Source organism: Vipera berus, assembly GCF_964194415.1.
Source record: "Vipera berus genome assembly, chromosome: 1".
Lineage (NCBI taxonomy): Eukaryota > Metazoa > Chordata > Lepidosauria > Squamata > Viperidae > Vipera > Vipera berus.
In genome coordinates, this window is record NC_138202.1 from 353,012,635 (window position 1) to 353,156,813 (window position 144,179).

Here is a 144,179-nt window from a genome sequence, read left to right on the forward strand (position 1 = left end):
TTCAGATTCTTTGCTCTGCCGAATGGCCTTGAAATAGCTATGCCCACCTAATGTTTCCCCCTTTTAGGCTAGGTAAGTAAACATACCTGAAGCCAACAGAAATTCATTGGTGGCTTTGCAAATTTGCAGGGATCTCTGGCAAAGGAAGAAAGAAAGAAAGAAAGAAAGAAAGAAAGAAAGAAAGAAAGAAAGAAAGAAAGAAAGAAAGAAAGAAAGAAAGAAAGAAGAGGAAGGTAGGAAAAAGAAAAAAAGAAAGAAAGAAAGAAAGAAAGAAAGAAAGAAAGAAAGAGAAAGAGAAAGAAAGAAAGAAAGAAAGAAAGAGAAAGAAAGAAAGAAAGAAAGAAAAAGAAAGAAAGAAAGAAAGATGAGGAAGGTAGGAAAAAGAAAGAAAGAAAGAAAGAAAGAAAGAAAGAAAGAAAGAAAGAAAGAAAGAAAGAAAGAAAGAAAGAAAAAAGAAAGAAAGATAGATGAGGAAGGTAGGAAAAAGAAAGAAAGAAAGAAAGAAAGAAAGAAAGAAAGAAAGAAAGAAAGAAAGAAAGAAAGAAAGAAAGAAAGAAAGAAAGAAAGAAAGAAAGAAAAGAAAATCCTTTTTGAATTCTAGAATTGGCAAATTGAATCTCCTTTCCAAAAATAAGTGCTTTCTAATCAAAGGCTAAATGTGTGGCCTTTCTTTTTTTAAAATGTCTCTGGGAACTACGGGTATTGGTGAGAGGAGAAAACAGACTTTTTTGCACTCACAGGCCAAAGAGCCGTGGTGGCGCAGTGGCCAGAGTGCAGTAGTGCAGGCTAATTCTGCTGACAGTTGGCAGTTCGACAGTTCGATTCTCACTGGCTCAAGGTGGACTCAGTTTTCCATCCTTCCGAGGTCGGTGAATCTGGATTTCCCATTGACTTTGTGAGTCAGAAGGCCGTAAAAAGGTGATCACCTGATTCCGGGACACTGCAACTCTCATAAATATGAGTCAGTTGCCCTGCATCTGAATTTTGATCGTATGACCCTGGGGATGCTGTAAGGGTTGTAAGTTGAAAAATTGTCATAAGTCATTTTTTCCCAATGATGTTGTAACTTCGAACTGTTGTAAGTCAAGGACTACCTGTAACCCCAGAACACTGCAACCTTCGTAAATACCTGCCAGTTGCTAAGTGTCTAAATTTTGATCACATGACCATGGGAATGCTGCGATGGTCATAAGTGTACGGACCAGTCGTAGGTCACTTCTTTCAGTGCTGTTGCAGCTTTGGATGGTCACTAAATGAATAGTTGTAATTCGAGGACTACTTATACTTCTAAAGTACAGATTTGCCCTTTTAGAGGGAATGATGTCCCATCTCATGTGGACTGAATCTCTACCCCAAGTACATTTTCTTACTCATCAACAGGGCTTCTGTTTTATCTGGATTAAATTAATTTTCAGCCGCTTCTTCCTTATTCACCTGGTGGAGAATATATAGTTAGTCTTCGACCTACAACTGTTTAGTGACCATTTGAAGTTACAATGGCACTAAAAAATTTGATTTATGACCAATTTTCCTACTTAAGACTCTTGCAGTGTCCCCAGGGTCACGTGATCAAAATTCAGACGCTTGGAAACTGACTCGTATTTATGACGGTCGCAGTGTCCTGGGGTCACGTGATCACCTTTGGCGACCTTCTGACAAGCAAAGTCAACGGGGAAGCCAGATTTACTTAACAACCGTGTTAGTAATTCAGCATCTGCCATGATTCACTTAACAACTTTGGCAAGGAAGATCATAAAATGGGGCAAAAATTCACTTAACAAAATGACTCACTTAGCAACAGAAATTTTGGGCTCAATTGTGGTCATATGTTGAGGACCATCTGTAGTATCTTGAACATTGCCTCTTGGGATCTCAGTAAGAGCTGGGTGCCTACTAATGTCTTATTGCTCAAATTCTAATTCTTTCAAAAAAAATTGATCCAAGGTGTTTCAGAAGCATAAGTTCTCCTGGCTGTGAGTTCACGCAACTTGCTTATCGTTAAACCGAAGTTTACAAAACACAGCAACAAACTGTATTATAGGTCAGCGTCAGGGTGGGATGCCCAGAACAGGTGAAGGCAATGGCTAAACTACAAACAACTCAGCCTTACTTTAACCTAGCTTAACAGGTTGTGTGAACCCAACCACTGAGGTGAAAAACGTTTATTCCCTCAATGAGTGCACCTGATTGCAATAAAAATGTGCAAACGTTCAGCCATACGTTCAGCCAACGTTCAGTACCATAACCATGCAGAAGCAAAAAAAAAACAACAAACAAATCCATGCTTTTTATGTATAGAAAATACACAGGGGCTTTAATGCTGAAAGAGATAGTCAGTCGCTGTCTTTCATTTAAAAAAAAGTCTTATATTTAAGTACTAAACGGTCTTCTTTGGATGTCTCAATTAATATCTGATGCTTTGTTAACAGATCCAGACTGTAAATATTTGCAAGTTTTTGATCTGAATTCTACTCTTGGTGAATTCATGGAGTCACCCATTAGATTTCTTGACAACAATAAAAAAATAGATTGCCTATTGGTATGTATGTATGTATTTTATTTTATTTTATTTTATTTTATTATTTTATTTTATTTTATTTTATTTTATTTTAATTTCCTGCCTTTATTATTTTTACAAATAACCCAAAGCGGCAAACATATCCAACACTACTTCCTCCTCCTATTTTTCTTCCCAATAACAACAACAACCCTGTGAGTGGGTAGGGGTGAAAGAGAGTGTGTGCGTGACTGGCCCAAATTCACCCAAACTGGCTTTCATAGCTAAGACAGGACTTGAACTCATGACCTCCTGCTTTTTAGCCTGGTACTTTAACTACTAGACCAGAGGTCTTCCAACTTGGCCCTTTTATGATTTGTGGACTTCAACTCCCAGAATTCCTCAGCCAGGCATGCTGGCTGAGGAATTCTGGGAGTTGAAGTCCACAAGTCATAAAAGGGCCAAGTTGGAAGACCCCTATACTAGAACAAACCGGATCTTTGTCATCTTCCAGGATGTGTCTGTTATATATTATATAAATAATATAATAGGTTACACACTGTTTGTTGCATATTATACCTATGACATATCCTGGATATTATATTCAGCAATTGCTGCTCAAGGTGTAACATTTGATTTCCTAGTCCTGCAGCCCAATTTGCTTTCAAGGAAGTAGCTTTTGGAGTGGCTTCTGAGTTGAATGTGAAGTCTGTACACAACCTTTAAAAGCAGCTTGGCAGCCGTTCACATGTTGTGGTGAACCTGTTAGGCACGCCCATTGCCTCTTCACCCCGGGAAATGACCCTGCCATCCGTGGCCACATGGAAGGCTGAGCTTCTGATTTATCCTTGTTTTCTAGATAAGCAGCTGAAGTGAACAAAAATAATTGTCAATGACCATAACAACAACAACTTAATAATAACCACATTTTTTTAATGTCACACATTCAGAGCAAAGAAATCTAAAATTAAAAGGCATGGTCCAATCAAAGCTCAACTATTTTAATATTTCCAATGTTTTAATGTGCATATACACATACACACACCTTGAATTGGAGTGGAATCTACTGAAACCTACTTTGGCGCAGTGACTTTTGCCAATTTCAATAAGAGAAAAATTAAGTGTACTGAATTCACTTTCCCCACATAAATGGGACGAATTCTCATGTGAACTGACAGAGGATTTTTAACCATGCTTCATTTCTTTCATGTTTACTTCAAAGGGACTTCAGGAACTATAGATATCTGATTTTTAATTCCCCCCCTCCCATTTAAATAGTAAAAACTTTTAACAATTTAAACAGACTGTGACCCCAAATATTTGGGCAAAAGGAAACAAAAAATCCAGAAGATCAGCATTAAAATCTGCCCAAGTGAGCGGTATTTTTCCCCCCCTCCAAAATCAAAAATATTTTTCTGCTCCCCGAATAAAAAGTGTTACTTAAAGAAAAAAAACAACGGGAACATCCCACATATTCCACTCCCTGACCTCTGAATAATTTTAATTTTAGAGTAGTATTCCAAATCCATTTTCTAGTTTTTTAGAAGAAAAGAGGAAAGAGAGAGAGAGAGAGAGAGAGAGAAAGAGAGAGATCAGATTGGATTAGGGGAAAGGGCTGACAGATGCAATGATCCGGTAAATAAAAAACTGGGATCCTTTTTTTCAGCCACGCTTCCTATCCGAGTTCAAAGTTTCCGTCTGTAGAAAAGTATTACCAGATCAGTATATTCGATTCCGATCTTATCGAATTAAGTCTAGTCCTCGATTCAACCCCCCCACCCTCGTCTCCCCAAGAAACCAGGAAACTTGAAAGAGAGCAAGTTAAATAAATCAATCGAAAAAAGACCCATCTCCCGTTTTATCCAGGGGAAAGGGGGAAAAAAAAACTGGGAAGAGGGAAAGAAATGGAAGGGAGGGGAGGGGAGGGGAGCGAAACGGCAGGCATAAACACAGAAAGTGAAAATAACCAATTTTCGCCGCCGAACCGTTTCCGAACTCTCTCGGCGTGTGTTGCAAATGAATAAATAAAGCCCGGATAACCATAATCGAAATGGGACTTTTTCTTGCAGAGTTAGAATTAGTTTTCTATGGAGTGGGGGGGGGGGGAGGAGGAGGAGGAGGAGGAAGAAGAAGAAAGGGGAGAAGGAAAGAGAGCCGGATTCTTTGCATCTGGAGAAAGGAAGGCAATTGAGCCGGGGGCTGGACTAGATGACCTCTCAGGTCCCTTCCGGCTCTATTCGATTGTGTTCTAATGCGAAAACCGGCTGAAGTTCTTCATGTTGGTTTCTACCTCTGACCGGGGATATACAAAGTTCGACGAATAGGCGAGACGCCCAGCCCTGGCGGGAACAGCCCCCCCCCCCCGCTCCACAACCGGCTGCCTAAACAGGTTCAAAGTGCAGTGAAGAAGGAAGGAAGGAAGGGGGGGGGGAAACCCGGCGATCTCTAGAGACAAATCGCCCCCCCCCATACACACACACACACACACACACACACACGCTCCTGACCTAAAGGCTGAACGCGGAGTCCTCGTCCCGCCAGCCAGGCGAAGAGAGCCCCAAGCTCGGGAGTCTGGACGCCCCCTCCGCGCCCGTCGGTGCCCTCCCCTCCTGTGCCGCCCCCCCCTCCCTCCCAGCTCAGCATTTGCATCCCGCGCGGAGGCCCCCGCCTGCCCACCTCATTTGCATATCTTATATGGCCTAATGGAGAGCATCAAGAGGGAGTAAAAGGCCGGCCGAGGCATTTGCACCGCACAGCCCGCCGCAGAAACAGGTGTCAGCCGAGAGAGCTCTGGGGCTTCCCGTTGCAAGCCCAACGCGGGGGTTTGGGGAGGGAGGTTTGGTTTTTTTGGGGGGGGGCTTTCCTTCCCCCTCTCCCTATCTTCCCCCCTCCCCTTTTTCTTTTTTTCTGCCTCTCTCTCTCTCTCTCTCTCTCCTTCCCTTTCCTTTCCTTTCCTTCCTTCCCTCCCTCCCTCCGGGCTTAAAATGGTGTCCAAACTCAGCGCTTTGCAACACGAGCTGCTCAACGCTCTGCTCACCTCGGGCGTCGCCAAAGAGGTCCTGATCCAAGCTCTGGAGGAACTGATGCCTTCCGCCGGCAGCCCCAACGCTCCGGCAGCTCCGGGTGGAGGCTACGGGGTGAAACTGGAAAACTTGCAGCTGTCGCCCGGGGGAGGCGGCGGCGGCGGAGGCAGCGGGACGGAGGCGGACAGCAAGCCCATCTTCCACACCCTGACCAACGGGCACAGCAAAGGCAGGCTCTCCGGGGACGAGGGCTCGGACGACGGAGATGACTTTGACACCCCGCAGATCCTCCGGGAGTTGCAGGCGCTCAACACCGAGGAGGCGGTGGAGCAGAGGGCCGAAGTGGAGAGGATGATCAGGTAAAGTTGAGGAGGGGGCTGCGGAGGGGAAGACCAAAAAAAAAAAAAGGTCCCGTAGAGGCAGCGGGGCCCCCTCCAGCGCGTCCGGGGTGTCGTGGGAAAGTGATGGGAGGTGGTTCGAAAGGGGGATGGAACGTTCGGAGTGGAACGTTCGGAAGAGAACGTTGGGATAAAAGGAATGGAACGTTCCGGTCACACTGGATAGAGAAAGTTCCGGTGACTGAATGCACGACCTGGTTTGCAAAGATGCGTTTTCGCAGCCCTCACCGCCTCGGGCTGGCCACCTTTCGCCGAATAATACCGCGGGTGGGCTTAAAACACGCACACGCACACACCACGAACCGCCGCTCAGGTTTGTCTCCAAACGTTTTCTCCCCCTGTACTCTGCGCCTTCCCATTACAAGAATGAATGGCTCTGTGTTTGCGTGCGTGTGTAATACAAAAGTACACAAGTCGTTTACACAACTTTGTCCGCTGTCCCCTTGTCGTTGTGCTGGGGGGGGGGGGATAGGATGACGGAGCCACGTGAGAGTTTCAATCGATTTTTATCTCTCTCTATCTCTCTCTCTCTCGCACACCCACAATCAAGGACAAGTTTTTTTTTCTTAAAAAAAAGTACATAGCGCGGAGATAAATTTCTTTTTAACTGATTAAAATAATCCCAGCAAAACGAAATCAGGGGTTTTTTTTGGGTCTCTCGGGAGCAGCGCAATCCTTTTAAGGACTTTAAGGATTGCAACTGTCCCCTGACAGAGAACGTGGCGCTTTTCATGTTTCCTAACGCTAATCACCAGTGCGAGGTTAAATAACAAAATTAAGAATGCAGCAGCGCTGGAAATGGATCATAGTATAGTGGTTGGTTTTGTTTGGTCTTTTGCTTTGTTTTTATTTTCATTTTACTAAACGGGAACGAAAGAGGTTTTGGAAGGAAAAGGTGAAGAACTTGGGGGCAAAATACAGTTTCGTAGAATTAACGCTGAAATTTTAGAGTCACTAAAAGTGTGATCCCTAAGAGTGGTGCTTTTTAAAAAAAATTCTGCGGAGTTTTTACGTTTCTTTATTTTTTTACCTAAACTTAGAATTTTTATACTGTTACCTTGAGACAAAAATTCCATTAGAAACTGTCTATATAAATTCCCTAAGGTAAAGATCAAGTAAGTGGAGGGACAGCCTTGGAAACAAGATTTGAAATATAGGCGGGAAACATCCCTTTCCTATGTCTATGTAGAAATGCATGAAAGTACCATTACTACAATATTTTAGAGCAATAAATAAGGTCGGTGGAGAAGCGTGTATATTAAATATTCCATGCCACAAAATGACTTCGAATATGAGTCGAACTGAATTTTGCCGCTTTGGGGTTGTACTAACTTATCCCCCGCCGAGCCAGATCAATCTCGGGACTGGTGGAAAACAATCACGCCTTATTCTACCGTTCAGACCTAACACGTGCGAACACAGGGTTGGTTGCGCTGAGGCTTTGACACGGATTAATTTATAACCGTCGTACAATTCAGACGTTCCTAAAGCTGTGTTAACAGGCCACATATTCCAGGGTGTCCGAGGAGGTTTAATTTTGTACTATCCTCAGAGTGTGTGTGTGTGTGTGATGGTTCCACACACTCTAGGAAGTAATAGCTAGGAGGTGGGTATCAGATGGAAGCTCAAGCAGTATTGTCTTTTTCCTTCAAATAACTTAAAGCTTAAGGTATAAAACTAAGGGAGAGTTAATTTGCAAGGTGTCCTTGTTGCCCTCTGGGCTAGGTTGTTTTCTTGCAGACGTTTCATTACCCGGAATAGGCAACATCATCAGTGCTAAAATATCATGAGAGCAAACCCCACTCCCTTGCAACACTGATGATGTTACCTAGTTGGGTAATGAAACGTCTGCAAGAAAACAACCAAGCTCAGGGAGCACCAAGGACCCCTCCCCATTTCAACCCTGTGCTGCAAATATTCTCCTTTATTGAAATTAATTTGCATTCCCACACGATCCCGCTTAATGGAACCGTGGGCTTCCCTGGTGTTAAGTAAATGAATAAAATTACAATGATTAATTGCAGTGATGGGGAGGAAAGGGGGGGGGGTGATTTCCAAGGAACATTTTGAGGGCAGGGCCATTCATCTATGTAGTTCTTTCTCTCTCCCCCCCCCCAAATATCACCTCCAGCCAAGATGCCAAGAATCATTGTGTCCAGAGTAGTAGTAATAGCAGCAGCAGTAGTAATAGTTATGTCCGTTAACCTATCAATTTCTAGAGATAGGCTTTGTGGAGAGAAAGGTGTGAATTTGATGAAAAGGAATCTAGCAATAATTAACTCCGGGTAAACCTTTTCCACTTCCTAAGATTATTTCCCTCCGCCTTCTAATATCTTTTGTCCAGTGAAAAACTTTCATCAGCTGTTCATTTGCCAATACGAAAACACCCTCTAATTTTGTATGTGTGTTCGGTAAGGTGCTAAACGTGTGTGTGTGCCCCCGCCTATGTTTGTTGGGTGTGTAAAAATGCCGGAGCACACGCACATATACATACGTGTCTTCCAACTTAAAGAGTCGCGCGGCTTTTTGACAAGTTGGTTACTAATTATCCCTCGTGGTTTTACGGCGCTTTTTTTTCCCTCCCGTCCTTCCCTCTTTTTTTTAGCAAAATATCAACTAAATAAACTGCTATTTATTAACCTGCCGCTCCGTTTTTTTAAAGACCGGCTGCTTGGGGATTTGTTCCCGATTCTTCGCAAATCAGTATATAAGGAAGCCGCCGGTCGAAAAATGGCGCTGGGGGGGGGCTTTTTTTGGTTTTTGCGAAAACGAAAGGTCACTTTTTGTGTCTCTCTAGAATAGACGTTTCCTGGTGGATCCTATTTACTGAAGCGCCGATTAAAATAACTTGTTTTTGAGGAGGGTTTTTTAGGAAGATAAGAGAGAAGCAGAACGAATCTCTCTTCCGAACTCTTCCCATTGAGGAGCTGAAATTGAAAGCTGAGAGGGTTTTTTAGGATTCAGCCCATTTAGGAGAAACTTAAATACTTTTGTATAAAGTAAAAAAAAAAAAGGTTTAGCTTCTCCAGAAACGAGCTTCGGGACTCAGGTGGATCTTAAACTTTAAGAGAGTCTGGGAGAAATATCTGATTATTTTCTGACTTCGTTTACTAAAACCGGCTTGCAATCGGGGAGAGGGTACTGGGTTTTTTTTCCCAAGGGAGGGGGGGATTGTTTAAGGATCGAAACTGGCTTTTATTTAGTTATATCGTTTCTTATTTCTTATCAACAGCCCATCTCTTTCGTTCTTGGGCCTCTCTTTTTTTTTGCTACCGAGTTGCTTTGGGGACCGTGCGCGGCTCCAAGTTTTGGCCCCTTGATTTGGGGAACGAGGGGCGCTTCAGCGCAAACCCGGGCAGGATCGGGAGTCTGGAGGAAAAAAAAGTGGGGGGGGGGAAACAGAACGGGTCTACTCGGGAGTATTTCCTCGTTGCGGCGCCTGGGGAGGGAGGTCTGCCACCGCGATCCTGTGGCAGGCCTTGAACAAGGCTAGCTCCGAGGGTTTGCGATTTAGGGATCCCCCCTTTCCCCCCCCAGTCCAGAGCCTGGAACCAGAACCAACAGAAGGAGGGTGCCAGTCTCTCCGTTGTTTCTGTTCAGCGCGGTGCGACCCCGGAGCCTTGCGGCCGTCGGAATTAAATCCCCAAGCTGGGCACAGGGTGGCCTTCTCAATGACTTCGTGTAGACTTTGCCCAACATCTGCCTGTCTCCCAGGTCCTTGGGAAGGAGTTGGTAGGTGGCTAAAATGCCAGATCCATCTCTAGATAACCAGACTGCGCGACGAACCATAATAATCTCATTCTTCTTCTTATTCCCTCTCCTTGTTGCTCTCTGAGCTTAGCCGTTTTCTTGCAGACGTTTCGTTATCCAAACTAGGTAACATCTAGTCCCGGTTTAAGTCATGAAACGTCTGCAAGAAAACAAGCTAAGGACCCCTCGTTTCAACTCTGAATATCCTCCTTTATCAGTATTCCTTCTACATCTGTTCTGAAAGGCTGTAGAAATATTTAGATTTATTATTTTTTTTGTTCAAAACCGGTTTCCTTCAACAGGTCTCTGTCTGTCTGTCTCAAATTGGTTTATTCAGTGGAGACAGCCTAATCGTTCAGATAAAACTCCCCCCCCCCATACACACACACACCCGAAAGAAAAATTGCCCTGATTTTAACGCCTTTAAAGTCCCTCGTTCGGGGGAAGGGGGGAAGAGATGGAGGGATGGAGGAGAGAATTAAAAAAAAATAAGAAAAACAAGTAAACTCCTTTCTCAATCCGGTTCCCTCCGGATTAGTCCAAGCACCTTAAACGGAGTGAAGGCACGGACTATAAATCGTCTGGAAGGGCCCCTTGAAATTTTCTAGGACTTGCTAAGTGGAAAAACTTCTGAAAAGACACTCCCCCCCCCTACACACACACACACACACACACACACACACACACTCACACTTACTTTTCATTTCCTCCGTTTACACCGTCCCCTTAAAGTTTCAAAAAACAATAAAATAAAATCAAGATACGAATACGAATTCAATACGAATTCAAGGCGACTCGGGTCCGGTCACACCTTTCGGGATGGAGTCATTGGAGAAACTTCTGGGCTGGTTTGGGACTACAACATCCATCCACCCCTACCGGCGCCATCCGTGACGAGGTGGGAAGGGCCCTCTAAAGTAATGCAAAGAGTCTGTGGAAACCTCGCGCGGGTCATTTTTCCCGCGGTGGGAAGTTTGATTTCTGAATAGAGGTAGCGATGACCTGGTGCAAAAGGCTGGGTGGTTTTTCCGGGTGTTTTTTTTTAAATTGTTTGTTTGTTTGCAGCCACTTTGATGAACTCTCTAACCTTATTTACCTGGCTGATTTCCCTTACCTTTCTTCCCAAGGGTTCTCTGGCAGCCTCTGTACCTTTCAGCACACTCTTAGGTAGGTCAACTCAAAAGTAAACCCCATTGAGATCAAAGGGACTTGAGCGTTTGTTTGTACAGGACGGTCTGCAACCCAGGAAAGTAGAATGGAAAAGCTTCAGAGAGGTGAATCTAGCTGAAAATTCGAGTTGGTGGTGGTCACAAAAAGGTTCAACCAGGTGCAATTTGCCCCAGTGTGCAGTTTGGTTACGTTTGGCGCTTCCCCCCCCCCCTCCTCCTTCTTCTTAGCTTGGTTTGTCTTTTTGTGGCTTAATGAGTTGTATAAACCCAGCTGGATTAGGTTGTGCTTCCTATAAATTGAAAATTGTCTCTCATGGGTTTAGAATAGAAGTATGCACCAACTGCGCTTGTTTGAATTAAATCTGTTCAACTGTTTTACTGGAATTAACCTGGATTTCATGTATTGGTCTGAATAATATCTTTGCTTTATAAATCCGTGCAAAGAAATTCCTTGACGAAAATCCAGTTGGCGCTGCCTTTTAAAGCCAAAAATACTTAAAGGGTTGGACCCTAAACCTATTTTTTAATCTTATCACAGCCTACAATATGAGCAATGGATTAATGATCTATTTAGTTTCGTCTCTTCAATCTTGAAATTTCTCTGTTCCTCGAAATCCCTGATTCGTCTTATTTTGTTTTCATTCTTCCTATAATGAACTCGTAAGGTTTATAACTTCCTTCCCTTTTGCTATTTATATTCCCTAAAAAAAATACAGACAATAAATGTGCTGTTACAAACGGGAGATAAATAATATAATGGGTGGAAAGTTGAAGAATAGGGGGGAAAATAAATAAAAATCAAACTAAGGATCTGTTAAAGAGTAATTAAACAATATGTACTTCTGCAGAAGTATTTACTTCCTTGGACAACTTCAGGTATATTTTTATTGGAGCTTTCAGTATGTCTTTTTCCCCCCTAAACAAAGCCACAGACCAAAAAGAGCAAAATAAAAACATAATAAAATATGCATTTATATTAACCATTTTAATCCTGTGCCTCCATAATGTGAAAGGCTCCCCAAATGGTATGAAAGTATGCAAAGAGAAGATAAATTTAGGAGGGGGGTGGGGTGGGAAGGGTTTCAGACACTCACGAAATAACAGAATAATAGAGTTGGAAGGGACCTTGGAGGTCCTCTAGTCCAACCCCCTGTTCAAGCAGGAGACCCTATACCTTTTCAGACAAATGACTGTCCAGTCTCTTCTTAAAAGCCTTCAGTGATGGAACACCCACAACTTCTGGAGGCAAACTCTTTCACTGATTAATTGTTCTAACTGTCAGGAAGTTTCTCCTTAGTTCTAGGTTGCTTCTCTCCTTGATTAGTTTCCATCTACTATTTCTTGTCTTGCCTTCTGGTGCTTTGGAAAATAGGTTGACCTCCCCATTCTTTGTGGCAGCCCCTGAGATATTGGAAGACTGCTTTCATGTCACCCCTAGTCCTTCTCTTCATTAAACTAGACATACCCAATTCCTGCAACCGTTCCTTATATGTTTTAGCCTCCAGTCCCCTAATCATCTTTGTTGCTCTTCTCTGCACTCTTTCCAGAGTCTCTACATCTTTTTTATAATATGGTGACCAAAACTGGATGCAGTATTCTAAAGCGTGGCCTTAGTAAGGCTTTATAAAGCGGTACTGTGCTTTCCCTTAGTTAATTCAACTGCGGTTTATTTAATTAACCCAGCCTGTTTCTTTCAACATCCGAAAATCAAAGGCAGTATATGCTTATGTTCAGATGTGAGTAACTTGGCTAATTGCCTGCTTACAAGTAAGTGTTTAAGAAGTAAATCTGTCTCTTGTATACTTGAACTGCACCGTATAAACTTCCAGCACGTGGGACGCTGGCTGTTATTAATTTATTTCTATAAATCATCAACAGAAAGATACACAAAAACTTGTGCTTTTTTTTTTAAGGTGAACAATTCATTTGCAAAGTGGTAAATCCAAACCAACCAGAAGATGTATATAGGTGTGCATGTTTACGCGTGTCAGAACTCAGCTGAAAAATAAAACTACAAAGAAAGATATTTTTCCCCCTTTTTAGTCTTCGATAAAAAAGCAAAAATGCGGTCATCGTTGGTACTTATTCTGCTGGGAATTTCTCTCAAATATTGTCTCAGATTCTAGCCGTGTTTTCCCAAGGTAGAAAAATTACCATGTAATTAATACTTAATCCAGGTGGTAGAAAAGTACAGGCATGCATCAGGTCTGGACTGGAATTCAAGGACCTGACCAAAGGACACTCAATTTAAGATGATCAAAGGCCTGGAGACCAAAATGTACGAAGAACAGCTGCAGGACTTGGGTTTGGCTAGCTGGTCTAAAGGAAAGAAGAAATAGGGGAGACACGATAGCAGTCTTCCAGTATCTGAGGCGCTGCCACAAGGCAGAGGGGGCCAGGTTGTTCACCAGAGCACCAGAGAGAAGGATGAGAAACAATGGTTGGAAACTGATCAAAGAGAGAAGCAACCTGGAATTAAGCAGAAACTTCCTGACAGTGAGGACAATCAACCAGTGGAACAACTTGCCTTCAGAAATCGTGGGCGCTCCATCACTGGAGATTTTTAAGAAGAGACTGGACAATCACTTGTCTGAGATGGTATAGGTCCTCCTGCTTGAGCAGGGGGCTGGACTAGAAGACCTCCAAGGTCCCTTCCAGATTCTATTCTATTCTATTCTATTCTATTCTATTCTATTCTATTCTATTCTATTCTATTCTATTCTATTCTATTCTATTCTATTCTATTCTATTCTATTCTATTCTATTCTATTCTATTCTATGGAAATAAGAGAACTCTTTAAATAGCAACATCCAAGGATATCAGAAAAGGCTTTTTGGTTAAATAAATATATATATTGCAAGCCACAAAGCAAAGGTTGGCATATTGATTTAGATGAAAATCATCCTGAATTCCTACGACCAGTGCCTCAATTCATAAAAATCTAACCCACAAGAAGTAAGTTTTTGAGTACAGGTAATTCTCCACTTACGACCATAATTGAGCCAAAAATTTCTGTTGCTAAGTGAAGACAGCTGTTAAGTAAGATTGGTTGGATGTGAGATGGGCGGCCAAAAAACTTCAAAATAAATAAACAAACAAATATATTAATAAATACACGGTTGTTAAATGAATCTGGCTTCCCCATTGACTTTGCTTGTCAGAAGATTGCAAAAGATGATCATGTGACCACGAGAAACTGCAGTTGTCATAACTATGAACCAGTTGCCAAGCATCCAAATCACATGACCATGGGGATGCTGCAACAGTCGGAAGTGTGAAAAACAAGTCATAAGTCACTTTTTTTTCCCAGTGCTGCTGTAACTTAGAATGGTCACTAATCGAACTGTTGTAAGTCAAGGACTATCTCTACTGTAGAACTCTTCAACTAGTTAAAAGTGTTTTTTTTCTTCCCATTTCGTTTAATATTTAGGGCAGGGATCTTCAGAGTTGGCCCTTTTATGACTTGTGGACTTCAACTCCCAGAATTCCTCAGCCAGCGTGCCTGGCTGAGGAATTCTGGGAGTTGAAGTCCACAAGTCATAAAAGGGCCACGTTTGAAGAGCCCTGATTTAGGATGATATAGAATTCTGCCAAACTCCAAGGATTGGAGGAATCTTGTATACCAGAAAGTTAAGTTGGCCAAAAGGAACGAAATCTGCAACAGATTTAGGAGGTGCCAAGGATCTGATTCATATTTATGACGGTTGCAGCGTCCCGGGGCCATGTGATCCCCTTTTGTACCTTCTGACAAGCAAGGTCAATCAACGGCAGTGCTTCACTAACAACCAAGACAAGAAAGGTCACAAAACAGGGCAAAACTGACTTAACAAATGTTTCACTTAGCAACAGAAATTTTGGGCTCAATTTTGGTCGTAAGTTGAGGACCACCTCTATTCTGATTGCTTCCTGTCCTCTTAAGTTTATTTGATCCTGGTGTCTGAAGCCAAACTGGGATCTGTAAACCTCTTGCTCTTGAAATCTGCTGGGTCTACAGATCTACAGATCGTTTCTAGGGGATCTCTTTGCATTTCCAGCTTTGTGCTATTTATGCAACAGATCCGGGCTCTAAAATCCATGTTATTGTGTAGCATTCTATGAAAATCCCTTATTTTGTAATAATGAGGCTGCTTCTGCCTTGTGGAACATCCTGCCCTCAAAGGTGAGAAATGCCACAATCTCTTAGCCTTCCGCAACTGTGGCTGTGCAGCCTTGGGTTAGGGTGATACAAAGGCCTACACAACCATAGAGCTGGCCAGCTCCATAACAATCATCCCCACACCTGTATCAACAACGGCTAAACCCCCACCCACCCCCACCCCACCTTGGAATTTTTTTCACTTTTGGAAATTTTACAATGTGATTTTTGCTCATTTTAAAATTAAATCATTCTGATTTTATTGATTATATTGTGCACCCAGCCAAAACTCCTCTCTGAGGGAGAATGGGCAGTTAAGAAAAATAAATAAATAAATAAATAAATAAATAAATAAATAAATAAATAAATAGGTGGTAGAAATGGCCTTCGCCTTAAAGGAACTTTCTGCCCCTGTTAGAAAAAAAGGGATGCCCTCATAGAATAGCATGAACTGAGTGTAGCGGGGGCACAAAGGTGCTGCCTTAGGCTGAGTCAGACCACTTGTTCATCCAATAAAGGAGAATATTTGTAGCTTGGGAGGGGTCCTTGGTGCTCTCTGAGCGTGGTTGTTTTCTTGCAGACGTTTCGTTAGCACACTAGGTAACATTATCAGTGAACTGATGTTGTTACTTGGAATAATAATAATAAAATAAAATAAAATAAAATAAAATAAAATAAAATAAAATAAAATAAAATAAAATAAAATAATAATAATAATAATAATAATAAAATAAAAAATAACAATAACAAAACAACAACAACAACAACAACAAAACAACAACAACAACAACAACAATAATAGTAATAGTAATAATAGTAATAATAATGATGATGATGATGATGATGATATAATGTTGGAAGGGACCTTGAAGGTCATCTAGTCCAACCCCCTGCTCAGGCAGGAAACCCTATACCATTTCAGACAAATGGCTGTCCAGTCTCTTCTTAAAAACCTCCAGTGTTGGAGCATTCACCGCTTCTGGAGGCAGGTTGTTCCACTGGTTAATTTTTCTTCTAACTGTCAGGAAGTTTCTCCTTAGTTCTAGGTTGCTTCTCTCCTTGACTAGTTTCCATCTGTTGCTTATTTTCCTGCCTTCGGGTTCTTTGGAGAATAGCTTGACTCCCTCTTCTTTGGGGCAGCCCCTGAGATATTGGAACATTGCTATCATGTCACCCCTGGTCCTTCTCTTCATTAGCTAAAAGCATACTTTTTTGAACAAGCTGGCCTGGCCTGATGAGGGGATCGGGGGGTGGGTTTGCTATTGCTATTTATTAGGTTTTAAATATCTATTTTAGTATGTGGGCATTTATTTAATTTAGTTTTAACTTTTGTAATTTGTATTTTTATTCTTGCCCTGTTCACCGCCCTGAGTCCTGCGGGAGAAGGGCGGTATAGAAATATTATTAAATAAATAAATAAATAAAAAATTAAACGAGACATACCCAATTCCATCAACCGTTCCTTATATGTTTTAGCCTCCGGTCCCCTAATCATCTTTGTTGCTCTTCTCTGTACTCTTTCTGGAGTCTCAACATCTTTTTTACATCGTGGTGACTAAAAATGGATGCAGTATTCCAAGTGTGGCCTTACCAAGGCATTGTAAAGTGGTATTAACCTTTCACGTGATCTTGATTCTATCCCTCTGTTAATGCAGCCTAGCACTGTGTTGGCTTTTTTGGCAGCTGCAGCACACGGCTGCCTCATATTTAAGTGTTTGTCCACTAGAGCTCTGAGATCCCTCTCACAGTTGCTACTATTGAGCAAGGTACCTCCTATCTCAGGGGTAGGCAACCTTGGCTCTTTTATGACTCGTGGACTTCAACTCCCAGAATTCCTGAGCCAGCGAAGCTGAGGGGAAAGGGAGAGGTTTCCATGCTGAGCCATGCTGGCTCAGGAATTCTGGGAGTTGAAGTCCACTAGTCATAAAAGAGCCAAGGTTGCCGACTCCTGTCCTATACTATAACTGTGCATTTGGGTTCTCTTGCCTGAATCATTTGGTTTTTCTTGGGTAATGAAATATCTGCAAGAAAACAACCAAACTCAGAGAGCACCATTGTATTGAGGAGCTAAGGCTTTTCAGCAACTGGTACTATGGGCAGTCTTTGACTTACAGCCACTCAGTTAGTGAGCATTCAAAGTTACAACCTACTGGAACAAGGGGGACTTATGCCCTGGATAACCAAAGTTCTGACAGTTTCCGCCCCCCCCCCACACACTCAGCAGTCATGTGACTGTACTTCAGGAGCACAGCAACACAGCCACATTTGTGGACATTGGCAGTGTCCCGTGGCTCATGGATCCTGGTTTTGCGGCACTTCCAGTTTTCAGCCAAACCGGGCCACAACGAAAAATGGGTAGGCTTAACGACCGCCACATTTGATTAACAACCACCACCACAACAAAAAGTCATAAATCAGGTGGATCACATGACTGACCCACTATGACTTCACGATCATAACGGGCAGGCTCCATTCCAGTTGTAACTTAAGGACTTCCTCTACTTTTTTTTCCTTTTTTGGCAGCTTCACACATCCCCAGTTTGCTTAACAGTGCCTGAATGTTGAGGTTTGGCCGCTGTGATGAAACTTGCACGCTGTGCCTAAGGAACAGCCTTTTCGGTAGCAGAACAGATCAGTTCATTATGTTCCTTACAATCTAGATAGGAGAGAACTGCTATGTCTTAGGCAGCCATGTTGCAAAGCAAGCAAATAATACAGAGGAGTAGAAATAGGAGATGCAGATCAAAGACTGATTTGTCCTCATCTGAATCCTGTTAATAGCTATTCTTAGACTGTCCCGGTGGGCCTTGGTGTGAACTGACTATCAAAAGTCCATGTTCTACTCGGAGTTGCAAATGTTGATTCTCCTCCTCCGTAAGTTGCTTTGAATCAACGTTTGAGGATACTCAGGACTGTTATAATAATAATAATAGTAATAATGATGATGATGATGAAAATAAAGTTGGAAGGGACCTGGGAGGTCATCTAGTCCAACTTCCTGCTCAGGCAGGAAACCCTATACCAGACATGTCAAACACAAGGCCCGGGGGCCGGATCCGGCCCGCGAAGTGGTTTTATGCGGCCCGCGAAGCTGTACTGGAAACAGTGAGGGAACGGCCCCCAGTGCCTTGGCCCTACCCAGAGACCCTCCTTCTGCCAGAGACCCTCAGATCTGTCCCACTCCTGCCCAGGCCCCCATAGGCACCCTTGATGCGAATGATGTAGAGCTGGCCACGCCCACCCAGTAGACCATACACCCTCTAGCCACGCCCACCCAGCAGGCCACGCCCACCCTGGCCATACCCACCCTGCCCCTTGAGGGCAACCGCAATGCTGATGCGGCCCTCAATGAAATTGAGTTTGACACCCCTGCCCTATACCATTTCAGACAGATGGATTTCTTGCAAATGGATCAGACAGAGTAGGGTTCTCAATGAATGCTACGATAGATTTACAGGTAGTCCTCGACTTAATGACCACAACTCAGCCCAACATTTCCCTTGCCAAGCAAGGCAGTTGTTAAGTGAGTTTTGCCCCATTTTGTGACCTTTCTTGCCATGGTTGTTAACTGAATCACTGTAGTAGTTAAAGTCAGTAACATGGCTGTAAAGTGAATCGGGTTTCCCTGTTGATTTTGCTTGTTAAAAAGTCACAAAGGTTGATCACATGATCCCCGGGACACTGAAACCGTCATAAATATGAACCAGTTGACAAGTGTCCAAATTTTGGTCACGTGACTATTGGGGGTGCTGCAATGGTCATAACTGTAAAGGGGTCATGTCCCTTTTTTCAATGCCATCATAACTTTGAATGGACACTAAATGAACGGTTGTAAGTGGAGGACTACCCGTATTTGCAAAACTCTTCCCTTTTTTCCCCCCTTGTTAGAAACCAATCTCAGTGTGGGACAAAGCAAGTGATGCATTTTCAACTGGAATATTTGAATACAGGTATCCTTGACTTACAACCATTCACTGGGTGCTAACAAAATAAAATTCAATGGTGACAAAAGTAAGGTTCTATATTTAGGCAAGAAAAGCCAAATGCACAGGTATAGTATAGGAGGTACCTTGCTCAATAGTAGCAACTGTGAGAGGGATCTCAGAGTCCTAGTGGACCATCACTTAAATAGGAGCCAGCCGTGTGCTGCAGCTGCCAGAAAAGCCAACACAGTGCTAGGCTGCATTAACAGAGGGATAGAATCAAGATCACGTGAAGGGTTAATACCACTTTACAATGCCTTGGTAAGGCCATACCTGGAATACTGCATACAGTTTTGGTCACCACGATGTAAAAAAGATGTTGAGACTCTAGAAAGAGCACAGAGAAGAGCAACAAAGATAATTAGTGGACTGGAGGCTAAAACGTATAGGGAACGGTTGCTGGAATTGGGTATGTCTAGTTTAATGAAGGGGTGATGAGGGTGAGATGATAGCAGTGTTCCAATATCTCAGCGGCTGCCCCCCAAAAAGGGGAGTCAAGCTATTCTCCAAAGCACCTGAAAGCAGGACAAGAAGCAACGGATGGAAACTAGTCAAGGAGAGAAGCAACCTAGAACTAAGGAGAAACTTCCTGACAGTTAGAACAACTAACCAGTGGAACCACCTGCCTCCAGAAGCTGTGAATGCTCCAACACTGGAGGTTTTTAAGAAGAGACTGGACAGCCATTTGTCTGAAATGGTATAGGGTTTCCTGCCTGAGTAGGGGGTTGGACTAGATGACCTGAAAGGTTGTTGTTTTTTGTTCTTCTTCTTCCTCTTCCTCTTCTTCTTCTTCTTCTTCTTCTTCTTCTTCTTCTTCTTCTTCTTCTTCTTCTTCTTCTTCTTCTTCTTCTTCTTCCTCTTCCTCTTCCTCTTCCTCTTCCTCTTCCTCTTCTTCTTCTTCTTCTTCTTCTTCTTCATAATAATAATAATAATAATAATAATAATAATAATAATAATAATAATAATAACAATAATAATAATAATAATCCTGCAATGATATCTATAATACCATCAAACATCCACATCTGCCTATCCCAGGTCCTTGGGAAGGACTCGATAGGTAGACAAAAATGCCAAATCCAGTCTGAACAACTGGATGACTGTGCAATGATCAATAATAATAATAATAATAAAGATGGAAGGGACCTTGGAGGTCATCTAATCCAACCCCCTGCAGGAAACCCTATACATTTCAGACAAATAGTGACTGTTTGAAGTTACAGTGTCGCTGAAAAAAGCGATGAACTAGTCATACATCACTTTTTTCCATGGTGTTAACTTCAAACAGTCAGTCAGTAAATGAATGATTATAAGTCAAGGATACCTGCATTCAAGCAATGTATTATATTGTAAGTCAAGGATACCTGTATTCAAACTTACAAGCAATGTACATCTCACACAAACATGCTCAAAATTTAGGTGCTTGGCAACTGGCGTGTGTTTAGGATGGCTGTGGTGTCCTGGAGTCATTAGATCACTAAGCTTCCTAGCAGGCGTCCCACAGGCAAAGTCAGTGAGGGAAGCTGGGTATTCTTAAAAATTGCCTGATTCACTTAACAACTGCAATGACTCACTTAATAACAGTGGCATGAAAGGCTGTGAAATTAGGCAAGACTTGCTTAACGAATGCCTAGCTTAACAACAGAAATTCTAGTCCCAATTGTGTTATAAAGTCAAGTATTACCTGTATTCAGCTGGCTACTTGTCTAACTACACTTTTCAAAGAGGTAGTTATTGCTAATCTGGTTACTTATCTGGGCTAACCAAAATCTGACTTCCTTCTTTGCAACTGAGTATCCAGTTTTGGGTCTATACACCTCACTGGTTTATTTTTGCTTAATAAGTTATTTTTGCTTAATAAGCCAATTGTGGTTTGTTCCATAAATGATGGTTAAATTGAGCAGCATGCATGAACCAGGTTTTAATTTCAGGCACTAGAAAACTTTAGACATCTTGTATACATGTTTGAGGCTGAGTAGACACTAAAGTTTTCTACTGTAGGCAATGCAATTACATAGGATAGCTCCATAGGAAGCTATGGGAGTGTGTGTTCATTTGTTGTTCTCCATTTGTGGATTGTGATTGCTTATCTAAAACCTAGATAAATGCTGCACTTTTAAAAACTTCCTTCCAGTATCTCTGTCAGTTCATCAGTGTGGCTTAAGAAACCAGGCTAGAAACTAGGAGACTGTGAGTTCTAGTTCCGCCTTAGGCATGGAAGCCGGCTGAGTGACTTTGGGCCAATCAGCAGGAGACTGTGAGTTCTAGTTCTGCCTTAGTCATGAAAGCCGGCTGAGTGACTTTGGGCCAATCACCAGGAGACTGTGAATTCTAGTTCTGCCTTAGGTGTGAAAGCCAGCTGAATGACTATGGGCCAATCACCAGGAGACTGTGAGTTCTAGTCCCACCTTAGGCATGAAAGCTAACTGAGTGACTTTGGGTCAGTCACTCTCTCTCACACCCAACCCACCACACAATGTTGTTGTTTTGGGGAAAATAGGAGGAAGGTGTGTATTGGATATGCTTGTCAGTTTATTTGTAAAAATAATAAAGGTGGGATACAAATAAATAAGCAATCCCCTCCTTTTATTTCCAACAAAATTAAATGCAGTTCAGTTCCTGCGAAATTCAGAGACCTGCCAAAAGCTCGTTCATTGCATGTTACCATCAAAGCTCCAAATGGAAATTTACAATCAGGTTGTAGCCCGAAGCATATTGATTTAACTCCATTGCTATTAAAATAATGCATTTCAGAGGAACTATCCTTCAGTGTAAGAGCATTCAAGTGAAACTTAAGGCGTCTGGCAACCCATTGTACATTCTACATTGTAGAATGGTCCATTTGAGTTTTGAGTGGGACCCTAGAGTTCATCTAGCCCAACCCCTTATGCCAGGGGTCTTCAAACTTGGCTCTTTTATGACTTGTGGACTTCAACTCCCAGAATTCCTCAGCTAGCATGCCTGGCTGAGGGATTCTGGGAGTTGAAGTCCACAAGTCATTAAAGGGCCACGTTTGAAAACCCCTGCCCTATGCAATAGTATTCAATGCAGGATGAACAGCCCAGGATGCAGCCTGGGTTTTGGCATCACTGTTGCTCCAAATGAGGCCGTCTGCTATAGGTAGTCTTCAACCTGGGACCACAATTGAGCCCAAAATGTCTGTTGCTAGGCAAGACAGTTGTTAAGAGAGTTTTGCCCCCATTTTGCAATCTTTCTTGTCACAGTTGTTACGTGAATCACTGCAGTTGTTAAGTTAGCAACATGGTTTGTTAAGTGAATCTGGCTTCCCCCTTGACTTTGCCTGTCAGAAGGTTGCAAAAGGAGATCACATGACCCCGGGATGCTGCAACCGTCATAAATATGAACCAGTTGTCAAGTATCTGAATTTTGATTATGTGACCACATGGATGCTGCAACAGTCATAAAACACCTTTTTAAGTACCATTGCAACTTTGAATGGTCACTAATCGAATGACTGTAAGTTGTAAGTTGAGGACTACCTGTACAATCAAGTACAGGTAATCCTTGACTTACAACAGTTCACTTAGTGACCGTACAAAGTTACAGCACTGAAAAAAATTCTTAACAAATGTCTCACTTAACAACAGAAATGTTGGACTCAATTGTGGTCGTAAGTCGAGGACTAGCTGTAATTTGTAATATTTGTGCATTTCATCTAATCTTTTCCTGAATGTTGCTTTCTTCTCATTTCTGAAAGAAATTGTGATTTGACAGGCTCTGCTCTCTGGACCAACGGAATTCTTTCAAGTGATATTTTGTTAAAATTACCTTTTTCCCCTTGCTCATGCCACTGTACCTTAATCTTCCTGGCAAATACGTGTTTTTAATCAAAGAATTCCTGCTTCACTTTCAATTCTTTGTAATTATACCCCAATGCCACCCTCCTCGAGTAGATTTTGTCAAAAACACATCATGCCAAACAAATTTCATTTCATTCCTTGACAGAGTGACTAAATTAGTGGACCAGCGAAATACAGGGGACATATTATACTTGGATTTCAGTAAGGCATTTGACAAAGTAGACCATAATCTACTTCCTGGAAAGCTAAAAATATGTGGATTAGACAGCATCACCATTAGATGGATTTGTAAGCGGCTGACAAACCACACTTGATGTGTAGTTCTTAACTGAAATGCATCTACATGGAGGGAAGGAAGCAGTGGGGTACCACAAAGTTCCGTCTTAGGCCCAATATTCTTCAATATCTTCATAAGTGACTTAGATGAGGGAGTAAAAGGGGAACTCATCAAATTTGCAGATGACACTAAGTTGGCAGGAATAGCCAACACCCCAGAAGACAAGCTCAGAATCCAAAAAGATCTTGACAGACTTGAACAATGGGCCCTATCCAACAAAATGATATTTAATGTGGAGAAAAGCAAGGTTTTACACCTGGGCAGGAAAAACCAAAGGTACAAGTACAGATTGGGCGAAACCTGACTCAAAAACAGTAACTGTGAGAGGGACCTCGGAGTCACTTAAATATGAGCCAGCAGCCCAAAAAAACAAAACAAAAAAACAAAAAAACAGTGCAATTCTAGATTGCATCAACAGAGGGATAAAATCAAATTTATGTGAAGTACTAGTACCACTTTATAAAGCCTGAGTAAGATCACACTAGAATACTGCATCCAGTTTTGGCCGCCATACTATAAAAAAAGATGTTGAGATTTTGGAAAGAGTGCAGAAAAGAGCAACAAAGATTATTAGAGGGCAGGTGGGTAAAATATATGAAGAATGGTTGCATATGGAACTGGAATGGAATTGGCTATGTCTAATCTAGTAAAAAAAAGAACTAGAGGTGACATGATGGCAGTCTTCCAATACCTCAGGGGTTGCCACAAAGAAGAGGGGGTCAACCTATTCTCCAAAGCACCTGAAGGCAGGACAAGAAGCAACAGATGGAAACTGACCAAAGAGAGAAGCAACCTAGAACTAAGAAGATATTTCCTGACAGTTAGAACAATTAAGCAGTGGAACGACTTGCCTCCAGAAGTTATGGGTGCTCAAGCACTGGAGGTTTTTAAAAGGAGTATGGACAGCCATTTGCATGGAATGAAGGTTGGACTAGAAGATCTCTAGATCCCTTCCAGCCCTATGATTCTCTGTTCTATTTGTGTGTATGTGTGTCCGTATGTGTTCTTTAATGCATTGTGTGACTCCAAGCAATTTGATTAGTATACAGTTCGATGCATTCTGTCATTTTCTCTGAAGTAGCGATTAAGGCATCAGGCTAGAAGCAGGGAGATCATAGTTCTACCTCTGCATTAGTGGACGACCTTGAGCAAGCCACTCTCTTCTCAGCCCTAGTAAGGAAACAATGGCAAACCTTTTCTGAAAAAAAACCTTGCCAAGAAAAGGCCAGCATGCCAGGCTGAGGAATTCTGGGACTTGAAGTCCAAAAGTCATAAAAGGGCCAAGTTTGAAGATCCCTGGTCTAGCCAGGGGTCAGCAACCTGAAACAGTGAAAGAGCCACTCGGAACTGGTTCCCTCACAAAAGGATAAACTGGGAGCCGCAAAAAATGTGTGCGCATGCATGTACATGCGTGTATGTGCAGAACAGGGCTTGACTGAAGAGTGGAGCCAAGGCAAGATATGCACCTACCCTGCATATTTGAATTGATTGGTTGAACTTTTTTAGTCCCTTTTTTGGGGGGGACTGCACATGGCAGAGGACTGGGAGCCGCAGGAGACGGCTGAAAGAGCTGCATGCGGCTCCGGAGCCGCGGGTTGCAGACCTGTGGTCTAGGCAATCTCCAAGAATCAGAAACCAAGAAAAAAAAAGGGAATTGGGTTCCTTAAGGAACCAGGGTAAACATGCTGGGTGACTGTAACCAGTTTCCACAGCAGTAAACAAGGCAGTATGAAAAAACTTTATCCTATATTCTTTGAAGGAAGTGGATCCAACTTCTGAACAAGCTCTCAATGGTGTTGCCTTAAGGCAGAAATTTGATTAGAAAGTTTGGTGGTTTAAATATTATCCCTGTTGGGCTTGTAGACTGCTGTAGCCTATTGAGAGAGTTATTTTAGGCCTGTATAATGCTTTAGGTTCCATTCCATAAAGCAGGTGCCAGCTTTAAAGACTTCTAGACAGGTGCTATGTTCATGTCCCTAAACACTGTTCTGGAATTAAATCTCAAGTCCTCCACAGCCTTCATATGATCTTTGCATCCACCACTGCAGTGCCTGGCTGTGACTAAGCCAGTGAATGTATGATTCCTTCCAGAAAACCAAGTTTTAAAAATCAACACTTAATACAATCATCGTAGGATGGGGAGAAGCCCAGGGTTTGTGTTGATGGTTTGTCTTTCTTTAACAAAACAGCATGCCTATTATGTTCGAACTGCAGTTCTGATGGGATATGCCGGAGTCTTTGCATGCCGAAAGCGTTGGTGAATGCAAACAATTGCTACGGTTCCCTGGTTGTTAGAGGATAACATTATTTATTAAATTTATAAGGCCTTCAAATGCACAGTGACCCTGGATTGCAAAGATTGTACAGATTAAGAACAAAAGCCAATCGAGGAGGAGGAGAAGGGGAAGGAAAAGGGAAGAGAGAAGGAGAAAGAGAGAGAGAGGAAGAAGCAGAAAAGAGGAAGGAGAAGAAGAGGAGGAGGAGGAAAGGAAAGAAGGAGAAGGGAAAAGAGAAGGAGAAGGAGGAGAGGGAGGGAGGAGAGAAGGAGAAAAGAGGAAGTAGAAGAGGGGCAAGGCAATTGGCACTTATTTATGATTGTTGGAGTGTTCCAGAGTTACATCATTGCCATTTGCAACCTTCCCAGCCAGCTTCCTTCAAGCAATCACTGGGAGAAGCTGGATTTGCTTAACAACCACAGGATTCACTTAACAACCGCAGTGATTTGCTTAACAACCGGGGCAGAAAAGGGCATGAAATCAGGTGCGACTCACTTAAGAACCACTTTGCTTAGCAACAGAAATTCTGCTCCCAATTGGATGTCATAAATCAAGGACTACGTATAGCATTTTCCTAGCCTGGCTGTAATACCGCGAGGAATAACATGGCAACCGTTCCTTCCCTCCTGCCACATTGGTTTGCTCAGGCGCCTTCTGACAGTCACGGACCAGGTTTGTCTGAGGTGGGCAATGCCAGGAAATCCAGAATGAATGGATTAATCCGTGCAGACCCACACTTGATTTCTTTCCATTGGAGAGGAGGAGACTTTTTTAACAATAATAATAATAATAATAATAGAATAAAGCTGGAAGGGACCTTGGAGGTCTTCTAATCCAGACCCCCTCTTAAGCAGGAGAACCATCCATCTCAGATAAGTGACTGTCTAGCCCGGGGTAGGCAACCTCGGCTCTTTTATGACTCATGGACTTCAACTCCCAGAATTCCTGAGCCAGGAATTCCAGCTGGCTCAGGAATTCTGGGAATTGAAGTCCATGAGTCATAAAAGAGCCGAGGTTGCCTACCCCTGATCTAGCCTCTTGTTTAAAAAATCTTAAAAAATCTTTTAAAAAAATCTAGGATAACCTGATTAGGCGCCAGTATATGAAAGTGTGTTCTGTTTGCACTTCTTTTTCTCTTTTTACCTCCTTGGCATTGCACACCAAAACAACTAGACCAGGGGTGTCAAACTCCATTTCATTGAGGGCCACATCAGCATTGTGGTTGCCCTCGGGGGGCCGGGTGGGTATAGCCAGGGTGGGTGTGGCCCACTGGGTGGGCGTGGCTGGAGTGTGTATGGCCTACTGGGTGGGCATGGCCAGCTCTACATCATTGGCATCAAGGGTGCCTACGGGGGCCTGGGCAGGAGTGGGACAGATCTGAGGGTCTCTGGCAGAAGGAGGGTCTCTGGGCCAGGGCCAAGGCAGTGGGGACCGTTCCCTCACAGTTTCCAGGATGGCTTCGGGGGCCACATGAAACCACTTCGCGGGCCGGATCTGGCCTTGTGTTTGACATGTCTGAACTAGACACAAGAACAGTTTCACACACACCCCCCGCCCATGCCATCACTCTGCTAATTCCTACAACACTGTCAAACTACTTAGCAAAGCTGTATATTACTATTCTTCTTCTCAACTTTCTTATTGCCTATCTCCTTATCATCTTATGGCTATAACTTTGTTGCTTGTATCTTACAATTTATACAGTTTTATTTATTATCCTAATGTGATTTATGTTGTCTGCTTAGCTAGTACCCTTTGACTAAGTGTTGCATCTTACGATTTATGATGAATGCATTTTTATGTTGATTATGATCATGATTTATCATTATTGCTTGTACGTACACTGAGAGCTTATGCACCGGAGACAAATTCCTTCTGTGTCCAACCACGCTTGGCCAATACAGAACTCTACTCTGTTCTAGTAAGATGGCTTAGGTTTCCTCTGCAGTCTTTTTTGTATCGTGGTAAATAAAACTAGATTCAGAATTCCAAGTGTGGTCTGACTAGTGCAGTATAAAGCAGGATCATCACTTCTCATGATCTTGATTCTATCCCTCTGTTTTGATACAGCCCAGGACTATATTGGCTTTTTTGTCAGCTGCAGCCCACTGCTGCCTCATAGTTATGCCATGGTTTGCTAGGAACTGGGTCTGTCTAGTTTAATGAAGAGAAGGACTAAGGGTGACATGATAGCCGTGTTCTAATATCTCAGGGGCTGCCCCAAAGAAGAGGGAGTCAAGCTATTCTCCAAAGGCCCTGAAGGCAGGACAAGAAGCAATGGATGGAAATTGATCAAGGAGAGAAGCAGCGTAAGAAGAAATTTCCTGACAGTTCTAACAATTAGTAAATGGAAGATGTTGTGGCTGCTCCAATCCTGGCGCTTTTTAAGAAGAGAATGGCAAACCACTTGTCTGAAATGGTATAGGATTTCCTGCTTGAGCAGGGGGTTGGACTAGAAGGCCTCCAAGGTCCCTTCTGTTATTCTGTTTGTATGTCTTAACATCAAGGGTCTTCAGACGTGGCCCTTTTTTGACTTGTGGACTTCAACTCCCAGAATTCCTCAGCCAGCTGAGGAATTCTGGGAGTTGAAGTCCACAAGTCAACAAAGGGCCACGTCTGAAGTCCCCTGTCTTACCTTCTCAAAACTGACAAGACCCAGCTACATTCTGCAAGAATACCCAGAACACATGATCAACATTTCAAATAGGTCCCACCAGATCCAAAGTGGCTGGAGACTCTTTTTTTAGTAGCTGGTGCAAAATGAGCAAAATGTCGTTTGGTAGACTGTTTTACGATTTTAGTCACAATTGGATGCCTTGCCCATCGCCCTTACTCAATGCGATATTGATCAAAAGCATAACATGTGAATCCAAGGTAAATAAACAGACGTCAGGAACAGCAAAAGAGAATGCTTGCCCACAGAATTAATCTATTTATCTAGTCAGTTTGCAGCAGTTTAGCCAAAATTTCTGCTCCATTTAAAAACAAAAAAACCATAGCAGGAAAAAAAAAGCTGCTGTTCTTAAATTATGCTGAGGAAATAAAGTTAGGAGGAGTCTTGGATGCTCTCTGAGTTTGGTTGTTTTCTTGCAGCTGTTCCATTACTCAAATTCTCAAATTAGGTAACATCGTCAGTGTTAGTACTGGAAACAAAGGTTGGAATAAGCAAGAAGAGTAATAATAATAATAATAATAATAATAATAATAATAATAATAATAATAATAATAATAAGAAGAAGAAGAAGAAGAAGAAGAAGAAGAAGAAGAAGAAGTAGTAGTTGGAAGGGACCTTGGAGGTCATCTAATCCAACCCCCTGCTCAGGCAGGAAACCCTATACCATTTCAGGCAAATGGCTGTCCAGTCTCTTCTTAAAAACTTCCAGTGTTGGAGCATTCACCGCTTCTGGAGGCAGGTTGTTCCACTGGTTAACTGTTCTAACTGTCAGGAAGTTTCTGCTTAGTTCTAGGTTGCTTCTCTCCTTGACGAGTTTCCATCTGTTGCTTCTTGTCCTGCTTTCAGGTGCTTTGGAATCTGCAATGAATAATCAAATCACAATTTTTATGTTTTACCTCCCTCTGGTTTGCATGCTTTTGTTTTAAAATTTCTGAGAAAAAGTTACATTAAAAAGCTTCACTGGCTATAGTGCAGACATTTATGCTGGGTGATAATTTTGGATTTTTAATCTTAAAAAGTAAACCCCTGTTTTTGATTTATTCTTAACTTTGTTTACCCCAAGAGCTATCTCTATCTCCATCTCTCTATCTCTATCTCTGTCTCTGTCTCTGTCTCCATCTCTCTATCTCTGTCTCTGTCTCTCTCTGTCTCTCTCTCTATCTCTCTATCTCTATCTTCATCTCTCTCTCTCTCTCTCTCTCTTCTCTCTCTCTCTCTCTCTCTCTCTCTCTCTCTCTCTCTCTATATATATATATATATATATATATATATATATATATATATATATATATATATATATATATATATATACCCTTTACCACTATATCTGTCTGTCTGTAGTCTGTCTGTCTATCTATCTATCCATCTATCTATCTATCTATCTATCTATCTATCTATCTATCTATCTATCTATCTATCATCTGCCTGTCTATCATCTATCTATCTATCTATCTATCTATCTATCTATCTATCTATCTATCTATCTATCTATCTATCTATCTATCTATCTATCATCTGCCTGTCTATCTATCTATATCATCTGTCTGTCTGTCTGTCTGTCTGTCTGTCTGTCTGTCTGTCTGTCTATCTATCTATCTATCTATCTATCTATCTATCTATCTATCTATCTATCTATCTATCTATCTATCTATCTATCTATCTATCTATATCTATCTATCACCTATTTATTTATCTATCATCATCAAGAATGATCAATAAGTAATGTATCCTGATGCTAGGCAGAGATCTATCCCCAAATGGAAAACAGCTTTTGAACGTGTGAGAATGGTACCCTAACTGCTACATATTACTTTGGAGTAAAGGGGGGGAAAAAAAGTCTCGTTGCCATCTACAAGGACATACTTCGGATACTGGTGAGATAGGTGGCACGTAAACTTAATAAATAAATAAAGACCAAGGACCTATTTTTAAAATTTCCCTGCTCGTTCTTTAAATGATTTTGCCATGCTGCTGAGCGGATGGGTCTTTTTCTGCTGCAAAGGTCCGGCCTCCCATTCCTGCGTGCTTTTTGCAGTTTGCTTTAATCTGTTTAGAGTGACTTTCACCTTCCCTTTGTTGAATCCGTTGAAGGACAAGTTAGTTTTCCCTTCTGTAAATAAATAAGTGCAAACTTTAACTTGAGGGGTGAGGAGAGGGGAAGAGAAGACAGAAAGAGAGGAAATGTTTCACTTAGCCAGCAGGGATCAGGTGTCACTTTTTGAGACTACAGACAGTCCTCGACGTACGACCACCACTGAGCCCAGAATTTTGTTAAATGAGTCTTGCCCCATTTTATGACCTTTCTTGCCACAGTTGTTTAAGTGAATCACTGCATTTATTATTAGTAACATGTTTGTTAAGTGAATCTGGCTTTCCCCTTGGCTTCGCTGGTCAGAAGGTCGCACATGACTCTAGGACACTGCAACTGTCATAAATCGTGGTCACCACGATGTAAAAAAGTTGCTGAGACTTTAGAAAGAGCACAGAGAAGTGCAACAAAGATGATCAGAGGACTGGAGGCTAAAACATATAAGGAACGGCTGCTGGAATTGGGTATGTCCAGTTTAATGAAGAGAAGGACGAGGGGGGACATGATAGTAGTGTTCCAATATCTCAGGGGCTGCCCCAAAGAAGAGGGAGTCAAGCTATTCTCCAAAGCACCAGAAGGCAGGGCAAGAAGCAATGGATGGAAACTAGTCAAGGAGAGAAGCAACCTAGAACTAAGGAGAAACTTCCTGACAGTGAGAACAATTAACCAGTGGAACAACCTGCCTCCAGAAGCGGTGAATGCTCCAACACTGGAAGTTTTTAAGAAGAGACTGGACAGCCATTTGCCTGAAATGGTATAGGGTTTCCTGCCTGAGTGGGGGGTTGGACTAGATGATCTCCAAGGTACCTTCCAACATTGTTGTTGTTGTTGTTATTAAATACAAGTCAGTTGCAAAGCATCTGAATTTGGATTACATGATCATGTGGATGCTGCAACGGTCGTAAGTCCGAAAAACGGTCATAGGTTCCTTATTTCGGTGCTGTTATAATTTGAATGGTCACTAAACGAACTGTTGTAAGTTGAGAACTACATATAACACATTTTGTTAGAAGGCAGAAGCTTTTGTGAATCTTTAGTCAGGTGTCCTCCCTTACTACAACTGGTGCACACACTGCGCCATGGTGGTACAGTAGCTAGAATGCAGCACTGCAGGCTAACTCACTGCCCACTGCCAGGAGTTCGATCTTGACTGGCTCAAGGCTGACTCAGCCTTCCATCCTTCTGAAGTTGGTAAAATGAGGACCCAGACTGTTGGAGGGCAATAGGCTGACGCTGTAAACCGCTTAGAGAGGGCTGTGAAACACTATGAAGTGGTATATATGGGTCCGGACTACCTACGGGAGCACCTTCTGCCAATGTCTGCACCCCACCGTCCTGTGCGCTCCCACAGAGAGGGCCTCCTCAGGGTGCCACCGCTCAAGGAATGTCGGCTGGTGGCCCCCAGGGGGAGGGCATTCTCAGTGGGTGCGCCAGCACTCTGGAACTGCTTGCCAACCGAAATCCGGATGGCCCCCGACCTCCGCACCTTCCGGCACGACTTAAAAACTTACCTGTTCCAGCAGTCCGGCCTGGCCTGATAGCTCTAATTGGGGTCCCAGTTTGTTTTTACTATTGTTTTTCACTATTGTTCAATCTGTATACCTACCTTACTCTGTACACCGCCCCGAGTCCCTCGGGAGAAGGGCGGTTTATAAAAACAAATAAATAAATAAATAAATATCAGTCTAAGTGCTATTGCTATTTCTACTTGACAAGTTCAGCACATGCTCGTTTTTTGGAGAGGCAGGTTGTAGGGCACTTTTTTCAGTGCAGTTATAACTTTGAATGGTTGTATGTCGGGGACAACCAGAACACTGATGGGGCTGCTCTATCAGCAATCTGGACTATTTGACAGCTCCCAAATTGTCTCTGAAGGTACAGGTAGTCCTTGATTTACGACTACAATTGAATCCAAAATGTATGTTGCTAAGTGGGAAATTTGTTAAGTAGGTTTTGCCCTATTTTATGACTTTTCTTGCCACATTTCTTAAGGGAATCACTGCAGTTGTTAAATTAGCAACACGATTGTTAAACGAATGAATCTGGCTTCCCCCATTGACTTTGCTGGTCAAAAGGTTGCAAAAGGGGATCGTATGAACCCAGACCCTGCAACTGTCAGAAATATGAGTCAGTTGCCAAGCACCCAAATGCAAATCACATGACTATGGGGATGCTGCAATGGTCATAAGTGTGAAAAATGGCCATAAGTTACTTTTTTCAGTGCTGTTGTAACTTTGAATGGTCACTAAGCGAACTGTCGTAAGTCGAGGACTAGCTGTAGTCCCACATGGAGTGCCTTAATCCAGAGGTCCCCAACCCCTGGTATGTGGACCAGTACTGAGCCACGGCATGCCAGCAACCGGTCCTCACAAATAAGCAAAGCCCCCTCCGCGGGATGCAGGCAGCACACAAAACCATGCACCCTCCGGTCCGCGGAAAAACCTTTCTCCACGTAACCAGTCCCTGGTGCCCAAAAGGTTGGGGACCTCTGCCTTAATCAGGTCAGATAAACATTAAGTAACTCTATGTCCCCAATATATAGGTACTCCTTAACTTACAACTGTTCATTTAGTGACTTTTCGAAGTTACGACAGCACTGAAAATGTGACTTATGACTGTTTTTTTTTCACGTTTATGACCGTTCCAGCATCCCCATGATCGCTCGATCAAAATTCGGATGCTTGGCAACTGCCATGTATTGATGACGGTTGCCGTGTCGCGGGGTCACGTGGTCCCCTTTTGTGACCTCCTGTCAAGCAAAGCAAATGGAGCAGACAAATTTGCTTAACAAACTAACTTAACAACTCCAGGGATTCCCTTAACAATTGTGGCAAGAAAGGTCGTAAAATGGGGCAAAGCTCGCTTAATAACCGTCTCATTTAGCAATGGAAGTTTTGGGCTCAATGGTGGCTGTTATATTAGCACAGCCCGTTGGGTGGATTTGGATTTAATGTTTTATCTGAATCTTGAGAATGGGTTAATTGTAAGAGTGCAGGCAGCCACTCTTATTTGTCTACTATTATTAATAACATAGCTAGACTTCTCAGGAGTGGCTCAAATAGCCAAACCAAAAAAAAAAAGTTTCTTAAAATAGACTGGCAGGAAGATCAAAGGCTTGGTTGGTTTCCAATTTGACTCCAGATATGTAAAAAAAAATCTGCCTAGAATCTGTTTTCTACTTCTAAACCAACATTCCTTTCTCAGCCACTCTCAATCCGGAAATGGTTTCTATTTCTTATGCTGCAAGGCGATCAAACCGGTCAGTCCTAGAGGAGATCAACCCTGACTGCTCTTTAGAAGGCCAGATCCTGAAGCTAAAACTCAGATACTTTGGCCACCTAATGAGAAGGAAGGACTCACTGGAGAAGAGCCTCATGCTGGGAAAGGTTGAGGGCAAGAGAAGAAGGGGACGACAGAGAATGAGGTGGCTGGATGGAGTCACTGAAGCAGGAGGCGTGAGCCTAAATGGACTCCAGAAGATGGTAGAGGACAGGAAGGCCTGGAGGAACGTTGCCCATGGGTACAAGGCCATGCTTGTATTTATTTTGAAAAAACCCAAACACGATTGAGTATGATATCCCAATATTTCCTAGTACTGTCCCTCGGTGAAGATGTTTTCACAGAATTATATTTAAGAGTTACAGAATCGCTGGTGTAAAATGTAGACACTGCGTGCCTCAGTTTATTATAAGGGATGGTTATTCAAGGATATTATAGGGAGTCCTTGACTTATGACCACAACTCAGCCCGAATTTTCTGTTGCTAAGCGAGACATTTGCTAAGTGAATTTTGCCCCATTTCTTGCCACAGTTGTTAAGTGAATCGCTGCAATTGTTCAGTTAGTAACAAGGGTTGTTGAATGAATCTGGCTTACCCATTGACTTTGCTTGTCAGAAGGTCTCAGAAGTTGATCACATGACTCTGGGACAGGGCAACCGTCATAAATATGAACCAGTTACCAAGCGTCCAAATTTTGATCATGTGACCATGGGGATGCTGCAACGGTCGTGTGAAAATTGGTCAGAAGTCACTTTTTTCAGTGCTGTGGTAACATCGAATGATCACTTAATGAACTTGTAAGTAGAGGACCACCTGTATCAAACTAAAACCTTGTTTGGGAAAGCCTTTTGTCTTCAAAGCAATTAGATATCTTTTAAGAGGTTTCAGTTATTAATTAATTTAATTTTATTTGTATACTCCCCAATTCCCAATGTCTCTGGGAGATTCCAAATAAAAATCATAAAGGTGTTTTTGTGCCGTAGCGCACGGCTGTGGGATTGCAGAGCTGTGCATTCCACAGCTGATTTCGTCCTGCCAGGGAACCCTACATGGGTCTGAAGTTGCCCTGGAGAGGCAACAAAGAAAGAGGGGTGCCCCAATGATCACAGAATAATGGCAGTCATTCTGTTCAATCTGGGGGGAGCCCTCTAACCCAACAGGAGAAAGGCTAGCTGTACACCAGTGTCTAGCCCAAGCTACTTGCAGCTGAAGTCCAACAGCACGAACCAGAACAACAGTGACAGGGTGATTGGAACTGGTGAGAGTATCGATCTTCTCTCCTCTCCTCTGTAACTAAGTCCTTGGGAAAGATCTCCAAAGTAAGAAAACCTCTGAAAGTGAAGGGAGGGGACTACACCCCCACTCCCCCATAGATGGAAGTGGCGAATTAACCTTTAAGGGGGAAAGAAATATATTGAAATCAAATTTAAAATACTACAGTCTGGATAAATCTAGAAATACAAAACATCCTAAGATTATACTTTAAAGGGTTTTGATGAAACTATAAAAATAATAAATAATAATATTTTTGTCTGAAAAAGCTGGAAAACAAACAACTACTAACACCTAGTGGAGAACTAGAACATAGAACATTAACAACACTGACTCAGAAATTGTCAAGATGGCCAAAAAAAGAATAATGTGTTCCCTTGAACTTTAATAACCCTCAGAAGACAGCTGAGTGGGAACAAAGAAAGAATACATACTGGGCCAGCCATAAGATTAAAAAGTGTCTGAAGGAAAAGAAATACTCTGACTGTTGTCTAAACTCAAGAATTGTTTACAGAAAAAGAAAAACTTTGACTCTGGGCTAATCTTTTAGCGGGGAATCTACAGGAAGGATTCAAGGTGGCTAAATATATTGAATTGCAATTTTGACTGGTTGACAACTCACCCTTGAATAAAAGAACTGTTATAAAATACTGATTTTACTGATCCCTTGACAACTGGAAATACAGTGGATTATAAATCTATATATAAAGATAAGAACTATACAAAATTGGACTGTTTGGATTCTGAGTTTGGCTGGTTTGATAAAGCTAGTTATAAAGACTATGGCACTGATGAAGGATTATTTGAAAGGGGCGGACAACATGGATATTGCATACTTATCAAAAAATGACAGAAAAGCACATTTAATACTTACTCCTGAATGACCTAGCCTGAAGCAACATTTCAAGATAAGACAAATACTTTCCAGGAGGAAACATATGTAAATGCCACAACAGATACAAATGACAATAGCTTCAAACCACAAGGAGATCAAAAATAACTTTGACAACATAAATGAGCACATCTCTAATCTAAACCCATGATCGAAAAACACTCAGAAAATGATGGTAAAGGATGAACAAACAAATCAGATAACAGAATATAAATGAAAAGAAAATGACTTAATCAGAAAAGCTACAAATTAAGAGAATTATAATTTAACACAAATAGGAAAAAACCTACAAGACTTTGACATAACAATAAAAATGGATAAGATACTTTATTCATCAGAATGTCAAAATAAACCTGAGGATAGGAAAAAAAAGATTTAACAAAATAGACTATAGAACTGCCAGGAGAATCATTAGAGTGCGGGAGACAAAAAGCATATATTCTACCCACTCTGTCTTCTCCACTCCCAACAATACTTAGAAAAATACAAGAACTTCCTGGCAAGCAGAATATATCAACCTGGAAAGCTACTTGGCAAAAGAAGGCCAGAGACAGATTCAAGAGATTTGACTTGCCCTACCAGATGGGGTATTACATGAGCTAACACTTGTTTGAATATGGTTAAAAGAACAGATAATTTTGGATGTAAAGGGGCCTTACAACAAGAGGGGTAAGAGACATAAGTAATATAGTATTTTTCATAATATATAAAATGTAAAAATATTAGGAAGATATATGTGAATGAAAAGTTTGAAATTTAAAGGTAAATTAAGCTAAGGAATAACTGAAATACTGAGGGGAAATTAAGATTAAATAGGAACTTTGAAAATAAGATATATAGTGATTTAACAAATTAACTTTTACAAATATAAGTGTAATATAAACTGATCAGAGAAGATGTTATAGGTAGATGTCATAAGTTAGATAAGCAGTATAGTATTTTTATAATGCATGAAATATGAAAACATTGGGATGGTGTATCTAAGTGGAAAATCTAGATATTTAGATGATTAATATTGAGCAAATTATGACTGATAAGAATTGTTTGAATATTAAGGGGAAATTAAGCTTAAATAAAGGGACGCGGTGGCTCAGTGGGTTAGGACGCTGAGCTTGTCGATCAGAAGGTCGGCAGTTTGGTGGCTTGAATCCCGAGTGCCGTATTACAGAGTGAGCACCTTTTACTCGTCCCAGCTTCTGCCAACCTAGCAGTTCGAAAGCCCGTAAAAATGCAAGTAGAAAAATAGGGACCACTATGGTGGGAAGGTAACACCTTTGGCGTCTAGTCATGCCGGCCACATGACCACGGAGACGTTCTCGGACAAGCGCTGGCTCTTCGGCTTTGAAACAGAGATGAGCACCGGCCCCTAGAGTTGGAAACGACTAGCACGCATGTGCAGGGTAACCTTTACCTTTACTTTTAAGCTTAAATAAGAACTATGAGAATAGGATACATGGTGAACTAATAAGATGATTTTTATAAAAATAACACAAGTTGATAAGAAAAAATGTTATACATGGACATTATTATTATTTGAACAAACATGAAACAATGTTTATATTTAACCATTTATGCATTGAAAATATTGATATTAGTTTAAGGTTGAAGAAGGAGAATACTATTGGGAGAAGGGAAGATCAAAGAAATACATTATCAATTAATATACTAATTATGGAATTACAAAAATTATTATTGACTGTTAATTAACTACTATTGTTTGAACCAAGTCAACATGCTGTACACTAGGCACTAAGGATTGTTATTGTAAAAAATCAAGAAAACATTTCTAAAAAAACAACAAAATGAGTTTCCTATTTCTTTCTCTTGCTTCAGAATAACAGAGTTGGAAGGGACCTTGGAGGTCATCTAGTCCAACTCCCTGCTCAGGCAGGAAACCCTACACCATTTCAGGTAAATGGTTGTCCAATCTCTTCTTAAAAACTTCCAGTGATGGAGCACCCACAGGTTCTGGAGGCAAGCCATTCCACTGGTTAAATTCTGCCTTAGTTCTAGGTTGCTTCTCTCCTTGATTACTTTCCATCTGTTGCTTCTTGTCCTGCCTTCAGGTGCTTGGAAGAATAGATTGACCCCACCCTGCTCTTCTTTGTAGCAAGGGGCTCAACCTATTCTCCAAAGCACCTGAAGGCAAGACAAGAAGCAATGAATGGAAACTAATCAAGGAGAGAGAACCTTTAATCAAAGAGAACTTCCTTAGATGCTTTCTGCTTACTCTGATTACCTTTGCCAACTAGGGAATTCTGGGAGTTGAAGTCCACAAGTCTAAAAGTTGCCAAGGTTGGACACCCCTGCTGTAGCACTGGTCAGAACCTGATGGCACAACACAGAAGCTAACTTTTTTGTCCCTAGATGCATGCAAGTTATGGGGAAACAGGACCCTGGAAGCAGGCAGGTGAAGGGGGTGGGCCATTTGGGGCCTAGCAGAATCACCTTTGTGTGTGTACAGAGAGGTACAGATTAGATTGTTTGTTTTCACTGGTTTTATAATCCAAGAGAATAAATTCTTGGCATACTTCTCAGAGGATGTTACTCAGTTTTTATTTACCCACTGTTCCGAGGATGGTTGAATGGAGAGGGGAAGACGGGACCAGGTGAACTTCCACACCAAAGGTACCAGGGCTTTTTTCCTCATAGAACGCTCAGAACAGAGTTCTGGCACCTTTTTTGGATGGAACCTTGTAGGGTAGGCAAGGCGGGTTGTATAACATGTGTGAGTTCCGGCACCTTTTTGTTTTACAAAAAAAGTACTGAAAGGGACATTTTCGAAAGACCGTTTTTTGTGTTTTTGTGACACTGAGCATGCAAGCAAACATGTGTCTTGGTGACTCAGCAAACATCTAACTTTGATCCAGGACTCTGAGTACAAGTAGTTCTTGACTTATGACCACAGTTGCTAAGTGAGATAGTTGTTAAGTGAGTGTTGCACCATTTTATGATCTTTCTTGCCGCAGTTAAGTTAGTAACACGGTCGTTAAGTGAATCTGACTTTGCTTGGCAGAACGTGGCAAAAGGAGATCATGTGACTCCGGGACACTGCAACCATCATAAATGTTGCCAAGCACCTCAGTTTTGATCACGTGATCACGGGGATGCTGCAATGGTCATAAGTGTAAAAAATGGTTATAAGTCACTTTTTTCCAGTTTTGCTGTAGCTTCAAACAGTCACTAAGCGAACTGTTGCAAGTCGAGGACTACTGCAAATGAACTGTTGTAAGTTGGGGACTGACTACCTATGTGCAAGAAAGGCAACCATTGTGTTTTTTTAAAAAGGACACAGTCTAAACTGGGCCACAGGAGGTGTTGACCCTGGTTTTGTGCTCAGATGGGGACCTGGCCTGTCATTTCTTCCCATCTCCTCTCCGAGCCCACACATGGCTGAGTGAAGAGCAGACATACTAATATGTGGCAACAACAGCAACACAAGAATGTTGTGCCTCTATTGATGACTAATACATCCATTGTGACAGGAGATTTTGTTTGCTCATTTTGGGGAGAGGGAGTGGGAGGTGACAAACGATGCCAGAGCATTAATTGAGTTAATTCTTATATGGCAAGACAGATACTGGGAGTAAATAGTTGCTGCCTCTCATTTAGCTAAGAACAATGCTTAGAAAGTTTGGGAGATAGATAGATAGATAGATAGATAGATAGATAGATAGATAGATAGATAGATAGATAGATAGATAGATAGATAGATAGATAGATAGACTGTTGATGATGGATGGATGGATGGATGGATGGATGGATGGATGGATAGATAATATATACTTTTGATAGATGACAGATTTATAGATATTGTGTTCTTTTTCATTGATTTTTATTGCTCTATTAGTTTACTTCTGTTCACATTCTTTTCATTTTTTCCTTTTTATTGTTACAGGCTGCCTAGAGTAGCCCCAGGGTGAGATAAGAAGCAAATAAATTTGAAAGAGAGAGAAAGAGAGAGAGATGGATAGATGATGCTGTTGATTGATAGAAGTTAAATTAGATAGATGGATAAATGGACTGTTAATAGATACTTTCAGTGGATGGATGGATGGGTGGACGGACGGATGGACAAAGATATTTAGGTAGTATTTTGCTTCAGAAAGCTTCAGTGAAGTCAAAAACCAAATGATGCCCAGTATTACCTGAGCAGGGGTAGGCAACCTTGGCTCTTTTATGACTCGTGGACTTCAACTCCCAGAATTCTTGAGCCAGCCATGCTGAGGGGAAAGGGAGAGGTTTCGAAGCTGAGCCATGCTGGCTCAGGAATTCTGGGAGTTGAAGTCCACGAGTCATAAAAGAGCCAAGGTTGCCTACCCCTGTCCTAGAGTGTCAGTCAAGTGATGAATCACAGAAATTGTGACATTAATGGAGAAAGTAGGACTAAATTTTGGGGGTGATTAGAGAGAGAGAGAGAGAGAAACGGAAGTGTGAAATTACAGCCTTAAACATTTCCTTTTGGCTCTTGATCCACGTGGCTCCCCACAGCAAAAGGGAAAAATAGAAAAGGTGGGGATGCTTCAGGGATGCTGAAAGTGATGGTTGGGGGTCACAGGAGGCCTCCGGATACAGCTTGCCCACCTGTGCTCTAGTCCAGGGGTCCCCAATCCCCTGTCCGTGGACCAGTACTGGGGCCGTGGCGTGCCAGCAACTGGTCCGCATAAACAAGCAAAGCCCCATCCATGAGATGCAGGCAGCACACAAAACCACACCCCTTCCAGTCCACGGAAAAAACCTCTCTCCATAGAACCGGTCCCTGGTGCCCAAAAGGTTGTGGACCTCTGCACTGGTCCCCTTCCTCAGAGATGGAGGCATGTTTGCCTCTTTGCCTTCATTTTAAGGCATTTCAATAAAAGCTGCAAATATAAAATTCTGTTGTTGGTTTTTATTATTGATGTATGTGTGGTATTTGGGTTTCCTTTCCTTTCCTTTCCTTTCCTTTCCTTTCCTTTCCTTTCCTTTCCTTTCCTTTCCTTTCCTTTCCTTTCCTTTCCTTTCCTTTCCTTTCCTTTCCTTTCCTTTCCCTTTCCCTTTTCCTTTCCCTTTCCCTTTCCCTTTCCCCTTTCCCCTTTCCCTTTCCCCTTTCCCTTTCCTTTCCTTTCCTTTCCTTTCCTTTCCTTTCCTTTCCCTTTCCTTTCCCTTTCCCCTTTCCCCTTTCCCCTTTCCCCTTTCCTTTCTTTCCTTTCCCCTTTCCTTTCCCCTTTCCCCTTTCCCCTTTCCCCTTTCCCCTTTCCCCTTTCCCCTTTCCTTTCCTTTCCTTTCCTTTCCTTTCCTTTCCTTTCCTTTCCTTTCCTTTCCTTTCCTTTCCTTTCATTTCCTTTCCTTTCCTTTCCTTTCCTTTCCTTTCCTTTCCTTCCCCTCCCCTCCCTTTCCTTTCCTTCCCTTCCCTTCCCTTCCTTCCCCCTTTCCTTTCCTTTCCTTTCCTTTCCTTTCCTTTCCTTTCCTTTCCTTTCCTTTCCTTTCCTTTCCTTTCCTTTCCTTTCCTTTCCTTTCCTTTCCTTTCCTTTCCTTTCCTTTCTTTTCCTTTCCTTTCCTATGTCCTTCTTCCCTTTTATTTCTCCTTCATTTCTTTTTGCCTCCCTTCCTGCCTTCCTCACTCCAACAGTTCCCCTCCTATGTCCTTCCTTCCTTCCTTCCTTCCTTCCTTCCTTCCTTCCTTCCTTCCTTCCTTCCTCCCTCCCTCCCTCCCTCCCTCCCTCCCTCCCTGGTTTATATTATTTTATTTTTATTCTTTCATGCTGTACTCAGAACAGAGCCATGATGGAGTTGGGTGGCCCATCAACTTGTTAGATAAAAATTAATTAAATATTTAATTAAATTTAAATTTAATTATTTAATTAAATATTTAGTTTAATAAAAATTAACTGATATTCAATTTAATTAGAGACATAAATCTAAAGCCATTTATCCATGTAGTGCTATAATTAATGATACAAAATTTAATACCCAAATTACTTTGTAATAGGACTTGCACACTGCACAAAGTCTAACCAATATCAAATGAATTTTTGGTTTGCTTTGTCTTTTAGTGCCCTGAGTTTGTAGATTATAAATTTGTCCTTCATGGTGGATTCCGTCACTGATAGATTATGCACCATCAAGTTGGTATTGACTCTTAGCAGTTTTTAACAGAGCTAGATCCTAGATCTAGTATTATTCATAGGAATAGTAAGATCTAGATCTTTGTAGATTTTAGTAGATGTAATAGAATTAGATTTAGTAGATTTGCAGATTTAGTAGATCTAGACATACATAGATTTTGTCCATGAACTTCCATTATACAGGTAATCTCCTACAACTGGGACCATAATTTCTGTTGTACGTTTTTTGCATGCAATCAGTTGGATCTGATTTTACAACAATTGATATCATGATGGTTAGACAAATAATATGGTTGTTAAGCAAATCCAGCTTCCTAAATGGATGCTTTTTTTCTGGAAACCAGGTTGTAAATTGCAATCATGTGACCACAGGCTGCTGCAAGCAGTCATAAAATGTGAGCTGGTTGCCGATTGTATGGCTTGCAATCCCATGATTGTGGGGGTGGTGCAAGAGTTTTAAGTGCAAGTACAGGTTGTAAGTAATTTTATTCCAAGGCCCTCATAATTTATTACCCAGAGCACCTGCAGGCAGGACAAGAAACAGTGGGTGGAAGCTGGAACCAAAGTGGAATTTCCTGACAGCAAGAACAAGGAATCACTGAAACAGCTTGCCTTCTGAAGGTGTGGGTGCTCCGTCACTGAAGATTGGACCACAATTTGCCTGGTCTTCTGCCCTGAGCAGGGGTTAGATTAGAGGACTTCCAAGGTCCCTTCCAACCATATTTATTCATTTGTATTCTGCCTTTATTTTTATGTATTTATGTATTTATTTATTTACAAATAACTCAAGGGGAACATATCCAACGGACCTTCTTCCTCTTATTTTCCCCACAACAACCCTATGAGGTGGGTTGGGCTGAGAGCGAGAGGGACTGGCCCAAAGTCACCCAACTAGCTTTTATCGCTAAGAATAACAGAATAACTAAGTTTGAAGGGACCTTGGAGGTCTTGTAGTCCAACCCCCTACTCAGGCAGGAAACTCTATACCAGGGGTAGGCAACCTCGGCTCTTTTATGACTCATGGACTTCAACTCCCAGAATGCTGACTCAGGAATTCTGGGAGTTGAAGTCCATGAGTCATAAAAGAGCCAAGGTTGCCTACCCCTGCTCTATACCATTTAAAACAAATGGCTGTTCAATCTCTTCTTAAAAACCTCCAGCGATGGAGCACCCACAACTTCTGGAGGCAAGTCTTTCCACTGATTAATTGTTCTGACTGTCAGGAAATTCTTCCTTAGTTCTCTCTTTGATTACTTCCCATTCATTGCTTCTTGTCCTCCCTTCAGGTGCTTTGGTGAATAGGTTGATCCCCTCTTCTCTGTAGCAGCCCTTCAGATATTGGAAAATGGCTATCATGTCACCCCTAGTCCTTCTTTTCACTAGAATAGACATACCCAACTCCAGCAACCGTTCTTTATATGTTTTTGGCCTCCAGTCCCCTAATCATCTTTGTTGCTCTTCTCTGCTCTCTTTCCAAGGTGCTAAAGTAGAACTAGAACTCACCGTCTCCTGGTGATTGGCCCAGGATTACCTGGCAGGCTTTCAGGGCTGGAGCAGGACTAGAACTCAGAGTCTCCTGGTTCCTAGCCTGGTGCCTTAACCACTAGACCAGGGGTCTTCAAACTTGGCCCTTTTATGACTTGTGGACTTCAACTCCCAGAATTCCTTAGCCAGCATGCCTGGCTGAGGAATTCTGGGAGTTGAAGTCTACAGGTCATAAAAGGGTCAAGTTTGAAGACCCCTGAACTAGATCAAAGTGGCTGTCTCTGATTCTATGACTCTGTAGTCATTTTCAAATAAATGTACACACACACACACACACACACACACACACACACACGCACACATACTTTTCATGGATGGAAGAATAGAAGAAGCAACTTTAATTCCTCTTCCATGTCTCTAATCCCCTCCTCCTGGTTTTCCAGTTGTCTGACATGCTTCAGTGTCCTGTTCCTTCTACATCTCTCCTTGACTAAACACTAATTAGAACTCTTTCCTTCCTTTTAGTGAAGACCCTTGGCGAGCTGCAAAGGTGGTGGATGTCACTGGACTGAATCAGTCGCACCTTTCCCAGCATCTCAACAAGGGGACGCCGATGAAAACGCAGAAGCGGGCAGCCCTCTATACGTGGTATGTCCGGAAACAGAGAGAGATCCTCCGGCGTAAGTAGCACTACGGTTTGACAGGTTGGGATGGATGTTGTACAGGTAGTTCTTGACTTACGACCACAATTGAGCCCCAAATATCTGTTGTTAAGCGAAACATGTGTTAAGCGAGTTTTGCCCCATTTTACGACTTTTCTTGCCACCGTTGTTAAATGAACCACTGCAGTTGCTAAGTTAGTAACCTGGTCATTAAGTGAATCTGGCTTCCTATTGACGTTGCTGGTCAGAAGGTTGCAAAAGTTGATCACTTGATCCCAGGACACCGTGACCATCTTAAATACATTCCAGTTGCTAAAAGTCCAAACTTTGATCATGGGGATGCTGCAACGGTCGTTAAGTGTGAAAAATGGTCATAAGTCACATTTTCCAGGGCCGTTGTAACTCTGAATGGTCACTAAATGAACTGTCGTAAGTGGAGGACTACCTCTACGTATTTGTGGGCACAGATCCCCTGTCAGTCTCTTCCGATGGATGCCCTCAAAAATTGAAGATGGAATGCTTCTCAGTGAAGGAAACTCTGAAGTTGCTTTTACATGGAGTCCCCAACTTACGACCACCCCAAATTTCTGTTGCAAAGCAAGACAGTTGTTAAGTGAGCCTAGCCCCGTTCTATGACTTTTCTCGCCACAGTTGTTAAGAGGATCGCTGCAGTTGTTAAGTCAATAACATGGTTTTGGGATGAATCTGGCTTCCCCATTGCATTTTTTTGTCAGAGGTTTGCAGAAGGGGATCACATGACACCGGGGTGCTGCCACCGTCATAAATATGAGCCAGTTGCCAAGCGTCTGAATTTTGATCACATGGCCCTGGGAATGCTGCAATGGTCATAAGTGTGAAAAATAGCTATAAGTGCCATTTTTCAGTGCCGTTGTAACTTCCAAGTTACATTTAAATGAACTGTCATAAATCGAGGATTACCTGTACATCAAACTGACCCTCAATTCTTTGTAACTTAGAGATGGTTTAACTTTGGAAGCTGTCATTTGCTCCCTATCCTTTTTCCTATTTCTTTTCCTACCTTGCAGAATAGTAGAAAGGAGATTTCCTTCTTAGAAATTTGTCTCCAAATTATGGATAAAGCCGAATGGGCTATTGTGTCAAATGCAATGCAGTTGGCTCTCCTTGGGGGGAACAATGTGGTCAGGACAAAGTGATCCAGTGAGCTGGCCACAGTCTTGCACATCCCAAGATAAACTTGTTGACTTTTTTTATGGTGTAGGATTTAAGCGGAGTGTGAGATACCACAAGGTGTTGCATACTCTAATTATCACTGCTTTGATGGATGAGTTTGAGGTAGGGTTGCACGTATCAGCTCTCTGCCTCCCAGCCAGTTCCCCCCCTCCCTTTTGTAAACCAGCTTCTTGGTTTTTATCAGCAGCAGAAAAGGTGAATTTAGAAATGTCAGCTTTCCCCCACAAGTGCAATTTTCTTTTCCCAAAGAAGCTTTTCTGTTGAATCTCTGGGGTATTCTTAGGTCAGTTGGAGAGGGGAGGGGAGGGGAAAGGAAGGGAGAAGAGGCCAGGCAGAGAGAAAGAAGAGAAGGGAAGCAGAGGGAAGGAAGGAATGAAGGAAGGAAGGAAAGAAGGAAGGAAGGAAGGAAGGAAGGAAGGAAGGAAGGAAGGAAGGAAAATACAAAGAGGAAAGGGAGGGAAAGGAAGGGAGGGAGGGGGAAGGAAGGAGAAAAAGGAAGAGGAAGGGAACAGTAGGGAAGGAAGGAAGGAAGGAAGGAAGGAAGGAAGGAAGGAAGGAAGGAAGGAAGGAAGAAGAGTACAAGGAGGAAAGGGAGGGAGGGGAGGGAAGGGAGGGGGAAGGAAGGAGAATAAGGAAGGGAGGGAAGGGAAGAGAAGGGAAGGGAGAGAAGTCACTTATCAGAGCCACTGTAACTTTGAACAGTCACTAAATTAATTGTGATAAGTCAAGGACTACCGATAAAAGGTTGGTTTCTGGGCAAAAGGATCCTAAATCACGGTCACATGACTCCGATAAAAGGTTGGTTTCTGGGCAAAAGGATCCTAAATCACGGTCACATGACTGAAACTCTGCAAACAATGCTAAATGCAGTCTGGTTGATGAGTGCCTCAAATGTGATCGCATGACAGTTTGTGTGTGTGTGTGTGTGTGTGTGTGTGTGTGTGTGTGTGTGTGTGTGTGAGAGAGAGAGAGAGAGAGAGAGAGAGAGAGAGAGAGAGAGAGAGAGAGAGAGAGAGAGAGTTAGTTCTGAGCAGCTACTGTTGTAACTTCAAATACTGTAGCCACTAAGCAAACAATTGTAAGTCAAGGATTACCTGTAATCATTTTCTTAGATTCAGCTGATACTTTTCTCTCCCATTTGAAATGTGTGTGTGTGTGTGTGTGTGTCTGTCTGTCTGTCTGTCTGTCTGTCTTTGACTCAGTGTTGACTCCTGGCAAGTGCCTGGTGAAATCTCTGCAGTTTACTTGGCAAGAATTCAGAAGTGATATACCCTTGTATCCTTCCTTGGGCTGAGGGAGACTGACTGGCCTAAGGCTGCCCAGATGGCTTCCTGCCAAAGGCAGAACTAGAACTCACCGTGTCCTGGTTTCTAGCCTGGTGCCTTCACCACTAGACCAAAATGGCTCTAAGTCAGGGGTGCCTGGCTGAGGAATTCTGGGAGTTGAAGTCCACAAGTCATAAAAGGGCCATGTTTGAAGACCCCTGCTCTAAGTTATGATTAGAGACAGTCATATGGGGGTTTCTCACTCTCTATACAGGAGCTTGCTTTTTTACCAAATCTGACATTCTGTATTATTCATTCAGAGTATCACTGAAGGGAGCTTATTAGTCTGTGTTATGTGGTTTTTATTGGTTTGTTGTGTTGTGGATTTCCCTTTCTCTCTAACACTGGAGAATATCGCAGATTTTTTGATCACTGTTTTCCTTTCTAATATGTTAGTCTTAAGAGTTTTTAACTGTAAAACAGTTCCAGTAGTCCTTGACTTACAATCATTCATTTAGAGACTATTCAAAGTTATAACAACTCTGAAAAAGCAACTTACAACTCGTCCTCCCACACTGGCAATTGTCACAGCATCCCCATGGTCATGTGATCAAAATTTGGACTGACAGGCCAAAGTCATCCAGCTCACTCACAAGCCTAAACTGGGACTAGAATTCTCAATCTCCTGGTGATTGGCCCAAAGTCATCCAGCTGGCTTTCGTGGCTATGGCAGGATTTGAACTCACAGTCCCCTGCTTTCTAGCCTGGTGCCTTAACCACTAGACCAGGGGTAGGCAACCTCGGCTCTTTTATGACTCATGGACTTCAACTCCCAGAATTCCTGAGTCAGCTGTGCTGACTCAGGAATTCTGGGAGTTGAAGTCCATGAGTCATAAAAGAGCCGAGGTTGCCTACACCTGCACTAGACCAAACCTGCTGTCACTAAACTAACCAAAGAGAGAAGCAACCTAGAACTAAGGAGAAATTTCCTGAAAGAACAATTAATCAGTGGAACAACCTGCCTCCAGAAGCTGTGAATGCTCCAACACTGGAAGTTTGTAAGAAGAGATTGGACAGTCATTTGTCTGAAATTCCTGCCTGAGCAGGGGGTTGGACTAGATGACCTCCAAGGTCCCTTCCAACTTCTTCTTCTTCTTCTTCTTCTTCTTCTTCTTCTTCTTCTTCTTCTTCTTCTTCTTCTTCTTCTTCTTCTTCTTCTTCTTCTTCTTCTTCTTCTTCTTCATTATTATTATTATTATTATTATTATTATTATTATTATTATTATTATTATTATTATTATTATTATATGGTATAGGGTCTCCTGCCTGAGCAGCGGGTTGTACTAGATGATCTCCAAGGTCCCTTCCAACTTTATTATTATTATTATTATTATTATTATTATTATTATTATTAATTATTATTATTATTCCAAACGGGATCTAGTTACAATGGCACTGGAAAACGTGACTTATGTCCAGCCCTCATACTTACGACCATTGCAGCATCCCTGTAGTCACATGATCAAAATTTCTGTGCTTGCCAGCAGGCATGTACTTATGACAGTTGCACTGTTTTGGGGTCATGTGATTGCCATTTGCAACCTTCCCAGCCAAATTCTGACAAGTAAAAATCAATGGAGGAAGCCAGATTCACTTAACAACCACATGGATTCAGACTCCCCTACTTGAATTTGGCATGCTGGAATAAGTATTTCAACAGTCACTAAACGAATGGTTGTAAATCAAAGACTCCCTTTATTGACTTTTTCGAGACTCCAGTGGCTATTTCCGCTCGCTTCCTGGTTGACATTTGTTTGCACTGAGAGAAAGTCATCCCCCTATTGAGGCAATTGCCAACGTCTCTCATCATGGCAAAAAATTCTAAACAACTTCTAGATGAAAAACCAAAGAGAGGTAGAAACCTCTAATGCTTGGCTCCCATCTCATGACGGTCCAGATTTTTGCACCCCAGATAGTGCAACCTTAAAAAACAGGCATGGAAAAGACAGCCTAGAGTAGAGGTTACCAACCTTTTAGGCACCGGTTACACAGAGAGAGGTTTTTCCGCGGACAGGAGGGGGTATGGTTTTGTGTGCTGCCTGCATCTTGTGGATGGGGTTTTGCTTGTTTGTGTGGCCCAGTTGCTGGCATGCTGCGGCCTAGTACCAGTCCACAGACCGGGGGTTGGGGATCCCTGGCCTAGAGCAGCAGTCCCATCCTTTGCCAGCTTGGCTCCCCACTGGGGGGGGAGCTGAGAGGGGAACTGGGCCATGTGAGCGATGGGCTGGCACACTGTGTGTGCATGTGCACATGAGCCAGCCCGGCGCTCATGCAAATCGAGCTGTGTGAGCGCCTGTGTGCAACGGCCCACCTCTTCCGTGGCCCAGTTCCCAATAGGCCACAGGTTGGGGACCCCTGGCCTAGCGGATGGTTGAACCCAGGGGTCTTCAAACTTGGCCCTTTTATGACTTGTGGACTTCAACTCCCAGAATTCCTCAGCCAAGCACACTGGCTGAGGACTTCTGGGAGTTGAAGTCCACAAGTCATTAAAGGGCCAAGTTTGAAGGCCTCTGATTGAACCCAACCATACAGGCAAAGAAACCTGGTTCTCTTGCCCCGAGACATTCCTTAAAGTCAACTGACTCTCTTCCTACAGGTGTGTGTGTTGCACAGCCCGATCAACAGGCCCAATGAAAAATCTACTCCTTTCTCTTTCAGAATTCAACCAGACAGTCCAGAGTTCTGGAAATATGACAGAAAAAGGCAGTCAAGATCAGCTGCTGTTTCTCTTTCCAGAATTTAACCAGCAAAACCAGGGTGTGGGCCAGATAGACGACTCTTGTGCTGAAACACCCAGCAAGAAGATGAGACGCAATCGCTTTAAGTGGGGTCCTGCTTCCCAGCAGATCTTGTACCAGGCCTACGACCGGCAAAAGAACCCCAGCAAGGAAGAGAGGGAAGCTTTGGTAGAGGAATGCAACAGGTAAAAAAACTCTGGACAAAAGAGATTTTTTTTCCTTCTGCCGCTCCAGCTTGTTGGCAGAGAATGCAGCTTTTGTTGTTCCAAACCAAAATCTCTATTGTGTGAAGGGTCTAGCATGTTCTGGGTCAAAGGAAAAAAACCCTGCTATCCTCACCATCTAACTAAGCAAACAATATTCTCTCTCACTCTCTCTCTCTCTCTCTCTCTCTCTCTCTCTCTCTCTCTCTCTCTCTCTCTCTCTCTCTCACTCTCTCTCTCTCTCTCTCTCTCTCACACACACACACACACACACACACTCTTTTTCTCTCTCCCTCTGTGTCTTTCTCTATCTTTCTCTGTCCCCCCCTCTCTCTGTCTTTCTCTCTGTTTATCTCTCTTTCTCTCTCTCTCTTTCTCTCTCTCTCTCTGTGTAAGAGGCCAGCACAATTTGAGTCTGCACTTGCCATTAAAGGAAGCATAACACTACCACACACGAGCAATCAGTTGTTCACTTGCAAATAGCTGAAGTAAACAACTCTATTGGCTTCTACCTATGTTACAAGAATCTCCCCAGACTGCTTGCCTTCCCCTGGGAATGACCAGATAGGCTTTGTGGTTCTTGGGGGAGGTCACGTTTATACCACTTGCAACTGTGCAAGGACTCTAAGCTAGGCCCTCACTTGACTCCTCCTTCCAGCCTAGCTGACAGTTTCCCAACATCCATGGAAGTTTAACAAGATTCAAGAGAATAATTGCTTCACTGAATTTGTTCAATATGGTGGTCACAATTTGTGCAAGCTTTGAGTTCAGTTAATCCTTGACATGATAAGACCATTTGAAGTCGCACTGGATCTACCTTAGGGCTACCTAGGGCCTAGTTCCAAAGTTCAGACATTTGGGTTCCTTCCAGAGTCAGGTGACTGAATTTTGGGCACATGGCAAAACAGCCAGATTTATGATTGTTTGCACCATCCCACAGTCACATGAGTGCATTTTACGAGTTTTGCCAAAACCTACCTCTTACTCATAGTTGTCCCAAAGGTGCTTTTTCAGGAGGCAACCGGACTTTCTTTTTTTCCTCTTTTTTCTCTTGTCATCCAAGAAGCTTCTGACTGGATGGTGGGAAAGTCAGAGCTGAAGAAGCTTCTTGTATGAAAAGTGAAACATCTTCAAAGAAAAACAAGAAAGTCCAGTTGCCTCCTGAAAAAGCACCTTTGGGACAACCATGACCTGCATGACTGAGAATCTCCATACACACTACTCATAGTTGTTAAGTGCGAGGACTGAATGTACCTGTGTGTGTGTGTGTGTGTGTGTGTGTGTGTGTGTGTGTGTGTGTATCGCCTAGGACACAGGTCTGCAACCTGCGGCTCCGGAGCCGCATGCGGCTCTTTCACCCACCTCCTGTGGCTCCCAGTCCTCTGCCATGTGCAGTCCCCCCAAAAAAAAGTGGGACTAAAAAGGTTCAACCAATCAATTCAAATATGCAGGGTAGGTGCATATCTCGCCTTGGCTCCACTCTTCAGTCAAACCCTGTTCTGCGCATGCGCGCATATACACCCATGCGCACACATTTTTTGCGGCTCCCAGTTTTTCCTTTTGTGAGGGAACCGGTTCCGAGTGGCTCTTTCACTGTTTCAGGTTGCTGACCCCTGGCCTAGGAGATTATTCCACATCTTAGAGCAACTGATTTAAAGGTCCTGCTTTAAAAGAAGCAGCTAATGTACCATAAAGTAAGTGCAAGGACTGATTAAATGAATTTGACCAGCTTTGATTAAGATTGAGGCCACATGCCTTTAGTAAGGGAAGGGTTTTTTGGGGGGGGGGCATTTGCAGGGGGAGTCAAAAAATGTCAAGATGGTACTCACAATCACGTAGCTGACCCCTCTCGCCTTTAATATGTGTTACCACCACGCAGATAAAAAAAACATGTGAGCCTCAACTACTTGTCAAAACCGTCATCTTAACATTTTTTTTTAATCATTCCTTACAAGTTCTAATTCACATATGATTTGGCTGCCATCTATTTGAGATTCCATTCGAGTTTTCTGGATGTTATTTTTAAGTTCATTTTTAAAAAATAAATTCCTGCTCTGCTTTGCTTGATCAAACAATCCTGATAAAAGGATCCCAAAACGGTCCAAACTATGGAGGCTAAAAAATAGCGGTAGCAATAGTACATAGACTTATATACCGCTTCACAGTGCTTTACAGCCTCTGTAAATGGTTTACAGAGTCAGCCTATTGCTCCCCAACAATCTGGGTCCTCATTTTACCGACCTTGGAAGGATGGAAGGCTGAGTCAACCTTGAGCTGGTCAGGATCGAACTCCTGGCTGTGGGCAGGGGTTTAGAATTTAATCTTCTCAGAGATAGAGGTACTCCTCAACGTATGACCACAACTGAGCCAACAATTTATGTTGTTAAGTGAGGAATTTGTTAAGTGAATTTTGCCCCATTTTACAACTTTCCTCGCCACATTTGTTAAGTGAATTACTGCAGTTCTTAAATTAGTTACGAGGTTATTAAGTGAATCTGGTTTTCCCATTGACTTTGCTTGTCAGAAGGTCGCAAAAGGGGATCACATGACCCCGGGACACTGCAAGCATCATAAATATGAGACTGTTGCCAAGTATCTGAATTTTGATTATGTGACCATGGGGATGCTGCAACGGTCATAAGTGTGAAGAAATGTCCTAAGTCACTTCTTTCAGTGCCATTGTAACTTTGAGCGGTCATTAAATGGACTGTTGTAAGTCATTAAATGAGCTGTTGTAAATAAGTACCTGTATCCCACTACCTTAGAAAGGATGGATCTTAAATACCCACAACGCAGGACAGAATCAACAGCAAAAAAATCAGCCTGTAAATTAAACTTCACACTTATGCTTAAACTTCCTCTTTTGCCTGATAGGAATGCAGCAGGTAGAGACAAAAAATCTGTTTTCTGGAATTTATTGCAATCTTGGTCTTTTTGTGACTTTCTCCACTGATTTAAACCCAAAAGAAATTCAGAAATGTTTCTAGTCAAATGTCAGAATGTGAAAGTCACAGTCAAACTGATTTCTCCAGCTAAATTCATCTGATACTTGCAACATTGATTTGCAACATTAAATAATTAGCATACTTTAATTGGCTTAATGCCTGTGGTCCTTAGCGTCAAATGAGGCTAGGTTTGCACAAAATGTAGCTTAAAATGGGATTTGGGTGATTTTCAGCTGAGTGTATTGTGGGAATCTGGCCATTGTTGGAGCCTGTTGTTAAACCCTAATGTGGGCATCATCTCTTAGATAAGGGGTCTTCAAACGTGGCCCTTTTATGACTTGTGGACTTCAACTTCCAGAATTCCTCAGCAACAAAATTTCATTTTAATGTAAGCTGATTAGTGTATATTTAAAGTGACAATAAAGATTCTATTCTATTCTATTCTATTCTATTCTATTCTATTCTATTCTATTCTATTCTATTCTAGTCTAGTCTAGTCTAGTCTAGTCTAGTCTAGTCTAGTCTAGCCTAGCCTAGCCTAGCCTAGCCTAGCCTAGCCTAGCCTAGCCTAGCCTAGCCTACCCTACCCTACCCTACCCTACCCTACCCTACCCTACCCTACCCTACCCTACCCTATCCTATCCTATCCTATCCTATCCTATCCTATCCTATCCTATCCTATCCTATCCTATCCTATCCTTATTAATATTGAGCTAGTTAGACCAATTTTTAACCTGGTAATGTTCTTAGCAAGTTCTCCTCCTGTGTTAGTCCAACACAGGGGTCCAACCAAGCTTTCTCTAGGAATTTGCTTAATTCTCTCCTCTAGGGCAGAATGCCTCCAGCGTGGTGTGTCACCCTCTAAAGCACACGGCTTGGGTTCAAATCTGGTCACAGAAGTCCGCGTCTACAACTGGTTTGCAAACCGGAGGAAAGAAGAAGCTTTTCGGCAAAAGCTTGCAATGGATGCCTACAGTACAGGTCAGCCTCACACCATGAACCTCTTGCTGTCCCATGGGTCACCGCACCATGCTCAACCCAGCTCTTCTCCGCCCAGCAAAATGCCAGGTAAGTCAGAGTTAGTATCTCCTGTTTGCAAAAGAGGTCAGACGTGATTACACATTTTACAAGGGGCAGATGCTAGAACACATTGCAGGCAGTCCTTGACATACAACAGTTCATTTTTTGACCGTTCAAAGTTACAACGGCACTGGAAAAAGTGACATGACTGTTTTTCGTACTTACGACTGTTGTAGCATCCCCATGGCCACGTGATCAAAATTCGGATGCCTGGCAACTGTCTCACATTTATGACGGCTGCCGTGTTCCAGGGTCATGGGATTCCCTTTTGTGACCTTCTGACAAGCAAAGTCAATGGGGGGGAAGCCAGATTCACTCAACAACCATGTTCCTAACTTAACAACTGTGGCAAGAAAGGTCATAAAATGGGGGAAAAATCATTTAACAACTACCTGTACAGGTAGTCCTCAGCTTACAACCAAAATGAAGCTAAGCAAGACTGTTGTTAAGTGAATTTTGCCTCATTTTACAACCTTTCTTGCCACAGTTGTTAAGCGAATCATGGCAGTTGTTAAGATAGTATCACAGTTGTTAAGTGAATCTGGCTTCTCCATTGACTTTGATTGTCAGAAGGTCACAAAAGGGGATCACATGACCTTAGGACACAGCAAGGATCATAAGTATGAGCCAGTTGCCAAGCATCCGAATTCTGATCAGGTGACCATGGGGATGCTGCAACGGTCACAAGTGTAAAAACTGGTCATACGTCACTTTTTTCAGTGCTGTTGTAACTTTGAACAGTCACTAAATGAACTGTTGCAAGTTGAGAACTGCCTCTATTATGTGGAGAACCTCTGTTCTAGCATCTAGTCCGGGGGTAGGCAACCTTGGCCCTTTTATGACTCGTGGACTTCAACTCCCAGAATTCCTGAGCCAGCCATGCTGAGGAGAAAGGGAGAGGTTTCCAAGCGGAGCCATGCTGGCTCAGGAATTCTGGGAGTTGAAGTCCACGAGTCATAAAAGAGCCAAGGTTGCCTACCCATGATTTCTAGTTCATTCTCTCTCTACTGAGGTGTTCACCAGCTCGGAAGCTTTCTTCTCCTCTTTAGTTTTTCCCCCTTAAAGATATCATTGTTTTTCTTGGAAATTGTATCCCCAACCAACTTCTTACGTTTCCCTTCTTTTTCGGTGATTGTTGAAGAAAGAGATTTTGGAATAATGGTAAACAGTTGAATGAAGAGTCAACACAGGCTGTATAAAAAGAAGCCAGCTACAAAAATAGCCAACAGCATGTTAGGGAGAAGAGATATGGTACTGAAAATAGAGATGCCACTAACATTTTGTGGTATGACCACATCTGGAATACAGGTAGCCCTCCACCTATGACCAACTTTGACTGCTCAAAGTTATGATGGACCTGAGGTTCTGATGGTTGCTGTACTCGCCCTCTTCTCCCACCCACCCCCAATCTTGTGACTGAACTTTGGGCATTCAGTGACGTGACCACATTTGTAGCTGTTTGCAGTGTCTCACGTTCACGCGAGCGCGTTTTATGATAGTTTTCCTAAAACCAACATTTACTTCGGGTTTTCAGCAAAACCATGCCCCTGCTGAGCCATTGTTTTGCTTAAGGACCATGACATTCACTTAGTGAAGCCATGGTGGCTCCGTGGTTAGAATGCAGTATTGTAGGCAAACTCTGCCTACTGCCAGGAGCTCGATCCTGACCGACTCAAAGTTACTTCTGCCTTCCACCCTTCTGAGGTCAGTAAAATGAGGAGTGAGATTGTTGGGGGTCACAGGTGGACTCTGTAAACTGCTTAGAGAGGGCAATGAAGAACTATGAAGGGGTATATAAGTCTAAGTGCTATTGACATTAATGATTTTTGTATCATGACTTACAAATGTAATGGGCAGACTCCCTTACCGTCATAAGCCACGTCTGTATTGCGTGCACTTTTAGTTGCTGCACCTCCAAAAGGAGACTGTGGAGCTAGAGAGGAGATTAACTAAGATGATCGAATGGCTGGAACAGCTTTCCTATGAGGACAGAATGTGACATTTGGCGTTTTCAGTCTAGAAAGGAAGAGATTGTAAGGGGCTATTTTCCTATCTACGTTCATTTTACAACCCAAACAATGCAGAAATAAGAAGGAACGGAGAATACAACTTGGTTTGCATTGTTATTTCTTTGTAACTGTTATCTCCCACTTTCAAGGAGCTTAGTGACATATATTGTCTTGCAGTCACACTATTTTATCCTATGGCAGCTCAGTGAGGTGTGAGACACTGGCCCTCTTCCGACAATACACACCATCCAGTCATCCCCTAACCAGCTGCATTTCCATTAATAGAGAGACAGAATCAAGATCACGTGAAGCTCTAGTAGCACTTTACAAAGCCTTAGTAAGACCACACCTGGACTATTGCATCCAGTTCTGGTCACCACAATGTAAAAAAGGTGTTGAGACTCTGGAAAGAGTGCAGAGGAGCAACAAAAATGATTAGCGGGGTGGAGATTAAAACATATGAAGAATGGTTACAGGAATTGTGTTTGTCTAGACTAGTGAAAAAGGGACACAGTGGCTCAGTGGGTTAGGACGCTGAGCTTGTCGATCAGAAGGTCGGCGGTTTGGCGGGTCGCCGAGTAGCAGAGTGAGCGCCTGTTACTCGTCCCAGCTTCTGCCAACCTAGCAGTTCGAAAGCACGTAAAAATGCAGGTAGAAAAATAGGGACCACTTCGGTGGGAAGGTAACAGCGTTCCATGCACCTTTGGTGTCTAGTCATGCCGGCCACATGACCACGGAGACATCCTCGGACAAGTGCTGGCTCTTCGGCTTTGAAATGGAGATGAGCACTGGCCCCTAGAGTTGGAAACGACTAGCACGTATGTGCGGGGGAACCTTTACCTTTACCTTTACCTTAGTCTAGTGAAAAGAAGGACCAGGGGAGACATGATGGCACTGTTTCAATATCTGAAGGACTCCTACAAAGTTCAGGGGGTCAAACTATTTCCCAAAGCACCTGAAGGCAAGACAAGAAACAATGGATGGAAACTAATCAAGGAGAGAAGCAACTTAGAACTAAGGAGAATTTTTTTAAAGAAATAGCGTAGCTGAATCAGAATCAGAATAGGGACTTTGGAGGTCTTCAACCCTCTGCTCAAGCAGGAGACCCTATTCTATTTCAGACAAGTGATTGTCCAGTCTCTTTTTAAAAACTTCTTGTGATGAAGCACCCACAACCTCTGATGGCAAGCTGTTCAAGTGGTTAAATGTTCTCACTGTCAGGAAGTTGCTCCTTAACTCCAGGTTGCTTCTCTCCTTGATTAGTTTCCATCCATTGTTTCTTGTCCTTCTCTCTGGTGCTTTGGAAAATAAGTTGAACCCCCTCCTCTTTGTGGCAACTTCTCCATTTCCTGATGGTGAGAGCAATTAACCACCACCAAGGCCCCTTCCAAATCTATTATTCTGTGTTCTTTGTTCATTCTTGGTGGTTGTGATGGCCCACCCTCTCTCAAACTGAGCAAAGAACTACAATTCTGGACATAACAGTCCTCCAGTTCTAGGAAGTGCCTACCCTTAATGCTGTAGGCTTCAAAAATCTACATAATCAAAACCAATAGCAGGAATTGTGAATTTTCCAGCCCTCTTTGCTGCCATTTAGTGATTGTCTGGATTTTTGTAGCTCTATCTGGTTTCTAATGAGCATTTGTACCATAAGATTCCGGGTAAGACTTCATGGTATCAAGCAGCCAATAGTGAGTGGCATTTGAGCCACCGCAACCAATCAGTGTTAGGAATAGTCCCATTACAGACTATTTGAGACCTGCTCTTCATCTCTTACTCTTTCAACAGTGTGGACACAATGGATTTAATCGACCGGGTTTAGATGTTCTTGCAAACGATTGTCTGAACAGACTTAATTACCTCAGTGCATGAAGGAGTCTAGTTGAGATGAACTAGTTGTCTAGTTTTGGCGTTCCTACAATCATTGGCATCCATGCAGAAGTGCTGTAAAATATAACAATCTGTATAAAGAAGGGGTGGGGTTTGATTGCAGGTACTCCTCCACTTACAATATTTGTTTAGTGACCAAAGTGTCACTGAAAAAAAATATCTACAACTGGTCCACAGACTGTGCCACGGTGGCGAAATGGTTAGAATGCAGCACTGCAGGCTAATTCACTGCCCACAGCCAGGAGTTCGATCCTGACCAGCTCAAGATTGCCTCAGCCTTCCATCCTTCTGAGGTCAGTAATGTGAGGGCCCAGATTGTTGGGGGCAATAATGCTGACTTTGTAAAACCGCTTAGAGAAGGCTGTGAAGCAGAACGAAGTGGTATGTAAGTCTAAGTCAGGGGTAGGCAACCTCGGCTCTTTTATGACTCATGGACTTCAACTCCCAGAATTCCTGAGTCAGCTGACTCAGGAATTCTGGGAGTTGAAGTCCATGAGTCATAAAAGAGCCGAGGTAGCCTACCCCTGGTCTAAGTGCTATTGCTATTACTATAACGACTTTTGCAGGATCCTCATAGTCACATGATCAGAAATTGGGTGCTGTCCCTGGTCCTAATTGTCATTTTAACTTTTTTTTTTTAAGGTCTAGTGTGGATGCCATTGTCTACAACACATTGCAACACATCAGTTAAATGTGTCGTGGGAACAAAGTGGCTGCATTCACACAATAGGTTCACTCAGATAAACTAAATATTGGTGGTTGCATTCTCATAGCACGCTAAGTGTACATTATATTCCTTGTGATTAGCTTGTTTTGTAACTTGGCATGTATTCTCTGCTAAGTTATGATTTAAAGTTGTGTAGAGAAAGCCAGAAATTTAGATCAATACAATAATCAAGTTGAGCTTCTCTGGAGCTTCTCAGTCATCCAGGTCATGGTGGTCTCAAAGGGGCTTTTTCAGAAGGCAATTTTGCTTTTCCTTGAAGATGTTTAGCTTCTCATCCAAGAAGCTTCTTCTCTCATCTGAAGAAGAATGCTGAAAAAAGAACCTTTGAGTCAATCAGGTTGAGCGTGTTGTATCAATGCTGCCAAAGAATAAGTAGCCCAAGGCATCCAGTCAGCTTTATCATTTAGCAGAGATGTAAACTTTATTTTTCTCCTCATCTTAAACTTGATTAGGTTCAGAAACACTGAGCTACAGGAGAAAGTATAACCAATCAATAATCTAGAACAGGGGTGTCAAACTCAATTTCATTGAGGGCCGCATCAGCATTGTGGTTGCCCTCAAGGGGCCAGGTGGGTATGGCCTGAGTGGGCGTGGCCTACTGGGTGGGCGTGGCTAGAGTGTGTATGGCCTACTGGGTGGGCGTGGCCAGCTCTACATTGTTCGCATGAAGGGTGCCTATGGGGGCCTGGGCAGGAGTGGGACAGATCTGAGGGTCTCTGGCAGAAGGAGGGTCTCTGGGCCAGGGCCAAGGCAGTGGGGGCCGTTCCCTCACTGTTTCCAGGATGGCTTCATGGGCCACATGAAACCACTTTGCGGGCCGGATCCGGCCCCCGGGCCTTGTGTTTGACATGTCTGATCTAGAGCTACACTGATCAGAACTGCTGTAACCCCTTGGTCTTGTCAGAATACAGAATAACAGATATAGGTAGTCCTTCACTTTAAATCCACAACTGAGCCCACAATTTCCAATAGACTAGGCTAGGCTAGGCTAGGCTAGGCTAGGCTAGGCTAGGCTAGGCTAGGCTAGGCTAGAATAGAATAGAATAGAATAGAATAGAATAGAATAGAATAGAATAGAATAGAATAGAATAGAATAGAATAGAATAGAATAGAATAGAATAGAATAGAATAGAATAGAATAGAATAGAATAGAATAGAGCTGGAAGGGACCTTGGAGGTCTTCTAGTCCAGCCCCCTGCTCAAACAGAAGAACCTATATCGTCTCAGACAGGTGAATGTCTAGCCTCTTCTTAAATATCTCCAGTGATGAAGTGTCCATGATTTCTGGAGGCAAGCTGTTCCACTGGTTAATTGTCCTCACTTGTCAGGAAGTTTCTCCTTAATTCCAGGTTGCTTCTCTCCTTGATCAGTTTCCAACTATTGTTTCTTGTCTTTGGTGAACAACCTGGCCCCTTCTTCCTTGTGGCAGCCCCTCAGATATTGGAACACTGCTATCATGTCTCCCCTATTCTTTCTTTCCTTTAGACTAGCCAAACCCAAGTCCTGTGGCTGTTCTTCATGTGTTTTAGTCTCCAGGCCTTTGATCACCTTTGTTGCTCTTCTCTGAATTTTTGCCAAACTCTCAACATCTTTTTTGTGATATGGTGACCAAAATAGAATAGAATAGAAGTGGAGTAGTGTAATAATGGAATAGAATAGAATAGAATAGAATAGAATAGAATAGAATAGAATAGAATAGAATAGAATAGAATAGAATAGAATAGAATAGAATAGAATAGAATAGCAGAGTTGGAAGGGACCTTGGAGGTCTTCTAGTCCAACCCCTTGCTCAGGCAGGAAACCCTATACCATTTCTCTCCTTGATTAGTTTCCATCCATTGCTAAGCAAGACAGTTAGTAAGTGAGCCTTCCCCAGTATACAACCTTTTTTGCCAGAGTTATTAAGCAAATCACTGCGATTGTTAAGTTAGCCACCTGCTTGTAAAGTGAATCTGGCTTCGCCCTTGACTTTGCTTGTCAGAAGGTCGCAAAAAGCGATCACATGACCCCGGGACACGGCAAGCATCGTAAGTCTGAGCCAGTTGGCAAGTGTCCACATTTTGATCACATGACCATGGGGACGCCGCAACGGTCGTAAGCGTGAAAGATGGTCCTAAGTCACTTTTTTCCAGTGCCGTTGCAACTTCGAATGAAAAGTTGTAAGTCAAGGCATACCCGTACTTCAGGTCTGCCCTAGAAGTGGTAAGAGTACCTGTTGGAATGAAATCGTTTCTTTTGCTGGGCGCAAGCATTTTTCCTTCGAGAGGGGAACGAAATAACCGGAGGGTCCCGTATGCACGATAACATTTTTCTCCTTTGGACCCGAGAGGCTTGTCTCGAAGGACTGCTGGCCCAGCTAAGTTAGATACAGTAAAAAGGACAAAGGCAGGACTCAGCTTAATCTGGAGAGCAGCTATCTGCAAGGAGTGGTGTGCAGCACCCAGCATTGTTGCAAAGAACAATCCACATTGTTCTTCTACCTGTAATCTACACACCAAAGTCCCTGAGCGAAAGCAAAATCAGTCCTCTGACAAGCACTAGGGTTGAAAGGGGGTCAGTGTGGGGTCACCAGCCTTTTCATGTCGGCTTCCACCGCTGACTCCTTAAACAATGAAGCATCCCCTGAGGGCCCCACCCTCTTTAAAAGGGGGTGGAGGGAAAGGCCAGGCATGCAAGCCAACCCTAACTTGGAACCGGAGGCCACCAGACAGGCTCGAAGTGATGCAAAATTCCTTACAGGGCTGCCATCCTCAAATTTATTTACTTTTTTTAAAATTGATTTAAAAGATTTATATAGCTGCCCTTCTTTCAACCAACTCGTGGTGCCTCACAATGAAAAAACTGAAGGAAAATAACACCATATAAAATAATTTTAAACAATAAACCTCAACTAATTGAGACTTTGGAAAAAATTCAGAGAAGAAGAACAACTAAGATGATCAAAGGCCTGGAGACTGAATCATAGGAAGAACAGCTGTGGAAATTGGGTTTGGCTAGTCTAAAGAAAAGAAGAAATAGACTAGACTAGACTAGACTAGACTAGACTAGACTAGACTAGACTAGACTAGACTAGACTAGAATAGAATAGAATAGAATAGAATAGAATAGAATAGAATAGAATAGAATAGAATAGAATAGAATAGAATAGAATAGAATAGAATTCTTTATTGGTCAAGTGTGATTGGACACAAAAGGAATTTGTCTCCAGTGCATAAGCTCTCAGTGTACATATAAGCAACTAGTGATGAATCATGATCATAATCACCATAAGATTCATTAATCAGAAACCATAAGATACAACACTTAGTGATAGTTATAGGATACTAAATAATCAATCAGCATAAATCATACTAGGATACTGAATAAAACAATTAACATAAATCATAAGATATAAGCAACGAAGTTATAGTCATAAGAGGATAAGGAAATAGGTAATAGAAAAGATGAGAAGAATAATAGTAATACAGCCCTACTAGGTAGTTTGACAATGTTGTGGGAATTAGTTGTTTAGCAGAGTGACAGCGTGGGGGGGGAAACTATCCTTGTGTCTAGTTGTTTTGGTGTGCAATAGTGTTGTCTTGAGGGAAGACGTTGAAACAGTTTATGTCCAGGATGTGAGGGGTCTTTAGATATTTTCACAGCCCTCTTTCTGACTTGTGCATTGTACAGGTCGCCCACGGGAAGGCAGGCTGGTTGCAATTGTTGTTTCAGCAGTTGTAATTATCCATTGACATGGTGGCTCAGTGGGTTAGGACACTGAGCTTGTCGATCAGAAGGTCGGCAGTTTGGCAGGTCGAATCCCGAGTGCCGCGTAGCAGAGTGAGCGCCTGTTACTCGTCCCAGCTTCTGCCAACCTAGCAGTTCGAAAGCACGTAAAAATGCAAGTAGAAAAATAGGGACCACTACGGTGGGAAGGTAACAGCGTTCCGTGCGCCTTTGGCATCTAGTCATGCCGGCCACATGACCACGGAGACGTCCTTGGACAAGCGCTGGCTTTTCGGCTTTGAAACGGAGATGAGCACCGGCCCCTAGAGTCGGAAACGACTAGCACGCACGTGCGGGGGAAACTTTACCTTAATTATACATTGAAGTCTTTGTGTATCTTGTTTGGTTGCAGTGCCAACCCAGATAGTTATAGAGGTGCAAATGACAGACTCAATAATTCCTTATGCCAATAGTGGCATACGTTTTTATGGACTCAAAGAACTTACTTTCTTTGAGAAAAACTACACAGAACATCAAGTTGGATCCAACCAGCCTGGTGCTCCATTTGTCTTTAGGTATTTCTCACTGATGGAGTCTGCCAAAAAGAATACTAGCATAAAAAATGGTGTGCTGACCCCATTGACAATCCTTATCCAGTCTCGGCTGCCTTTGCCCCTACTCAGTTCTGATCCTCTCCAAGGTAAAGGTGATAATGTCTACAGATTTTATTCACCTTGAGATTGTCCTTGGATGGTGTGACCATCAGTGAGAAAAAAATACAGGTAGTCCTAGACTTATAACAGCTTGTGACTGTTCAGAGTTACAACGGCACTGAAAAAGGGACTTATGACCGTTTTTCACACTTATGACTGTTGCAGCACTCCCATGGTCACATGAACAAAATTCAGACCCTTGGCAACTGACTCATATTTATGACGGTTGCAGTGTCCCGGGGGTTGTGTGACCACTTTCTGCGGCCTTCTGACATGCAAAGTCAATGGGGAAGCCAGGTTCACTTAATAACCGTGTGTTACTAACTGAATAACTGTAGTGATTCATTCAACAAGATCCAGCACATATGAAAGTAGTAGTTTAGAGAAGGCTAGCAAGTAAGATTATTAAGATTACTACTGGTATGAAATATAATCTGTTTTGCTAAAGTCATTGATTGAGATGCACAACTGTAGAAACTGCACAAATACGTAAACCAATCCAAAATACATGGATATTAATTTGTAGGCATGTAGTAGAATAACAGAATAACAGAGCTGGAAGGGACCATGGACATCTTCTAGTTCAGACATGTCAAACACAAGGCCCGGGGGCCGGATGCGGCCCGCGAAGTGGTTTCATGCGGCCCGCAAAGCCATCCTGGAAACAGTGAGGGAACGGCCCCCACTGCCTTGGCCCTGGCCTAGAGACCCTCCTCCTGCCAGAGACCCTCAGACCTGTCCCACTCCTGCCCAGGCCCCCATAGGCACCCTTGATGCGAACGGTGTAGAGCTGGCCACACCCACCCAGTAGGCCATACGCACTCTAGCCACACCCACCCAGTAGGCCATACGCACTCTAGCCACGCCCACTCAGTAGGCCACGCCCACCCTGGCCACACCCACCCGGCCCCCTGAGGGCAACCGCAATGCTGATGCGGCCCTCAGTGAAATTGAGTTTGACACCCCTATTCTAGTTCAACCCTCTGATCAGGCAAGAAATCCTATACCATTTCAGACAAATGGTTGTCCAATCTTTTCTTGAAAACCTCCACTGATGGAGCACCTAACAACTTCTGTGGGCCAGTCATTCCACTGATTAATTGTTCTAACTATCTTTAGTTCTAGGTTGCATCTCTCCTTGATTAGTTTCCATCTGTTGCTCCTTGTCCTGCCTTCCGGTGCTTTGGAGAATAGGTTGACCCCCTCTTCTTTGTGGCAACCCCTCAAATATCAGAACACTGCTATCATGTCACCCCTAGTCCTTTTCATTAAACTAGACTAGAGACTAGAAGCCACGACCCTGTTATCAGGGCAATCTTATTTTCCTTCTCCAAGAGACACCTTCTTAAGACTATGGAAAAGCAGGAGAAGTATAAGCTAGGAAACATCAATGGAGATTCTCAGTCATGGTTGTCCCAGATGTGCTTTTCCAAAAGGCCACTAGACTTTCTTGGTTTTTTTTTTCCTTGAAAACATTTCACTTCTCATCCAAAAAGCTTCTTCATTTCTGGAGAAGCTTTCTGGATGAGAAGGGAAACGTTTTCAAGGGGGAAAAAAAACACCCCAAGAACGTTCAGTTGTCTTTTGGAAAAGCACCTATGGGACGAGCTAGGAAATACCAAGCTCCTGGCCTAACTTTTAGCAGCGCCTTTTCCAAGTGACAAATAGGTCTTGTGATTTATCAGACCCTGGCAAATGCAGACAAAAGTCAGCCTGGGCTCGTTTGGAGAAGCCACATAAACATCTGAATGTGCTTCCCAGCCCTTGCCTTCATCTGGTTCCCTCTTCCCACTGACCACAACATGACCCTTGAGGTGGAATGTCCTGACAATGCTAGTGCCTGACTGAGGAGCCCGCTCCCTTCTGTCAAGGTCTGATTGCTTACAAGATGCCCTATGAACACATTGTCAGCAAAAATCAGCTGTTTTCACTGTTTCTCCCGCTTGGCTTTACAATAATACACCAGCATGGTGTCTGGGGGTTGTCATGGATTTGTTTTTTTTCCCCTCTCCCCAGTTATGCATCCTTAACTGACAATTAAAATGGGGGTTTGGACCATCCTGGGTATCTTTGAAGTGTCCTCTATCTTCCTTCAGCATCTATAGAGTTATCCTAGGGATGTTCTTTTGTCTTCTCTATTAGAGGCTGCTGGGATTGTGCTAACCAACATCCATTTGATTCACAGGAGGTAGAATAAGGGCATTAAGATTAGGCGTTTGGGTCCACTATACCCCCCTTTCTCTCCCTTTTATTTTAGCAGAGTAATAGAACAGAATAACAAAGTTGGAAGGGACCTTGGAGATCTTCTAGTCCAACCCCCCTTCTCAAGCAGGAAACCCTACACCATTTCAGACAAATGGTTGTCCAATCTCTTTCTTAAAAATCTGCAGCGTTGGAGCACCCACAACTTCTGTAGGCAAGTCATTTGACTGATTAATTGCTCTAACTGTCAGCAAATCTCTCCTTAGTTTTAGGTTGCTTCTCTCCTTGATTATTTTCCATCTGTTACATCTTGTCCTGCCTTCAGGTGTTTTGGAGAATAGCTCAACCCCCCTCTTCTTTGTGGCAGCCCCCTTAGATATTGGAAGACTGCCATCATGTCACCCTTAGTCCTTCTTTTCATTAAATTAGACATACCCAATTCCAGCAATCGTTCTTTATGTTTTAACCTCCAGTCCCCTAATTATCTCTGTTGCTCTTCTCTGCACTCTTTCTAGAGTCTCAACATCTTTTTTACACTGTGGCGACCAAAACTGGATGCAATATTCCAAGTGTGGTCTTACCAAGTCATTATAGAGTAGTATTAACACTTCACCTGATCTAGGTCTAGAGCATGAGTCAGCAAGCATCTACCCTTTGTTGCTGACTGTACAGCCTCAAAAGTTAATTTACAAAAGAGTTGATGACTCTCTTGAATAAGTCATCAATTGAAGGTAAGAAATACTATAAACGTTACAAGGAAAATATGATCCATTACTATGGTCTTTTTCTGGGAAATGAGGACTTTATTTTATTGCTTTATATTGTGCCAAAGGACCATTGATCTATTTAGTTTAATATTGCATCTAACGGCTGCTAAACCTCTCACACCTATGCGCAGACCCACAAATACACAAATGCATATTGCATATGAAAACGCGTACCTTGTCATGAGGGGCACCCATATGTGCATTTTAGAATCAAATGTGTACAACAATGGGTATTTTCCTTAATTCCTAATTTTGGTACATTTTTGTTTCTTTTTACCAACACACGAGAAAAGGGCTGCAAATAAATAGATCCATTAAATCCCTGATAAATGAATAGAAGAAACCCTTGATTTAATGTTCTAAATTGCAAGGGTAATTCTCTGTAATATGCATGCACCATTTCCATTGCAGAAAATGTGGGGTTCAAGATATCTGCTGAAAACTTTTTCAGCATCATCACTGGAAATACCCCAGCTTTAAGAAGAAGAATAAAGATGATTAGGGGACCGGAGGCTAAAACATATAAGGAATGGTTGCAGGAATTGGGTATGTCTAGTTTAATGAAGAGAAGGACTAGGAGTGACATGATAGCAGTGTTCCAGTATTTGAGGGGCTCCCCCAAAGAAGGGAGTCAAGCTATTCTCCAAAGCACCTGAAGGCAAGACAAGAAGCAGCGGATGGAAACTAATCAAGGAGAGAAGCAACCTAGAACTAAGGAGAAATTTCCTGACAGAACAATTAATCAGTGGGTCAAATTGCTTGCAGAAGTTGTGGCTGCTGCAACACTGGAAGTTTTTTTAACTTTTTAACAACCATTTGTCTGAAATAGTATAGGGTTTCCTGCTTGAGCAGGGGTTGGACTAGAAGACCTCCAAGGTCCCTTCCAACTCTCTTATTCTGTTAAGATTATCCTCACATGCACCATGTGAACCAGGACTGATTGAGGGGGCCTATGGTGAATTTCCAACTCTCCACGCCAGCTGTTTTCTGACCCCAGTGATGATTCTTCATGCTGGGATCTGAACTGTCCTTGCACTGGTTTTGTAGGGGTTTTTTGGTCTGGAGCACTAAATTCCTTAAGTGTTTAATAGCGTGCCTCAAACAGTAGATTGGCAGAAGATTCTCCGCCCACCTTCGTTCCAAACAATTGCAACTCATTAAAAGTTATCTGCATTGGCAGGACACAGAAAGATTTTAATCAGAGGAGAAACTTTAGGATTTTTTTTATTGATACAGTATATACTTAATACATTTTTGTAGCATCCTCCAGAACAAGGGGGGGCGGGGAAGAAGGGCGTCATTTATTTTCGGCAAAGGCCATCTGGCCATCTTTATTATGTTTATCATTCCAACCACCACAGTATATTAGCGACTTGGTTTTACAAACAGGGAGCTGAAGATCCAGAGGTTCAAAGCTAGTACAGATAGTGCAGATCTAACTTAAGATAACTTGTGGCATCTGGAGCCTTTATGTGTGCTATTTATCATGACATGCGATCCCTAATACAGACTTTAGATGCTTTAAATCAGGGGTCTTCAAACTCAGCCCTTTTATGACTCATGGACTTCAACTCCCAGAATTCCTCAGGCAGCATGCCTGGTTGAGGAATTCTGGGAGTTGAAGCCCATGAGTCATAAAAGGGCCGAGATTGAAGACCCCTGCTTTAAATGCATCCGTTGCTACATTTAAAAAAGTTTAGGAGGAAGAACTTTCCAGCAAATCAGCTCGTGATTTCCACTTGGTTTTTCATTTTGTGGCTATTGAGTCCCCAGCTGGCTACTTTCAGGATCACCTGTGTGACTGTTTTTACAATCCTTCAGGTTCCTCCAAGTGCATTAATACTTCTTTCTCAAGGGGGAGGGGGGAAAGCAATGGTGTTTGAGCTGTATCACACCCCCTGCCTAAAAAAACTGTTTTTCAACCTCAGTAACGTGATGTGTGGACTTCAGCTCCCAAAAATCTTGGGACTTGGCTGAGGTTGAGAAACTCCTCAGGTATTGTAAAGGTAAAGGTTTTCCCTGTCCAGGCGTTGTCAGAAGGCAATTTTTGTGGTCATGTGGCCATTATGGCTATACACCAAAAGCGCACGGAACGCTGTTTCCTTCCCATCGAAGTGGTACCTATTTATCTACTCGCATTTGCATGCTTTCAAATCGCTAGGTGGGGATTTCCTGAGGCAAGTAACGGAAATGTACCCGTTGTGTAGGGCTTGGGTCTCAAACCTGGACTGTCAGCTTTCTGACTGACAAGCTCACTGTCTTTATCCCCTGAGCCATCGCTGTCACGCCCCCTCGGGTGTTGTCGAGACCTTTCTCTAAAGGTTGGACATAAGGGGATGAACGGCAGTGATGATGATGTGAAAGCAACTGAGAAAATAATGCCTTGCTGGAAGTCTAATGAGCTCATTGAAGAGAGTATGAATTGTTTGTAACAAAGAACAAAGAGATTTGTGGCACCTTTAAAAAAAATGAACCCACTTACTCGCTCGCCCGCCGCTTTTGCAAATCGCAGCCGAAGGATCTGCTTTTGTGAATCCCATTCGACTTGTGCATCAAGGCTCATTGTTACTTATGAATTCAGACAAGCCTTAAGATTGGCATCGGGCCTTCTGTAAATAGTCGTTCTCTCAATCTCTCTCGATAATCTGAGGTGTCCTTCATTTGAACTGGACTGTCCAACTCTGTTTTTTAATGCATCGTGCACCCTAGTGGGCTGCAAATCCTCTCGTTTCAGCAATCTGCTTTCTACGTGCAGTTGTACAGGCAGCCCTCGATTTACAACAGTTCATTTAGTGACCATTCAAAGTTACAATGGCACCGGAAAAAGTGGTTGATGACTGTTTTTCATATTTACAACCGTGGTAGCATCCCCACGATCAAAACTCAGATGCTTGGCAACTGACTCATATTTATGACGGTTGTGGTGTCCCAGGGTCATGTGATCACCTCTTGCAACCAGCTGACAAACAATGTCAATCTGGAAGCCAGATTCCCTTCACAGTGTTACTAATTTAACAACTGCAGTGATTCGCTTAACAATGGTAGCAAGAAAGGTCATAAAATGGGGCGAAATTAACTTAACCAATGCCTTGCTTAAGCAACAGAAATTCTGGGCTCAGTTGCGTTCGTAAGTTGAGGACTATCTGTATAAGAGAGACAGGGGATTCTCTAAAGAAATATAAAGTGCATTCTTTTTCCTTCTTCAGCACAAACCAGTTAGAAAGCTAGAAACACCCAGAGGCCCACAAGTGTGATGGGCAATGTAGAAATATAAGTAAGTAAGTAAGTAAGTAAGTAAGTAAGTAAGTAAGTAAATAAATAAATAAATAAATACTCAGAGACACCAGAGTTAGGGATTTTGTTTTTTAGGTAAGAGAACTAGGTGTTTCCCAACAGTGATCTATCCAGCCATCTTTCTCTCTTGTTTTTAATCAATAATTTTTAATAAACCTATTGGAATGTAAAATACAACTGAAAATGAAAATAGTGGAAAGATGGGGAAGGGAAAAGGGTGGGAGAGAGAAGTGTAGGATAAAGGGGACAGTAGCATAAAATAATAACATTACAGCCTCAACCTTTTACCTTTATGTACTTAATATGTACTAGCCATTTCTATAACAACAAACCTGTCCAAGCAGCAAATCCCAAAGTCAAAGCTTCATTTTTTTCACTATCTGAAGAACAAATACGGAAGTGAACAAAGTTGGATCTATTCTTCTCTTTGATTGGAGCTGTTAATTTGGCCATCTCTGCTAGTTCCATCAGCTTTTTTAGCCCATTGTGGGAATTAAGAGTATCTTTCCATTTTTGAGCGTAAATAAATCAACATGTATAACAACAAAGTTCCAATATTTTTTAAAAGTTAGACCTAAAAGAAAAACCTCTGGTTTGATTTTTATATTCACTTCGAGAATCTTCTGTATTAAAATATGAATCTTACCCCAGTATTTCTTTGCTTTATCACAAGTCGACCATCTTTCTCTTTCTTGAAATGAAGCTTTATTGACCACCTAAGTATAGCAGCTAAGAGCTTTCCATACAAAGTCACACAAACTCTCCATGATTAGGGATAATCGTGATTATGATTATAATCACGGTTAGGGACAGTTAGAACAATTAATCAGTGGAATAACCTGCCTACAGAAGCTGTAAATGCTCCAACACTGGAAGTTTTTAAGAATAGCCATTTGTCTGAAATGGTATAGGCTTTCCTGCCCGAGCAAGGGGTTGGACTAGATGACCTCCAACATCCCTTCAATCATCATCATCATCATCATCATCATCATCATCATCATCATCATCATCATTATTATTATTATTAAATACAGAAGGGTAGTTTCAAGATAATGTGAAGTGATAGTACCACACTTGGAATACTGCATCCAGTTTTAGTCACCACGATATAAAAAAGATGTTGAGACTCTAGAAAAAGTGCAGAGAAGAGCAACAATGATGATTTGGGGTTTGCAGGCAAAACCGTACAATGAGCAATTAAGGGAAATACCGTGTTTCCCCCAAAATAAGAACCAAGTGGAAAATAAGCCGTAGCATGATTTTTCAGGAAGCTCATAATATAAGCCCCTCCCCCCAAAATATGCCCCAGTTAAAAGACCGTCAGCCAGACCGATGCATTTATTACCGAATTTCCCTGAATATAAGCCCTAACCAGAAAATAAGCCCTAATGCGTCTTTTGGAGTAAAAATTAATATAAAACCCGGCCGTACTTTCGAGGAAACATGGTAGTCTCCTAAAGAGAATGACTAGGAGTGCCATGATAGCAGTCTTTCTGTCTTGAAGGACTATCAGAGAGAAGAAGGGCTCAATCTATTCTCCAAAGCACCCGAGGGCAGGACAAGAAGCATCATTGATGTGTATCTGTACTTAATCATAGAACATAGAATAATAGAGTAGGAAGGGTCCTTGGAGGCCTTCTAGTCCAACCCCAGGCTCAAGCAAGAGACCCAGTGGTGGGATTCAAATAGGTGAACAACAGGTTCTCTTGGGGGATGCCGCTTCCGGAAGTCCATTCTGGGCCTGGGTAACCAAAAATTAGGTACCGGTTCTGCCAAAGTGGTGCGAACCAGCTGAACCCCACCCACTGAAGAGACCCTATAATGTTGATGTGTTTCTGGGCCCTCCAAACTCAGATTTTCATATCCTGGGAGACAGGCAGTGAGATTGGACTTGAGGGCGCCCATTTTGGCTTCCTCCTCCTAAAGCCAAAGTTTGCCAGATTCAAATGCCCAGTGGTCCTAAACTCATTACAGTTTCCATTTTATGCTTTCTTACTCCTCATTGTGTTCTACCAGGCCAACAGGGTGTTTAGGGACTTTTATGGGGGATAATTAGAGCTTTATGGCATCATCCGAGTGGCTGCAGGGGGCCAAGGGGCAGTCACAATAAACTGGTTTATAATAGACATAAACGATTCACCAATTCACCGTGCACCTAAAGGACATTAACGCTTTCGAGCACTTTTGATAGGCAGCTGTTGTGTCTCTGAATAATTGTGTTGTGTTTGAGGCACAGAGAGGTCCTGAAGCACCGTATGAGGAAGACAGAAAGTTTATTTCATCGACTGACTTTTGAGGCAAAAAGCTTGTCTCCCACCAGACAGACTGACTTGGATTCAGCCTACAACATATTATTTCCCAACTGATTAAAAAAAACAAAACAGCTTGCACTTTTTTAGGAATTAAAAATAACCTCAGATACTTTCATGCCTTTAATTAAATCTGGGGTGAAGAGTTTTTAGCGAAATGCTTGCATTCAGTTCTGATTTCGCGCTTCCCAAATGGACATGCAATAGTTAACGAGAAGATAGACCTGAATTTAAACTCCCTTTGGCTATGAAATGCCAAAGTTAGCTATGACAAAGCTTCAGCCAGGGTTTATAAACATATGGCAAACCACGGTTTGTTTGTTTAATTTATTTATGTATTAGATTTTTAAAATCCCATCTTTATTATTATTATAATAACTGAAAGCGGCAAACATACCTAATATTCCTTCTTTTTCCTATTTTCCCCACAACAACAACCCTGTGAGGTGGGTTGGGCTGAGAAAGAGGGACTAACTCAAAGTTACCTAGCTGGCTTTCATGTCTAAGGCAGGACCAGAACTCTGAGTCTCCTGATGATTGACCCCAAATCCCCAGCTGACTTTCATGGCTAAGGTGGGACTAGAATTCTCTGTCTCCTGGCGATTGGCCCAAAGTCACACAGCTGGCTTTCATGGCTAAAGCGGAACTAGAACTCATGGTCTCCTGGTGATTGGCCCAAAGTCACTCAGCTGGCTTTCATGCCTAAGGCGGGACTAGAACTCACAGTCTCCTGGTGATTGGCCCAAAGTCACTCAGCTGGCTTTCATGCCTAAGGCAGGACTACAACTCACAGTCTCCTGGTGATTGGCCCAAAGTCACCCAGCTGGCTTTCATGGCTATGGTGCGTTAGAAATAGTCAAATCTTAGTAAACTGCATTTATGCTATAGTGTATAGCATAAACTACATCTTAAATTTGATCTATCCCCCCCCTGTTGGGAGGGGGGAATGAAGTGATGATTGATCCACTACCTCTTTTAGAAGTTGGTTCCAAGCTTCCACACCTGGTCTTGCATGGAAAGCTGTTTGAAATAAGGCTCTGCTAACACACATTTAGGGACACAGTGGCTCAGTGGGTTAGGACGCTGAGCCTGTCGATCAGAAGGTCGGCAGTTTGGCGGGTCGAATCCCAAGTGCCACGTAACAGAGTGAGCGCCTGTTACTCATCCCAGCTTCTGCCAACCTAGCAGTTCGAAAGCACGTAAAAATGCAAGTAGAAAAATAGGGACCACTTCGGTGGGAAGGTAACAGCTTTCCGTGCGCCTTTGGCATCCAGTCATGCCGGCCACATGACTATGGAGACGTCCTTGGACAAGCGCTGGCTCTTCGGCTTTGAAACGGAGATGAGCACCGGCCCCTAGAGACAGAAACGACTAGCACACATGTGTGGGGGAACCTTTACCTTTACCTAACACACATTCTAAAATGAAGCAATCAATCTGTTAGATAATAATAACAACAATAACAATAATAAAGTTGGAAAGGACCTTGGAGGTCATCTAGTCCAACCCCCTACTCAGGCAGGAAACCCTGTACCATGTCAGAAAAATGGCTGTCCAGTCTCTTCTTAAAAACTTCCAGTGTTAGTTGAATATGAAGCTAGCTTGGTGATGTGACTGCTAAACAAGCAACTGCAATATTACTGGAAATAAAATTTTGAAACAAAGGGAGTAATCGTTCTACTTTATTCTGCACTGGTCCAAATCTATTGCAAGCATCTTGCCAATTCTGGGTGCCGCATTTTTAAAAAAAAGGTTTTATGCGGGGTTTGTTGCTAAACACTAGGAAAAAAGTAAAATATGCAAGGCAGTAAAACTGTCACAATAGCTTTCAATTGCAATTTAAAAAACAAACAAGCAGAGAAATCAGAATACAGGTAGTCCTTGACTTACAACCATAATTGTGAACAGAATTTCCATTGCAAGTCAGTAAAGTCATAATGTGAACCGCCATGTGACTGGACCTGATTTTATGAGCATATTTTAACCAGAGTTGTTAATGGAACCGTGTGGTCATTAAACGAATCTGGCTTCCCAAATTTTCAATTTATGCCTCTGTCATAAATGCTAGCTGGTTGCCAAGCACTCAAATTACAGGGATGTGACTGTGGTGGGGGAGGGGGAGGTGATGTGATGGTTGTAACTTTGAGGTCAGGTTTGAAGTCCATTTTTCCCCCCAAGTTCTGAAATATAACACCCTTTAAAAAAAACCCAAAACACCTTTTTCTGCAGGAAGTAGGAAGAAAATTAGATAAAAACCAATTTGCACCTCCCTCTCTCCATCCAATGGTTAAAAAATAAAATCTGTGCTTAAACAGAACTACGGTTAATTCTTGGCTAGCAACCACAACTGAGCCCAAAATTTTTTTTGCTAAGTGAGACAGTTGTTCAGTGAGTTTTGCCCCATTTTATAACCATCCTTGCCACAATTTTTCAGGGAATCACTGCAGCTGTTAACTTTTGTTAAGTGACTCTGGCTTCCCCATTGTTAGAAGGTTGCAAAAGGGGATCACATGACCCCGGGACATGGCAGCCGTCATAAATATGAACCAGTTGTCAAGTTTCCGGATTTTGATCATGTGACCTCAGCGATGCTATAACGATTGTAAGTGTGAAAAGCTGTCATAGGTCACTTTTTTCAATGCTGTTGTAACTTTAACCTGTTACTAAACAAACTGTAAGTCAGTTCTGTGTAAATGATCACTTAAGGACACCTCAAAATATACTCCTGTGTGCAGGTTGGAAAGTCAGTTCCACAGGTATAGCCCTACGCCTAAATACAGCCAGTTTTAATATAATTTATCTGTACCAATATAATGGCTTTTCAGATTGTACCGTGGATATTTTAATAGTGTAATTTATTCTGTGTAAGCTGCCAAGAGTCTTTTTTCTTAGCGGGTATAGAAATATGATAATGAAATAACAATACAGGATGAAATAAATAAGGCAAAATACAGAGAGTCCTCAATTTATAACCAGTTCACTTAGTGACCATTCAAAGTTATGATGAATCTCCCAGAAGGTATTTATGAACTGGATTTGAAGTTATGTAACCCCTTCCGCCCGCAGTCACATGATCACATTTTGGGCACTTGGCAACCGGCCTGCATTTATGACCATTTGCAGAGTCTGCAATTTATAACTTATTTTTTTTTTCTGGAAACTATCATTTACTTCTGGTTTCTGGCAAAAAAAGCCCTTTGTAAACAATGGATTTACTTCACAACCTTAGCATTCACTTAATAACGGCAGCGTTTGTGTTTCAAGGTGGTGTTTGCTTAACGACTGCCACAAAAAAGTGTCATAAAATCAGATTGGTTATGCAGGTGCCTCAGTTTACAACCACAATGACATACATTGGTAATTCTGGGCTCTGTCATAAGTTGAGGATTACCTGTAGGCCGTTAAAACATCCTGCTTTTAAAGATTTTTCTCCACCAAACAACCAAGGTTCCTTAAACATTCCGTTTCAAAGGCAAATCTCTATGCCCGTGCTGGAGAGGAGCAAAATAAATTACTCATCTATTTATGTTTCTATTTTTAAAAAGGAAAATAAAAGCCCGGCCCTTAAAACTCGGCACCTTTGTTCTTATGATCTTCCCTCCCATTGTTCAAACAATGCTTCAGCTCTTCTGACCTGCCCCAGCCTGGGCACCCTTTGCATGAGTTTAGAAATACAGCTGAAGAATGTGGTGACAAGGTTTCTACTTGAGCAATGTTTACCCTGTTCCTGTCTGCGACCTCCGCTTCTCCTGGCCAGAGTCCATTTTTCAAAGAGTGTCCTTCCCATTAGAAGGGATGGGAAAACGGAGTGAAAGGCCTCTTCAGAAGAAAGCCTCTTGAGACCTTTGACACTGTAAGGTTGGGTCTATGCAAACAGCCCTAGATCCTAGATCAGGGGCAGGCAACTATGGCCCCCTTTACGACCTGTGGACTTCAACTCCCAGAATTCCTGAGCCAGCCATGGCTCAGGAATTCTGGGAGTTGAAGTCGATAGGTGCTAAAGGGGCTGCAGTTGCCCACCCCTGTCTTAAATGGACTGCCATATGCAGTGAAGTCTGGGGCAGGGGTTTCCAAACTTGGCAACTTTAAGTCTTGTGGACTTCAACTCCCAGAATTCCCCAGGAGCATGGCTGGATGAGGAATTCTGGGAGCTGAAGTCCACAAGTCTTAAAGATGCCAAATTTGGAGACCGCTGCTCTAGGGCAGGAGCAATTCACCTAGCATTACAAGATGTAGGATTAGACCTCAAGAAGGCAATGAACATAACCATAACTCCTGATGATCACTTGATACCATTGCTGGGCACTTGGCACTGGTAGTCCTCGTATTGCAACGACCATTGGGACCGACATTTCCATTGATAAACAAGGGGCTTGTTAAGTAGGTTGTGCCTAAGTTTACGACTTTTTTGCCACATCTCTTAAGCAAATCATGACAGTGGCTAAGTCAGGGGTAAGCAACCTTGGCTCTTTTATGACTCGTGGACTTCAATTCCCAGAATTCCTGAGCCAGCATGACTCAGCATGGAAACCTCTCCCTTTCTCCTCAGTATGGGTGGCTCAGGAATTCTGGGAGTTGAAGTCCACGAGTCATAAAAGAGCCAAGGTTGCCTACCTCTGCCCAGGGCTAAGTGAATCATGCAATCATTAAATGAACCTGGCTTCCCCCACTGACTTTGCTTGCCAATTAGAAAGATCGCAAAAGGCGATCACATGATCCCAGGATGCTGCAACCATCCTAAATACATGCCAGATGCCAAGCACCCAAATGTTGATCACATAACCATGGGGACGCTGCAGGTTGTAAGTTCAAGGACCAGTTGTCTGTTTTCACTGTCATTGTAACTTTGAACAGTTGCTTCATGAATGGTCGTAAGTCAAGGACTATCTGCTTGGCTTGGTCTTACCGATAGTCCTCAACTTACGACCACAATTGAGCCCAAAATTTGACATTGCTAAGCGAGACATTTGTTAAGTGAGTTTTGCCCCATTTTACGACCTTTCTTGCCACAGTTGTGGCAAGTGAATCAATGCAGTCATTAAATTAAAAATATGATTATTAAATGAACCTGGCTTCCCTATTGACTTTGCTTGTCCGAAGGTCGCAAAAGGGGATCACATGAACCTGGGACACTGCCACTGTCATAAGTATGAATCAGTTGCCAAGATTTTGATCACATGATCATGGAGATGCTGCAAGAGTTGTAAGTGTGAAAAGCGGTCATAAGTCACTTTTTTCAGTGCCGTTGCAACTTTGAATGGTCACTAAATGAACTGTTGTAAGTCGAGGACTGCCTGTATTATTTATTTATTTATTTATTTATTTATTTATTTATTTATTTATTTATTTAATATCCCGCCCTTATTTTTAGAAAGAACTCCACGTAGGGACATATCCAACACACCTTCCTCCTCCCAGTTTCCCCACGACGACAACAACCCTGTGAGGTGGGTTGGGCTGAGACAGAGAGCACCCAGGGTCACCCAGCTGGCTTTCATGTCTAAGTCAGGACTTGAACTCACAGCCTGCCGCTTTCTACCTTAACTAACTAGACCAAACTGACTTGAAGTGGCCATTTCGCCATAGTGGGGAAGCTAGCCTGGCTGTATGCACACCCCTCCATGTCATGGGAATTGGACAAGATGGTTGTAAGGTTCTTTTGGGGGGATTTTGGAGGATGGGGAGAGGAAATAAAAGGATTGGTAGTAAGTGCAAAAGAGGGGTGGGGATGAGATACTCCTTACAACAGGAGTCTTCAAACTTGGCAACTTTAAGACTTGTGGACTTCAACTTCCAGAATTCCTCAGCCAGCCAGGGCTGGCCGAGGAATTCTGGGAATTGAAGTCCACAAGTCTTAAAGCTGCCAAGTGGCTGGCTGAGGAATTCTGGGAATTGAAGTCCACAAGTCTTAAAATTGCCAAGTGGCTGGCTGAGGAATTCTGGGAATTGAAGTCCACAAGTCTTAAAGGTGCCAAATGGCTGGCTGAGGAATTCTGGGAGTTGAAGTCCACAAGTCTTAAAGCTGTCAAGTGGCTGGCTGAGGAATTCTGGGAGTTGAAGTCCACAAGTCTTAAAATTGCCAAGTGGCTGGCTGAGGAATTCTGGGAATTGAAGTCCACAAGTCTTAAAGCTGCCAACTGGCTGGCTGAGGAATTCTGGGAGTTGAAGTCCACAAGTCTTAAAATTGCCAAGTGGCTGGCTGAGGAATTCTGGGAATTGAAGTCCACAAGTCTTAAAGCTGCCAACTGGCTGGCTGAGGAATTCTGGGAGTTGAAGTCCACAAGTCTTAAAATTGCCAAGTGGCTGGCTGAGGAATTCTGGGAGTCTTAAAGTTGCCAAGTTTGAAGACCCCTGCCTTACAATGAGGTCTGATTAGCTGAGACATCTCTGTGCTCAGTTCTTGGCCGGAAGGGAAAACTTGTCATTGTACCAATGCAATGCAGAGGTTAAATGATGACATAGAAGTAGGAGGCTCAATTTAAGTCCATAAAAAAATCATTCGATGATCTTGAACCCAGTCTTCCTCTTTTTGCTTAATTTTTCTAGCAGGACTGTTTGGGGGTAGGGGGGCATGCATGAGGAATGAAATGAAGGGGAGCTCCAAGTAAAGCCATTTTGAGCTCCTGGGGCGGGGGGAAGCAGACTAGAGGCCGTCCTCAACTTACAATAGTTCATTTAGTGACCATTCAAAGTTACAACGGCACTGAAAAAAGTGACTTATGACCATTTTTCACAGTTGCAGCCTCTGCAGCATCCCCATGGTCACGTGCTCAAAATTCAGATGCTTGGCAACAGGTTCATACTTATGACTGTTGCTGTGTCCCGGGGGTCACGTGATCCCCTTTTGCAACCTTCTGACCAGCAAAGTCAGTGGGGAAGCCAGATTCACTTAACAACCGGATTGCTAAATTAACAACTGCAGCAATCCACTTAACAACTTTGGCAAGAAAGGTCGTAAAATGGGACAAAGCTCACTTAGCAAATGTCCCAGCAACAGAACGTTTGGGCTCAATTGTGGTCGTAAGTCGAGGACTACCTGTATCAACGAACAAATATACACATCGATGGATTTTTGCCTTGCTGCAAACATTGCAGACTCGCAAACAGGTGAAAGTGTCCTTGTTCCGGCTGCTTCCAGATAGCCAAAAACTTTAAAATGCTCACTCAAGGGCTATTTTATTTTAATTGTAACATCAGGTGACTTGGAAGATGAAAGATAAGCACACTCTGGTCCAATCCAAGCAGGAGTCTCTCCTGCTTTCTGGTTTTGTAATTTTTCTGTGGAGATTCTCAGTCATCCAGGTCAGGGTTGTCCCAAAAGTGCTTTTTCAAGAGGCAACTGGACTCTTTTGTTTTTCTCTGAAGACGTTTCGCTTCTTATCCAAGAAGCTTCTTCAGCTCTGACTGGACGGTGGGGAATGGAAGGATTTATACTCCTTGCAGACAGCTGGTCATTTGCATTCCTTTTAGAGAGTCTTTGAGGCCACCTGGAGGTTTATCTGTGTCCTCCAGGTTCTAGACACTGTCCTTTCAGCAGTTCCACATCCATTTGTACTACTCAGGTCTCCCTCAGGACACAGATAAACCTCCAAGTGGCCTCAAAGACTCTCTCAAAGAATGCAAATGACCAGCTCTCTGCAAGGAATATAAATCCTTCCATTTCCCACCATCCAGTCAGAGCTGAAGAAGCTTCTTGGATGAGAAGTGAAAGGTCTTCAAAAACAAAAACAAAAAACAAGACAGTCCAGTTGCCTCCTGAAAAAGCACCTCTGGGTTTTGTAACTGGATTTGCTGGGCTGCACACGGATACGTTTGGTGGATGCCCCATACGCTGCTTGTTGACTACTTCTGTGCAGCCCTTAGCTTAATTTCCAAATACCTTTACAAGTAAGCAGTCCCAACATCTGGCAATTGCAGTGTTTCCCCTTTGCACAGAATGGAATAATATTTTGGGAGGGGGGGGTGTTGGAGACAGAGGAAAAAGGGAGGCAAATAGAGAAGGATGAAAGAGAAGTTTATGCAGTCCTGGCTCATTGCCAGCGTACAAACCCCAGAAAATTAAACCCAGGAGAAAGTGGCATTCAATAAAAATGAAATATTATCCCCTTGCTTTAAGGGATGGCTACTACAGCAATATACATAACGGAGCAGGGAGAGGGAACGCTGAAATGTTTGAGTGTTTGTGATGGGCACACTCCTGGGAAACCTTTGATGGTTGGGATATAGAATAATAGAATGGAAGTTTTGGAAGGAATTTCGGAGATCAAAGGTCATGAGAAAGTATTGATTTTAAAAAATGAGGGCAGTCCCATTTACCAGGGAGCAACTGATGAGGTTTATTTATTTTATTTATTTTAATTCCATTTATATCCCGCCCTTCTCCGAAGACTCAGGGCGGCTTACAAGCTTAGCAGTAGCCTTCATTCTATGTATATGCCTGCTTATTAGGGCTTTCACACACACCCCCAAGCGGCATTATTACAAAGTCAGCTTAATTGCCCCCAACAATCTGGGTCCTCATTTTACCTACCTCGGAAGGATGGAAGGCTGAGTCAACCTTGAGCCTGGTGGGACTCGAACCTGCACTAATTGCAGGCAGCTGGTGTTACTTAAGGAGGCATTAGCCCACTGCGCCACCGAGGCTCTCCACCTTTTTCTCAATCTAGGACTGACATACAGGTAGTCCTTGATTTATAACCATTTGCCCAGCAACTATTTGAAGGTACAATGGCACTGAATAAAATGACGTACAACTACGTAGTCCTTGGTTTAACAACACTTCATATAGTGACTGTTCAAAGTGACTTAGGACTGTTTTTCAGACTTATGACCGATGCAGCACACCCACAGCCACGTGATTAAAATTTGGATGCTTGGCAACAGGCTCCTATTGATGTCACTTGCCGTGTCCCGGGGTCATGTGATCCCCTTTTGCGACCTTCTGACAAGCAAAGTCAATGAGGGAAGCCAGATTTTCTTAACAAACGTGCTACTAAACCCACAACAATGGTGGCAAGAAAGGTTGTAAAATGGGGCCATGCTCACTGAACACATGTCTCTCGTAGCAACAGAAATCTGGGACTCAACTGCGTCTACCTCTAATCGTTGCATTTACAACTATTGCAGCATCCCCTTTGGACCCGGAATCAAAATTCAGGAACTTGGCATGTATGTATGAATGGTTGCAGCGTCCTGGGGTCATGTCACGCATGTGTGAAGGGGGTGAAGCTGGTGGCTCAATGGTGCTTTCACCATCTGAACAAAACCAGAAAGCTTCTGCAGAGACCCACAGACTGGCCTGATTGCTTTGGCTGCTTAAACACAACCAACGATCCTTTTCCACGGTTGTGTTATTTTGCTTTCTTCGAGGCTTTCCTCAAAATTAGCGGAGATGGCGGACAGGCAGCATTTTTGGTGGATGGGATATGGCATTTTATAACAAATCACTCTGGAATCCCAGAACTGATAATAGACGTTTTGTTTCTCAAGCTGGGCTCCTTGGTTAATTATTTCGGATCTGCTTAATGTGCTTGCCAGTATGGCATCCAGGGGTTGTCTCTGAAGGCTTGGGACATTTATTTTTCACCGAGTTACACACCTCTGCAATGAATCATTCCATACCTACTTCGGTGCACCTGTTGAGCGAGAGGCAATGTCTGTTTTTCTTCGCTATTGCTAGTGGCTGCAACGAGCAATCAGTCTAAGGATGCTGGACTGCAGAACCTTAATATGTGTTTCATGAGAAGCATCCGATAGTGACACGGGAAGAGAACAACATGGAACATGGAACATCATCAGAGTTTCAAGGGACTTTAGAGGTCTTCTAGTCCAACACTCTGCTCAAGCACGAAACCCTATACCATTTCAGACAAATGGCTTGTCCAGTCTCTTAAAAGCCTCCAGTGATGGAACAACCACCTCTGAAGAGATACCAATGTATTATATACATTAAGCAAATAAAGAATACATATGACGTTTTGCAGAATGTATTCTGCTTCCACTCAGCATCTGGCAAGAGAGATCTCGAACAGGGTCCACAAACTTGGCCCTTTTATGACTTGTGGACTTCAACTCCCAAAATTCCTCAGCCAGCGTTAAAATGATGGTTGGAGGCAAGATGCTGACTCTCTAAACCAGGGGTCTTCAAACCTGGCTCTTTTATGACTTGTGGACTTCAACTCCCAGAATTCCTCAGCCAGGCAAACTGGCTGAGGAATTCTGGGAATTGAAGTCCACAAGTCATAAAAGGGCCAAGTTTGAAGACCCCTGCTCTAAACCGCTTAGAGAGGGCTTAAAGTACTGTGAAGTGATATATACTGCTCAAAAAAATAAAGGGAACAGAAAATAAGACATCCTACTATTAAATACAGTACATTGTGTTGTTTAAGTGTTCCCTTTATTTTTTTGAGCAGTATACAAGTCGAAGTGTTCTATTCTATTCTATTCTATTCTATTCTATTCTATTCTATTCTATTCTATTCTATTCTATTCTATTCTATTCTATTCTATTCTATTCTCTGTTCTTGTTTAGTTTTCCAAGGAAAAAGGTTGGAGAAGAAGTGATTGAAAAAGGAAAGAGAAAGGCAGAAGCCCTATTTAGACAATAGAAAAGGCTAAATTCACCCACGTAAACTCACAGGGCTGTTGAAAGGTGCCACAAAGTTAAATTAGCCATTCAGAGTGCATTGTAGGATGTCTTGATCCAGGACAAATGACAGCCATTGATGCTAAAATCCCTGGTTTGAGGATTAGTTACAGAAGGAGAAAGAAAGAGAATAATTTAGGCAGGAATAGAATAGAATAGAGTAGAGTAGAGTAGAGTAGAATAGAATAGAATAGAATAGAATAGAATAGAATAGAATAGAATAGAATAGAATAGAATAGAATAGAATAGAATAGAATAGAATAGAATAGAATAGAATAGAATAGAATAGAATAGAATAGGAAGGGACCTTGGAGGTCTTCTAGTCCAGCCCCCCACTCAAGCAGGAGAACCTATACCATCTCAGACAAGTGACTGTCCATCGTATATCGATATACCCAATTGTGAGAAAGCAAATCCTACGATGATTATAAAGAAGCAATGGTGAAATATAAAGTTTCAAGTAGTTAAAAAAATAGTCATTTGCAGGATAGTCTTTCTGAAAAGACAGGAATAAAGCATGTTGAAAAATATAAGACTCAACTGGGAGCCACAGGGATCTACTCATGTAGCAAATAAGGAATATTAAATAACGTTGGTGAGTATTTTTCTCGGGAAGGAGGAAACATTTGATGTTTATTTCACTCTGCCCAAAACATGAAAGTTGTGATCTCTGCGACAAATTTAAAAGTTGGAATCTTAAAACAAGGAAGCTGCCTGGCTGGGGAATTCTGAGAATCGAAGTCATAGGTCTTAAAGTTGCCAAGATTGGGTACCTCTGCCAGCTTGGTTTTCAGACAAATTAGCAATCAATAGACACACAGATAAATCAGTGCAAGGTAGTATGGGATGTACGGTATTTATATGCAATATTTGTGCAGTATTTATATTCAGTAGAATAGAATAGAATAGAATAGAATAGAATAGAATAGAATAGAATAGAATAGAATAGAATAGAATGGAATGGAATGGAATGGAATGGAATGGAATGGAATGGAATGGAATGGAATGGAATGGAATGGAATGGAATGGAATGGAATGGAAATATAGAATAGAACAGAACAGAACAGAACAGAATAGAATAGAATAGGACTTTGGAAGTCTTCTAGTTCATGGGTCTCCAACCTTGGCAACTTTAAGACTTGTGGACTTCAACTCCCAGAATTCCTCAGCCAGCAACGCTGAGAGTTGAAGTCCACAAGTCTTAAAGTTGGCAAGGTTGGAGACCCCTGTTCTTGTCCAACCCTGTGCTCAAGTGAGACCCTATACCATTTCAGACAAGTGGTTGCCCAGTCTCTTCTTAAAAACCTCCAGTGATGAAGCATCCACAACTTCTGAAGGCAATCTGTTCCACTGGTTAATTGTTTTTACTGTCAGGAAGTTTCTCCTTAATTCCAGGTTGTTTTTCTCCTTGATTAGTTTCCATCCGTTGTTTCTTGTCCTTCTCTCTGGTGCTATGGAGAATAGCTTGACTCCCTCTTCTTTGGGGCAGCCCCTGATATATTGGAAGACTGCTATCATGCCACCCCTCACCCTTCTCTTCTCTTGTCCTGCCTTATGGTGCTTTGGAGAATAAGTTGACCTCGTCTTCTTTGTAGCAGCCCCTCAAATATTGGAAGACTGCTATTGTGTCAAACCTAGTCCTTCTTTTCTCTAGACTAGCCAAACCTAAATCCTGCAACCGCTATGTAAAGAGACTGGCCAACAATTTATCTGAAATGGTGTAGGGCAGGGGTAGGCAACCTTGGCTCTTTTATGACTCGTGGACTTCAACTCCCAGAATTCCTGAGCCAGCCAGCTCAGGAATTCTGGGAGTTGAAGTCCACGAGTCATAAAAGAGCCAAGGTTGCCTACCCCTGGTGTAGGGTTTCCTGCCTGAGCAGGGGGTTGGACTAGAAGACCTCCAAGGTCCCTTCCAACTCTGTTATTCTATTCTATCTTCTATTTTATTCTATATATTGATCTCAGGCCTTGGAAATCTTGGTTTCAGCAGAATGTGAAACAACACTTATGTGCCCCTCTGAATACCTTTTGGAGGATTGAACCCCAAATGCTGGATCCCCCCCCCCCACCTAAGAATCGGTTATGCAGTCGGAAAGCCAGATTCAATTAACAAACATGTTACTAACTTAACTACCGCAGTGATTCGCCTAACAGCTGTGGCAGGGAAAGGTCGTAAAATGGGGAAAATTCATTTAACAACTTTCTTGCTTAGCAACAGAAACTTTGGGCTCAGTTGTGGTCGTAAGTCGAGACATATTGCTGGCAACCTGTGACTTCTCGTTCTGCTTTAGACATAAAACCCAGCTGGGTGACTTTGGTCTAATCATCAGGAGACTTGAGTTCTAGTCCCGCCCTAGGCATGAAAGTCAGGTGGTTGATTTTGAGCCAATCACCAGGAGACGGTGAGTTCTAGTTTCCTCCATAGGCATGAAAGCTGGTTGGGTGACTTGGGGCTGGTCCCCTTCTCTCAGCCCAATCCAACTCACAGGGTTGTTGTGGGACAAATACGAGGAGGAAGTATTATGTGTGTTCGTTGCCTTGAGTTACTTATAAAAGTAATAAACGTGGGATATAAACAAATAACAAATGCACTCCTACATTTTTCCTAATTGACTGGATAGCCATTTGTCTGAAATGGTATAGGGTTTCCTGCCTGAGCAGGGGGTTGGACTACTAGATGACCTCCAAGGTCCCTTCCAACTTTATAATTATATTATAAAGTATAATTTAACCTTAAAATTGCCATGATTTCTTCTGTGTGGTTGCATTTTCACAGGGGTCCGCTACAGCCATCCAGGTGGCAATGAAGTCACTTCTTCAGCTTCCATCAGCCATCATGGTAACAACTCAATAATGACCAGCAGCCAGTCCATTCTCCAGCCAGTATCTCCAGCCAGTTTGGACCCAGGTCACAGCCACAGCCTGCTGTCCCCGGACGGCAAAATGGTGAGCACACCTGGGCTATTGTACCTCCGGTGCTGATAAGATAAGTTGGCTTAGGAGGCAAAAAACAAACAGAACTTTCTTTTTTTCCCCTACATGTTAAAACTCTCCTTCTTCCCCCACCCCCCAAAAGACCAGCATTAAACAATGAAAGGCTTGTAGGCATGAGGAGGGTAAAGGCCTGAGTGCTGTCAGGGAAAATAGCCTTCTGACCTTCCCGTTCCCTGCTTAGGCATTGAAACATGCCAATAAAAACTGTTCTCAGGGTATTGATCGAATGCCTCTTGAATTGGCACAAGAGGGTGGATCACTGTTTGCTCTTCGCTGCTGATGACATTCCCCATGATTATTTTTTTTTAAAAAAAACCAGCCCAACAAAAACTTGATTAAGTCATCCCGGATTCCACTTCAGCTCTTCAAATTTTATAATTTTATTTAGCAAGCTTCAACCATCCTTTTTTCCCCCCTCCCTAAAGTTCTACAAATGTAGACATCAGATGGGGTGAAGGATACAGTAATTAAAAAATACTTTTATTAGGATAGCGCCGTTGATAACTTAGCATTTGCTGTAAGATTGGGCTGAATTCTTCTGTTCAAGCCGTATCATATTCTACTATAATAGAAAAATTGGTTTCGTTGAGTTTTGGGCTATAAGACATCCCAGCCTGGTACCTGATTTACAATAACAAATTTATTTTGGGTTGTCCTGAAGAACTGCATAAACAGGAAATAAAAAGAGGAAAAAATATCTTTTGTCTTTAGTTTAGTTATTATTTAGTTACTGTTTAGTTATTGGGCAGGTGAAAGTATAAATTGTTTTCTTCTGTGAGGTCCTTGATGCTGTCTGAGCTTGGTGATTTTCTTGCAGACGTTTTATTACTAAACTAGGTGATATTAGCACTGGTGGTTTCACCCCCGCACCTCTGTGATATATAGGAAAACAGAGGAAGCCATCCTCAAGTAGTAGCTGTTTAGCCTTCTCTACAACACCTTCAGCTCCAAAGGATGGTTTCATTGGTTTTGTATTTTACCTCAGGGTTGAAATGAGGGGTCCTTGGTGTTCTCTGAGCTTGGTGCCTTTCTTGCAGACGTTTCACTACCAAGCAAGGGAAACATCCTCAGTGCTAGTAAGGGAGTATTATTTATTTATTTTATTTTTATTTTAATTCCATTTATATCCCGCCCTTGTCCGAAGACTCAGGGCGGCTTACAAGCTTAGCAGTAGCCTTCATTCTATGTGTATGCCTGCTTATTAGGGCTTTCACACACACACCAAGCGGCATTATTACAAAGTCAGCTTAATTGCCCCCAACAATCTGGGTCCTGATGGTGTTACCTGGTTTGATAATCAAATGTCTGCAAGAAAACCACCAAGCTCAGAGAACACCAAGGACCCCTCATTTCAACCCTGAGCTACAAATATTCTTTTCTGTCGGTTATTTTCTTCTTTTCCCACTTTTTCAGGTAAACTTTCTCCCTTTCTCTCACTTCTTATTTTTCAGAAGAGGACATATATATTTTGATTTGTTTATAACCTTGCTGCTGTCTTAATAATAAAGTTAAAGGGTTGAAAAAAGAAACAAAATCAACACAAAAGGATTCCAGAGCTTACGTGTCAATTTCTCCCTCTTAATAATCCCAGCGTGAATAGGTGTTTCTGCTTTTTCTGTTTGTATTTTAATGGCGAGGGTCTTACCTACAATCTCTGTTCCCTGATTTAATTGGAGGAAAATTGCATAGGCATTTTTTTTACTTAGGATCACAAACCAGCTGTGAAAGTGCACAGCGCTTTACACCATTGTCCTGTGCAGGCTCATTTCAGAGTAAACTTAATTTGACTTTCTCCTAAGCCAGGGGGGTCTTCAAACTTGGCCCTTTTATGAATTGTGGACTTCAACTCCCAGATTTCCTCAGCCAGGCATGCTGGCTGAGGAATTCTGGGAATTGAAGTCCACAGCTCATAAAAGGGCCACGTTTGAAGACCCCTGTCCTAAGCAAATAGGGTTTGGGTTGTACTGTTGGGATAGCAAAACACAACTTTATCACTTAAAATGTATTCCTAATACAATAGCAGGTAAAAATGTAAATAGACCAGAATTTGACCTATGAATTATTTAATTCCTAGCATGTCTCAGGGGCCATTATTCCAGAGAATGCCATAATGGACCTGTGAAGTGTTTTATCACAGGGTTTAAATTCTTTCCCAGTCAGGTGATTTCCCCTCCCTTGCCGTATGAATTCATTTTTTTTCTGTCCTAATTGTTTTTCCAAGATGAGCTGAAGCCTAATCCTGGCTTTTTTGCAAATATTTTTTTTCCAACTTATTATATATGCATGCCTGGCTTAGCTAAACTGAGGAATGTCTCCTTCTTAGGGGGAAGAGGACAAGGAACAATGTTCTGTGCGGAGGAACATTTTCATTCTCTTTACATTTTATGGGCAGTTTACGGCGTGAAATATGAATGTCTGATCAGAATAACAGAGTTGGAAGGAAAACTTGGAGGTCTTCTAGTTCAACCTCCTGCTCAGGCAGGAAACCCTATATACCATTTTAGATAAATGGTTGTCCAATCTCTTCTTAAAAACCTCCAACGTTGGAGTACCCAGAACTTCTGGAGGCAGGTAGTTCCACTGGTTAATTGTTCTCACTGTCAGGAAATTTCTCCTTAGTTCTAGGTTGCTTCTCTCCTTGATTAGTTTCCATCCGTTGCTTCTTGTCCTGCCTTCAGGTGCTTTGGAGAACAGCTTGACTCCCTCTTCTTTCTGGCAGCCCCTGAGATATTGGAAGGCTGCTGTCATGTCACCCCTAGTCCTTCTTTTCACTAAAATAGACATACCCAATTCCATGATCCCAGGTCAGGAGTTTGATTCCTAGGAAGAAAGACAGCTCTACAGTGGGTGTAGTGAAACAACCAGCTCCCCTTGTAAATTGTGGAGATTACGTTGACATTCCTTTGGTTGTTCAGCTATTCTTCTTGGAGAGCAATAGATCTCTAAAAATCCAGAGTTGATTGAAGGGCAGTGCCATCCTGTCTATTGCCACTGGAAGCAAATGTCTTGGATCAATCTTGCATAGAGGTTTTTGTGAGGTTGGTATGAATACTGCTAAGCTTGTAAGCTTGTAAGCTGCCCTGAGTCTTCGGAGAAGGGCAGGATATAAATGGAATGGAATTAAATGTAGGGTTACTAGGTATAAGTAGCCCTCAGCTTACAACCACTTGTTTAATTGCCGTTCACAGTTACAACCGCAGTGAAAAACGTGACTTATGACCATTTTTCACACTTCCAACTGTTGAACCTCCCCACAGTCATGTGATCAAAATTTGGCCGCTTGGCAATTGGTTCATATTTATCACGGTGGCAGTGTCCAAAGGTCATGTGATCTCCTTTTCAGACCTTCTGACAAGCAAAGTCCATGGAGAAGCCAGATCCACTTACCAACCATGTTACCAATTTATCAGCTGTAGTGATTCACTTAAATGTGGCAAGAAAAGTTGTAAAATGAGGCAAAACTCACTGAACAACTGTCTCACTTAGCAACAGGAATGTTGGACTCAACTGGGATCATACGTCAAGGGCTATCTGGACTTGATGTTACAGCTATGCCTGCCAGACAGAGGACATGAGGACAAATAGGAGATGTTGCCTTTTTGCCTAGTATTTGGTAACTGTATATATAAGAGTGATCTTTATGTGCACAAAACTCTCTTCTGGTCTTCTAATGCAGTGTTTCTCAACCATGACAACTTGAAGACCTGTGGACTTCACCTCCCAGAATTCCCCAGCCAGCTATGCTGAAGTCCAAAGGTCTTCAAGTCACCACGGTTGAGAAACACTGCTGCAAAGTATTTTGTAGTGTGTTTTGATACAAAGATGGGAACAGGTCACCAGCCCTTAGCCTGAACTATGAAACTGTTCTTTCCACCCAGACTTTGTGGGGGCAGGATAGATCATGGAATTGCCTACAGCAGTGTTTTTCAACCTTGGGGACGTTCACACGGGTGAACTTCAACCTCCAGTATTCTCCAGTCAGTCCTGCTGGCTAGAGAATTCTGGTTAGTTGAAGTCTACCTATCTTAAAGTCCCCAAGCTTGAGAAACATTGGCCTACAGCCTAACAGGAGAATCTGAGGCAACGAGGTTGGTGGCACCAAGTCTCATGAATCTCTCTAGAAAACAGTTTTCCCACCACTGTTGATCTTCCCATCCGCCAGTTGGCAAGTTGAATGGAGACCCATCCTTGACCGTTGCCCTCTGTGTGAGCAAAATATGTACGTTCAAAATAGAAAGATGCCACAGTGCCAGATTGCTAGAATCGACAACAAGGACAATCAATGCTCTGATGGCCTAAAAACCTTTCCTGTGAACACACTTGGCAAAATACAGTCAATTTCAAACATCTATCTCAGGGGTCTTCAAACTTGGCCCTTTTATGACTTGTGGACTTCAACTCCCAGAACTCCTCAGCCAGGCACTCTGGCTAAGCAATTCTGGGAGTTGAAGTCCACAAGTCATAAAAGGGCCAAGCTTGAAGACCCCTGATCTATCTCTTCATCTGAAGTCTATCTATCTATATTTTTTAAAACTCTTTTGTATGACATACCAACACCCCTCAACCCCAAATTTCCATTGCTAAGCAAAGCAGTTGTTAAGTGAGTGCTGTCCCATTTTACATTCTTTTTTTGCCACAGTTGTTAAGCAAATCACTGAATTTGTTAAGTGAATCAGGTGGTCGTTAAACGAATCTGGCTTCTCCCATTGACTTTGCTTGTCGGAAGCCAGCTGGGAAGGTCACAAATGGAGATCAAATGACCCCGGGACAGCACAACTGTCATAATAAATCCATGCCAGTTGCCAAACATCTAAATTTTGATCACATGACCATGGGGATGCTGCAACGGTCGTTAAGTGTGAAAACTGGTCATAAGTCACTTTTTTCAGAGCCGTCCTAACTTCGAACGCTCAGTAAACAAATGGTTGCATCAATGCCATTGTAACTTTGAACGGTCACTCAACGAATGGTAGTATTAGTGCCGTTGTAACTATGAATGGTCACTAAATGAGTGGTAGTAAGTTGAGGACTCCCTGTAATGTATCTGTTTCCTCCTTCTTTGTCTGGGCTCTGCCAGCCCTCAGTGGCAGCAGACTCAGGATATTTTAGCAATTCATCTGGTGGGGTTATTTTTCTTGGCCTAGCTTGACTGATTCATGTCACACTAGATGGTTTTTATGGCCTTCCTTTTTTATTCTCTGCCTGGTTGGGGATGCATAGTTCTTGACTGAGACAGCCTGGCCTTCCATCCAGAAAGTCATTTGTTGACTCTTGAAGCCAGGGTCAGCTGGGCCTCCAGACAGCCAGTTGCCAAGGATTCCCGCCACCACCATCCCACTTAAATGAAATGTGAGGCATATTTTCAAGACAGTCTTTTTTTTCTCAAGTGAAACCTCTGTAGGAATTACAAAGTTAAAGGAATTTAGAATCGTGCTTAGCAAAATATCGTGGTGGGTTTCAATTAAAGCAAAATGCGAGCCATGTTTGGATGGCCTTTTTCACCTACAGTAGGGATCTCCAAATTTAAGACCCGTGGACTTCAACCCTCAGAGTTCCTCAGCCAGCCATGCTGGCTAGGGAATGCTGGGAGTTGAAGTCCACAAGTCTCAAGGTTATCAAGTTTGGGGACCCCTGATCTACGGGTAGCCTTTGACTTACCACCACACTTGGGACCAGAACTTTAGCCACTAAGCAAAACAATTCTTACTAAGGCGTGCCCAATTTTAAGACCTTTTTTTGCTGTGGTCATCACCACGGTCCTTAAGTGAATCTCATGGTTGTTAAATGAAGCCGGCTTCTCCCATTGTCTCATCGTAAGTATGAGTCAGTTGCCAAGCATCCGAATTTTGATGACACGACCAAGAGGATGCTGCAATGGTCGTAAGTATGAAAAACGGCCATCAGTCACTTTTTCAGTGCCGTTGTAACTTCGAGTAATCACTAAATGAAGTGTTGTAAGTCGAGGACTTCCTGTAAATAGGGCAAAGATTACACTGCACAGTTGTCTGTATGATCTGAGGCCCACGGGCACACTCCGAAAATTTTGGATGAATAAATCAAATACTTGTTGATTTAAAAAAGTTTGTTTCTTGCTACTCTGCATTAACAAGAGTGGCACAAGATGGATAATATTGTTTTTTTTATTATTCATTTATTTATTGTATGGCACTTTCACATCATATACCAGTAAAAAGGAACACAGGGGTAAAATATAAGACACAGAATATAAAATTTGAAATCTTACCAGTAAGTTTACAAACATAGATCTAAGTTAGAAATATAATTTTTCATTTGTCGCTGCCAGGAAGGCAGCGAAATCATTATAGGCTCTGTTTTGGCACACTGTTACAATGGGTTGATAATATTGCACTGTTAATGGTCCATTCCTAAATTCTGACTTTTTGTTCTTTTTTCCCTTGACAGATTACAGTTTCTGGCGGTGGGCTTCCGCCAGTCAGTACCCTCACCAACATCCACAGCTTTTCCCATCACGCCCCACAACAATCCCAGAATCTCATTATGACGCCTTTATCAGGAGTCATGGCTATCACACAGAGTAAGTGCTTAATGAGTTACACAAACGTCTTTTTGTTCTTAGAATTGTTCCTGATTACCTCTTTCCTTGTATAGCACCATCAGGAAACAAGGAGTTTTACAGAGTCCAAAAGGGCAGGAACCTGTCTGAGAGACTTTGCAGAATATTTACTATCTCTTCCTTTCTTCTTCTTGCAATTGTTGTAGCATGGCACTGACTTCCATTGGTGCTGGCCTCCAGTTGCTCAGTAAATATTAAGAGAGAGAGAGAAATATTGATTTTGGTGCACTGTGAAAACAAAAAGGAAAAATGAGATTAAAAAATGAATTAGCGATGAGATCCGAAGAGGCTTTGTGAAGATTAAGAAAGAAAGAAAGAAAGAAAGAAGGAGGGAGGGAGGGAGGGAGGGAGGGAGGGAGGGAGGGAGGGAGGGGAGAGAGAGAGACCGAAAAAAGAAGAAAGAAAAAAAGAGAGAGAGAGAAAGAAAAAGAAAGGGAGAAAGAAAGAAAGAAAGAAAGAAAGAAAGAAAGAAAGAAAGAAAGAAAGAAAGAAAGAAAGAAAGAAAGAAAGAAAGAAGGGAGGGAGGGAGGGGGGAAGGAAGGAGGAGAGAAAGAAAGAGAAAGAAAGAAAGAAAGAGAAAGAAAGAAAGAGAAAGAAAGAAAGAAAGAAAGAAAGAAAGAAAGAAAGAAAGAAAGAAAGAAAAAGAAAGAAAGAGAGAGAGAGAGAGAGAGAGAGGGAGGGAGGGAGGGGGGGGGAGAGAGACTGAAAAAAGAAGAAAGAAAGAAAGAAAGAAAGAAAGAAAGAAAGAAAGAAAAAAGAAAGAAAGAAAGAAAGAAAGAAAGAAAGAAAGAAAGAAAGAAAGAAAGAAAGAAAGAAAGAAAGAAAGGAGGGAGGGAGGGAGGGGGGAAGGAAGGAGGAAAGAAAGAAAGAGAAAGAAAGAAAGAAAGAAAGAAAGAAAGAAAGAAAGAAAGAAAGAAAGAAAGAAAGAAAGAAAGAAAGAAAGAAAGAAAATACTTGACTTCCCCACTGACTTTGCCTGTCAGAAGCCAGTAGTGAAGGTCACAAATCACAATCCTATGACCATGGGGTGGCTGCAATGGTTGTAAATGTGAGGACAGTTACTTTTTCATTGCTGTCATAACTTCAAAGAGGGCTCTCGGTTAACCAATGCGGGAGAGATTGTCTTTTAATTATCTTTAGCCAGAAGCAACCCAACATCTTTAACAAACAAAAAGACAATCACACAATGCCTTGGAAAATCAGGTTCCAGACTATGGAAAGAGTTGTGAATTTTCATCTTGGAAATTGTAGAGAGGCTGTGGGTGTTACAGGGGAAAGAAATCTAAAGACCTTGTAGAGCGTTGTAATCAAAGGCCTCAGATTATCTCTCTCTCTTTCAGGCCTAAACAGTTCGCAGGCCCAGAGCGTCCCCGTTATCAACAGCGTAGCCCTACAACCGGTCCAGTTCTCCCAACAGCTGCACAGCCCACACCAGCAGTCAATCATGCAGCAGTCAACCAATCCGATGGCTCAACAGCCGTTCATGGCGGCGGTGACACAGCTGCAGAATTCACACAGTAAGGATCTTTTGGGGTATTGACTGAGACAGAAGAACAGAAGCTGGGAGAAGCGACAGTAACAGAGGCCATAAATACAACAAGATATTTGTCCCTGTCTCAATCAGGGTATAATTGCAACTGTACAATCCAAACCTCATCTATTTTTCTCATGTACCTGTAGTCCTTTTTCTCATGCACAGGCAGTGTTGGTTTAATTGCTTTTTCAAACATCTATTTATGAGAAAAAGACTGCTTGTAAGCTAAGAGCATTTTGGACCAGCATTTTGCAATATTTAGGTAACAGTAAAGGTTCCCCCGCACATGCGTGCTAGTTGTTTCCAACTCTAGGGGCCGGTGTTCATCTCTGTTTCAAAGCCAAAGAGCCAGCGCTTGTTCGAGGATGTCTCCGTGGTTATGTGGCCGGCATGACTAGATGCCAAAGGCGCACGGAACGCTGTTACCTTCCCACCGTAGTGGTCCCTATTTTTCTACTTGCATTTTTATGTGCTTTCGAACTGCTAGGTTGGCAGAAGCTGGGACGAGTAACAGGCGCTCACTCTGCTACGTGGCACTTGGGATTCGACCCGCCAAACTGCCGACCTTCTGATCGACAAGCTTAGCATCCTAACCCACTGAGCCACCACGTCTCTTTCTTGCAATATTTAGTTCCTCATAATTTCTTCTTTATCTGGAGAAAAAAAAATTCAGTTAGCAAAGTATTCTTGAGTACTTTAGTTATACTTGATGTCTTAAACCAGACATGTCAAACACAAGGCCCGAGGGCCAGATCCGGCCCACGAAGTGGTTTCATGTGGCCCATGAAGCCATCCTGGAAACAGTGAGGGAACGGCCCCCACTGCCTTGGCCCTGGCCCAGAGACCCTCCTTCTGCCAGAGACCCTCAGATCTGTCCCACTCCTGCCCAGGCCCCCATAGGCACCCTTGATGCAAACGATGTAGAGCTGGCCATGCCCACCCAGTAGGCCATACACACTCTAGCCACGCCCACCCAGTAGGCTGCGCCCACCCTGGCCATACCCACCCGGCCCCTTGAGGGCAACCGAAATGCTGATGCGGCCCTCAATGAAATTGAGTTTGACACCCCTGTCTTAAACCATAAGTTAAATCCTAGCAGTGGGGCAAGAATATGGGGAGATAAACACAGCAGGAAATGGCAGTTTTCTTCAACCTAGATTGTATGTCTGAATACAACCAACTGTATTCTTTTGAGATGGGGATGGGAGTTGTAGTCCAAAATATCTGTGCAGGAAGGGCTTGATGAAGGCTAGATCGGAGCAGTGGACTTAAACCAAGGGGACTCAGATTCCAGGTCTTATTTAGCCCCCCCAAGTTTACAAAAACTTTTTCAGAACAATCACTGTTTCTGAGCCTAACATCAGAGGTCAGTTGCAAAGAAGTGTGGGAATTTCAAGGATGCCAACCTGGATTATTGGAGAGAACCTGTCCTCAAAATCACAGAATAACAGAGTTAACCTGGAGATCTTCTAGTCCAACACCCCGCTCTAGCAGGAAATTCCTATATCATTCCAGATAAATGGCTGTCCAATCATTTCTTAAAAACTTCCAGCACTCACAACTTCTGAAGGCAAGCCATTCCGCCGATTCTCACTGTCAGGAAGTTTCTCCTTAGTTCTAGGTTGCTTCTCTCCTTGATTAGCTTCCATCCGTGGCTTCTTGTCCTGCCTTCAGGTGCACTGGAGAATAGCTTGACTCCCTCTTCTTTCTGGCAACCCCTGAGATATTGAGAGACTGCTAATGTCACCGCTAGTCCTTCTTTTAATTAAACTAGAGATATGAAATTCCTGCAACTGTTCTTCAAATGTTTTAGTCTTAATAAAAGTGGCTTTATTCCTGATCTGACTCCTGCTTAGCTCTTTTATCAGCACGAAGGCCTCTGAGGTTGGACTTAAGATTACAGAGTTATAGAATGGGAAGGGACATTGGAGGTCTTCTAATCTAGTCCCCCCGCCCCCATGCCCAGGTAGAAATCCCTAGGTAGAAAGGAAGGAAAAATTCCTTTGGTAGGATATTCAGCATTTAATGGATTAGGACAGGGTGTCCAAATTTGGCAACTTTATGACTTGTGGACTTCAACTCCCAGAATTCCTCAGCCAGCCATAAATAAGTTGAAGCTTTTAAAAGTTGCTGATTTACCCCTTGAAGGTTCTGGCAATTTGGTTCTGTGATGCTTGGAAATAAGATATTCAGTGGGAGAGCAATTTATGGCTGTACTCTAAAATTGTTGTCATTCTTTCTCTTCCATCTCTCTCTCTCTCTCCCTCTGTCACTCACTTTCACACACAAACACACATACACACTAAAGAATGACTGTTGACCTTTTTCCATAGTGTACGCTCACAAGCAAGAACCTCCTCAGTATTCTCACGCATCACGGTTCCCTTCAGCGATGGTGGTCACGGATACCAGCAGCCTCAGTTCATTAACCAACATGTCTTCCAATAAACAGGTAAACAGATTTAATGTTATTGGGGAAAATTAATAAAAGGCAGGCCTTGACCTACGACCACAATTGGGATCAGTAATTTCAGTTGCTAAACGAGGTGGTTGTTAAGTTGTTAACTGAGTCACCTGCCCAATTTTACATCTATTTTTCCCACCATTGTTAAACGAATCGCTGCAGTCGTTAAGTGAATTGGGCATGGTCGTTAAACGAATCTGGCTTCCTCTATTGACTTTGCTTGATGGAAGTTGGCTGCGAAGGTCGTAAATGGTGATAACAATTGTCATGCGCCCAAATTTTGATCACATGGCTATAAAAGTGCAAGGACTAGTTGTAAGGAGAATTTGGGTTGATCTTTTAGAGAGTCGTTGAGGCCACTTGGAGGCTTCTCTGTGTCTTGAGCATCACCTGAGTAATGCAAGTGGATGTGGAGCCCTCTTGGAACTGCTGAAAGGACAATGTCTACAACCAAGGGTTCACAGATAAAACTCCAAGTGGCCTCAATGACTCTCTAAAACAACCTCTGGTTCGTGGACCGGCACCGGGCCTTGGCATGCCAGAAAATGGGCTCCATAAACAAGCAAAGCCCCGTCCACAGGATGCAGGCAGCACACAAAACCACGCCCTCTCTGGTACGCAGAAAAACCTCCTTCCACGGAACCGGTCCCTGGAGCCCAAAAAGTTGGGGACCCCTGCTGTAAAAGAATGCAAATGACCAGCTGTCTGCAAGGAGTATAAATCCTTCCATTCCCCACCATCCAGTCAGAGCTGAAGAAGCTTCTGGGATGAGAAGCGAAACGTCTTCAAAGAAAAACAAGGAAGTCCAGTTGCCTCGTGAAAAAGCATCTTTGGGACATCCTGGTTTTTACACTTCTTGATATTGTAGCACTTTAGCATCTCTATGAGAAATAAACCCGAGAGTCCTTTTTGTGTAAACCTGTCCGCTCTCTTTTTTTGCGATGAAAAATCGTTCCAGAGCAGATTTTTAAAAAGCCTCTGTTCTTCCTTTCTTTCATTTTTCAAAAGCATCTTTGCAGACTGTGGGAAATATGTGGCCTCTATCGATCGTTAGATAGTTAGAAGAGAAAACCTTGAACTTCTCAACAGATAAGCTGGCATGTGGGTTTTTTTTCCCCTCTTTGAGAGACTTGTGCCAAATATCGTAATAATGGGGTGTGTTCACCAACGTTTGGAATGCACTTCTGAATTCTGATACAGGTAGTCCTCAACTTACAACCACAGCTGAGCCCAACCTTTCTATTGTTCAGTGAGCTTTGCCCCATTCTGTGACCTTTTCTTGCCCTATTTGTCAAGCGAATCACTGCAGTTGTTAAGTTACGGTAGTAACATGGTTGTAAAGTGAACCTGGTTTTCCAATTGACTTTAACTCTGGGACATTGCAACCGTCATAAGTACACGCCAGTTGCCAAGCATCCCAAATTCGATCACATGACCGTGAGGATGCTGCAATGGTCGTAAGTGTAAAAAGTAGTCTTTTTCAGTGCTTGTAACTTTGGACAGTCACTAAACAAATGGTTGTAAGTTGAGGACTATCTGTACAAGTCCAGTACTACCAGACATGGGTTAAAAATTCAGGAATCCAGTGAGGAGGCCTTTGTGAACCTCTCAAACTAGGTTCTGCACAAATGACAGAGGCTTCAGATCAATATTTTCTTAAGTCATTGTATCCATGGACAATATACAGGTAGTCCTCAATTTACAACCGTTACGTTTAGTGAACATTCGAAGTTACAATGGCACTGAAAAAAGTGAATTTCAACCAGTCCTCCTACATATGACGATTGCAGCATCCTCACGGTCAGATGATCAAAATTTGGGTACTTGGCAACCAGTGTGAATTTACAACAGTTGCAGCGTCATGGGTCATATGAGCACCATTTGCAACCTTTACAGCCAGCTTCCAACAAGCAAAATCAGTGGGGGTAGTGGCCCGCTTTATGACCATCACAACTTAGGAACCTAACCGCCAGGCTCAATTATAGCCATAAATTAAGGACTTACAGCAGTTTGCTTAGTGACTGTTCGAAGTTACAACGACACAGAAAAAAGTGACTTATGACCATTTTTCACACTTCCGACCGTTACAGCTTCCCCATGGCCATGTGATTTACATTTGGATGCTTGTCAATTGACTCATATTTATGACAATCCCAGGGTCATGTGATCCCCTTTTGCGACCTTCTGACAAGCAAAGTCCATGGGGAAGCCAGATTCATTTAAAATCCGTGTTACTAACTTAACAGCTGCAGTGATTCACTTAAAAATCGTGGCAAGAAACGTCATAAAATGGGGCAAAACTCATTTAACAAATTTCTCACGTAGCAACAAAAAATTTGGGGCTCAATTATGGTTGTAAGTTGAGGTTTACCTGTACATATATATTACCCAGGATAGGAAAAATCCATATTTGTGAAAAAGTTCTCAGAAGCTTTGGCCACAGTGATACAACTGAACCTCTGCTCATTTTTTTATTTTTATTTACATATACATCCTTGATTGAATTATGGTTTCTTCCTTGCTGAAAGAAGCAGCACACATTAACCAAAAAAAAAAGAGTAGAGGTTCAGTTACAGCAGTGTGACCAATAATCTTGAGAATTTGTTTCTTCAGAAACATGGATTTTTCTCTATCCTGGGTAATTTGGTTATCTGGGCATCCTGTCTCCTCCAATACTTGGGAGAGTAGAAATGTGATTTGAGTAGTAAAACTGAACATATTCTCTTCCCAAGACTCATTATTCGCACTGGGGTTTTGGACATCAATATGGATCTGGATAGAAGCGAAATAATAATAATAATAATAATAATAATAATAATAATAATAATAATAATAAGGATGATGATGATAATGATGAGGATGAGGATGAGGATGAAGAAGAAGAAGAAGAAGAAGTTGGAAGGGACCTTGAAGGTCATCTAGTCCAACCCCCTGCTAAGGCAGGAAACCCTATACCATTTCAGACAAGTGGCTGTCCAGTCTCTTCTTAAAAACTTCCAGTGTTGGAGCATTCACCGCTTCTGGAGGCAGGTTGTTCCACTGGTTAATTGTTCTGTCAGGAAGTTTCTCCTTACTTCTAGGTTGCTTCTCTCTTTGGTTAGTTTCCATCCGTTGCTTCTTGCCCTGCTTTGGAGAATAGCTTGACTCCCTCTTCTTTGGGGCAGCCCCTGAGATATTGGAAGGCTGCTATCATGTCCCCCCTCCTCTTCATTAAACTAGACATACCCAATTCCAGCAATCATTCCTTATATGTTTTAGCCTCCAGTCCCCTAATCATCTTTGTGGCTCTTCTCTGTACGCTTTCTAGAGTCTCAACATCTTTTTTACATTTGTAGTTCAAAGCTGAACTATGGCAGGGGTTCCCAAGCCCTGGGCTGTGTCTCACTGCCAGACCACGGTCTATTTGAAACCGGGCTGTGGGAGTGGCAGGGCAGTGCGCATGCACACACACAGCTGGACTAGCATAAATGGTGGGCTGGCATGCACTCCTGTGCTCACAGCTTGCACATTGCACCTCACACGACTGGGGGGGAGAGGGCCGGTGTCCACACAGCTCAACTAGTCGAGCTGCGTGTGCATGTGTGTGGATGCTGGTCCGCCAGTCACGTGAGTCAAGCTGCATGCACCCACGGGCTCACCGCTCATAAGGCCTGGTTCTCCTTTCCCCCGCCGCCAGCCGGGCCACGGAGCCGCAAAGGTTGGGGGATTACTGAACTATGGGGTCGCTTAGCACTGATTGCCTTACCTAGTTGGGTAATGAAACGTCTGCAAGAAAACCACCAAGCTCAGAGAGCACCAAGGACTCCACAGAATACGGATATGGATGTGAAGAGGGAAAGAAAGATAACATTTGGATTAGTGGTTTTAGGCACCAGTTTAGAATCTGACAGACTCCGAGTTCTAGTCCTGCCTTAGGCACCAAGCCAGCTGGGTGACTTTGAGCCAGTCCAACTCTCTCAGCCCTAGAAAACAAGCAATGGCAAACCGCTTCGGAAAAACCTTGGCAAGCAAATCACAGGAAGTCATCCAGGCAGTTGTCAGGACTCGACGCTGACTCACAGACCCAAAACTGTAGATTCTGGGTGGCTCGGTAATATATCCAGTAAATGCAATATCCAATATTTTCACCCAATGGATGGAGCACTAGAAACCTCTAACCTGCCTATCTCCATCAGTCAGGCAGTCATGCGCATCCAGACTCCAGGAGGAGCTCATTTCCTTAGAAAGCCCTGCTGATTCATCTAGCATGCATTCAACCCTAACTTTGCCCTTGATAGATGATGCTTTCTGCGCCACCCGTTCACTTTGATGGTGGCTTGTTGAAACAAGCCTGCCTCGATTCAGGAAGCGTTTTCCTTCATCAAAACCTAGCAAGACGCGACTTGCTGCGCTTTGCTGGCAATCCTGAGTAGCAGGGAAGAAAATTCAGCAGGGAAGAAAATTCAGCTTTTTTTTTTTTTTTAAAAAAAAGGTCATTATCTTGATGGCGGTCAACATTTGGGCATTTCTGCTTTGATGTTCACCAGATAGGCTTTCGGTCAGCTCAGAGTTAGATCTCTGCACGCCGGTTGACAAGGTAAAAAAAATAATGCAACGGCACAACATGGGACCGAAAGATGAAGAGGGAAAAAGAGGCAAATTCTTGCCTTACAGATAGTCCTTGGCTTACAACCGTTCATTTTGTGACTGTTCAAAGTTACAAAAGCTCTGGGAAAAAGGGACTGGTGACCGTTTTTCACACTCTTGATCACTGTAGCATCCCCATGGTCGTGTGATCAAAATCCAGGCGCTTGGCAACTGACTCATATTTATGACGGTTGTAGCGTCCCGGGGTCCTGTGGTCATCTTTTGGTGAGCTTCCGACAAGCAACGTCAATGGTGCGGAAGCCAGATTCATTTAACAAACATGTTACTAACTTAACAGCTGCAGTGATTCACTTAACCGCTGTGGGAGAAAGGTCATAAAATGGGGGGAAATTCACTTAATAAATGTCTCAAATTGGGGGCTCATAATCATAATCACAATAGTAAATTTGGAAGGGACCTTGGAGGCCATCTAGTCCAACCCCCTGCTCAAGCAGGAAACCCTATACCCGTGGTGGCGAACCTATGGCACGCGTGCCACAGGTGGCACGCAGAGCCCTCTCTGTGGGCACACGCGCCATTGCCCCTGTCCTAGGCCTTCAGCTGGGTTTTATAGAACCTTTTCGCTTTGGGCCTCTGCTGCTGTGTGCAAAAAAAAAAGTTTCAATCAATCAATTTCAACTTCTTGTGGGGAAAAAAAGATCTTGAAAAGTTGGAATTGATTGATTGAACTTTTTAATCCCACCCAGTCTCCAGTTACCATCGCAGCCACGCCCACCCAATGGGCCACGCCCACCCGGCACCCGGCAATACATAAGTGGGTTTTGGGTTGCAGTTTGGGCACTCGGTCTCTAAAAGGTTCGCCATCACTGCCCTATACCATTTCAGGCAAATGGCTGACCAGTCTCTTCTTAAAAACTTCCAGTCTTGGAGCATTCACAGCTTCTGGAGGCAGGTTGTTCCACTGGTTAATTGTTCTCACTGTCAGGAAGTTTCTCCTTAGTTCTAGGTTGCTTCTCTCCTTGACGAGTTTCCCTCCATTACTTCTTGTCCTGCCTTCGGGCGCTTTGGAGAATAGCTTGACTCCCTCTTCTTTGGGGCAGCCCCTGAGATATTGGAAGACTGCTATCATGTTCCCCGCTCATCCTTCTCTTCATTAAACTACTAGACATACCCAATTCCAGCAGCCGTTCCTTATATGTTTTACGTTGTAAGTCGAGGACTATCTGCACAAGGGTTGCAGTATCCCAGGGTCATGTGTTCACCATTTCCAACATCTGTGGAGATTCTCAGTGACTTGTTAAGTGAACTTTGCCCTCTGGCTGTCCGTAAGGTGTTTTTTTCACGAGGCCACTAGATTTTGCTTTTTTCCCCTCTTTGAAGACGTTTCACTTCTCATCCGAGAAGCTTCTTCAGCTTCTTCCCATCATCCAGACAAAGCTAAAGAAGCTTCTCAGATGAGAAGCGAAATATCTTCAAAGAGAAAAAAAAGAAAGTCCAGTTGCCTCATGAAAAAGCACCTTTGGGATCACCGTTTATAACCTTCCCAGCCAGCTTCCGATAAGCAAAGTCGATGAGGGGAAACCTGATTCGCTTAACCAGCGCACAAGTCACTTAACAAATGCAGTGATTTGCTTGGGAAAAAAAGTCATAAAAGGGCGCAAAGTTCACTTAAAAACTTGCTTAGCAACAGAACATTTGGGCTCAATTGTGGTCGTACATCGAGGACGACCAGTATTATGTTAGATCTTATAGTTCAGTGTTGTCTTTCCTGCCTCAAAATGAGGGGAACACAGTCAATTCAGAGAATGTTTGATGAGTTACAAGCACCCGCAAAGGCCTTAGTCTGTCCATCCTCAAATCAGTTGGAATCAATCAGAACAGAGCTGGAAGGGAACTTGGAGGTCTTCTAGTCCAGCCCTCTTCTCAAGCGGGAGACCCTGTACCTGTTCTGTACCAGCCTGCTACCAGCCCTGCAGAAAAGGCAGGGACAACCCCTTTACAAACGGCAAGAGGCTGGAATTACGCCTGCCAAATTTATAGCTACAAAAACAAACAAGACACGAACCAAGAAACAGGAGCTTTAAGAAACACGAACTATCCAAGCGGTTGCCTTCAGCAAACCAGCCCTCCCCACACATTCCCCTTATATAGAGTTCAGGGCGTGGCTTCTCTCTGCCTCCTTCCGAGAAGCCCCATTGCCTTCCTCTGTTTACTCCTAATTGACTGCCTCCTGCGTCGGGCGTCCTTGAACAGGGCCAGCTGTGGGTCATCTTCATCCACGCTGTCAGGCTCACACAGCTGGGTCTCCGTGGTAACCAAGTGGGAGGGGCCTGGCTGAGGGCTCTCATCAGCAAGATCTTCAACCCCCTCAGCAAGGTCTTCAACACCACCCTCCTCCTCCTCTGAGTCCTCCGACCCAACTGCCGAACCCACAGGCTGACCCTGAATCACAACAGTACCATTTCAGACAAGCGACTGTCCAGTCTCTTCTTAAAAACCTCCAGTGATGAAGCACCCACGACTTCTGGAGGCAAGCTGTTCCACTGGTTAATTGTCCTCACTGTTAGGAACTTTCTCCTTAATTCCAGGTTGCTTCTCTCCTCAATTAGTTTGATTAGATTCTCTCCTGACCTAAGACACTTCCTCATATTCTAATCTCTGTAACCTTCTTTGTTTTTTTTCCCCACAGTGTCCGTTACAAGCCTGGTGATACTCTATCCAGTCCCCTGTGCCTTTAGCAACTTGGAAATTCTTTTTCCACAAAGTCCTGCCTGACCAGAATGAGATCGTGAGGCTGCTGCAGCAAAGCCCGAGTAGCTTGCTGAGCCTGATCCCAAATAGATCCTGCTCAGCCTAGAAAGAAGATTAGAAGATTCCAAAGACAGCAGCAGCTGTGGCTTCCTTCAAGGGGGGAGGGGGTCCAGAAAGGGGTTCGTCACACCAAGCGTTTCCCTGTAGTTGTTCTCCAAGACTTTTTGCCTCAAGGAATGCCAAAGTTATTTTCCTTCTGGAGGACATTCGTTTCCAGCCCGCAACACCGAGAACAAAACGGATGCTGAACGAGAAGCTTGGCAAGAACCTCGAAAGCTGGAGATCAGTCGTATTTATAAAGTTACACGCTTCTCCCGAAGAGGACCAGAGAGAGGACTTGGGGCTGTTACGTCAGGTTGCACAGGAGGAACCAACCGTGCTGATGAACTGAACCAAATGAAGTGTATATAGAGGAGCTCCATATTCCGGCTGCCCCCTCCCCCATACCTCTCCGCAGAGATTTATATTAAAGAAAAGTGAATGTTGTCTATCTAATGGATGTATTAAGAAATTAAGTGCAATGCCTCTTCCCACCCCACCCACCCCCACCTGTACATAGGATCACAAAGTCTCCTATTATGTCTCTCTCTTCGTTTTTGTAAGGACAGGGTTTAAGTTGCAATGCTTTGGATTGGCGAATCAGAAGAACGAAAGACAACAAAATCTTTTGGCAAAGCAACATTGATTTATCGGCATTTTATAAATTCGGCCCATCGGTCAGTGCCTTTTTTTTTGGTGAAGTTTGGGCTGGCTGATTTCAAAAGGAAGCAGAATTTGGATGTTTGGAAACAAGGCATAATTATTTAATGGCTGCACACTTAACCTGGTTACAAAATTGTAATCCATTTTTGGAGTGTGCGTAACATAAGCTAGGCAAGTGGATGCAGGTAGTCCTCAACTTATGACCACAATTGGAACCAGAGTTTCTGTTGCTAAGCAAGTCAGTTGTTAAGTGAATCACAGCCAATTTTACAACCTATTTTGTTACGTGAGTCACTGTAGTTATTAAGTTAAATTGCGTGTTAAGCAAATCGGGCTTCTCCCATTCTTGTCCCACAAACAAGAAGGGAAGGCCACAAACAAACCCCAGCTTAGCATACAGGTGGTCCTCAACTTATGACCACAATTGAGCCCAACATTTATGTTGCTAAGTGAGACATTTGTTAAGTGAATTTTGCCCATTTTATGACCTTTGTTGCCACAGTTCTTAAGTGAATCACTGCAATAGTTAAGTGAATCTGGTTTCCCCATTGACTTTGCTTGTCAGAAGGTCACCAAAATTGATGACCCCGGGACATGTAAAACCGTCATAAATATGAATCAGTTGCCAAACATCTGAATTTTGATTATGTGACCATTGGAATGCTACAATGGGCATAAATGTGAAAACAGTCATAGGTCACTTTTTTCAGTGGCTTTGTAACTCCAGACCATCACTAAACAAATAGTTGTAAGACTACCTGTATTTGCCTTAATGAATCTACCATGTCTTTATTGAATTGTATTGTCTAAACACAAGTAATGAATTGGTACACACTTTGCACTAAACCATGGTTTGCTTATCCATTGTTTGTTGAATAATCTGTTGATTGTGGCCTTATACAATGTACTAACTATGCCACAAGCTACATTTCCAAACTTTACACAATAAGCTAAGATCCAAGCCAACATGTTATGGCTTAGTGTGTTGTGTTAACCAGCTCCTAAAAGATGTTAGTCCCTATTTCAGCCATCATTGCTGATGTCTTCTAATTACGCTTAATTAATTAATTAGAACAATTAATCAGTGGAACGACTTGCCTCCAGAAGTTGTGAATGCTCCAACACTGGAAGTTTTTAAGAAGAGATTGGACAACTATTTGTCTGAAATGGTGTAGGGTTTCTTGCCTGAGCAGGGGGTTGGACTAGAAGACCTCCAAGGTACCTTCCAACTCTTCTCTTCTCTTCTCTTCTCTTCTCTTCTCTTCTCTTCTCTTCTCTTCTCTTCTATTCTATTCTATTCTATTCTATTCTATTCTATTCTATTCTATTCTATTCTATTCTATTCTATTCTATTAGGTAAAGGTAAAGGTTCCCCCGCACATGCGTGCTAGGTGTTTCCAACTCTAGGGGCCGGTGCTCATCTCCGTTTCAAAGCCGAAGAGCCAGCGCTTGTCCGAGGACGTCTCCGTGGTCATGTGGCCGGCATGACTCGACGCCAAAGGCGCACGGAACGCTGTTACCTTCCCACCGTAGTGGTCCCTATTTTTCTACTTGCATTTTTACGTGCTTTCGAACTGCTAGGTTGGCAGAAGCTGGGACGAGTAACAGGCACTCACTCTGCTACGCGGCACTCGGGATTTGACCCGCCAAACTGCCGACCATCTGATCAACAAGCTCAGCGTCCTAACCCACTGAGCCACCACGTCCCTTTTTATTCTATTCTATACAGACATGATAAAGACTCTCATATGATCTCTCATCCCTTCCTGTGATGGGAGAGAAAACTCAGCTTTGAGTAGTCTATGTAAACACAGTCCTGTTTTACCAAACAAACAAAAAAACCCCCAAACAAACTCAGACCCAAATCCTGGTTGACAGATTTGGGTCCCTGTTGCTGAAAACTCCAAGATAATTTGGCCCGATCCTTGACCTTCCTCTTTGCTCACACAAGGCATTTTGCATGTGTTCATCCTTCTGTCTTCTCACCGATGCAAGGAATAGGTTAGAACAGAGTTTTGCAACCTCAGCAATTTTAAGATGGGTGGACTTCGACTCCTAGAATTCCCCAGCCAGCCATGGGAATTGAAGTCCACCCATCTCAGAGTTGCCAAGGTTGAGAAACACTGGGTTAGATGGTAATTTTAGGGCACTTATTTCCAGCTTAGTTACCATATTCTTCTTCCACCTATGGAGAGAAATGTAAATTGGTATAGTTTTTCTCTCCCCGTGGTCTCTGTTCTGGCTTACAGCTGGAGGATCATGTCTTCCTATCCAGGAAGGGCATTTGCTCAATGCCACCAGCGCTGCTGTAATCAGCAATATTTTGACAGATGAGCAGAGCCACAGATTTATCTATCAGTCAGAAATTGCACTCCATTTGTCCACCACCTCTCCCAACCTAGAACTTAGCTCTCTAGGCTTGGAAAGGAGACCCTGTATCCATCAGGTCTCCAAGCCAATTTCTGGAGACCCCAATCATCCCAAACAACTGATAGAGCAAACCACGACTGATAGGAAGGAGAGAGATAGTTGTTATGAAGACTATATGAAGAACGGTTGCAGGAGTTGGGTATGTCCAGTCTAGTGAAAAGAAGGACTAGGGGTGATATGATGGCAGTCTTCCAATACTTGAGGGGCTGCCACAAAGAACAGGGGGGTCAACCTATTCTCCAAAGCGCCTGAAGGCAGGAACAAGAAACAATGGATGGAAACTAATCAAGGAGAGACGCAACCTAGCACTAAGTTGTTCAATTAGTAACACAGTTGTTAAGCGAATCTGGCTTTCCCATTGACTTTGCTTGTCTGAAAGTCATAAAAGGGGATCACATGACCCTGGGACACTGCAATCGTCATAAATCTGAGTCAGTCGCCAAGCATCCCAATTTTGATCCCGTGACCATGCGGATGCTAAAGTGGTTGTAAGTGTGAAAAACAGGGCATAAGTCACTTTTCTGGTGCCGTTGAATCTTTGGAATAGTCACTAAACGAGCTGTTGTAAGTCAAGGACTACCTGTATTCCAGGGATCCCTAACCCATGGGCTGCAGTCCACTACTGGTCCATGGCCTATTTGCAACCGGGCCGTGTGGGTGGCTGTCCGGTGCGCGAACATGCTTGCACAGCCCCACTCACACAAGCATTGCGTGCGCTTGGCCCCCCTCTCACACGAGTATCACAAGCGCTTGCGGCCCCACTTGCAGAAATGTCACAAGTGCTCACGGCCCACTTGTGTGAGCACTCGAGGCCTCATGCAAGCATCACGGGTGCTCTCGGCCTCACTTGCACGAGTACATGCTCATGCACATGCGCACGCACACTCCTCCCACAAAACCATTCCCTCTTTCCCCCCTCTGGGCCGCCAATCCAGAAAGGTTGGGAAACTCTGCTGTAGTCCAGGGGTCCTCAACCCCCGGTTTGTGAACCAGTACCGGGCTGCAGCATGCCAGCAACCGGTCCGCACAAACAAGCAAAGCCCCATCCACAGGATGCAGGCAGTACATAAAACCACGCCCCCTCCGATCCGCGGAAAAACCTCTCTCCACAGAACCAGTTCCTGGTGCCAAAAACGTTGGGGACCTCTGCTGTAGTCCCAGTGGTGGGATTCAGCCAGTTCACACTACTTTGGCACAACCGTTAGCTAATTTTTTGTTGCTCAGGCCCAGAATGGACTTCCGGAAGCGGCATCCACACAGAGAACCGGTTGTTCACCTATCTGAATCCCACCACTGTGTAGTCCATATGCATTTTCTTGATTTATGTAAGCCTTTGTTTGTTTTTTCTTCTCCCAAGGAAGATGAGTAGCATTTAAAGAGTCATTTGTTTGACCTAGCCCAAAAGCATTATCCTTAGGATCTCCTTATACCAAAATAAGTGAGTGGCAAGGAATTTCCTGGGTATTTCTCAGCATGAGTTCAGGAAACGAAGATAAGGATTAATAAGGAGTTTTTCAGAGTGCATTACAAAGAGAGATAAAACAATGGGGAGTTTTTGCAAAACCTTTGGCCATTGTTCTGTTTGTTTGCCTGCTTATTACACCCTTTAGCTTCCATTTCATGGAAGCAGTAAGTAAATAACCAAAGAAACCCTTACAAAATTTGCAAAACCTAAAACTATGGGGGGGGAATACAAAAATTAAAGCCTATCAGCTAAGTTCAACTTTATTCATAAGCCTCAAACGTTCAAATCATAAAATAGGGGCAACAATGAGAGAACACAATACAGGTAATCCTCGACCTGCAATTGTTTGTATAGTGACCTTTTAAAGTCACAACTTCACTGAAAAAAGTGACCTATGGGCAGTCCTCGCATTTCCGACTGTCACAGCATCCCCACGTGATCAAAGTTCGGGGGCTTGGCAATTCACATGTATTTATGACAGCTGCACTGTCCTGGGGTCACGTGATCGCCATTTCTAAACTTCCCAGCCAGCTTCCGACAAGCCAAGTCAAGGGGGGGGGGGGGGAAGGCCAGCTTTGTTTAATGACCACATGATTCACTGCGGTGATTCGCTTAACTGTGTGGCAAGAAAGGGCATAAAATGTGTCAAAATTCACTTAACAACGGCCTTGCTTAGCAACAGAAATTGGTGGTCCTATGTCGAGGACTCCCTGTCAGAGACTATCATGACCCAGCATGGCAAAGTAGAGGATCAGCTAGGAATAAGCAGAGAAAACACTAAACTGGCAGGAACAGCCAACACCCACAAGACAAGCTCAGGATCCAAAAGGATCTTGACAGACTTGAACACTGGGCCTTATCTCACAAAAGTCTAATGAAATGAAGGACGAGGGGAGACATGACAGCAGTGTTCCAATATTTGAGGGGTTCCTACAAAGACCAGGAGGTCAAATTATTTTCCAAAGTACGAAAAGGCAAGTCAAGGAACGATGGATGGAAACCAACCAAGGAGAGAAGCAACCTAGAACTAAGTTGTTCAATTAGTAACACAGTTGTTAAGTGAGTCTGGCTTTCCCATTGACTTTGCTTGTCCAAAAGTCATAAAAGGGGATCACATGACCCTGGGACACTGCAATCGTCATAAATCTGAGTCAGTTGCCAAGCATCCCAATTTTGATCAGGTGATCATGCAGATGCTGAAGTGGTTGTGTGAAAAACGGGGCATTAAGTCACTTTTTTAGTGCTGTTGTAACTTTGAATGGTCACTAAATTCCTAACGGTGAGAGCAATCAATGGAATAGCTTGCTTTCAGACGTTGTGAGTGCTCCATTCCTGGAGGCTTTGAAAAAGAGACTGGACAACCATTTGTCTGAAATGGTACAGAGTCTCCTGCTCAAGTAGGGGGTTAGACTAGAAGACCTCCAAGGTCCCTTCCAACTCTTACTAATCTATGTTCTAGAACAAAGGTGTCAAACTCGATCACGTCACATGACGTACAGTATCGTGACTTTTTTGCCTTTGGGAAGCCGGGGTGAGTGTGGCCTTCATGTGACACATCTGGCCCGCAGGCCGCCAGTTTGACACCCCTGTTTCTATAACAATCGGGACATTGCTTTGTGCTAATCTAGCCTGCCTCTGGATTCCTCCAAACTCTGTGGGCCTCATCCTTTTTTTTTTATTTGTCTCCTAAATGTATCTTTTCCCTCATCTTTGGACAGCTCTTGACTCCCTTCGCCTCCTCGACCGCTTAAGCTTCGTTTTATTATATCCCAAAATCACAAGGCAGACTTTCTGGGTAAACCTTGTAAAACTTTTCTCACCCATCTCTTCTGTTTACCTGCTAAGGCTGATCTGAATATCCTGCCAGGATGACTTAGCTATTTTTCCTTCGCTTACCTCTAGGGCTGCTAAGTGGGCCAGATTTATACATCAGATTAGCAGGAGAAGACAATCTGTCTCTCTCTCTCTCTCTTTAAGGGAGTTTTTTCAGTTTATTTGGGGTTTAATTGTTTGACAAGTTTATGCTAATGAACGTGGCATGTCTTAAATGGGTGATTCTCTGGGATGGCTTGATAAGAAATGGAGTCACTTCAAGGTTTTCCTGAAAAGGGAAACATGCAGGGTGCGCGTGGAAGATTTTGAACAATCTGGAAGAGTTACAAAGCCCATCAGCCATGAGGCTCAGAGCAACTCTGAAGTAGGATCCATACATTATTACAGTACAGGTAGTCCTCGACTTACGACCACAACTGAGCCCAAAGTTTCCATTGTTAAAGTGAGACATTTGTTAAGTGAGTTTTGCCCCATTTTACGACATTCCTTGCCACTGTTGATAAGTGAATCTCTGCAGTTGATAAGTTAGTATCTTGGTTGTTAAGTGACTCTGGCTTCCCCCTTGATTTTGCTTATCAAAAGGTTGCAAAAGATGATCACATGACCCTGGAACACAGCAGCGGTCATAAGTATGAATCGGTTGCCAAGCATCTGAATTTTGATCGCATGATCATGGGGATGCTACCAAGGTCGTAAATGTGAAAAATGGCCATAAGTCACTTTTTTCAGTGTCATTGTAACTTTGAATGGTCACTAAATGAGGACTACCTGTATGTTAATTCCATAACGTGGGTGAGTGACAGAGAATTGTAGGGTTTACATGACATGCTTTGCCTAAAATGAACTAAGGCTTGCGAACATTAACTAAGGCTTGTGACCAAAGTCAAAAATAACAAAAAAAGCTTCTTTCAACATATAAAAAACAAGAAAAAAGTTAAGGAAATGATTGGTCCATTAGTGGGGGAAAGTGGCAAGAAGGTGACAAGCAATAGGGAGAAAGCAGAACTATTTAACTCATTTTTTGCATCTGTCTTTACACAAAGGGAAAAAACAGTCCAACCTACCCAAACCAGTGCCATAAAAAACAGAATAGAAACGCAAGTTAAGATAGGCAGGAAAATGGTAAGTGAACACCTGTCCAGCCTAGACGAGTTCAAATCACCAGGACCAGATGGATTACACCCCAAGGTTCTCAAGGAACTGGCAGACATGATCTCAGAACCACTGAACTATATTTTTCAAAGATCCTGGAGCACTGGGGAACTAGCAGAGGACTGGAAGAGAGCTGATGTAGTTCCCATCTTCAAAAAAGGGAAAAAACTAGATCCAGGAAACTACAGACCTATCAGCCTGACCTCAATACCTGAGAAGATTCTGGAAAAGATAATCAAACAACAAATCAGCGAACACCTTGATGCAAACAAAGTTATCACTAAAAGCCAACATGGGTTTGTCAAAAACAGATCATGCCAGACAAACCTTATTGCATTCTTTGACCAAGTGACAAAACTAGTGGACCAGAGAAATGCTGTAGATATAATTTACTTGGACTTCAGTAAGGCATTTATCAACCTACTACTTGATAAGATAGAAAAATGTGGGTTAGATAGCATCACCACCAGATGGATTCGTAGCTGGCTGACAGGCCGTACTCAGCGTGTGGTCCTCAATGGAACTGCATCTACATGGAAGGAAGTGTGTAGTGGGGTGCCCCAGGGCTCTGTTCTGGGCCCAGTGCTCTTCAACATCTTCATCAACGATTTGGATGAGGGGATAGATGGGGAACTCATCACATTTGCAGATGACACCAAGCTGGCAGGAATAGCCAATACTCCAGAAGATAGGCTTAAGATACAGGAGGATCTGGACAGACTCGAACACTGGGCACTATCTAACAAAATGAAATTCAATTGTGAAAAAAGTAAGGTTCTACATTTAGGCAGGAAAAATCAAATGCACATGTATAGTATAGGTGGTACCTTGCTCGATAGTAGTAACTGTGAGAGAGATCTCGGAGTCCTAGTGGACAATCACTTAAATATGAGCCAGCACTGTGCTGCAGCTGCCAAAAAAGCCAACACAGTGCAAGGCTGCATTAACAGAGGGATAGAATCAAGATCACATGAAGTACTAATACTACTTTACAATGCCTTGGTTAAGGCCACACCTGGAATACTGCATCCAGTTTTGGTCACCATGATGTAAAAAAGATGTTGAGACTCTAGAAAGGGTACAGAGAAGAGCAACAAAGATGATTGGGAGACTGGAGGCTAAAACAGATAGGGAACGGTTGCTGGAATTGGGTATGTGTAGTTTAATGAAGAGAAGGGTGAGGGGTGACATGATAGCAGTGTTCCAATATCTCAGGGGCTGCCACAAAGAAGATGGAGCCAAGCTATTCTCCCAAGCACCTGAAAGCAGGACAAGAAGCAACAGATGGAAACTAGTCAAGGAGAGAAGCAACCTAGAACTAAGGAGAAACTTCCTGACAGTTAGAACAACTAACCAGTGGAACAACCTGCCTCCAGAAGTGGTGAATGCTCCAACACTGGAAGTTTTTAAGAAGAGACTGGACAGCCATTTGTCTGAAATGGTATAGGGTTTCCTGCCTTAGCAGGGGGTTGGACTAGATGACCTCCAAGGTCCCTTCCAACTTCTTCTTATTATTATTGTTATTGTTTATTATTATTATTATTATTATTATTATTATTATTATTATTATTATTATTATTATTATTATTATTATTATTATTATTATTATTATTAAAAAAATTGAAGCTTGGTGGGACTCAGCAATTCTGGGGCAGGATTCATATAATACGCCAGGAGTTAGTGTTAGGCACGCTGGCTGAGGAATTCTGGGAATTGAAATCCAGAAGTCCTAAAAGAGCCAAGTTTGAAGACCCCTGTAATACGCTAATCCCACAACCTGTGTTAGCAGAGGAGAATTGCAATGTTCACATGACCTTCTTTGCCTAAAATAATGGCTTAAGGAGACAAACTTTCTAAGGCAAAGACTGCTTCTCACAATACACAAACACAAATTATTGCCCCTTATTTTAGTCTAGTCAACCATTTGTGTTTGTATAATTCCGGAACGCGGTGTTTGTATAATTCCTCTCCGAGGAAGCGGGTGAAGATGGTAAAAAGCGGGCAGCCCAGTTAAGCTGCTTTCCCTTGCAGAAAGTCCAGCTGCATTTAATACATAGCAGAGGCAGAAAAAGCTTAAGAGGAAACAAAAAGTTCACAACATGTCCTCACTAACAATCAACACCCAGGTAAGCAGAGATTAACTCCAAGATTAAAAACTAGTCACACAATCACACGGTAAACAATACCCCAATCAAGGTATTGGCAGCCTAATCAAGAAACCAACAAGAATATTCCCACCAACACCAACAGGGCAAGCCATTGGCCTATTAATAAATTGGAAACCCCACTCTCTTCTAGCACTGATGACGTTATCTAGTTTGATAATGAAATGTCTGCAAGAAAACAACCAAGCTTAGAGAGCACCAAGGACACCCTGCCCCCAGTAAAAGGCTTCTTAATTCCCCCCCACACACACTAAAATGGACATTTTGCTGTTTTCACATTGCCAAGAACTGTTGGATGCTAGCGCAAACTGGAAGCTTAGGAGGAAATCAGACTAGTGATGGGCAACTTCAGGAACAAAAGAAGGAGAAAATTGGGTATGTCTAGCTTAATAAAAGCCTTGGTGGAGCAGTGGGCTAATGCCTCCTTAAGTAACACCAGCTGCCTGCAATTAGTGCAGGTTCAAGTCCCACCAGGCTCAAGGTTGACTCAGCCTTCCATCCTTCCAAGGTAGGTAAAATGAGGACCCAGATTGTTGGGGGCAATTAAGCTGATTTTGTAATAATGCCGCTTGGGGTGTGTGTGAAAGCCCTAATAAGCAGGCATATACATAGAATGAAGGCTACTGCTAAGCTTGTAAGCCGCCCTGAGTCTTCGGAGAAGGGCGGGATATAAATGGAATTAAAATAAATAAATAAATAAATGAAAAGAAGGACAAGGGGCTACATCATATCATTTTGCGATATCTGAGGAGTTGCCACAAAGAAGACGTGGATAATCTATTCTCCAAAGTATTGAAGGTAAAACAAGAAGCAGAGGATGGAACCTAGTCAAGGGGAGAAGCAGAACTAAGGAGAAAATTCCTGACAGAACAATTATTCAGTGGAATGACTTGCCCCCCCCCAAAAAAAAATTGTGAGTGCTGACACTGGAGGTTTTTAAGGAGAGACTGGACAATCATTTGTCTGAAATGGTATAGGTTTCCTGCTTGAGCAGGGGGTTGGACTAGAAGACCTCCAAGGTCCCTTCCGACTCTGTTATTCTTGGGGGGAACCTCATTCCAGAGAACAGGTGCTATGACAGCATTGTTACTTCCCAGGAACAACCTCAAACCACCAGCACTGATATTATCTAATTTTATTTTATTTATTTTATTTTAATCCCATTTATATCCCGCCCTTCTCTGAAGACTCAGGGCGGCTTACAATCTAAGCACAAATCAAATGTGCTTAGCAATAGCCTTCATTCTATGTATATGCCTGCTTATTAGGGCTTTCGCCCCCCCCCCCCAAGCGGCATTATTACAAAGTCAGCTTAATTGCCCCCAACAATCTGGGTCCTCATTTTACCTACCTCGGAAGGATGGAAGGCTGAGTCAACCTTGAGCCTGGTGGGATGCGAACCTGCACTAATTGCAGGCAGCTGGTGTTACTTAAGGAGGCATTAGCCCACTGCTCCACCAAGGAAATGGGTAAGGAAATGTCTGCAAGAAAACAACCAAGCTCAGACAGCAGCAAGGACCCCCCCAAAAAAACCTCAAGGCCTGCTCCCTGCTTCTCCAGTGAACAGGGCTTGGCTCAAAAGTCTGCATTCCCATGTTTCCCTAACCACTAGTCACCAATCCTCACAGAGTCCAGTGTTTGGTTCATATCCAGAAAGATGGTGAATGGAATCCCAAAGAGGTAAATTAATCAAAGTTGCAGCTTGTATGAGCACAGCCGTGGGGTTAAGTACATTTTGGATAAACAACTGGAACCCATAAGAGGAAGGCTTCCTAACCTTGCAAGTGGATTTGAAAGAGAAGGACATCTCAGGCAGTGTTCCCCCAGTTTTTCGGGTTGGGCGGCCTGGAGTGGGGGGAGAGGAGAAGGAAGGGATGCTTTTGTGGGGTGATGACCGTTACAGTGTCCCGGGGTCATGTGATCTCCTTTTTGCGACTGTCTGATAAGCAAAGTCAATGGGGAAGCCAGATTCACTTCACAACCGTGTTACTAACTTTACAACTGCAGTGATTCACTTCATCAGTGTGGCACGAAAAGTCATAAAATGGAGCAAAACTCGCTTAACAAGTGTCTCGCTTAGCAACATAAATCTTTTGGGGGGTCAGTTGTCGTAAGTCGAGGACTTTCTGTACTCTAGCCTTGCTGGGTTTTTGAAGTGAATTGAGAGATGAAATTGGAGGCCTCATGGAGTTCTTCTCATCCTTCCCTTATCGATAATCCTTACTAGAGGTAGTCGTCATCTTACGACCTCAACTGAGCCCCAAATTTTTGCCCCATTTTACCACCTTTTTTTCCACCGTTGCCAAGAGTTGTTAAGTGAATCATATGGTCGTTAAACAAAGGCAGTTTTCCCCACTGATTTTGCTTGTCAGAAGCCAGCTGGGAAAGGTTATAAATGGTGATCACATAATCCCCGGAACGCTGCAAATATTGTAAATGCATGCCAGATGCCGCGTGCCCGAATTTGGTCACATGACCATGGGGAATGCTGCAACGGTAATGTGACAAACCAGTCGTCAATCACTTTTTCCAGTGCCGTTGTAACTTCAAACTGTCACTAAATGAATGGTCGTAAGTCAAGGACTACCTGTCGAGGAGGAGGAGGAGGAGGAGGAAGGAGAAGGAAAAGGAGAAGGAGAAGGAGATAAATTATTCTTATCTCATTTACAACCCCAGTTCTGGGAATCTTAGAGTTAAGGAGAGGCAAGGAATAAAATCTGAATTTGAGGAAGTTTCAGGTCTCTTCAAAGGGGATGGGGGTGTGTGTGTGGAGGGGAGGAAGGTTGTTTTATTCTTCTCCTTTGTGTTTTGTACACTCTTTCCTGAGCCCTGCTGGACACAAGCGATGCCCATCTCTCCGGCTTTAAGCCATGCTTCTCGTGAAAAAAAGAGAGCCCTGTCTTTCTTTCTTGCCAGCTCAGCACTTGCTCAACAGTTTTCTTTGGGGCTCAGGAAAGTGGCGTGGAAGCAAGGCTGTCTTTTTTTACATGACTACGCAAATCCTTTGTCCCTGTTTCCCCTAAAGCCTCAGCGCACCTATGGAGTTCCTTTGAATCACCCCTCCCTCCCCCCGGGGGATCTTTTTTACACGAGAGTCTTTGCTTTGTCTTCATAGCATAGGGAGCTTTTTTTTAGAGCCGAAGCGAAAGTCAGCTTTCTGGGACAAGGATCTGCCTTCTCTTATTTTGCACCTAGACTTAGCCCTCTCCAAACAGGATTCCTGCGGCTATACGTTGAATTATTTATTGCTATGGCCCTTCCCCCCCAACCCCCCCAAAAAACCCCTTTATTTTGCATGGTTTATGTATATTATATGCTTGGGGAAAAGAGGAGGAGGAAGGAGTATTAGGTATGTCTGTATGAATATTAGCGGTATTATTATTATTAGGTATATAAGCTTAATAAAGGTGGAATGATAGAGAGCAAGACAGATTAATAGATAGATAGATAGATAGATAGATAGATAGATAGATAGATAGATAGATAGATAGATAGATAGATAGATAGATAGATAGATGGATGGATGGATGGATGGATGGATGGATGGATGGATGGATGGATGGATGGATGGATGGATGGATGGATGGATAGATAGATAGATAGATAGATAGATAGATAGATAGATAGATAGATAGATAGACAGACAGACAGACAGACAGACCAGAGACAGGCAGACAGACAGACAGACAGACAGATAGATAGATAGATATGAAGGATCACAGTTTGATCTAGTGGTTAAAACACTAGACATTGTGAGTTCTAGTCCCACCTTAGGCATGGAAGCTGGCTGGGTGACAAGAAGGGAAGGAGAACAAGAGATTTGAAGGGATCTTGGAGGTCTTCTAGTCCAACCCTCTGCTCAAGCAGGAAACCTTACACCATTTCAGACAAATGGTTTTGTCCACTCTTTCTTAAAGCCTCCAGTGTTGGAGCACCCACAACTTCTGGAGGCAGGTCATCCCATTGTTTCATTGTTCTCACTGTCAGGAAGTTTCTCTTCACTTCTAGGTTGGCCCTCTCCTTGATTAGTTTCCATTTATTGGTTCTTGTCCTGCCTTCAGGTGCTTTGGAGAATAGCTTGACCCCCTCTTCTTTGGGGCAGCCCCTTTGATATTGGAAGACTACTGTCATGTCACCTCTAGTCCTTCTTTTCATTAAAGTAGACATTCCCAATTGCAGCCACCGTTCTTCAAATGTTTTAGCTTCCAGTCCCCTAATCATCTTTGTTGCTCTTCTCTGTACTCTTTCTAGAGTCTCAATATCTTTTTAACATTGGGGCGACCAAAACTGGTCTTACTAAGGCTTTATAAAGTGGTATTAATGCTTCATGTGATCTTGATTCTATCCCTCTGTTAATGCAGCTCAGGACTGTGTTGGCTTTTTTGGCAGCCGCAGCACATGGCTGGCTCCTATTTAAGTGACTGTCCACTAGCACTAGAATCAAAAGTTGGAATTAAGATTGCCGGAAGAAACATCAACAGTGAAAGCTGGACCATAAGAAAGACTGAGCGCCAAAGAATTGAAGCCTTTGAACTATGGTGCTGGAGAAGACTCCTGCGAGTCCCTTGGACTGCAAGGCGATCAAACCGGTCAGTCCTAGAGGAGATCAACCCTGGCTGCTCTTTAGAAGGCCAGATCCTCAAGCTAAAACTCAAATACTTTGGCCACCGAATGAGAAGGAAGGACTCACTGGAGAAGAGCTTAATGCTGGGAAAGGTTGAGGGCAATAGAAAAAGGGGACGACAGAGAATGAGGTGGCTGGATGGAGTCACTGAAGCAGTAGGCGTGAACCTAAATGGACTCCAGAAAATGGTAGAGGACAGGAAGGCCTGGAGGAACATTGTCCATAGGGTCGCGATGGGCCGGACACGACTTCGCAACTAACAACAACAACAACCACTAGCACTCCGAGATCCCTCTCACAGTTGCTACTATCTAGCCAGGTACCACCTATACTGTACCTGTGCATTTGATTTTTCCTGCCTAAATGTAGAACCTTACTTTTCTCACCATTGAATTTCATTTTGTTAGATAGCGCCCGGTGTTCGAGTCTGTCAACAGCCTTCAGGAAGTAAAGAAAGAAGGAAGGAAGGAAAGATGGTCACGGAAGAGGAAGAGAGGGAAGGAAAGGAAAAAAAGAGGATATGAAGAATGGAGGGAAAGAAGGAAGGGAGGGGGGAGGACATGGAAGAGGAAGGGAAGGAAGGGGGGAAAAGTTGGAATGTTAAGAGCAGAGGATGCTTTGAAAAGGGAATTGAAGCAGATGAAAAAAGAGCAGTGGAAGAGTCTCTTCTCCACCCTCCCTCCGCCTCCGCCTCCTCCCCTCCCCCTCCCCCCCCCCCAGCGAAGCCGATCCTGAGCTCCTCCGGAGAGGACAGGAGGTCAAGAAGCAGCAAGATGGGTTAGCAAGAAGGGAAACAGCAGGGCAAGACAAAGGACACTGCATGGAGGAAGGGAGCAGTGAATACAGGGCAGCATGTTCCTTTGCCAAGAAGAGAATGGAAGCGACATCAATACACATTGAGGGCCAAGGACCAGGGACCAGTAAAGAGATGGGGGGGGCACAGCAGGGGTCAGAGGTCACCAGGGCAATAATGGAGATGAATTAACAGACTCACAACAATTAACAGGGTGTTGGGGAGGAGCAAAAGCAGGATGGAGAGAAAAATCGGAGGCAATCGGCTTAGTGCCATCCGAAGGAAGAATAATAAGAATGCAGAAACAAATCGTGTTGTCGCAATCTGGTCCTAAATACATTAACGCTTCTTTTTAAATTGAGGACAGAATCTGGTTGAAGTAAAGCAGTTTTGGGGCAAACAGAACAGAACAGAACAGAACAGAATAGGCTTGAATAGTCTAGAATAGAATAGGAGGTAATTCTCAAGTTATGACCACAGTTGAGCCCCAAATTTATGTTGCTAAGTGAAACATTTCTTAAGTGAATTTTGCCCAGTTTTATGACCTTTCTTGCCACAGTTGTTAAGTGAATCATCGCAATTGCTAGGTTAGTAATACGGTTGCTAAGTGAATCTGGCTTCCCCCTATTGACTTTGCTTGTCAGAAGATGCCAAACGGAATCACCTGACGCCAGGGCACTGCGACCGTCATAAATATGAGTCAGTTGCCAGTCAGTTGGATTTTGATCATGTGACCATGGGGATGCTGCAACGGTCATAAGTGTGAAAATCTGTTATAAGTCACTTTTTTTCAGTGCTGTTGTAACTTTGAACAGTTATTAAACAAATGGCTAGAAGTCACTAAATGAACTGTTGTAAATAATAATAATAATAATAATAATAATAATAATAATAATAATAATAATGATAATAAAAAGTTGGAAGGGATCTTGGAGGTCATCTAGTCCAACCCCCTGCTCAGACAGGAAACCCTACACCATTTCAGGCAAATGGCTGTCCAGTCTCCTCTTAAAAACTTCCAGTGTTGGAGCATTCACAGCTTCTGGAGGCAGGTTGTTCCACTGGTTAATTGTTCTAACTGTCAGTTGTGGACTACCTGTAGAATAGAATAGAATAGAATAGAATAGAATAGAATAGAATAGAATAGAATAGAATAGAATAGAATAGAATAGAATAGAATAGAATAGAATAGAATAGAATAGAATAGAATAGATTTTTTATTGGCTGTGTGATTAGGTAAAGGTAAAGGTTCCCCCGCACATCCGTGCTAGTCGTTTCCAACTCTAGGGGCCGGTGCTCATCTCCGTTTCAAAGCCGAAGAGCCAGCGCTTGTCCGAGGACGTCTCTGTGGTCATGTGGCCGGCATGACTAGACGCCAGAGGTGCACGGAACACTGTTACCTTCCCACCGTAGTGGTCCCTGTTTTTCTACTTGCATTTTTACGTGCTTTCGAACTGCTAGGTTGGCAGAAGCTGGGACGAGTAACAGGCGCTCACTCTGTTACACGGCACTTGGGATTCGACCTGCCAAACCGCCGACCATCTGATCGACAAGCTCAGCGTCCTAAGGAATTTTTTCCTGTTGTAGAAACTCTCAGTGTACATACGAAACAACAAAGTAATAATAATTATACTAATGATACTAATGAGAGGTAGTAAAGAAGATGAGCAGGACAATAGTAATACAGCCATACTACATGGCTAAATATACTTAGACATAAGATACTAATGACGCAAGAATAAAGAAGAAAAGTCAGGATGGCAACTCTCCTGTTGTGATCAAACTTTGGTAATTTGCATCGGCAATGCAGCATTGGGGCCGCCCTCTCAACTTTTTTGACCACATCCTCTAGAGCACCATCTTGTCAGATCCCTTTAACTTGCATTTGATTGCAAATAAATAGAAGGCAAGTTGGGTGGTGGATCACAAGCCAGATGAGCTGGTAGGATTCTGCATCTAGGCCCAATTGAGACCAGAATTTCTGTCACTAAGCAAGGCAGTTGTTAAATGAGTCATGCCTGATTTTACAACCTTTTTTGCCACAGTTGCTGCCCAAATCCCTTCCGTGGTTAAGTGAATCAGGCAGTCGTTAAGTGGATCTGGCTTCCTCCATTGACTTTGCTTGTCAGAAGCCAGCAGGGAAGGTTGCAGATGGAGATCACATGACCCCAGGATGCTGCAACCATCGTAAATACATGCTTGATTGCCAAGCACCCAAATTTTGATCCCATGACCAGTGGTGGGATTCAGCTGGTTTGCACCAGTTTGGCAGAAACGGTAGCTATTTTTTTGTTGCCCAGGCCCAGAACGGACTTCCGGAAGTGGCATCCACACAGAGAACCGGTTATTCACATATTTGAATCCCACCACTGCCCATCACAAAGGGGAAGTTGCAACGGTCATAAGTGTGAGGACTGGCCATAGGTTTTTCCCCCCAGTGCTATTGTAACTTCAAATGATAACAACAATAAAGTTGGAAGGGACCTTGGAGGTCATCTAATCCAATCCCCTGCTCAGGCAGGAACCCCTATACCAGTGATGGTGAACTTTTTAAAGACCAAGTGCCCAAACTGCAACCCTAAAGTCACTTATGTATCATTGGGTGCCAGGTAGGCGTGGCCCATTGGGTGGGCATGGCCTATTGAGTGGGCATGGCTGCAGTGATAAAAGCAGACTGGGTGGGACTAAAAAGTTCAATCACTCAATTCTAAATTTGTGAGATCTTTTTTTTCCATGAGAAGTTGAAATTGATTGATTGATTGAACCTTTTTTTTCCCCGCACACGGCGGCGGAGGCCTAAAGTGAAAAGATTTTATAAAACCCAACTGAAAGCCTAGGACTGGGGTGATGGCACGTGTACCCAGAGAGAGGGCTCTGCGTGCCACCTCTGGCACTTGTGCCATAGGTTCGCCAACACGGCTCTATACCATTTCAGACAAATGGCTGTCCAGTCTCTTCTTAAAAACTTCCAGCGTTGGAGCATTCACAGCTTCTGGAGGCAGGTTGTTCCACTGGTTAATTGTTCTGTCAGGAAATTTCTCCTTAGTTCTAGGTTGCTTCTCTCCTTGACTAGTTTCCATCCGTTGCTTCTTGTCCTGCTTTCAGGCGCTTTGGAGAATAGCTTGACTCCCTCTTCTTTGGGGCAGCCCCTGAGATATTGGAACACTGCTATCATTTCCCCCCTCGTCCTTCTCTTCCTTAAACTAGACATACCCAGTTCCAGCAACCGTTCTTTATATGTTTTAGCCTCCAGTGATCATTAAACAAATGGCTGTAAGTCAAAGACTCTCTGAACTTAATGCTGGGTGTGGGTGGGTTATAGTGCAGCAACGTAACGAAGCACTACAGGTATTTCTTGACTTACAACAGTTGATTTAATGCCAGTTTGAAATTACGACGACACTGAAAAAAGTGACACGAACATTTTCTTCCACTTAATGACCACTGCAGCATCCCCGTGGTCACGTGATCAAAAATGTGGACGCTTGGCAACCGATTCCTATTTATGGCACTTGTAGTAGCTCGCGGTTATGGGATCCACTTTTGCGACCTTCTGACAAGCAAAGTCCAGGGGGGAAGCCAGATTCCCTTAACGACCGGGTTACTAATTTAACAACTGCGAGGATTCCCTGAACCACCGTGGCAAGAAAGGTCGTAAAATGGGGCAAAACTCACTTAACAACTCTCTTGCTTAGTAACATAAATCTTGGGCTCAATTGTGGGTTATAAGTCAAGATCTACCTGTACTCTATAAGTTTAAGATACCTCTTAAGCACTAAACACGGAGGTGCATCTTCCTCTCAGCAACTGGGAGATAGGCAGCATATCAATTGAATAATAAAATAAAATAAAATAAAATAAAATAAAATAATAAAATAAAATAATAAAATAAAATAAAATAAAATAAATAAAATAAAATAAAATAAATAAAATAAAATAAAATAATAAAATAAAATAAAATAAATAATAAAATAAAATAAAATAAAATAATAAAATAAAATAATAAAATAAAATAAAATAAAATAAAATAAAATAATAAAATAAAATAAAATAAAATAAAATAAAATAAAATAATAAAATAATAAAATAAAATAAAATAAAATAAAATAAAATAAATAAAATAAAATAAAATAAAATAATAAAATAAAATAAAATAAATAATAAAATAAAATAAAATAAAATAAAATAAAATAATAAAATAAAATAATAAAATAAAATAAAATAAAATAAAATAAAATAAAATAAAATAAAAAAATAATAAAATAAAATAAAATAAAATAAAATAAAATAATAAAATGACTGGGTCCCACCTAATATTGGTCATGACCCTCTGCATATTTTGGGGGTTGCAAAGAAACTCAGGAGAGTTAGGAAACATCCTACATTAGCCAAGAGTTCCTATCAAGAATCTAGCCTAACTGGTTTAGCCAGAAAAAAAAAAAGAACAACCCAGCTACTTTAAAATGTGTGGACTTCAACACACACCCCTCCAACTCTCTCTCTTTCTCTCTTTTTCCCTCACACCCCCCCTTCCATTGTCTTCATTTTCATTGTCTCTCTCTCTCTCCCCACCCCAGCTGCTCAACCAGTTTAATGGCTGCACCGGATCATAAAACTGTCCGGCTGTTTTTATAGTCCAAAACAAGCATTTGTAGCTTTTGTATAATTCTACTAGTGAGTTCATCCCACCAACTGCCTGGCCTCATTTTTTTTTCAGACTGAAGAAAAAGCTGGACAAGTGTCATGTCCACCTTTGCCCCAACAAGGTTTTCAGGGACTGTAGCATGGCCTGTGTTTACATGACCTGAGACGGGTGTGCTATTCAGAATCCGATCTGTCACAACTGAGGCTCCCTCTGTTACTCTGGCTACTGTCCCTGTCCATTCTGGGTGTCTCCCAGCCAATTTGTGTCCCGTTATTCACGAGGAGAAGACATTATACCGGATGGAACACTGAGGAGGAAGACAAAGTTTGGAAACAGATAGTCCTTGACTTACAACCATTAGTTCAGTGACAGTTCGAAGTTATAACAGCATTGAAAAACAGCAACTTCTGACCATTTTCTCACATAATTTGCAGCATCTCCAGTCACGTGATCAAAATTCAGATGCCCGACAGCTGACTCATATTTATGACGGTCGCAGTGTCCCGGGGTCATGTTTAATAATAGTAATAGTAATAGTAATAGTAATAGTAATAATAATAATAATAATAATAATAATAATAATAATAATAATAATAAGAAGAAGAAGAAGAAGAAGAAGAAGAAGAAGAAGAAGAAGTAGCAGTAGTTGGAAGGGACCTTGGAGGTCATCTAGTCCAACCCCCTGCTCAGGCAGGAAACCCTATACCATTTCAGGCAAATGGCTGTCCAGTCTCTTCTTAAAAACTTCCAGTGTTGGAGCATTCACCACTTCTGGAGGCAGGTTGTTCCACTGGTTAATTGTTCTAACTTTCAGGAAGTTTCTCACAAGCAAAGTCAATGGGGAAGACCCAGATTCACTTAACAGCTGCGTGCCTAACTTAAGAACTGCCGTGATTCACATAAACAAGGGTGTAAAATGGGGCAAAATTCACTTAACAACTGTCTCGCTTAGTAATAGAAATTTTGGGCTCAGCTGTGGTCATAAGTCAAGAGCTATCTGCAGTTTGGACAAACGCAGGTCCAAAGTCTTTTGGACAATAGTGAAGATGACCAGATCAGGGGTAGGCAACCTTGGCTCTTCTATGATTCGTGGACTTCAACTCCCAGAATTCCTGAGCCGGCATGGCTCAGCATGGAAACCTCTCCCTTTCTCCTCAGCATGGCTGGCTCAGGCATTCTGGGATTTGAAGTCCGCAAGTCATAAAAGAGCCAAGGATACCTACTCCTGGACTAGATGCTATCAACCAATGTGAATGTAGAAGCAGTTGCTAAAACAGTCCCAGTGAAATGCCTATTTGGTCACGAAGACTCAAAAGTGACTGAATAACTCAACCACCACCATTCCTATGGTTGTAGAAACAGGTGGGAGACAAGGTTATTTTTGTTTGATTTGATTATGTGCCATTAAGTCAGTGTTCACTCTTAGCAATCACATAGAAATTATTTCCATAACTGATGTCTTGGGAGATTCTCAACCATCTAGGTCATGGTTCTTCCAAAGGTGCTTTTCCAAAAGGCAAATGTTCTTTCCTGGTGTTTTTTTCCCCCCCTTTGAAACCTTTTGCTTCTCATCCTAGAATATCTTGGATGAGAAGCAAAATGTTTTCAAAGAAAAAACACCAAGTTGCCTTGTGGAAAATAACCTTTGGAACCTCCCTAGTGATCTGTTCTTACCCTGGTTTTTAGGTCTTCCAATAGTGCTCTATCACCACTGTACAGACAGTCCTCAACGTACGTCCCCAATTGAGCCCAAAATTTCTGTTGCTAAGTGAGACATTTGTTAAGTGAGTTTTGCCCCATTTTACAACCGTTTTTTGTCACGGTTGTTACACGAATCACTACAGTAGTCATGGTTAAGTGAATCTGGTTTCCCCGTTGATTTTGCTTGTTGGAAAGTCACAAAAGATGATCACATGACCCTGGGACAGTGCAGTCGTCATCAATACATAAGTTGCCACAGGTTGAATTTTGATCATGTGACCAAGGAGATGCTGCGATGGCTATAAGTGTGAACAACAGTCTTAACTCACTTTTTTTTAGTGCCATTGTAACCTTGAATTGGTCACTAAATGAATTGTTGTGAGTCGAGGACTACCTGTTAGAACAGAATTCTATTCTAAATTCTGTAATTGAGTCCATGCACACTTGCTGCTGCTGCTGCTGCTGCTGCTGCTGCTACTACTACTACTACTACTACTACTCTTCTTCTTCTTCTTCTTCTTCTTCTTCTTCTTCTTCTTCTTCTTCTTCTTCTTCTTCTTCTTCTTCTTCTTCTTCTTCTTCTTCTTCTTCTTCTTCTTCTTCTTCTTCTTCTTCTTCTTCTTCTCCTTCTCCTTCTCCTTCTCCTTCTCCTTCTTCTTGTCCAAAGTAGGATAACTGGAGACAGGTCATTTGTGGCTCAAATGAGAAGTCTGGGCTGAGTTGCTGATGAAGATTCTCAGTCAACCAGGTAGAGTTGCCTGGAAGTTGAATCGTGACAACTGGATTTCGTTTCCTTTTCGGTTTGAAATGTTTTGCTGCTGAGGGTGAAGGTTCGCCCTCCGAGCTTGTGGGCTGGTTTCTAAACATTTCGTTACTAGGCTAGGTAATATCTTCAGCAGAGTTTAGGGGACTTCAGTGTCAGTGCTCCTCTGTTTATAAGGGCTTCAGATGTGGATGTGTCAAGTGAGGGTCTTTGCTGCTTATCCAGGTAGCTTCCTCAGTCTGGGTTGACTTGTTCAATGACCCATTGATTAGTTTTCTTTCCAGTCCATGGTATTCCTGGCAATCTTCTTCATCACCTAAGTTCAAAAACACCAATACTCCTCCTATCCTGGCTCTTCAAAGTCCAACTTTCACTTCCATAGAATTTCACAGAGAACACCATGGCTTGCACAGTTCTGATCACAGTGGATCACACTGATCACAATGGAACAGCTTGCCTTCAGAAGTTATGAGTGCTTCATCACTGGAAGATTTTTAAGGAGAGGTTGGACAACCATTTGTCTGAAATGGTGTAGGGTTATCTGCTTGAGCAGGGGGTTGGCCTAGATGACCTCCAAGGTCCCTTCCAACTCTGTTATTCTTGGGGGAAACCTCATTCCAGAGAACAGGTTATTCTGTTATTCTGATCTTTGTCCTGTTATCTGAATATCTTTTCTGGGGCCTTCCTCTCTATTTTACCAAGTGCTAATCTTTCTTGACTGCTGATTCCTTTACCACTGGACAAGAGTATTCAGCTCACTTTTTAAGCTTTGTGGCTTACCATATACAGGTAGTCCTTGACTTATAACTATTTGTTTAGTGACCATTCACGGTTACAACAGCAGTGAAAAAAGTGAATTACGATCAGTCCTCACACTTATGATCATTGCAGCATCCCCACGATGACATGATCGATATCCAGGAGCTTTGCAACTGGCATGTATGACATCTGCAGTCTTGAGGCCATGTGATCACCATTTGTGACCTTCCCAGACGGATTCTGACAAGCAAATTCAATGGGGGTAACCAAATTCCATTGAGTGCTATGGGACTTGCTTACAAGCATACAGAGGACTGCAAGTACATGACAAAAAGGCGTGTTGATTTCATCTAACTCTGTTAAAAAAAAAATAAAGAGGCCACTTTCAGTTTCTTCAAACTTCTAATTATTCCAATAAACTGTGTCATACATTTTTTGACAAAAAATATACATATATTTCTACACAGTACATACATGTCTTGTAAAATGCACATTTTTATAAGAGATTTCTCCTAATGTTAAGACTGTGTTTTAGTTGAATTGAGTTCTAGTCCCTTCTTATTCATGAAAGTCAGCTTGGTAACTTTGGGCCAATCATTAGGAGGCAGTAAATTCTAGCCCCGCCTTAGGCGTGAAAGCTGGCTGGGTGACTTTAGGCCAATCACCAAGAAATGGTGAATTCTAGTCCCGCCTAAGGCACGAAAACTGGCTGGGTGACTTTGGACCAATCACTCTCTCTCAGCCCAACTGACCTCACAAGGTTGTTGTTGTTGGGAAAATTGAAGGAGAAAGGAGTATTAGGTGTGTGTGTGTGTGTGTGTGTGTGTGTGTATGTATATGTGTATATGTCCCAGCTTCTGCCAACCTAGCAGTTCGAAAGCCCGTAAAAATGCAAGTAGAAAAATAGGGACCACTACGGTGGGAAGGTAACAGCGTTCTATGCGCCTTTGGCATCTAGTCATGCCGGCCACATGACCATGGAGATGTCCTCGGACAAGCGCTGGCTCTTCGGCTTTGAAACGGAGATGAGCACCGGCCCCTAGTCAGAAACAACTAGTACGCATGTGCTGGGGAACCTTTATCTTTATGTGTGTGTGTGTGTGTGTGTGTGTGTGTGTGTGTGTGTAAATAAATGTGTGACAGATATTATTATAATTATATGTAATATCTTATAATTATATGTAATAAATATATTATAATCAGGGCTTTTTTTCTCATAGAACGCTCAGAACGGAGTTCTGGCACCTTTTTTGGATGGAACCTTGCAGGGTAGGCAAGGCAGGTTGTATGATATGTGTGAATTCTGGCACCTTTTTCTTTTACAAAAAAAAGCACTGATTATAATTATATGTAAAACATGAATATTTTTTGCCACCATCTTCACTTTTTTAACCCCTATGTACTCTCCTGGCTTTTATCTGTATATTCTTATACAGCTGTCATGAGCTGCATCACAAAACAATGGCTAAAATTCAGCTAGCGAGTTCATTCACGGTTACATGAAAATGCAAACTCCCGTGCACTCTTCCCCACCCCTCATCTATTTAATCATGGCTTAGCCTGTTAGCTGCTTTCTGGCCACTGCTTCTTTTTTAGGAAATGTAATTAAATAGGTGTTGATTGCTTGGATGGGAAGATTTATCACTGCTATCCTTCCTTGTTACCTTGACTGCTTTTAATAACAAGCCACTGGGTGAAAAATCACATTGCTGCCTCCCTCCCTTTCCGTCGGCATTTTTCTAATGAATGGACACTTTTTGCTGCCAACCTTTTGACTCCAGGAAGGGGGAAAAGAGAAGTTGAGGGTCTGTTCGAAAAGGGCTTGGCTGGGTGGGTGGGTGGGCTTGGGCCAAGGCACCCCAAATTGGTTTCGTTTGGCTTTTTCTCTCTCTTTCTCTTGAACTGCAACAATTCCTCTCTTTTTTATTTTCTTTATCTTGAAAACAAAGAAGAGCTCCAGCGCAAGAGAGAAGTTCTCAATAACGTCCCATCAGGCTTATTAACCAGGATCCCTTCTTCATTTAGACGGATGATGACTAATGGCTGTGGCAAGGTACCAGAAAGAAGGGGGGGAGGGTGAAATTTGTGTAACAAAGATCCATAAATCAACTTGGAAACCCAGGGAGAATCCATCACTGACCGGCAAAATACAGTCAGAAGGCTAAGGAAGTGCAGAGAACTCCTGAATTGTCTCTCAGAATCAGCTGGTTTGGGGTTGGCCCTCTATTCACCCTTGGGGTTGATCAGTTTTGTTTTAGAAGTCTCATCTGTAAGAAAGGCTATCTGGATTTAATAGAACAACAGAGTTGGACGGGACCTTGGAGATCTTCTAGTCCACCCCGCTGCTCAAGATGGAAACCCAGTATCATTTCATACAGATGGTTGTCCAATCTCTTCTTAAAAACCTCCAGTGTTGGAGCGTCTGGAGGCACGTCACTCCACTGATAAATTGTTCTGTCAGGAAATTTCTCCTCAGTACTAGGTTGCTTCTTTTCTTGATTAGTTTCCATCCATTACTTCTTGTTCTGCCTTCAGGTGCTTTGGAGAATAGCTTGACCCCCCCCCCCTTCTTTGTGGCAGCCCCTGAGATATTGGAAGAGTGTTAGCAATGATGGACTTTCCCAAGTGTGCATTTTAGGTGTGATTCAAGGAGTTGGTCATCATTTCTAAAATCCTACATGGCGTAGGGCAGGGTTATTTGAGGGACTGCTTATATCATGGGGTTTCTGCCCAGCCAGTGAGAATCAACACAGTAGACATGTTCTGGGCCCCTTCCATTACATCATGTAATGGAAGACCCAGGAAGTAGATTTTCTTTGTTGTAGCGTTGTAGTGCCCTTTGGAATAAGATTCCCCCTGAGATCTGTGTGGATCCCACCATGATGGCATCTGGAAGACTATAAAGCAGTATTTCTCATCGTGGAGGCTTTAAGACGCATGAACTTCAACTACAGGTAGTCCTTGATTTATGACCATGGTAGAGTCACAAGAGGGTTTTGCGTCCCTTCTTGCCACACTTGTTAAGTGAATCACTGCAGTTGTTAAGCTAGCCACATGGTTGTTACGTGAATCTGGCTTCCCCATTGACTTTGCTTATCAGAAGGTCGAAGGTTGTTAGTGACAATTATGTTACTAACTTAACTACTGCAGTGATTCACTTACCAGCCGTGGCAAGAATCGGCATAAAATGAGGCAAAATTAATTTAACAGTCTCACTTAGCAACATAAATTTTGGGCTCAATTGTGGTCATACGTTGAGGACTACCAGTAACAGGGTGAAGACAGTTCCATAAGTAGCCTAGCCCCATGCCACATAATAATATGCCAGACATCTGGTAACCCTGGCTAGTGGAGAAAGCCCTTGATACAAGGGAATGGGGAAGGCACAATACTAGCCCAAGGTAAACAGGAGGTCAGGGGCTTATAACCTCCCAACAGTCCCTGACTCTGCCACTGCCAACATGGGCAGCCAGCAGTGGCCACAGAGTACATTAAAAAAAAGTCAAGATGACAGAGCTTCGGTTGCATTGAAATGATTGTCATTTGCACCTTTGCCCAGCAGATACCCCTGTGGGCTGCAAAGCATGGCAGATTTTACATCTCAACACTGCCACTTATTTCAACCCTAGTGCAGCCAACTGTGGCTTGAAGGTATCTCACACCTGGGCTGAAAACACAATGAAGTCAATATCACAGGCACCCTGCAGAAAAAGGCACAATTTAAGCCTGGTTTTTTTCCACAGAGACTGGGGAACAGTATATACAGTACAATTTATATGTGATATAAAATGATGTTTTATAATTAATGTTATATATTTTCAATTGTATTTAGAATAATGTTTATGCAAATCCTGTTTACCACGTGGAATGAATAACTGCTAAATTACAACCCTCTGGTTTATGTTACTTATCCATCAAACTATAATTAGATTTGTGCTCAGAAAACGGAAAGAGCATTTTGGAAATTAATAGGTGCTGATGCATGTTATTAAAAAGTTAAGGGCTGGAGAAAATCCTGCTTTTTTCAGCAGAGATAAGTTTGTTGTGTTCCTCAAGTGCCCTCTTCTGGTGCTCAGAAGACTAGTACCAATAAGTATCTGGCACGTGGCTCTAGAAAATAAGAGAAAATAATTTCCAAACTGTTAACCCAACTCTTCTGGGTCTCATTTTAAAGTAGCAGAGGATGGAAAAGCCACATTAAAAAGTCTACTGGAGCTGAGAGGTTAATAAATTCAAATAAAATATTTAAAAGGGCAGCACAACCTAGATGGAGAGGGATAGAAGGGCTTGTTTAGTCTTTGTCTATCTACTTTCAAAGAGTTAGACTTTTTTAAACATTTTCTAAAGATGTATTAGTAACATAGGAGTAAGCCCCACTGAATTCAACTGAGACTTTTATCTCATGCACTCCAAATCTCTATCCCTATATTGTATACCAGTGTTTCTCAACTTCAGCAACTTTAAAATGTGTGGACTTTAACTCCCAGAATTTCCTGCCAGCCATAGTGTGACTAGGGAATTCTGGGAGTTAAAAGTCCACACATTTTAAGGATGCTGAAATTGAGGATACTACTACTACTACTACTAATAATAATAATAATAATAATAATAATAATAATAATATGATGATGATGATGATGATGATGATGGAAGGGACCTTGGAGGTCATCTAGTCCAACCCCCTGCTCAGGCAGGAAACCCTATACCATTTCAGACAAATGGCTGTCCAGTCTCTTCTTAAAAACTTCCAGTGTTGGAGCATTCACCACTTCTGGAGGCAGGTTGTTCCACTGATTAACTGTTCTCACTGTCAGGAAATTTCTCCTTATTTCTAGGTTGCTTCTCTCCTTGATTAGTTTCCATCCATTGCTTCTTGTCCTGCTTTCAGGTGCTTTGGAGAATAGCTTGACTCCCTCTTCTTTGGGGCAGCCCCTGAGATATTGGAAGACTGCTATCGGGTCCCCCCTCGTCCTTCTCTTCATTAAACTAGACATACCCAATTCCAGCAGCCGTTCCTCATATGTTTTAGCCTCCAGTCCCCCAATCATCTTTGTTGCTCTTCTCTGCACAATTTCTAGTCTCAACATCTTTTTTTACATCGTGGTGACCGAAACTGGATGCAGTATTCCAGGTGTGACCTTACCAAGGCATTGTAAAGTGGTATTAGTACTTCACGTGATCTTGATTCTATCCCTTTGTTAATGCAGCCTAGCACTTTATATATACTATATACTTTCTTATTGGGAATAAATCCATTAAATTCCATCCATTAGTGCGTGCCTGCATAGGATTACACGGCAAAATATTTGTTTAAGACCTTCCAACGAAAACCGGAAGTCTTAAACCGCCTTCATTATCTCTAAGCCTAAGAAGGACGGAAGCCTATTAGAAAGGGTGACTCTCTCTCCCACCTTCTCTATGACTGGTTTTCCGCGTCGCTTCCTCTTCCAATTGGTCCTTCGAGTTCACGGTTGCCGGGCAACACGAGTGCAGCCGCGCGGTGCAGGCCGGGAGGGGGAAGAAAAGCGGCATGGATGCCCACGAGCTCTTCCGGAAACTCGGAACTGGAGCCAAATTCGACGTGAGGCGCTTCAGGCGGGACGCGGAGCGTTTCGGGGTGAGGAACGGAGGCCACAGCTTCGCCGTTGAGCGAGGGAGGCTGAGGGGATGGTAAAACTGAAAAATCCGCCTGCGGCCCATTGATTGGAGTGGAGTCCGAAATGAATGGACCGCACCCGCCTCAGAAACCATTTTTGCTGCTATGATCATTATTTAAAAACTATCTTTTCTAAGAGGAAGTTTTGTATTTGCAACAAAATGGGATTTTTTAAAAAAAAAATAGTTTCTAAAATATTTCCCAACAACCCTGTGAAGTAGGCTAGTCCAGTGTTACTCAACCTTGGCAAGTTTAACACAAGTGGGACTTCGACTCCCAGAATTCCGTAGCCAGCATGGCTGGCTGGGGAATTCTGGGAGTTGAAGTCCCACTCATCTTAAACTTGCCAAGGCTGAGAAACACTGGGCTAATCTGAGGCAAAGACTGGATATGCAGAAGAGACTTTAGAGGATTACTCATAATTTATATATGTGCGGATGTTAACTTGCATCTCTATGCCATTATCAGGAGTGCTGGGGGTTTTGTTATTGGCCATCCCTGTTTTTCACAGGAGAGAAAAATGTAATAAAAGGTAATCCTCGACTTGCGGGCACAATTGAGCCCAAAATTTCTGTTGCTAAGCGAGGCAGTTTTTAAGTGAATTTTGTTCCATTTTACACTTCCTCACTGACTTTGTTCACAAGGTCGCAAAACATGATCACGTGACCCCAGGACACTGCAACCATCATAAATACATGCCAGTTGCCAAGCATCCAAATTCTGATCACAGGACCATGTGGATGCTGCAATGGTGGTACGTGTGGAAAACGGTCATAAGTCACTTTTTTCAGTGCCATGGTAACTTTGAACAGTCACTAAATGAATTATTGTAAGTTGAGGACTACCTGTATACATACTTAGATATATTGCTAAATTTCCATTCTGCTGCTGGATAGGAATGCTTAACTTCAAAGAGTTTGGGGTGGCTAGACTTTCATATTTTAGATTGGACTGAAAGGGATTTGGAAAATAATGCTCCTGCATTGTTTCATTTATATGAATAGTTTGTTTGGGGATAGCATGTGTTGTGACACAGTAATTGTATTTTGTTAATGTGAGTGTAAGTTTAAGTGTGGTGAAAGAATCCAGCTAGGGCAAACAGACACATGCAAATACAGTTGCAAGAAAAAGTATGTGAACCCTTTGGGATTACGTGGAGTTTTGCATGAATTGGCCATAAAATGTGCTCTAAACGTCATGTAAGTCACAACAATAGAAAAACACAGTCTGCTTAAAATAATACTACACAAACATTAGCTGTTGTCATGTTTTAATTGAACATAACATGTAAACATTCACAGTGCAGGGTGGAAAAAGTATGTGAACCCCTAGCCTAATGACTTCTCCAAGAGCTAATTGGAGCCAGGAGTGAGCCAACCTTGACTCCAATCAGTGTGATGATATTAGATGTGTTGCTGACAGCTGTCCTGCCCTTTAAAAACACACACCTGTTTTGGGTTTACTGGTCTCAAGAAGCACTGTCTGATGTGAACCATGCCTCGCAGAAAAGAGCTCTCAGAAGACCTACGATCAAGAATTATTGACTTGCATGAAGCTGGAAAGGGTTACAAAAGTATCTCCAAAAGCCTTGATGTTCATGTGTCCACGGTAAGACAGTCGACAAATGGAGAAAGTTTAGCACTGTTGCTACTCTCCCTAGGCGTGGTCGTCCTGTAAAAATGACTGCCAAGAGCACAGCGCATAATACTTAATGAGGTAAAGAAGAATCCTAGAGTGTCAGCTAAAGACCTACAGAAATCTCTGGCACATACTAACATTTTTGTTGACACATCTACAATAAGGAAAACATTGAACAAGAATGGAGTACATGGGAGGACACCACGGAGGAAGCCATTGCTGTCCAAAAAAAATATTGCAGCACGTTTGAAGTTTGCCAAAGACCCACCTGGATGTTCCACAGCACTACTGGCAAAATATACTGCGGACAGATGAAACCAAAATTGAGTTGTTTGGGAAAAACACACAACACTATGTGTGGATAAAAAAAGGCACAGCACACCAACATCAAAACCTCATCCCCACTGTAAAACATGGCGGAGGGAGCATCATGGTTTGGGGCTGCTTTGCTGCCTCAGGGCCTGGACGGATTGTTGTCATTGATGGGAAAATGAATTCCAGAGTTTATCAGGACATTTTGCAGGAAAACGTACGACCATCTGTCCGCCAACTGAAGCTCCGCAGAGGATGGGTGATGCAACAGGACAATGACCCAAAGCATACAAGTAATTCAACAAAACAGTGGCTTCAACAGAACAGAATACGCCTTCTGGAGTGGCCCAGTCAGAGTCCTGACCTCAACCCGATTGAAATGCTGTGGCATGACCTTAAGAGAGCGATTTACACCAGACATCCCAAGAAAATTGCTACACTGAAACAGTTTTGTGAAGAGGAGTGGTCCAAAATTACTCCAGATCGTTGTGCAGGTCTGATCTGCAACTACAGGAAACGTTTGGTTGAGGTTATTGCTGCCAAAGGAGGGTCAACCAGTTATTAAGTCCAAAGGTTCACATACTTTTTCCACCCTGCACTGTGAATGTTTCCATCTTATGTTCAATTAAAACATGACAACAGCTAATGTTTGTGTAGTATTATTTTAAGCAGACTGTGTTTTTCTATTGTTGTGACTTACATGACGTTTAGAGCGCATTTTATGGCCAATTCATGCAAAACTCCATGTAATCCCAAAGGGTTCACATACTTTTTCTTGCAACTGTACATCATAACCCTGTAATGGGGATAAAATAGGACAGTGCTAATTGATGAAAAATTGCTATTAAGTTTTGTTTTGTTTTGCCTATGCATCTTAGGTAAAGGTAAAGATTCCCCCGCACATGCGTGCTAGTCATTTCCAACTCTAGGGGCCGGTGTTCATCTCCATTTAAAAGCCGAAGAGCCAGCACTTGTCCGAGGACGTCTCCGTGGTCATGTGGCCGGCATGACTAGACGCCAAAGGCGCACGGAATGCTGTTACCTTCCCACCGTAGTGGTCCCTATTTTTCTACTTGCATTTTTTTTATGTACCTTCGAACTGCTAGGTTGGCAGAAGCTGGGACGAGTAACAGGCGCTCACTCTATTACGCGGCTCTCGGGATTTGACCCGCCAAACTGCCGACCATCTTGATCAACAAGCTCAGCGTCCTAACCCACTGACCCACCGTGTCCCTCTATGCATCTTATTGGCCCTTAATTCTCTCTGGGAATATAGCAGACAAGTGGAAACTGCAATTAAGGACTCCTGTTAGTTTTACACTAAGAAACTGTGTGGTTTTATTTAATTTCAGGTACTCAGAACTAAAGAAGAAGCAACTGGGACATCAGAGATTCTTGGATCTCTTGATTTTTTTGGAAAGAAAACAAAAGGAAATGAACTGCATGAAGCTCAAACCAAAACATTGGAACTGTCTGATTTGCCCCTTGAAGAGGTAGCCATACCACAGGAAACACAGGCTGCAAAGAAGAGAAAAGGAGATGGACAAAGTACCAAAGGGAGGAAAAAAAAGAAAAAAGGCCAAGGTAATGAAGGGCTGGCTACCCATTAACTTAAAACATATGAAATTATTGTTGATTTTCTTTTGAGTTGCATGAAAGTTCTAGTTGTTTCTTGGTATCTTGATATTTTCCACTTGGTTTTATTACAGTTTTGACCCATGTGGCTCGGACCTTTACTTTGCACAAAAAGTGCTTAGAATTCTATTTTATATAAATGTCTATGTAAAATTTGACCGGAACATACAGATTACACATTTTCATGGAGTTAGAACCATCACCTAGTCCAGGGCTTTTCAACCTTTTCACCCATTGTACCACTTTTAGGATATGGCAACATCCGAGTACCACCAGTCGCCTAGCAAGGTGTCAAAAACTTGATGACCAAAAAAAAAGGAAAAAAGTGATGAAGTGCAGGTAGTCCTCGACTTACAACAGTTCGCTTAGTGACTGTTCGAAGTTACAATGGCACTGGAAAAAGTGCCCCCCCAAGCCACAGTCGAGCAAGACACTTGCCTGCCTGCTTGGCGGCGCTCTTCCTCCTGTCTGAGGTTTTCATTGTAAGCATTTCTGTTGAGGATTGGCAGTGGGGGTGGGGTGGGGTGGTGTTTGGTTTTTATTCCCCCCCCCCCGCTGGGTGGTTGCAGCAGGTTTTGGTCACTTCACATGACCCTGGGACACTGTGACCGTCATAAATATGAATCAGTTGCCAAGCATCTCAATGTAAATCACAAGACCCTGGAGATGCTGTAACATTCCAGCTGATCAGCGCTTCTGGGCTCAGCAGAAGCACCAGGATCAGCGCTGAGCTCCAGCTGGAGCCTGGTGCTGATCCTGGCACTTCCGCTGAGCCCTGACAGCCCTGCAGCTCCAGCCATCTCTTGCTCAGGCTTGTGCGGTGCTGCCACCAGTTCAGCTCATTCCCCTCCCCCACTACCACTTTTCTAGGATGGTTGCGTACCACCTGCCAGGTGCCAATGTACCACAGGTGGTACCTGTACCACTGGTTGAAAATATTATATATTATATATTTATATTTATTAAATTTTTATACCGCCCTTCTCCCGAAGGACTCAGCCCTGACCTAGGCCAGGGGTAGGCAAGCTTGGCTCTTTTATGACTCGTGGACTTCAACTCCCAGAATTCCTGAGTCAGCTGACTCAGGAATTCTAGGAGAAGTCCACGAGTCATAAAAGAGCCAAGCTTGCCTACCCCTGACCTAGGCCATTCATCCCCAAATTGGTCTTAAACATGCATACCCATACACATGTGGTATATGTCTTATCAAGTAATTAGGAGCTGAGAGCTTGGCAGCAAAAGGAAACAGCAGCCAATGACTTAATAGCCAGCCATCAATACCCCAATCAACATCTAAAAAGCTACACACAATAGGCACTATATAAAAACCACACACACAATAGCCCAAACCGCACACACTGCTTGAGAGAAGTTTTCTGAGGGTGGGCTCCAGCACAAGTCTGAAAATTCGAAAGACTAAACCTCTAGTCCTGGTGTGCAACTCAAATTGTACAATGTGTATAAAATAAAATTCAGTTCCCTTCACTTTTGAAGCAGTGTGTGTTGTGGTCTAATGTACTTGAAACAGCCCAGGTTGCAAAGGCTGTTATAAAATATCTTAAATGGTGGCCATTGCAACAAATTGCTTTTATTCTTGTTTGAGGTTTGGATCAGTGGTTCTCAACCTTTTCGTCGCCACGGACCCCCTTTGAATACCTTTTGTGGCCACGGATCCCCCCAAGACTTAACACTTAAATCATAACATTTCTTTAAGTCTTTATGGACCCCCTGCGACAACATCGCCGCCCCCCAGAGATCCACGGACCACAGGTTGAGAACCACTGGTTTACATGATGATGTTCTTGTAACTTTCAGAAACAGTTGCTATAATTCCTGGTACTGAAAATGATGGTATATTATGGATGTCCAGTCTGGAGGCAAAACTTGACATTCCAAAAAACAAAGGTAAAAAGGAACCCAAAGGAGAGAAATTAAAACAAGTTAGACAACAAAAGGTGAGTTGCTTCTCTTTGGCATGCTCTCTAAAAATAAATGTTCAATGAATGAAGAAAGAGGCATGCTATTTTTTTGTAAACAGGTCATAAGTCACATTTTTCAGGCCCATTGTGACTTTGAACGTCACTCAATGTAAGGTTGCAAGTCTGTACTTAAGAGTGAGTGAGATGGGTGGTTTCTAAATTGGATGCACAGATAATCCTCAATTTACAACCACAGTCGAGCCCAAAATTTATGTTGTTAAGTGAGACATTTGTTAAGAGAGTTTTGCCCCATTTTCCAACTTTTCTTGCCACAGTTGTTAAGTGAATCATGGCAGTTGATAAGTTAATATCCCGGTTGTTAAGTGAATCTGGTTTCCGCCATTGATTTTGCTTGTCAAAAGGTTGCAAAAGGGGATCGCATAACCCCCAGGGACACTGCAACAGATCATAAGTATGAACCAGTTGCCAATTTTGATCACGTGATCATGGGAATGCTACAAAGGTCGTAAGTGTGAAAAATGGTCATAAGTCACTTTTTTCAGTGCTGTTGTAACTTTGAACAGTCACTTATTGAACTGTTGTAAGCCAAGGACTACCCATATTGGTTGGTTTAGTTTGATTTTTTTTAAAAAAATGATTGAGATGATAATATTATTATTATTATTATTATTATTATTATTATTATTATTATTATTATTATTATTATTATTATTATTATTATTATTATTATTATTATGTTGCATTTGTATACCGCCCTTTCCCTGAGGACTCAGGGCGGTTTACAGGGAATTAAAAATCAAAACATACAAAAGTTAAAACCAGTTAAAAAGTATTAAATTCACCCTGTACACTAAAAACCCCAATTAAGATTTTCTCCTCAGCCTGGGCCCGAGAGCTCAAAGAGCCAGGTCTTCAGGCCCCGGCGGAATGATCGGAGGTCGGGAGCAGTCCTCAGCTCCACCGGCAGCTGGTTCCAGAGGGCAGGCAGCTGCTGCTTATTATTATTATATTTCACTTAAAAAGATTTGGGTTATGAAGCTACAAAAGCTCTAAAAAAATCTTAATATCTATTATATGGTAGCCTCCTAAGTATTTTCAAAGATGGCCTTAATGGCCACTTGAGAGCCCTGATTGACCTTTGAGGTCATGACTACTTTTTAATTTATGATGAATATATGGCTCGCTCACCCATGTACAGTGAGTAACATTCAAAATTATATAGAGGTTGGCGAATGTATGGAGGTTACTGAATTGCACGCAGCCCTCCACCAAAATTTTCCTTAGACAAAACAACAAGCAAAGCACAGAGCCAATCTGGACTGCACTCCTGCTTTGCTTAAGTCAACCTGAAACTTTGGGTTTGAGGACCTCCGTGATGTATAAGATTAAAATGTAATTATTATAAGTAAACAGTATATTTATTGCTTAGCCCTAACTTACGTAAATGAAACTCTGAGCTTAGTTGTTTTCTGGCAGACCTTTCATTACCAAACAAGAGAGTACTGGCGACTGATGATGTTATCCAGTTTGGTAATGAAACATTTGCCAGGAAACCAAGTTCAGCAAGCACCAAGGTCCCCACTTTTCAATGCTGAGCTACAAATATTCTCCTCTGTTGATATCACAGAGGGTTGGACTAGATGATTCTTCGCGTACCTTCCAAGTCCACAGTTCAATGACTAGTCCAGGGGTAGGCAACCTTGGCTCTTTTATGACTCGTGGACTTCAACTCCCAGAATTCCTGAGCCAGCCATGCTGGCTGGCTCAGGAATTCTGGGAGTTGAAGTCCACGAGTCATAAAAGAGCCAAGGTTGCCTACCCCTGCTCTAGTCCCTACTGACCAATTAATGAGTTAAAATGTCTGATGTTAAAGATGTTTGTCAAAGATGAGCTATCTTTATTAGAGCAGGAAATCTGTAATTTAATAAATCTTGTGCTTCAACAAGGCACTCAGTGGAAACGGAGATGAAGTTTTCATCCGAGATACTGATATTTAATATGTAAATTACATGTTGATAAAATTTAACCTTGCTCTTACCTTTTCCCAGATAAACCATTTCAGAAATAAGCACAAAATCTACATTCAAGGGACGGATCTCCCAGACCCAATTGCTTCCTTTGAAGAACTCGGAAGAGAATATAAAATCCACTCTAAGATTATGCAGAATATTGAAGCTGCTGGATTCCAGACCCCTACCCCAGTTCAGATGCAAGCCATTCCCGTCATGCTTCACGTGTGTCCCACTTATATTTCCCTCTGAGAGGAAAATGGTGATGTTGTTGCTGTGACATGCTTAGGCTATGAAAGAGGAATTGTGCTCATGTGTGCCCACACACACACACATACTTCTACAGGGTAGTCCTTGACTTACGACCACAGTTGGGACCAGGGTGATTGTTAAGTGAGTCACACCTGTTTTTACAACCATTTTGTGGTCATGGTTGTTAAGCAGATCAATGCAATTGTTAAGCGAATCGCATAGGCATTAAGCAGATCGGGTTTCACCCATTGACTGTGATTGTCAGAAGCTGGCTGGGAAGGTCACAAATGGTGATTATGGGATGCCAGGATGCTGCAGCCATTGTAAATACCCGCTTAGATTTTGATTATGTGACGGTGGGGAAGCTGAGACAGTCGTAAGTGTGAGGAGCAGTCGTAAGTCACTTTTTTCAATGCCACTGTGAGTTCGAACAGTCCCTGAACAAAGGGTGGTAAGTCGAGGGTTACCTGTACAGGTTTCCCTCAAGTTACGACCCTAATTGAGCCCAACATTTATGTGGCTAAGTGAAACATTGGTTAAGTCAGTTTTGCCCCATTTTATGACTCTCCTTGCCACAGCTGTTAAGTGAATCTGCATTTGTTAAACCAGTAGCATGGCGGTTAAATGAATCTGGCTTCCCCATTGAGTTCGCTTGTCAGAAGGGTGCAAAAGGGGATCACATGACACCCGGGACACTGCAGTCATCATAAGTATGAACCAGTTGCCAAGCATCTGAATTTAATCACACGGTAATAGGTATTCTTCAAAAAATGGTCATAAGTCCCTTTTTTCAGTGCTGTTGTAACTTTGAGCGGTCCCTAAATGTTGTAAGTCAAGGACTATCACCTGTACAGTGCAGTAGCTGCCTCTGAGCAAATGTAGCTATAATAAATATCTCACTGTTGCATTTCTAGTGGAAGGATTGATGGGGGTCCACCAAGCAGGACTGATTTCAGGATGATTGGCATAATTGCTGCAAGTGCTTGGTGCCCTCATGGTGTTAGAAACGCTTACCAGCCTGCAGAACTGAAATTCATCCGCCTGCTGTGCCTCCCCCCTTTGCCAGTTTTGGTGCACCCATATCAGGGGTCTTCAAACTTGGCCCTTTTATGACTTGTGGACTTCAGCTCCCAGAATTCCTCAGCCAGACACGCTGGCTGAGGAATTTTGGGAGTTGAAGTCCACAAGTCATAAAAGGGCCAAGTTTGAAGACCCCTGACCTATATGTAATTTGTCTTCAGCTGAGCCTTGTTGCTTTTCCTTTTGCATCCCAGGGTCGTGAGCTCCTGGCTTGTGCTCCCACGGGCTCAGGGAAGACATTGGCTTTTAGCATCCCCATTTTAACCCACCTCAAGCAGCCCATGAATAAAGGTTTTAGAGCTCTCGTGCTCTCGCCCACGCGGGAACTCGCTAGTCAGGTAAGGTGACTTTCATCTTCTAAATTTGCCTTAAAGGTATGTTCAAACAGGCAGTAGGCTGTTCGAGCAAAGCACAATAAGTATGGATGGAGATGTTAGTCTTAGTCTAGGACAGGGGTCTCCAAACTTAGCAACTTTAAGACTTACGGACTTCAACCCCCAGAATTCCTCAATCAGCATGACTGGCTGAGGAATTCTGGGAGTTGAAGTCCACAAATTAACTTAGAGTGGTCAAGATTGGAGACCCTTGGTCTAGAAGCAGGAAGGCCCAGGTTAATGGCTGTTCAATCACAGAGGTTCTCTCAGATTGGGTGGGGGGAGTTAGCCCAGTCATTCTTCACCCAAACTACACCACAAAATGGTAGCGGAAGAGAAAAATGGAAGGAGAGAGTTTAGTGTTTAGCCTCCAGTCGAAAACCTCCAGAGAATCTTGCCCTATCTGGTGGGGGGATTTGTTTTTGGTTTTTTTAGCTGTACACAGTTGGTGGAAGTTGCTTTAGTAGTGCATGCTGGTTACCACTTGTCTTTTATTAATTTGTTGCCCAGACTCAGATCAGATTGCAGTAGTCTCCCAAGTACTTGGGAGCCTTGGTGGAGCAGTGGGCTAATGCCTCCTTAAGTAACACCAGCTGCCTGCAATTAGTGCAGGTTCGCATCCCACCAGGCTCAAGGTTGACTCAGCCTTCCATCCTTCCGAGGTAGGTAAAATGAGGACCCAGATTGTTGGGGGCAATTAAGCTGACTTTGTAATAATGCCGCTTGGGGGGTGTATGAAAGCCCTAATAAGCAGGCATATACATAGAATGAAGGCTACTGCTAAGCTTGTAAGCCGCCCTGAGTCTTTGGAGAAGGGCGGGATATAAATGGAATTAAAATAAAAAAATAAATAATACTGTTAGTGGAGTATAAATCTAACCCAGGGCTCTTCAAACTCGGCCCTTTTATGACTTGTGGACTTCAACTCCCAGAATTCCTCAGCCAGGCAAGCTGAGCCCTTTTATGACTTGTGGACTTAAACTCCCTAGAATTCCTCAGCCAGCTTGCCTGGCTGAGGAATTCTGGGAGTTGAAGTCCACAAGTCATAAAAGGGCCGGGTTTGAAGAGCCCTGATGTAACAAATAACAAATACATACGCGCCCATGTAAGCCACCTTGGCCTTGTTTATACATTTCATGAATTTGTATGGATGCCCATCTCATGTGCCTGATGGCTAACAGCTGAAAAACAGAGTAACGATATAATAAAACAAGCAGCCAACGTTTAAAAAAACCAACAACAGAAAGAACATGAAATAATACAGCAGCCAAGTCCATCTCAATTAACTCAATGACGACCAAGAAACAGGCTCTCCCAGACCATGAGGGCCCCGGGCTTGATGGCAAAGCCAGGTTTTCAATGCTTTGCAAAAGGCTAGCAGGGTCAAGGCAAGTCTCGTCTCTGGGGAATGAGGCTCCCAAAGGGCAGGTGCCAAAAATGGCTCTGCTCTTGGCCCTCGCCAAATGGCGCTCTTGCAAATGGAATGTAGAGCACGCCTCTCCCGCGGCATCCCGCATGATGGGCAGATGGGTGGGAAGGGTACAGATAGTCCCCAACTTACGACCATTATTGAGCCCAGCATTTTGGTCGTAAGTCGTTAAGCAGGAGCCCACACGACCTTAGTCAAATTTAGGACTCTTTTTTTTATGAAGTTCATTAAGCGAGTCATGGCAGTCATTAAATTAATCATGTGGTTAATCGGATCCAGCATATCTGATAAGTGGAGTTTTTTTGACGACGGTTTCTGCTGGAAAATGGCAAAAAAAACAACATTGCAAGTCACAGTCATGTGACTGCAGCTCCTGCATCCTGTTGTAAATGTGAGCCAATTGCCAAATGCCTGAAAAGGGAAAATGTGGCTGCAAGGTGGGGGTGCAGCAGTCATAACTTTGAGGACAGGTTGTACGTAGCTTTAAAAAAAAATCTGTGGTTACCTTGAACAGCCAGTCATTAAGCGAGGTCCACATGTACATCCTCAATGACTATCCTCCAGGTTATGTAGCAAATCAAAGTTGACCACCATTTTAATAGCCTTTGGTCAATATCCCAGTACACTGCAAAAGGCTTCCATTTCCTTCTCTTCCATTATGATGGTCCCTGGTGTATTTATTTTCTTTTCTTCTTCTTCTGAAAGTAACAGTGACCCTTCAGATATTTAAAAATCTGTATTTCAGCTGTAATAAATGTGTGTGTCATTTCTCTCCCTTTTAGACCCACAGAGAGCTACTTAAGTTGTCTGAGGGTATCGGCTTCAGGATACATTTGATTCACAAAGCTGCTGAAACAGCAAAGAAATTTGGGCCAAAATCTTCTCAGAAATTTGGTAAAGTAGGAATAAATAGGGATCCGTATTCAACTCCATCTCCTTGCTTTTTCTAGCTGTTCTGAACTGTTGCTTTTTCTACAGATATTTTGGTGACTACTCCAAACCGACTTATCTATCTGCTGAAACAAGACCCCCCAGCCATTGATCTGACCAGGTAAAAAGGAATAGAAACACACACACACACCATTTTTAAAATGTATGCCTATATTTGATAGTAGTTGCTAAAGGATGGGCCTGCAGTGTTAGTGCTGTTTGTAGATTTAATTTTGCCTAAAGATGTTGATCCAAAAAAATCCTATGCCAGTTAAAAGTTTATAATATATACATAAAATAAATGTCCATAGAGTTTGCATAATTTTGCTAGCTGGTAGCAGAAAAGGGTGGCTGTGAAGAAGCATGTAGGAGAAACAGTGTTCATCACAGAGGTGCTTATAAGAAATGTCAACTATATGTTAATTAGCAAATAATTAAATATCTATACCCTTTCATTCTGATATTTGCTCACCAGCCTTAATAAGGCCATCTGGAATGTGGCAGTGAGCAGTGATGTGATTTTACTGTCGTATGTGTCACCTCCTAATTGCAGCCTTATCTTCTGCCCTAGAGTTGAATGGCTGGTGGTGGATGAGTCAGACAAATTGTTTGAAGATGGGAAGACAGGATTTCGAGACCAGCTGGCTACCATCTTCTTGGCATGTTCCTCCCACGTTGTCAAGAGAGCCATGTTCAGTGCAACATTTGCGCATGACGTAGAGCAGTGGTGTAAACTCAACCTGGACAATATCATATCTGTATCCATTGGAGCAAGGTGAGTGTTAGGATTAAAGGTTGGCTCTCCCTGATTGAGGGTTGATTCGTTCTCCTTGCCAGGTCTCTACCAGAAAGGAAGCCACTTGCCCATTCACTTCCTGCTCTGGAATCAAATTCTTCCCATGGAGTTTCATTGCTTCTCTTCCAATTCTGGGCAGTTCCCATCGCTGTTGCTTGCCCTGCTGAAGAGACAAGCAGTTTTTTTTAGCTAAGCTGAAGCGGCTGCTTGATGTTTTGATATACAAAGTCCTTTGGACTCAAATTTCACCTATCAGAAGTCAGACATGTCAAACACAAGGCCCGGGGGCCGGATCCGGCCCGTGAAGTGGTTTCATGTGGCCCGCGAAGCCATCCTGGAAACAGTGAGGGAATGGCCCCCACTGCCTTGGCCCTGGCCCAGAGACCCTCCTTCTGCCAGAGACCCTCAGATCTGTCCCACTCCTGCCCAGGCCCCCATAGGCACCCTTGATGCGAACGATGTAGAGCTGGCCATGCCCACCCAGTAGGCCATACGCACTC

General features: G+C 42.8%; 2 protein-coding genes across 3 annotated transcripts in view; both read left to right on the forward strand.

Annotated features, from left to right (window-relative positions):
- Window positions 1-5,481: 5,481 nt before the first annotated feature.
- On the forward strand, window positions 5,482-102,495 carry HNF1B (HNF1 homeobox B; the record flags this gene model as incomplete). Of its 2 annotated transcripts, none has more annotated exons than XM_081346599.1 (9): window positions 5,482-5,879; window positions 43,711-43,865; window positions 49,043-49,307; window positions 53,100-53,338; window positions 84,388-84,557; window positions 91,029-91,161; window positions 92,541-92,717; window positions 95,068-95,186; window positions 102,475-102,495. In XM_081346599.1, 9 exons carry the CDS (start codon window positions 5,482-5,484, stop codon window positions 102,493-102,495), a joined length of 1,677 nt encoding a protein of 558 aa, XP_081202725.1. The 2 variants fall into 2 exon arrangements, with proteins under 2 accessions (XP_081202725.1, XP_081202726.1); XM_081346600.1 differs by having other exon boundaries at window positions 49,121-49,307.
- A 28,631-nt stretch (window positions 102,496-131,126) lies between these two features.
- DDX52 (DExD-box helicase 52) overlaps window positions 131,127-144,179 on the forward strand; it is a 24,208-nt gene continuing 11,155 nt past the window's right edge. Inside the window, exons 1-8 of the mRNA XM_081346586.1 lie at window positions 131,127-131,245; window positions 134,587-134,818; window positions 136,685-136,824; window positions 138,858-139,043; window positions 140,345-140,488; window positions 142,736-142,847; window positions 142,932-143,004; window positions 143,455-143,658. Of these exons, the coding sequence (XP_081202712.1) occupies window positions 131,159-131,245; window positions 134,587-134,818; window positions 136,685-136,824; window positions 138,858-139,043; window positions 140,345-140,488; window positions 142,736-142,847; window positions 142,932-143,004; window positions 143,455-143,658 (1,178 nt within the window). The 5' untranslated portion in view covers window positions 131,127-131,158. The remainder of the gene's footprint in view (window positions 131,246-134,586; window positions 134,819-136,684; window positions 136,825-138,857; window positions 139,044-140,344; window positions 140,489-142,735; window positions 142,848-142,931; window positions 143,005-143,454; window positions 143,659-144,179) is intronic.